The sequence below is a fragment of the Eulemur rufifrons genome, chromosome 7 (genome assembly GCF_041146395.1).
Source record: "Eulemur rufifrons isolate Redbay chromosome 7, OSU_ERuf_1, whole genome shotgun sequence".
Classification (NCBI taxonomy): Eukaryota; Metazoa; Chordata; class Mammalia; order Primates; family Lemuridae; genus Eulemur; species Eulemur rufifrons.
In genome coordinates, this window is record NC_090989.1 from 140,094,815 (window position 1) to 140,230,610 (window position 135,796).

Sequence of the window (135,796 nt, forward strand, 5' to 3'; positions counted from 1 at the left end):
GAAAGCTGGTGTTAGGGTCACATGTGGCCAGAAGGCTGTGCTGCTAGGAGACCGATCAAAGGAACCCAATCTCTTGCTTCTGTAGCTTTTTTCTTTTTAATTTTTAATTCTTGTGCAGGGGCCATGCTAATCTTCTCTGTATGGTTCCAATTTTAGTATATGTGCTGCTGAAGCAAGCACATGTAGCATTTTATTACCAGAATGTCTCCTGAGCCACTAGCTTCACTGTAAATCTCTACCCACCATCACTAGGACTACATAAAAGGAAATCAAGTGATGTGCTTAATGAAGGCATGGAAAACATTATTTTACATTTCCAAAGCTGTACTTGTACCAATCTGTGTTTGAGTGGGAAGGAGGAAATTCTGTTAACCTCTTCATTAGTCAATCCTCCCCCACCAGACTGATTCAGCCCCATAAACAATGGATATAATTACACTGAACAATTGTGTGTTTATTTCCATGTCTAGACACAGAGCTTACGTTTGAAAACAAAAGGGAACAGAAAAGAGAAGCCATCCTGCTGTTTTTTAATTCTTTGTGGCAAACTTTTTCTTAGCCTAGATGCTTCTCTTCTAATCAGGAGATATATATTCAGAGTATCAGAATTTTTCTTTTAAAAAATATGTTTTGTAGAGCCATTAGTGTTAGGAGTAAAACACAAACACATTTAAACCATTTCTATGGGCCGGGCGCGGTGGCTCACGCCTGTAATCCTAGCACTCTGGGAGGCCGAGGCGGGTGGATTGCTCAAGGTCAGGAGTTCGAGACCAGCCTGAGCGAGACCCCGTCTCTACTAAAAATAGAACGACATTATATGGACAACTAAAAATCTATATAGAAAAAAATTAGCCGGGCATAGTGGCGCATGCCTGTAGTCCCAGCTACTCGGGAGGCTGAGGCAGTAGGATCGCTTAAGCCGAGGAGTCTGAGGTTGCTGTGAGCTAAGCTGACGCCACGGCACTCACTCTAGCCTGGGCAACAAAGTGAGACTCTGTCTCAACAAAAAAAAAAAAAAATAAAAAAAAAAAAATAAACCATTTCTAGTGTGAGTAGAAACAAGTCATTTTAAACCATAGAGGATTTAGAAAATCATAAATGGATGCTAAAACTAGTGAGTGAAAGTTTGATGAGGAATAAATTATTTATCTAGTACAGAAGTATCTCCCCACAAATTATGTGTTAATTTTAAAAGGGAAAATAGTGACTTGACAGTGGCAAACCTGGCAGACAGTAACTTTATCAAGCGATCCAAGATAACATCACCAATATGAAGACACAGTGACATCAGGAAGACCAACGTTACGTGCTTCCAGAAATGAGGCCCTGAGAAAGATACAACATCATTTCTGCCCCCAAATGCTTAACTTGAATCTAATTACGAAGAAGTTCCAGATAAATTCAAATTGAAAAACATTCTACAGAATAACTGGCCTATGTTCTTCAAAAGTGTCAATGTCAAGAAAGACAACTGATTTACTTCAAGTGATCCTCCTGCCTCAGCCTCTCAAAGTGCTGGGATTACAGGCATGAGCCACTATTCCCGACCCATCATTTTTATTATAAACGTAGTGGGTGGGAAGCAGTATCCCACTGTGATTTTGATTTGCATTTCACTAATGACTAATGATGTTGAGTATCTTTTCTTGTGTTTTTTTGGCCATTTGGATATCTTTAGGGAAATGTCTGTTTAGATCCTTTCACCATTATTAAGTTGGGTTGTCTTTTTATTATTCAATTGTTAGAGTTGTTTATGTATTAGCCTCTGGCTAATTTTTCTTTTCTTTTTTTTTTAGGAGAAGGAAAGAGAAGTTTATTAATTTGCCAGCAAATGAGGAGGTTGGCAGACTCCCATCTCAAAGTACCAACATCCTCTTTTTCTATTTTTTGTAGAGACAAGGTCTTGCGCTTGCTCAGGCTGTTCTCAAACTCCTGAGCTCAAGTGATCCTCCTGCCTCAGCCTCCCAGTGTGCTAGGATTACAGACATAAGCCACCATGCCCAGCCCATTTTTTATCTTTTATATTGCATTTTTACTGTACCTTTTCTATGTTTAGAAACGTTTAGGTACACAAATACTTACCATTGTGCTACAATTGCCTACAGTGTTCAGTATAGTAACAGTGCACAGATTTGTAGCCTAGGAGCAGTAGGCTATACCATATAGGCTTGGTGTGTAGTAGGCTGTACCATCTAGGTTTGTGTAAGTGCAGATGTTCACACAATGACAAACTAGTCTAACAATGCATTTCTCAGAATGTATCCCTGTTGTTAAGCTAATGTAGGACTATCACTGTGAAATGGGATCTCTCTGACCTGCCAAGCTGTGAGTGAGGCATGTGCAGCTGCAGCTCATCATCAGATGGTCGTGGTATAGGTGACATTAGAGTGAACAGGCCTAGAAGGCATAAGCAAGTTGCATAAGCAGATGGCTCTGACTTGTTCAGCACCTACTCCTCCTTTGACACCTGCTCCTGCTGCATTGCCGCCTCTCCATCAATCCACACCTGTCATCTCATGAAGAGTCTCCTATGACCAGCTTTGGAAAAAGAAAAAAGCTCACACCTGGCTTAAAAATAGGTCTGTACAATATGTTGACTAATGGCTACCATATTTGACAGTGCAAATATTGTATATTTCCATTGTTATAGAAAGTTCTATTAGATAGTGTTGACTCAGTTTTGCTGATTGCATTCCTATTGGTGTATTTAACATGTTCCTCTGCTCTCTATATTTCCTGTAGTTGCATCTAGAGGCTCAATCTGCTTTGGGCTTTTTGTTTGTTTGCTTGTTTGCTTTATTTTTTATTTTTATTTATTTATTTATTTATTTTTTTAAGACAGAGTCTCGCTCTGTTGCCCAGGCTAGAGTGCCGTGGCATCAGCCTACCTCACAGCAACCTCAACCTCCTGGGCTCAAGCAATCCTTCTGCCTCAGCCTCCCAAGTAGCTGGGACTACAGGCATGCACCACCACGCCCAGCTAATTTTTTCTATATATATTTTTAGTCATTCAGATAATTTCTTTCTATTTTTAGTAGAGATGGGGGGGGTCTTGCTCTTGCTCAGGCTGGTCTAGAATTCCTGACCTCAAGTGATCCTCCCGCCTCAGCCTCCCAGAGTGTTAGGATTACAGGCCTGAGCCATCGCACCTGGCCCTTGTTTGCTTTTTCACAAGACTGCTTCATGGGTCATATTGTGTTCTTCAATCAGGAGGCACATAACTGTTTGTCTCTCTTATGATCGGCTGTTGACCACCAATAATAGATCCATCATTCCGTCAGGGATTTAAATATAGTGATATTCTAATTTTTTCATTTCTTCTTCATGTATTAGCTGGACTACTTCTATAAAGAACACTTGCCCTCATCTACTATTTGGTTACACAGAGGCGCAGTACCAAACAGAGGTACTGGAAAGACAGCATGCATACCTGATTCCCTACCTTTATTTTCAAGCTTTCCAAGTGAGTTTGTTCAATAACATCCTGCAACAGTGACTAAATAATTTTTTGGAGCATCACCATAAACTCATGAATTTAAATTTATTTTATGTGTTTCAATCCATTGCATTTTTAAACAGATTATCTCACATTTGACCAGTACAACCTCTTTAAGTTGGTTTCTGAGTACTTTTGACGCTGACTGCTGACTTCCTTGATAGCTTCCTTGCAAGTTGATAAGACAAGATGTTCCAGGCTTATCTTGCATATTTCGTTTTCTATCCCAGACTTGGAAGCAGCCATTTTCCGCAAAGAGCCCTTATTTTTCAAGTGTAAAATGGTCTTTGAAAACCGCACTCAGGGCACTAGGGGAGCTAATTTCTACTGGGTTGATCACTGTTCCTAGACCTTTTCAATGGGCAGATTTAGGAAATATTTATACATAGAGAAGAAAAAGACCAACAACCTGATAGAAAAATGGACTAGAGATTTGAAAAGACACTTCACAAGAAAAAGAAATGTAGTGGCTTTTAACTGTATGAAAAGATGCTCAACCTTGTTCATGATAAGAGAAAATTAAACTGATCCTGATAATTTCTCATCTACCATATTGACAAAATCCAAAAGTTTGACAACACACTCTCTTGGTAAGGCTGTACAGAAACAGAGAAACACTGCTGGTGGAAATACAAACTAGTAAAGTCTATATGGAGGGCAATTTGTCAATATCCAGCAAAGTCATACATGAATTTACTTTTTGGCCCAGAAATCTTATTTCTAGGAAACTATCTTAGAATATTCTGGCAAAAATATAAAAAGGTGTACGTATAGCTACTCGTTGTAGAAGAAAAGATTAAAAACCATACAATGTCTATAAGATAAAATGTGATGCATCCACACAGTGGAGTGCTATGCAGCTCTACAAAGGAATAAGGAAGATTTCCATAAGGGCTATGAAATGATGTCTAAGATAAATTGTTACATACACAAAAAGAGAGGTGGAGAAAAGTGTGTAGAATGAGCAACATTATATCTATGCAGAGGGAGAGGCTCAAATATACTGTACATATGTATATACGTATGTCATCACTAATTAGTCAATCTAGGAAAACCCTAGCCTTCCTGCTTTCTAAGTCCTAAAACTTAGAGAAGGAGCAGCTCTCTGCTGAAGATGCCTTGCAGGTAGCATGTAAACTTGAGGTTGTTGGTGTCCATTTTGCCACTAGCAGAGAAGAGACTGCTTGGGAATGAAGCCAACAGGGAAGAAGATAAACAGTGAAGAGATTCTCAACTACATTGTTTGAGCAACTAAATCTGGTCAGCTCTAGTCTGAACATTTTTATATCATGTGAGCCAATAAATTCCCTCTTTGCTTATCAGTTGCAACCATAAAAAATCCTGAATAATACTGTACCACGAATAATGGACAAGTTTTGGGCACCATTTGAAATCCTCTTCCAGAGATGAGCTGGAGCTGGCTCCTCCCACCTTATAAGAGCTCATTGTGCACATCTATGTTCAGTGACATCACATTGGTTGCTTGAAATTGGCCATGGTGGGAGTATTAACACCATGGAAATTGGCAAATGCTACAAATCAGGGCTTCATTTCCCTCTTTGAAAGCTGGTTAAGCATTTACTCACACATCACTGTCTTGGACTCCCTCACCTTTTGTTTAAGTCACTGCTGCAGTGACCACTTACACACAGGCTTCAGAAATTACTTCTCCGTGCTTTTCATTCCATGCCCTGGCCCCTCTAAAGCAATCCAGCACGTACATGTCAGGGAAGCTAATGCCCCTTGGAGAGCTTTTGATTAATGGGGACAGAATCTGGTCAATAAATATTTCCTCTTTTCATCCCCAAGTTGGACAGTTTTGATGTTAATTTCATAAGGCTTCTCAGAAGATTGAGCAGCTAGCTGCCTTTAGGGATAGTCCACTTGAAAATGCATCCTTGTATTAACTTTTCCTCCAGCCCTGTTTTCACTCATGTCATCTGGGATCACATCTGCAAATAAATAACTTACAAACTTTAATGGTAAGCTTTGATTTCAAGGGAACCAAGTATCTTCATACTTAGCTTTTGTAAAATTTTTTTTAATCTCCCAGGGTATAAAATTAACTCACTGAAGAAACATAGTAAAGGCAAAGAATAAGGTTTACTCCAGATTTGTGAATATCCCCTCCAGAATTGCCTCTCCCATGCGTACATTTTCTTTCAAGGCTGCCTACCCCAAATCTCACCCCACTATCATTTCTTGCAGTGTGGTCTTGTTGAGACCACCCACGTGTGATGAGCCATAGCCACCTCTGTCAACAGAAAGCTCCCAAGAGGACACAGATGGTGCAGGCACAGACAAAGGCTCATTATCTAAGAATGGCTGAGGTTACGTTTTCCTCTGGTGAAAGAGTCTCTTAACTCTGAATAACCTCAGGTACAAGCCTGGCCAATAAAATTTGTGTTCAGAAAGCACCATGAACCATAACTTCTTCATAACTGAAAGCTTATTCCTGAAGTATCTGGTAAACCCACTGCTCTGGTACTCGATCTTTTCTGTCCATGCATTCCTGGTATACAGTTAAAACCAGGGGCTAAGTTAAGCCATTTTTGAAGCAACTCATCGCTTTTGTCATGGCATTCCATTAAGAAAATTGTGGTTTTATGGCCAAATAATTTTGTGATCATTGGCTTTTTTTTTTTTTTTTTTTGAGACAAAGTCTCACTCTCTTGCCTGGGCTACAGTGCCGTGGCATCAGCCTAGCTCACAGCAACCTCAGACTCCTGGGCTCAAGCGATCCTCCTGCCTCGGCCTCCCAGAGTGCTAGGATCACAGGTGTGAGCCACCCACGCCCAGCCTAATTTTTTCTATTTTTAGTTGTTTGGCTAATTTCTTTCTATTTTTAGTAGAGACGGGGTCTCGCTCTTGCTCAGGCTGGTCTCGAACTCCTGAGCTCAATCAATCCTTCCACCTCGGCATCCCAGAGTGCTAGGATTACAGGCGTGAGCCAAGGGGCTGGCCTGGATTTTTGAGCTGTTGTTAAAGGACAATTTTTTTTAAAGAGGGCATAATCATGTTTCTCCCAAATGTGAAAGAACAGCTGAAAGATTTTATTTAACTTGTTAACAAATTAGAGGACTAATAAGATATTATAATAGGTTCAAAGGCTATTTTGAAGAAACACACACATATAAGAAGTCATTAATGCTGAAATGAACTTACAAATTGATGCAAAATTGGCTTTTTCCGCAGGGAGAGAGGGAATTCAATTGTATTTCCACATTTCAAAATTTATTTCCGCATGGACTGTGGTTCTTTTTATAGATCTGTTGCTATTCATTTCCTAATTTTATCTATTAGCCAGCCTCCTTCTGACCTGAGGTCAGGGTAACAGTCTAGGTTGGTAACTTCTCCACATAGCTAACTTCAGCCACTGTCATTTTATCTGCCAAATTCTGAATAAGGTCTTATGTAGTTTCTGCAGTGTGTATCCAAATTACTATCCACAGGTAAATCTAAGGTTTATGATCACAGAACAAGATTTGCTGTTAAGCCCACAAACCAAAAGTAGGTTAACACTAAGTTTCTTTTTGCCCTGTGCTGGTTTCTCACCTTCTATTTTCTCTCAAAAGAATTAAATAATACAAATCAGCAGGGAACTCTCACATTAGTACCAGGGCTCTGCTATGTCTGCTGAAGCTAACCAGACTGTCTACCTCTCCCTCCCCAACCCCCAGTTTAAAATCCTCCACACTGTGTAATGCTCTGCCAGGGGCACAGTCCTTTACACCAGAGGCTGATAAATGCTTCCAATCAAGAATAGGTAGGTTGTTTCCCTATATTGACTATTGAGAATCATGCTACAATGAACATGGAAGTGCAGATTATCTCTTCAATATACTGATTTTGATTCCTTTATTTTTATTTTATTTTTGTCTCCTTATATTTTATTTTATTTTTTGAGACAGAGTCTCACTCTGTTGCCCGGGCTAGAGTGCTGTGGCATCAGCCTAGCTCACAGGCACCTCGAACTCCTGGGCTCAAGTGATCCTCCCGCCTCAGCCTCCCAAGTAGCTGGGACTACAGGCATGCGCCACCATGCCCGGCTAATTTTTTCTATATATATTTTTAGCTGTCCAGATAATTTCTTTCTATTTTTTAGTAGAGATGGGGGTCTCGCTCTTGCTCAAGCTGGTCTCGAACTCCTGAGCTCAAAGGATCCTCTGGCCTCGGCCTCCCAGAGTGCTAGGATTACAGGCGTGAGCCACCGCGCCCGGTGTTATTTTGCTTCCTTTGAATTATATGCCCAGTAGTGAGATTGCTAGATCACATGGTAATCTTATTTGTGGTTTTTGAAGAACCTCCATACTGTTTTCCATAATGGCTGTGTTAATTTACATTATCACCAACAATGTGTTAAGGGTTCCCTTTCTCCACATGCTTGCCAACACTTGCTATTTTTTGTCTTTTTGATAACAGCCATTCTAACAGGTGTGAAGTGATATCTCCTCATGGTTTTTATCAAAGGATGAATGAATAAAGAAAATGTTACATATATATACATATACACACACACAATGAAATACTATTCAGCCAAAAGAAAAGAAAATTCAATTGGCAACTTGGATGAACGTGGGGGACATTATGCTAAGCCTGTGGTCCCCAATACCCGATCGTCAGACTGTTAGGGACCAGGCCGTACAGCTCTGCCACAGCCACCAACTCGCACCTGTGGAAAAATTATCTTCTGTGAAACTTAGGAAGCGGGGGACACACAGCAGGAGGTGAGCAACTGAAGCTTCATCTGTATTCACAGCCACTCCCCACGGCACTCCCATCACTGCCTGAGCTCAGAGTCCCACACCACCCACACACGCTTCCCCCACCCCCGTCACAAGGAAAAATTGTCTTCCATGAAACCAGTCCCTGGTGCCAAAAAGGTTGGGGACCGCTGTGCTAAGCAAAATAAGCCAGGCACAGAAAGACAAACACCCCGTGATCTCACTTGTATGTGGAATCTAAAAAAGTGGAACACATAGAAGCAGAGAGTAGAATAGTGGTCACTAGGGGCTGGGGGGCAGGGGTGGGCAGGGAAGGGGAGATTTTAGTCAAGGGTATAACATTTCAGTCAGACAAGAGGAATGCATTCTAGTGAGCTATGGCACAGCATGATGAGTATAGTTAATAATAGTGTATTGTATATTTCAAAATAGCTATAAGAGGAGAATTTAAATGTTCTCACTACAAAGAAATAAGTATGTAAGGTGATGGATATGTTAATTAGCCTGATTTAATCATTCCACAATGTAGTCATGTATCATAACATCCCATCATACCCTACAAACACATATAATTAATATTTGTCAATTAAAATAAAATAAAATAATTTTAAACTGTAGGGACATGAAATAAAACAAAAAACCATGACAGGAAGTCAGATAAGAAGCCTTGTCAGTCTGCAAGTGCATTGTGACAAGATATAGGGAGAATTGGGTCGGATTTCCTAGCATTTGCTGGGATTGAGCAAGATCCAGCTGTCCGCAGGTTTTATAAAATATGACTATAATCACCAAAGGAATCTAAATAGTAGCAAAGAGCCAAAACAATCAAAGTTACCCACAGGACAAGATATCTTGGCTTATTTCCATTTTCATTACTTTCATAAATAGGCCTTGGCCACCTTGTACCACCCTAAGGAAAAGGATTTGTGGTCTTATCATTCTTACTCTTGTTCTATTGATAAGTGAAAGGGCAAAGGCGGAAGGCGTACCCCCAGTTGGCAAAGTTCTGAGACGGAGCCGGCTGGACTGCGGAGGAGAAACATGAGATTGGCATGCACAGGGATATCTGGTAGTATGGATGGAAATAAGGTATAGAAGAGACATTTCTACAGAAGACAGTGGCTAATCCATAACAGACATTCAACAAATACAAACCGAATGGAGGAACAGAGTAGGAGACCCAGCCAGTCTCACTATATGGTTACTTATGTATATCGTTCAGCCAAGTTCTTTAAATTCATGTTGGGACCGGCCCCCCAATGTTTAAATTGACACTCTTGAGGGAGATGTTATCTTCGTCAGATCAGACACCCTCAAACAAAGAAATCTGTCTTAAAATGCGGCCCCTAAATGCAAAATAATTTGTGATATGCTACCACCTAGTGGTCAATGGTGAATTTATGTTTTCAAGTTAGGAGGATATAAACAAGGTCACAAAGGTATTCAATACACAGGTAATGCAAGCCAAACATGCAGGAGGGTGTGGAGAGAACCCTGGACCATGAAGGGCCTCTCCAAGGCTGAATGTAGAACAGGTGGCAGCAGTGGCTGTAGAAACGGACAAAGGTTGTGAGAGGCATTTCCCAAGAATGGAGGGGAAGTGTGAAAGATGATTCTAGGTTTTGACCCTAGATGCCTATAGCTAGGCCCTTCAGCTGGTCCAGGGATCTTCTGAATGATCCCGGAGATTCTGGGAGCACTGAGCCTTGTTCGAGGTCCACTGCTCTGAGTTCAGGAATGTTTTGAGCCAGGCTGTGTTTACCTGAGGTAGGGGAGGGAGATGAGTGAAGACTATTCATGCTGAGGGTACTTGAATGGTGCCCCATGGTCCTATTGTACATTGTTTAACTCAGGGATTGAGGAGGGTCACCTGGCCCTGCATATCTCCAGGCTGATCTCTATGGGCCCAGCATGCTTCCACTGCACCACTCTGCTTCCCATAGGCTGATGTAATGTACACGCAGAAAGCTGGGCCTGGGAGGGGGCAGATGAGCTTCCTGAAGGTTTAATGTGACCCTCGCTTACCCAGTCATTACCATCTACAGTCACCCCACCACTAAGCACACACACAAATATTAAGATGTTTTAGGTTCTGAAGCTTGCACCTCTCTCTATTCCAAAGAATGCTGCTGATCCGTTTACTGTTTTCTGACTCTGCTCATTTACTTCTGGAATCCTAAGGTATGTCAAACCTGTTTGATTTACCTGAAGGGGTAAGAGGACTTGGCTTTCCTTCTATTGTAGTCAACTACTGACATTCATCAATACAGTTGCCAAGCAAAGGGTGGGAAAATGAGGTGCCCAGAGAGGCCCTGTGTCCTTTGAACAGAACAGCCTTCTCTCTGTCATAGAAGGTTCAGGGAAATTCTTAACTTCATTGACAGTCCAGGGACATTTAAAACAGTTGCTTAACCTCACCTCTTAATTTGTAATGGCCCAGCACTCCTAAATGCAAAGAAAGAACTTAAAACTATTCACAATTGGGATTTAGACAGATACAGACCTGCCTAATAAACTGCGAATTCTCAAAGGAAGCTGGACTGGAGTGAGAGGCAGAACATTCTGGAAAGATAAATGAACAAAAGAGAGAAACCCTGTTTAATTCACCTAAAAGATGTCTGCATTTGGCTTTTCTTCCATCAGAACCTTCTGTAGACATATGTCTGCATGGTTATCATGTAAAGGAAGATAAGTTACATGTATAAAGATGTTAGCTGGCCGGGCGCGGTGGCTCACGCCTGTAATCCTAGCACTCTGGGAGGCTGAGGCGGGTGGATTGTTTGAGCTCAGGAGTTCGAGACCATCCTGAGCAAGAGTGAGACCCTGTCTCTACTAAAAATAGAAAGAAATTATATGGACAGCTAAAAATATATATAGAAAAATGAGCTGAGCTACTCGAGAGGCTGAAGCAGGAGGATTGCTTGAGCCCAGGAGTTTGAGGTTGCTGTGAGCTAGGCTGACGCCACGGCACTCTAGCCCAGGCAACAAAGTGAGACTCTGTCTCAAAAAAAAAAAAAAAAAAAAATGTTGGCTGTAATATTCTTTGAAATAGTAAAAAAAAAATTTAAATATCTCAATCAATAATCATTGTGGAAGATTTGCAAAATAAATCAAGACACATTCATTCCATGGAATACTAGGTAGCCATTAAGGAAAAGGTAAACACTATTTTTAAAAGGCAAAATCTATGAAAAACAATGGTTATCAAAATATTGAACATCAGGTTGTAAAGGAAAGGGATCTTTGTGGGAGAGGAAGCAAATAAGACTCTTTAATGTGGCTTGTGTAGCCAGGCAGTCTCGCTCTTCCCTGCCTCCCGGGCCTCATCCTTGTCCCTTGCTGCCTCTGCCCAAGCCACACTGAACACATGTTCATCTCTCACACTCACCAGGATCCCTCTCCTCGAGGGGCCTTTGCACCTGCGCCTCCCTTCACCTTCTTAAGCTTCTATCCATCCTTCAAATCAGCTTCCTCAGGTTCTCCCTGACCTCCTGAACAGGTAACATCCCTCAAACATGCACTCTCAGAACAGCATTTTATGTTCCTTCTGCCTCTCATTTCATCAAAACAACAAATTATATGCATGTGTATATATATTCAAATGTGTATACACATACATAATTCTTTTGATTAATGTCCGTAGCCTCATTGGTGTGTAAGTGGACACGATCTGTGTTCATTTTCATCCTCTTTTGAATCAGTGCCCAGCACATTTCAAGCTAGCTGTTAAGCATGTAAATCAGTGACTGCAACTCTGACTTGGGGTGGTTTTCAAAATATTTAATAACTAATATTGCATGGGCACTTCTCATTCAGTATTGGAGCCAGCTGTAAACAGACCATGCACGAGAATACCAACTGCACTACATATTAGTCCTGACTGTATTATAATACTAAAGTTGTTTTTTTTGTTTTGTTTTTTTTTTTTTTGTTTTTTTTTTGAGACAGAGTGTCACTTTGTTGCCCTGGCTAGAATGAGTGCCGTGGCGTCAGCCTAGCTCACAGCAACCTCAAACTCCTGGGCTTAAGCAATCCTACTGCCTCAGCCTCCCGAGTAGCTGGGACTACAGGCATGCGCCACTATGCCCGGCTAATTTTTTCTATATAGATTTTTAGTTGGCCATATAATTTCTTTCTATTTTTTAGTAGAGACGGAGTCTCGCTCTTGCTCAGGCTAGTCTTGAACTCCTGACCTCAAGCGATCCACCCGCCTCGGCCTCCCAGAGTGCTAGGATTACAGGCGTGAGCCACCACGCCCGGCCTATAATACTAAAGTTTTTAACATAAATTCATTGTTTTCATTTTGATCTGTTATAGGATTTATATGGAATGGTAAATAATGAAAATGATAAATTTAAAAGGCAAATACACACATTAAATCAGATCTGTTTGCCTAGTTTTATTTCCATAATCAGTTAGGATTAGTTTCAGCTGCCTGTGATAGCAAACACAAATTAACAATGAATAAATCTTGCAGGTGACAAGGTTTTATACACACACACACACACACACACACACATATACACAATGCAGTCTGGGCTGCATGTGGTGGCTGACGCCTGTAATCCTAGCACTCTGGGAGGCCGAGGTGGTAGGATTATTTGAGATCAGGAGTTTGAGATCAGCCTGAGCAAGAGTAAGACCTGTCTCTACTAAAAAAATAGAAAAATTAGCCAGGTGTTGGGGTGCGTGCCTGTAGTCCCAGCCACTCTGTAGTCTCAGCTTCTCAGCAGGCTGAGGCAGGAGGATTGCTTGAGCCCGGGAGTCTGAGGTTACAGTGAGCTATGATGACATCACTGCACTCTACCCAGGGCAACAGAGTGAGACTGTCACAAACAAACAAACAAAACAAATGCAGTCTGAAAATGATATGCAGAATCTAAGAGAGCTTCAGAAACACAGGCTCTTTAACCTTTCCACTCTTCCATCTCTTGGCCCCCTTTCTTCATGGTCTAAGATAGCTGTTAGAGATCCAGCCATCATATTTGCATTACAAGAAGCAGGATGGAAGATTGGGAGAAAAGACAGAAAAAGAAGATATGCTAGCAATCTTTGAAAGCAGTTTGCCACAAGCTGCCATACAACTCTTCTCTTTGCACCTCATTGGCAAGAACTTAGCCATGTGGCTACAAGGGAGACTGGGAGAATGGAAGTGTTTAATCAGGTGGTTATGCCCAAGCTAAAACCAGGGATTGTATGATTTAGGATAATGAAGGGCTGTTGGGATGGGTAGCTATCTGTGGGAGATTGGTTCCAGGACACCCTTTGGATACCAAAATTTGCAAAGACTAAAGTCCCTTATATAAAATGGCATAGTATTTCCATATAATCTATGTATATGCTCCTGTATACTTTCAATTATCTCTAGATTACTTATGATACCTAATACAATGCCTATACATCATTTCATTTGTGTGGCTTCAACACAGTACTCAGAAAAATTCAAGTTTTGCTTTTCAGAACTTTGTGGAATTTTTTTTCCTAAATATTTTTGATCTGCAGTTGGTTGAATCCACAGATATGGAACTCACAGATATGGAGGGCTGGCTGTATTCACAAAAGGATGGTGACTTATCAAAAAGACATAGGCACCAACCTGAAAGAGCTCCTAATGGCCAAAGTTAGAATAATTTGAGCACTAAAATAAATTATGATAGTGTTGAATTATAACCCATGTGATAAAATAAATATATAAATAAATAAAATCTAAATAGCTAAATATATGGAGAAGAATTCTTACAGAAGAATTCCAATTAATGCATGTAGAAGGAAAGAAGGAAATAGAAAAATCAACACTAGGCAAATACCTCAATCCTGATTCTTGCAGGCAATATGAGTGCTAAGATTAGTGAGCAAAACTTTAAGGATAAACAGGATATTTGGATAATCTTATACTATCTACTCCAAGACCTTAGCCAAATGATCCAGCTTAACATCACCAGTAAGAAGACATATCAACATAATAAACTCCTTAATATAATATTCTTAGAAAAACACAAAAATTACAGCCATGTGCTGCTTAACAATGTTTCAGTCAATGATGGACTGCATATATGATGGTAGTCCTATAAGATTATAAAGGAACTGAAAAATTCATATCACCTAGTGACCTCATAGGGGTTGTAGTCTTAGTGCAATGCATTACTTACATTCTTGTAGTGATGCTGGTGTAAACAAACCTACTGTATTGCCAGTCATATAAAAGTATAGCACAGAGACGTCTGGTTCCAAAATGGCAGCACAGAAGCAAGCTGGCTTCACTATCTGCCCCCGCCAGAACACCAAAAACAAATATATAGTGCCAAGATTATCACCAGCAATATTCCAGAACTCAAATATGAGGATAAAGCAGTGCGCGGGGCCACAGAGAAATGAAGAAACTCTGAGCAGATGGTAAGAGAATTGGACTTCCACTTGCCTAATTTCCACATCTGCAATGCCCCTCCCACCAGTCTGCCCAACACTAAGTGTGCAGAAAATTTCCTTCCAATTCAAGGTTTCTATACAGAAAAAGTGAGACTGAGGTGAACAACCAGCTTTCCCACGATCTCGGGTTCCCTGGCAGAAGATCTGTCCTGCCTTAACCCACAGGAAGCATCATGAGTGCTGAAAGGGAGAAATGTCCCTGAGGACAGGCAATGACAAAAAGAGTACCATCTCCAGTTCAGGAAACTGTGTTCTGTAACTCAGCCAAAGGAGACACCAAATCAGAGGGGCTGTTCAATCACCACACTGTAGGATGTACATTCCACAGGTCCCCCAGGTATGAACCCCTAGCCAGCCTTCCCACACTGCCAGAATACCCCCTTTGGGACCTCCCTTATTGGAGTTTGGCAGCATTTCAACTGTTTACTATAGCTGAGGCGAACCTGGCTTAAGGTGCCACCCAGAACTCAAAGGTAGGCGGTAACCTAATGCTAAAGAATCACTAAGCAAATATACTCAATAAAAAACAAAACAACGGCCAGGCGCAGTGGCTCACGCCTGTAATCCTAGCACTCTAGGAGGCCGAGGCAGGTGGATCGCTCGAGGTCAGGAGTTCAAGATCAGCCTGAGCAAGAGTGAGACCCCCGTCTCTACTAAAATAGAAAGAAATTATCTGGCCAACTAAAAATATATATAGAAAAAATTAACCGGGCATGGTGGTGCATGCCTGTAGTTCCAGCTACTCGGGAGGCTGAGGCAGGAGGATCGCTTGAGCCCCGGAGTCTGAGGTTGCTGTGAGCTAGGCTGACGCCAGGGCACTCTAGTCTGGGGAACAGAGTGAGACTCTGTCTCAAAAAAAAAAAAAAAAAAAAAAAAAAAGAAGCCTGTAAAAAAGACTGGATAAACAACTAATCCTTCAATGCAAAGACACAGACATATATCCACAAGAAACATCAGCAATCAAGGAACCATGACCTCCCCAAACCAACAAAGCAAGAAGGAACCAGTTACTGATCCCAATAAGACATTGATATGTGAGCTCTCTGACGAAGAATTCAAAATAATAGTCTTAAGGAAACTCAGTGATCTCCAAGATAACATGGAAAATCAGTTCAGTAACTTATCACAGAAATATAACAAAAAGATTGAAATAATTTAAAAAATCAAACAGAAATCTTGGAACTGAGAAATATATTTGCTGAATTGAAAAATTCACTGAAGGCTTTAAACAGCAGAATGGATCAAGTAGAGGATAGAATCAGTGACTTTAAAGACAAGCTATTGGAAAATACAGTCAGAGGAGAAAAAAAGAAAAAAGAATGAAAAGGAACAAAGACTGCCTACATGATACAGAAAATTACCTCAAAAGACCAAATCTAAGAATCATTGGCATTCAAGAAAGGGTTGAGCAAGAGCAAGGGATAGAAAGCTTATCCAAAGAAATAATAACAGAAAGCTTCCCAAAACTTGAGAAAGATATAAATATCCAGATACAGAAAGGTCAGAGAACACCAGAGTCAACTCAAATAATATAATAATTAAACTCTTGACACCAAACTCCTTGATATAAGGCAAAAACAAAGAGAAGATCCTAAAATCAGCAAGAGAAAAGAAGAAATAACAGAAAAGAGCTTTGCTCTGGGAGGCCAAAGCAGGAGGATCACTTGAGGCCAGGAGTAAGAGACCAGCCTGAGCAAGAGTGAGACCCTGTCTCTACTAAAAATGGAAAAAATTAGCCAGGCGTGGTGGTATGCACTGTACTCCCAGCTACTTGGGAGGCTGAGGCAGGAGGATCACTTGAGCCCAGGAGTTTGAGGTTGCTGTGAGCTAGGCTGACACTATGGCACTCTAGCTCAGGTAACAGAGTAAAACTCTGTCTCAAAAAAAAAGAAAGAACGAGAGGAAGGAAAGAAGGAAGGAAGGGAGGGAGGGAAGAAAAGTAAAGAGCTCTGATTTGTCTGGCAACGGACTTCTCAGTGGAAACCATACAGGCCAGGAGGGAGTGCAAAAACATTTTCAAACTGCTGAAAGGGGAAAAAAAAAACCACTGGAATCCAAGTATCCAGCAAAGTTATCTTTCACTATGAATGAGAGATAAAGTCTTTCCTAGACAAACAAAAGCTGGGAGAATTCACCACCACCAGACCTGTCTTACAAGAAATGCTAACAAGAGTTCCTTAATCTGAAAGAAAAAAACACTAATGTGCAAAAAGAAAACATGTGAAAGGATAAAACCTAAATTTAACACAGGCAAACCCAGAGTACTCTACTCCTTTAATTGTGGTGTGCAGTACACTCATAACTCTCTTATAAAGCCCAAAGGACAAGTCTATTGCAAACAATAATAGCTACAACAACCTGTTAAGAGATAAGGTAATACAAAGATATGTAAATTGAGACAAATAAAAGTCAAAATGTTGGGGGGAGTGTGGAGTGAAAGTGTAGAATTTATTCTCATTTTTCCTGTATTTCTATTCTTCATGATTTAAGTTGTCAGCTATTTAAAAATAATTCATTTCATCTATAAAATGTTTTTTGTAAGCTTCATGGTATCCACAATGCCAGAACCTATAGTAGAGTCACTAAAAATAAAAATTAATGAAAGAGGATAAACAAATAGAGGAAGGATGAGGAAGGGAAGGGGCTGAAATGGATCTGGGCAAAGCTGTCCAGTCCAGAGTGGCTTAGTCTTGGCTGAGCCTGGATCATAGAATGTGGAAAGCAGCACTTAGAGTAGGTAGAAGGTATGTGTGCTGCATCAGGATTCCAATAGAATTTAGCAACACAAAGTTTTTTACTTCTGCAGAGTTTTATTTAGAGTTATATATGAAGGGCTTAGAGTTATACTTGGTTTATTCAATTTTGGCCTCTTCTGGCTTCCAAGGGGCAGGACTGATGAGAGATCTGAAGCATCGTACTCTGGGCTTTCAGAGAGTCCCCACGAAGAGTGAGAGTGTGGTGAGTGAATCCTTTGTCCTTTAGTTCTCCCTGTTAGAGCAAAGTGGGAGCTAGTCAGTGCTATCTGGTGTAAAGTAAGCAGTATGGAGAAGTTGAAAGATTGTGAGCTGTGTATATAGATAGGACTGGGTTTGAATATCAGCTTTTTCAGTAGTATAAATTTGGGAAAATAACTTAGGGTTCCAGAGATTCTCTTTTCTCATTTGTAAAACAGGGATGATAAAAACAAACTTTTTACCTATTCATGAGCATTAAGTGAGATAACATGAACATGCTGCTTATTATAATGGAGATTGTGAATAAAGGTTAATGTCCTTTTTGTGTAGAAAAAGTATAGACGACGTTGGTATTTTGAGACAGGAGTCTGCTAACCTCCTCATTTGCCAGCAAATTAATAAATTCCCCTTTCCTTCTCCTCAAACCTCTTGTCCTTGTTCTGCTGCAGCCTCGAGGACAAGTGCCAAACTTTCAATAACTGGATCAGAGGAGGCTTCTCACAGGAGGGGAGCCCAAGGTGAGACCCAGTGCATGAGAAGGAATTTGCCACATGAATGACTAGAACAAATGTGAGCTATAAGCGTTCTCTTGGTCTTCTTTGACATAATGGGCTTTTAAGAAGACAGAATTAAAAAATAATGTCAAGGCCGGGCACAGTGGCCTTGTAATCCTAGCACTCTGGCCTGTAATCCTAGCACTCTGGGAGGCCGTGGCGGGTGGATCGTTTGAGCTCAGGAGTTAGAGACCAGCCTGAGCAAGAGCGAGACCCTGTCTCTACTAAAAATAGAGAGAAATTAGCTGGACAACTAAAAATATATAGAAAAAATTAGCCGGGCATGGTGGCGCATGCCTGTAGTCCCAGCTACTTGCAGGAGACTGAGGCAGGAGGATTGCTTGAGCCCAGGAGTTTGAGGTTGCTGTGAGCTGGGCTGATGCCACGGCACTCTAGCTCAGGCAACAGAGTAAGTAAGACTCTGTCTCCAAAAAATAAAATAAAATAATAAAAATAAAAAATAATGTCAAGATGTGCAATTATTCACAAATTCTACTTCAAACAGAAACAGTGCACTGTTGTCAAAAGCTGATAACAGACCGGTATACTCAACCCCCATAAACTCTTGCCAACCAGCCTTGTCTGATAGCGACACCAATCAGGTGGGGGAAGTTAGAACTAAATCATGAGCATAGCAGCTGTCAATTTAGCCCTATGGTTTACTAATGTTCTAATTGTGCCGGTCAATCTAGGAGGATTATTTCATTGAAATTTATTTTATTCTTTGCTATTTTAAATGCATTCATTTTAAAAATAAAAGAAAAATATAAAATAAAAAAAGAAAACAGTATAGCACATATATTATGCACAGCACATAGTATTTGGTAATGATAATAAACAACTATGTGACTAGTTAATGTATTTACTATACTATTTATTGTTATTGTAGAGTATATGCCTTGTACTTATTATTATTACTTTTAGAGACAGAGTCTTGCATTATCTCCCAGGCTAAAGTGCAGTGGCATGACCATAGCTCACTACAGCCTTGAACTCCTGGCCTCAAGTGATCCTCCTGCCTCAGCTTCTCAAGTAGCTAGGACTATGGGCATGTGGTATGCCTGGATAATTTTTTCTTATTTTTTTTGTAGAGACAGGGTCTCTCTATGTTGCCCAGGCTGGTCTCAAACTTCTGGCCTTAAATGAAGCGATCCTCCTACCTCCGCTAGCTTCAAATTTTCTTCTGCAGGTTCCTCACGTTCTCTTAGCCTTCAATTGAAGAGAGTTAGGGCCTTGCTTGGGATTAGGTTTTGGCTTAAGGGAATGTTGTAACTGGTTTGATCTTCTATTCCGACCACTGAAACTTGTCTCTGTATCAGCAATAAGGCTGTTTTGCTTCCTTACTTTTTGTGTGTTCACTGGAGTAGGAGTTTTAATTTCCTTCAAGAACTTTTCCTTTGCCTTCATAATTTGGCTAACTGTTCAGTGCAAAAGGCTTAGCTTTCAGCCCTTCTTAGCTTTTGACATGCCTTCCTAAGCTTAATTATTTCTAGCTTTTGATTTAAAATGAGAGATGTGCGACCCTTCCTTTCACTTGAACACTTATAGGCCATTGTAGTATTATTAGTAGTATTATTGATTTCAATATTGTTGTGTCTCAGGGGCTAGGAAGGCCCGAAGAGAGGGAGAGAGATGGGGGAACAGCTGCTTGGTGGAGCATTCAGACTACACACAACATTTATCAATTAACTTCACTGTTGGCTGGGCACGGTGGCTCATGCCTGTAATCCTAGCATTCTGGGAGGCCAAGGCAGGAGGATCATTTGAGATCAGGAGTTTGAGAACAGCCTGAGCAAGAGCAAGACCACTGTCTCTACTAAAAATAGAAAAAATTAGCCAGGTGTGGTGGCACATGCCTGTAGTCCCAGCTACTCGGGAGGCTGAAGCAGAAGGATTGCTTAAGCCCAGGAGTTTGATGTTGCTGTGAGCTAGGCTGACGTCATGGCACTCTAGCCTGGGCAACAGAGTGAGACTCTGTCACAAAAAAAAAAAAAAAGGAAGAAGAAAAAAAAGGTTATGCTTTACATCTAGCTTTTGGGGGGGAAAAAAAAAGAAAAGAAAAGAAAAAAAAGGTTAACTTCACTGTCTTAAATGGGCACAGTCTGTGGTGCCCCAAAACAATTACAATAGTAACATCACTAATCACAGATCTCCATATCAGATATAATAATAAACAATTTGAAATATTGCAAGAATTACCAAAATGTGACAAAAACATTGTTAGAAAAATGGCACTGATAGACTTGCTTGACGCAGGTGTTAGAGTAGGAGACTAGGAGACAGGGCTGAGACTGGATGCAGAGGCTTGCAGTTTGGGTGCAGGTGTTAAAGTAGACAACCCTTAGGCAGACGCTAACTAGGAGGGCTGATAACTTTAGGCAAGAACCAGCTTCAACTGGCTTGTCAGCTATCTCTGTCACCTTATGTGAACTTTGACTGATTACAATATCATTTACATGGTGGTTTTAAAATTTCTCCATCCTTGAAATCACCGTGACAGTTCCAAAACAACCATAAAAAGTATGAAAATGAGAGGAACCCAATTCTAGGAAGTACTACCCAAATTCTTAGTAAAAGCCAACCCTTAAGCCTTGAATATTCCTCCCCTCAATTAGTAAGACTTCAAAAGACCAAAAACCACTTTCCTACAGTGCAGCTGCTCTTTTTGAGCCTGCCTGCTCTCTCTGGGTGTGTATTTTTGCTTTCAATCTTTCAATAAAAAGCTGCTTGCTTGGCTGTCATGGTATATCCTGAAATTCTTTTCCCAAGGATCACCAAGAACTTGGAAAAACTTCCATTCAGAGGCCGCTAACACAGGGTTGCCACAAACCTTTAATTTGTAAAAAATGTAATATCTGCAAAGTGTAATAAAATGTGGTACAATAAAATAATGTATGCCTGTATTATGCCAAGGTTAATTTCCTGGTTTTAATGACTGTACTTTGGTTATGTAAGATGTTAACACTAGATAAAGCAGAGTGAAAGGTATGTGGAGACTCTCCAAACTATTTCTGCAACCTTTGTCTAAGTCTGAAATTAGTTAAAAATGAAAAGTTTTTTTAAAAAAAGGTCTGGTTCTATGAATGTCAGTAGAAGATCTGGTGTAAAAAAAAAATTGAACAGTATAGCATGGTGTGAATACCTTATTTGAGCCAACAGTTATTATATATACTTTTTTAAAAGGGGAGGACTTTAAAAGTTTTATCTTATGTTTTAGAGGAAAACATATTCTGGACTCCCAGAATAAGGGAACAGAACTAAGAAAGTAGTTAAAACCACTGTCATCCCTAGGTGACAGTGGGCACACAAGCTTCTCCTCTGAGGAGTGACAAGCTTCTGCCCTGAGCTTAACACAATGAGGGGAAGAAGGGAGAATAGACTGCACTAAAATAATCTAGCCAGTCACTAAACAAATACATAAGCCAATAACAAGCCCTGGAGGAAGGGGCCAATGCACAGAATTACTACCATATGTTATCGAAAATGTTTCTGACAAAAAAAAATATGGAACATACAAAAAACCAAGAAAGCATGACTCATACACTAGAAAAACCAAGCAGTAGATATTGCATGTTAGAGTAAACAGATTTCAGATTTAACAAATGAAGCCTTCAAAGTAGCTGTTATAGTTATGCTGAACAAACTAAAGGAAACCATGATCAAAGAAATAAAGGAGGCTGGGCAAGGTGGCTCACACCTGTAATCCTAGCACTCTGGGAGGCCGAGATGGGAGGATTGTTTGAGCTCAGCAGTTCGACACCAGCCTGAGCAAGAATGAGACCCTGTCTCTACTAAGAAAAAAAAAAAAAAGAAAGAAAGAAAAATTTTAAAGAAGAGAAAAAAATTAAGTAAAGGAAGATGTGATAATATCACATCAAATAAAGATTATCAAAAGAGAGAGAAATTATCAAAAACAAAATAAAACAAACAAACAAAACCAAAGGAAATTCTGGAGTTGAAAAATACAACTGAAATGAAAAATTCACTAGAGGGGTACAATGGTAGATTGGAACTTGCAGAAGAAAGAATTAGCAAACATGAAGACAGATCAATAGAGATTATATAATTTGAACAACAGAGAGAAAAATGAATGAAGGAAATGTGGGACACTATTAAACACACAAATATACATATAATGGAAGTATCAGAAAGAGGAAGGAGAGAGAACTAAAAGACAAGAGATACACAGAAAACAAAAAGCAAAATGACAAAAAGTAAATGGCAAATGAAAATCCAGCTATATCAATAACAACACTAAATTCAAATGGATCAAACAATCCAATTAAAGACAGAGATTTTCAGACTGTATAAAACAGCAATATCCAACTATATGTAGTCTACCAGAGAAACATTTTAGATTCAAAGATGCAAATACATTGTAAGTAGAAGGTAGAAGGATTGAAAACAATATATCATGCAAACAGCAAACACAAGGAAGCTGGAGTGTCTATGGTAATATCAGGCAATATACATTTTCAGGCAACATACACTTTAAAACAAACAAAAAGTTACTAGAGATAAAGAAGGACATTTTATAATGATAAAGGGATCAATCTATTAGGAAGAAATAACCATTATAAACACAGTTGTGCCTACAGCAGAGCACCAACATACATGAAACAAAAACTGACAGAAACAAAGGGAAAAATAGACAATTCAACAATAGTTGGAGATTTCAATATCTCATTTTCAATAATGGGTAGAACAACTAGACAGAAGATCAACAAGGAAATAGAAGACTCGAATAATACTATAAACACCTCCCAGCTTAGTTTATCAGGCCAGTAATATTACCACTGAAACCAGGAAATTATACTGCAATAAAAGAATACTACAAACCAATAACCCTTATGAATGTAGATACCAAAATTCTTAACAAAATACTGGAAAACTGAATCCAGCAACATGTATAAAGAATTATGCATCATGACTAAGTGAGATTTATCCAAGGAATGCAAGGTTGATTCAACATCCCAAAAGCTATTATTGTAATACATAGCATCAATAGAATAAAAACTAAAACTACATGATCATCTGAATAGACGTAAAGAAGCATTTGACAAAATATAACACTGTTTTATGGGAAAAAAAAAACCACTTAAAAAACTTGAAATAAAAGGGAATTTCCTCAACCTGATAATAGTATCTAAAAAAAACCCAAAAGCCTACATAATGTTTAATGATAAAAGACTGTATGTTTTCCCCTTAAGTTCAGGAACAAGGCAAGGAGCCCACTCTCACTACTTATATTTGAAATTGCACTGAAATTTCTTGCCAGAAAAATTAGGCAAGAAAAGAAAATGCATCCAGATTGGAAAGGAAGAAGTAAAAATATCTCTATTCACAGATGATATGATCTAGTATGTAGAAATCCTAAGGAATCAACTGAAAAACTATTAGAACTAATAAACAGGTCAAGCAAGCAAGTTTGCAAGGACACAGATCAGTATTCAAAAATCGATTATGTTCCTATACATTTGCAATGAACAATTCAAAAATAACATAAGAAAATAATTTCATTTGAAATAGCATCAAAAAGAACAAAATACTTAGAAAAATTTAACAAAGGAAATGTGAAACGTGCTCTGAAAACTACAAAAGATTGTTGAATGAAATTAAAGAACATCTAAATAAAGGGAAAACATCACATATTCATGAATCAGAAGACTTAATATTATAAGGATGTCAATACTTGCCAAATTGATTACAGATTCAACAAAATTCCTATCAGAATCCAGCTGAGTATTTTGTAGAAATTGACAAGGTGATTCTAAAATTCATATGATGAGCAAGAGGAAGAGGAGGCAGAAAAAACATTCATATGAAATTACAAGAGACCTGAATAGACAAAACAATCTTCAAAAAGAACAAACTGGGAGGATTCACACTTCCCCATTTCAAAACATACTACAAAGTAATGGTAAGCCAGACAGCATGGTACCAGCATAAGGATAGAGATAAACATCAATGGAATAGAAGTGAGAGTCCAGAAATAAACCCATGTGTCTATGGTCAACTGATTTTCAACAAGGATGCCAAGACCATTCAATAGTGAAACAATGGCCTTTTCAACGAATGGTGCTGGAACAACTGGATACCCACGTGCAAAAAAAATGAAGTTGGACCCTTACCACATACCATATACAAAAATTAACTGAAAATATACTGAAAACCTAAATGTAAGACCTAAAATTATAAAACTATAAAACTCTTGGAAGAAAATAGAGGTAAGTCTTCACGTCATCTCAGATTTGGCAATAGATTCTTAGATACGACAACAAAACCATGAGCAACAAAGACATAAATGAATAAATTAAACTTCATTAAAATTTACAACTTTTGTGCTTCAAAGGACACTATCAAGAAAAGTGAAAAGACATCAGAGAGCCCAAAGAGCTAAAAATAAATCCACACATTTACAGCTGACTGATTTTCAACAAAGATGCCAAGAACATACAATGGGAAAAGGACAGTCTCTTCAATAAATGGTGCTAGGAAAACTGGATATCCGAATGCAGGAGAATGAAATTAGACGCTTATCTCACACCATAAACAAAAATCAACTGAAAATGGATTAAAGATTTAAATGTAAGACCTCAAACCATGAAATTACTAGAAGAAAACATAGGGGAAAAGTTTCACAACATTGGTCTGGCAATGATATTTTGGATGTAACCCTAAAAGCACGGATAACAAAAACAAAAATAAGCAAATAGAATTGCATCAAACTAAAAAGCTTCTACACAGCAAAGGAAAAAATCAACAGAGTAAAGAGACCACCTATAGAATGGGAGAAAATATTTGCAAAGTATATATCTGAGAAGGGGTTAATATCTAAAATATTAATATATAAGGAAGCCAAACAACTCAATAACAAAAAAAAAAATAATGTGATTTAAAAGTAGGCACAAGGCCTGACATGGTGGCTCACACCTATAATCCTAGCACTTTAGGAGGGTGAGGCAGGAGGATTGCTTGAGGCCAGGAGTTTGAGACCAGCCTGGGCAACATAGCAAGACCCTGTTTTCTATATTAAAATTTTTTTATTTTAAAAGAAAGCTAACGGCCGGGCGCGGTGGCTCACGCCTGTAATCCTAGCACTCTGGGAGGCCGAGGCGGGTGGATCGCTCGAGGTCAGGAGTTCAAGACCAGCCTGAGCAAGAGCGAGACCCCGTCTCTACTAAAAATAGAAAGAAATTATATGGCCAACTAAAATATATATAGAAAAAAAAATTAGCCGGGCATGGTGGCGCATGCCTGTAGTCCCAGCTACTCGGGAGGCTGAGGCAGTAGGATCACTTAAGCCCAGGAGTTTGAGGTTGCTGTGAGCTAGGCTGATGCCACGGCACTCACTCTAGCCCGGGCAACAAAGCGAGACTCTGTCTCAAAAAAAAAAAAAAAAAAAAGAAAGCTAACAATTGTAAAATTTTAGTATCAAAAAAGAAAATCTATAATTATCTGGAAAAGCTATTAAAATACCCCTACCTTTTCCACCTGCATATCTGTGAGGCTAGATTTATTTATTGTATAATTTTTTTGCAGAGACAGATTTCACTATGTTACCCAGGCTGGTCTTAAACTCCTGGCAACTCACAAAATGGGAAAAAATATTTTCAAATCCTATATCTGACACAAAGACTTGCAAATCATATATCAGACAAAAGACTTGTATCCAAAATATGTAAAGAACTTATCAACTCAATAATAAAAAGATGACTCATTTTTAAAATGGACACTACTTCATTCATGTATTATATGTCTTGATTGCTGAATTTTTTTGGTGCTTCCTTAAATTTTTATACCTGAAGCAAGAGCCTAGCACTATTTGACTCCATTTCAGGGTCACACAAAATTCACCAGATTCACTACGGCACTGAGAACATCGTTTGAGGAAAGCACAGACACAGAAGGAGCTGAATTGAGGTGTGAATCAGAGTACGGCTTTGGTGGGAAGACCTGAAAATACCTTAACCAATTTATTTCATTTATATTTTTCTGTTTTGTATACTCACGAGTAATACATAATTTTTTTAAATGTTATTTCTAAGGAGTCTAAAAGAGTGCTTTTTAAAAGTATAAAAGAAAAATGTTAAAGGATAAGAAATTTAATTATCAGATTTTTTATAGTAGTAAATAAACAGGGTGCCAAAAACTCCATAATCAAGAGAAATAATATTTTCATGTGCTATTTTTTAAAATAAAATTAATGCAAAAAATTCATGACAAACAAAATACCAAAAATTTAAGTTTAAATAATGACAAGATTAGACACAGTGCCATGCTGAAACATATTGGAATCTGAAGCAAAAGGAAAATTTAGTAATACTGAGCCTGTCTTTATTCAAAATGTCGATATGTTGTTCATCATGGATTTTTTTGTGTATTAATTTTTGATTTTTTAAAATACTTCATTCATGTATCATATGTCTTGATTGCCGAATTTTTTTGGTGGTTCCTTAAATTTTTGTACCGGAAGGAAGAGCCCAGCACTATTTTAATCCATTTCAGGGTCACACGAAATTCACCAGATTTGTGTCCAATGGTTATTGCCACATTTTAAGTTTTCAAATAGCTTTCCCTTGGAAGCTTGATTTGAACAGCCAACGAAAGAGAAGCGAAGCTGGGGCAGGAGCTTCATGTCCCTGTAGATGTCACTGCTTTGGTAAAAGGGGCAGAAATCTATGCTTTCTCACTTTTATAGTACTTATTGGTTATTCACTGTGATGAATTAGTTGCAAAATCATTGGTAGTTTCTATCTAAAACTTGGTTATGGGAATAACACCTTGATGTAACCCTTAGGGACCTATAAAGAGTCACATCTCAAGTCAAAAGAACTCTTTTCAAGTTCCAGTTCTGAAACTAGCTAAACAAATTGATTTACTTCTTGGAAATCCAAAAAGCCTGTTTCCTCATCCATAAAATGGATATGAACATCTGTATTACGAGAATGTTGAGGACAAAAAGGAAATAATTGTATAAACTTGTTATGAAACCATAAAAGGCCATACAAAAGTGAAGACAAACATCCTGATGCAGTGAGGAATTATTATCTTAAAGATATGCGCTCACAGATATAGATATTGTAGGGCTTACTAAGCATCAGACACACTGTGTAAGTCACTGGACATACAATAATGGTAATATTTAAGGGCAGAATTTGGAGATTAAAATCAGGGTGATGGCAAGGGAATTCATGCCAAGAGATTGTCTCCATTGTGTAATAGAAGATTTGAAAGGTGTTAGTACAGTCTTTGGCAGTCAGGAAAGTCTTCTTGGGAAAATGATGCTCGTATTTCCTTGGAAGGAGATGGCATTGGCTACAAAACAGGGTATGTGTGTGGGAGTGGCGGCTAAAGAGGGATTATGGGCAAGTGCTCAGCATATGTGAAAAACAAATGTGGTGCCACCTATTATGGCTGACAGGAGAAGCATGGAGAGACGATGTCAGAGGTCAGAGCCAGATTATGAATGGGTCTGAAAAGCCATTTTAAGGCATTTGGACTTGGTGGTAAGAGCAATGCATTATTTTAAATGGGTATGGACATGATCAGATTAGCATTAAAAAAACTCTGGCTACATGGAGATATTTTGGAGGAAAGGGGACCAGATGACAAGGTTGCAGTAGCAGTAGCACTAGTCTCAGTGGGAGAGGATTGTGGGTTGGGAATGGAGTGACAGTGGGAATGGAAGGATCCATCCTATTAGGAAGGTAGAATTCATAGACCTTGGTTGGTTGGCTGAACCAGATGGGGAAGGCCTTGGGAGATGTTATTTCAGTTACCTATTGCTGCACAACAAAGCATCCTAAAACTTAGTGGTATAAAAGAACAACACGGATATCCATATGCAAAAGTTGGACTTCTAACTCATACCATATAAAAAAATTAACTCAAAATGGATCAAAGGCCTAAATGTAATAGCTAAAACTTTATAGTTTTATAATTCTTCAAAGAAAACAGAGGAGTAAATCTTCATGACCTTGAGTGAGGCAATGGTTTATTAAATATGACACCAAAAGAGCACTATCAACAAAGTGAAAAGACAATCCTTAGATGGGAGAAAATATTTACCAATCATATATCTGATAAAAGTCATATCCAGAATATATTCCTTTACAATTCAACAATGAAAAGACAAACAATCTACCAGTTGTGGTGGTGCATGACTGTAGTCCCAGCTACTCCGGAGGCTGAGGTGGGAGGATAGCCTGAGACCAGGAGTTTGAGGCTGTAGTGTGCTATGATTGCACCTGTGAATAACTACTGCACTCCAGCTGGGCAACATAGCAAGACCCTGTATCCAAAAAAATTTTTTTTTCAATTTAAAAATGAGCAAAGAACTTGAACAGATACTTCTCCAAAGAAAATATACAAACGGCAATAAGCACATGAAGAGAAGCTCAACGTCATTAGCTATCAGGGAAATGCAAAACAAAACCACAATGAGGTATCCCTTCACATTCTACTAGAATAGCTATAATAAATATACAACAACAAGCGTTGGTGAGGATGCGGAGAAATGGGAACTCTCATACACTGCTAGCAGGAACATAAAATGCTACAGCTGATTTGGAAAAGGGTTTGGCAGTTCCTCAAAATGTTAAACAGTTACCATATGACCCAGAAATTCATTCCTAGGTATATATCCAAGAGAAATGAAAACATATGTCCACACAAAAACTTGTAAATGAATGTTTATACATTATTCATAATAGCCAAGCAATGAAACAAACCAAATGTCCATCAGCTGATGAATAAACAGAATGTGATTCTTAACAATGGTATATTATTCAGCCATAAAAATGAATGAAATACCAATACTTGCTACAATGTGGATGAATCCTGAAAACATCATGCTAAGTTAAAGAAGTTAAACATAAAAGGTCACATATTATATGATTCTCTTTATATGAGATGTCCAGAATAGGCAAATCATAGAGACAGGAAGCAGATTAGTAGCTGGGGGTTGGGAGGAATTGGGAGTGACTGCTAATGGGGACAGAGATTCTTTCTAGGGTGATGAAAATGTTCTAGAATTAGATAGTGGTAATGGTTGCACAACTTTGTGAATATACTAAAACTCACAGAATTATACATTTTAAAAGGATGAATTGCATGGTACATGAGTTATATCTTAATTTTAAAAAATAGATTAAAAAAAACCCCAAACAACAATGGTTTATTATTTCTCACAAGTCTGGCAGTTGACTGGGCAGTTTTTCTGCTTCATGTGGTATTAGCTAGGATCACTCCTCTGAGTGCATTCAGCTGGCAGCTGGGCTGGGCTGGATGATTCAAGAAGGCATCATTCATATGTCTGGAATCTTGGTTCTGGCTACTGCTAGGACACTGTGGTTCTCCTCCACATGGGGTCTCTCTCTCTCTCTCTCTCTGCAGCAAAATAACCTGGGCTTCCTTACAGCATGGTAGCTGATTTCCAAGAGGAAGAAAATGGAAGTTGTTATGCCTTTTAAGGGCGGGGCCCAGAATTGAGACAAGGTCTCATGCCTTCTGCTGCATTCTATTGGTCAGTGCACATAACAAGGCCAGCCCAGACTCAAGGGGAGAGGAAGTTGACTCCATCTCTATTTTCTCCCCCAACTTTATTGAGGTAATACTGACAAATAAAAATTGCATATATTTAGTGTATACATGATGTTTTGATATACATGTACATTGTGAAATGATTACCACAATCAATCTAATTAACATATGTCACACTGTTTTGTGTGTGTGGTGAGAACACAAGGTCTACAAGTACATCAAGTACATCAAGTACACATATACAATATATTATTATTAACTGTAGTCACCATGATGCCCATTGGGTTCAACCCTACCTCTTGATGAGAGGAGCAGCATGTGCACATTGGGATGGAAGGATTTATTAACGAAGCTGGACATAAAAGGTCACATATTGTGTGATTCCCTGGAGACAGTCCTCGACAAGCAGCAAGAACCACATACAGCTAGAGGAACTGTAAATGGATAGTGGTACCACTGTTAGCTAGAGGTAAAGGGACTCATCATAGTTGATGACAGAGCAGATTCCTACTGAGTTTTTCCACCTCCCACTCCTGAATTAACTCTTCATTATTGATGTCAGATGGGCTATGAATAGAAGTAGAGCTGCCAATATTGAAAGGGGAGAGAAGAGAGCCAAAATGTCTTCAATATAGGCAAATTCTAGAACCTAGAATGTAGTGGTTAACATATTTGCCACTTACTAGTCTTGTGACTTGGGAAACTGGGTTAACATCTGTGCCTCAGTTTCCTTATCTGTGAAATGGGGAACATGACCCAACATATACATGACCACATGTGAGAAAGTGAAAAATAGATTTGCAGACACAGTTGGGCTATGAAAGGGGACTAAGAAAATAAAAAACAGTTCTGCTTGCAGAATGTTCCCAACTGTACATAAACAGCATTCACAGAATACAAACAATGTTCAGAGACAGTTACAGGATGATTGTGTTTTGGACAAGACAGAAACAAGGACTGCCACAACCACAAAAATTAGGGAACACCCCCTTCTTCTAACATGAGTGAAGCTGCCGCTTTACCAATGACAGCTCTAGCTTGTTGTGCTCCTCCTGCTTCAAGATAAAATTAAGACTGAATTGCCTGTTTTATTACTGTATCCAATCCAAATATGGCCCCCTACTTTCCTAATCCCTCCAGCATGAGCCCAAATTTTGTAAGAGGTTCTTCCTAATTCCTTTTTATTAAGAGCCTCCCTACTGCGCTTATAGCATAAGGTGTGCCTTCTTATGGTGGGCTCTAATGTATGTTCATCAAAAGTCATACTACAATATTCATATTGGCCTTATTCAAAATAAATAAAATATCCAAATGCCCTACAATAAAATGAATACACAAATTATGGAATATTCACATAATGTAATATTACAATGTATAACAATGAGAAACAAACAACTTCACTCTACAACGTGGATGAATCTCATAATATTGAGCAAAAGAAGCAAGACCCTAAAGAAAATATATTGCATGATCCACATACATTAAGTTTAAAACTAGGTGAAACTAAATCACAATGTTAGCCCTCAGCATAATGATTATCTTTGTCAAGGAACGGGAAGAGGCATTAGGGGAACTTCCAGGTACAGGTAATGCTCTGTCTTTTCTGTGGTTGCTAGTCACATGGGTGTGTTGAGTTGAAAATTCAAGAAACTGTACTTATGATTTGTGCACTTTTCTATGTATATGTTAACTTGAATTAAAAAGATTATTTTTAAAAAATAGGCAATCATGTCAAAGGGACACAGGAGCAAACTTGAAAAATCTCCCAATTAACAAAACGGACAATTTGAGCAACAAAATAATGTATAATTGAATTACAAGCAAAGTATAAAGTAAATATCCATGAGTCTATACTGATATAAGTATATTATTGAATAAATAGCTAAATGGAGGAGAAGAGGCAAATCGCCTTTGGAGAAGATAATTTATGTACACACTTCCCACTGCAGTAGGTAGAGCTTAACTATCCCCCTTCCCACCTTGACTGTGAGTTGCACTTATTGACTTGCTTCCAAAAAGTAGTGTGGAAGAGTAAAGGGGGTAACTAACTTTACTGTGGAGAAAACCGGCAAACACCACCTAAGAGAGGTAATCAAAGTTAATGTAATGGCCAGGCGCGGTGGCTCACGCCTGTAATCCTAGCTCTCTGGGAGGCCGAGGTGGGCGGATCGTTTGAGCTCAGGAGTTCGAGACCAGCCTGAGCAAGAGCGAGACCCCCACCTCTAAAAATAGAAAGAAATTATCTGGACAGCTAAAAATATATATAGAAAAAATTAGCCGGGCATGGTGGTGCATGCCTGTAGTCCCAGCTACTCGGGAGGCTGAGACAGGAGGATCGCTTGAGCCCAGGAGTTTGAGGTTGCTGTGAGCTAGGCTGACGCCATGGCACTCACTCTAGCCTGGGCAACAGAGTGAGACTCTGTCTCAAAAAAAAAAAAAAAAAAAAACAAAGTTAATGTAATGGGTGGTGTCATTTTGATAGCATGTACCTTTGATTTGATGTGATGAGAATGCCCAGTCACCTCTGTGGTCTTCCTCCTGAAAACCAGTAACTCCAGCCTAACCATGAGGAAAACACTGGACAAACCCAAATTGAGGTACAACCTTCCAAAAATCTAGCATTACTCTTCAAAACAGTCAAGGTCATCAAAAACAAGGAAAATCTGAGAAACCAGCACAGCCAAAAAATAGCCTAAGAAAACATGACGATGCAATGTGGTATCCTGGACAGGATGCTGGAACAGAAGAATGACATTGACGGAAAACCAGTAAATCTGAATAAGATGTGGAGTTTAGTTAATACTGCACCAAACTGGTTTCTTAGATGTGACCAATGTACCACAGTAATTTAATAATTAAGATGCTCACAATAGGAGAAACTAGTTGAGGGGTATGCAGGAATTTTATGTGCCTTCTTTGCAACTTACCTGCAAATATAAAACTATTCTTCACAAAAAAACTTTTTTAAAAACAGGAACCTCAACAACGCCTTCCTCACAAAGTGGTTGTGAGAAGGCCAAGTGCAGGCCAAGTGCAGGGCTCAGAGCTTAGCACATAAATGTCAGCTGTTACATTGCAATTTTATGTAAAATGAGAGACAAGGGCTCTGACATTTTGGTATCTCAATCAGAATAAGCAAAAGACAGGCACGCAGAACCCTCTGCGACTACCCCGCACACAGGAACAGATTTCAGCAACCACACTTCCGGCCGGGGGCGGGGCGCGGAGGGGACGCCGGCGTGGGAACTGCGGCTGGCCCCGCCCCACGTCGGCGCTGCAGGCGCGGCGGGCCGCGGCCCCCGGAAGTAGTGTGTACCCGGACGCCGCGGGGCGGAAGCGGTGTGTGGCGGGAGGCTGTGGTGCTTCTTGGGCGGAGACGCTGTTGCTGTTGCTAGACGACGACAACTAGCCCTCGTCACTTCCTCAGCCCGCCGTCTGCCCACTCCCCAGGCCGGAACCCGGGGGCCCGGAGCCGGGGTGGGCACAGAGTTGTTCTTCGAGGTCCAGGACAGCGGCCAGCCCGGCGGCGGGAGTCGGGGCCACGCCACCTGCGGGGAAGAACCCGAGCCGAGGCGGGAAGATGGCTGCAGATAAGCCTGCAGGTGAGGTGCCAGCGCCCTGAGCGATGAGACCGCAGGACACGCGGGAGCGGGCGGACCCGGCGCGCTGAGGCGGTGGGGACTAGGAGTGGGAACTCGAGGGCGACTATAATTTGGGCTTGCATTTTTCTCCCCCATCCTCGGCTGTCGCTAACGTGAATCTTTGGACCCCCCAGCACCGGTAGTTTTTTATTCAAGTGCAGGATGAAGCCGCTACTGACTACCTTTGCCCTGCTCTCCATAACAACTTTGGCCTAAACAGCCTCAATTTATTTTGCCGCCTCACCGACTTTTCCACTTTTCAGTGGGAAAGGCAGACCAAGGGAAGGTCACCCTAGAGCACGCAACTGCCTTAATGTTGCATGGCTCAGGTTGGGATTCATCTGGGCTGTTTTGGCCACATGAGACTGCTTCTGGCCAGTGACGTACTATGGAATTAACTTTGTGAAAACCACTTATTGAAGTAGGCTTAAAATTGCATCGTCTCTCTGTGGTCTGTGTTCTCTAATATCTTGCGTTTGGTACCTATTTTGCGCTGGTTCCTCAAGATTAGCTACTTACGGTTTTCTTTATGGGCTATTGTCCTCATTCCCAGAATCTTCTCCATTAAGAAATATTCTTTCCTGCTCACGTCTGGGAACGTCTGGTGTATATTTACTGCAAGACATTAATATTCTCTGTGGCATCTGGGTTTTGGGGGGTTTTTTTAGAGAGTGTTGCTTTGTCTCTCAGGCTGGAGTGCAGGGGCACAATCATAGCTCACTGCAGCCTTGAACTCCTGGGCTCAAGCAGCCCTTCTGCCTCAACCTCCTGAGTAAGTGGGACTACAGATGTGTGGCCACACCCTGCTAATTTTTCTTCTTATTATTTTTGTAGAGACAGGGGTCTTGCTGTGTTGCCCAGGCTGGTCTTGAACTCCTGGCCTCAAGGGATTCTCCCTCCTTGGCCTCCCTAAGTACGGGGATTACAGATGTGAACCACTGTGTACATGCTGGTTTTAGTGGAAGAAACTTGAGTGACAGGGCTTAGACTTTTTACAATGAATTTAATTTTAAAAAAGAAAGAAAAGAATTTCAATGTGCTGTAAATTTTAATAGATTCTGATCTCAATGACCGACAAATGAACTTCACTTGGAAACTAAAGTGAGTCAATCCTAATGCAGGTGCAGATGAATAGAATCATTAGAGGATCTCTTCAATAATCTTTTTTTTTTTTGAGACAGAGTCTCACTCTGTTGCGCTGAGTGCCATGGCGTTAGCCTGGCTCACAGCAACCTCAAACTACTGGGCTCAAGCCATCCTCCTGCCTCAGCCTCCCAAGTAGCTGGGACTACAGGCACAGGCCACCACAACTGGCTAATTTTTAGCACAGACGGGGTCTCACCGTTGTTCAGGCTGGTCTCTAACTCCTGAGCTCAAGCGATCCTCCCATCTTAGCCTCCAGAGTGCTGGAATTACGGGCCTAAGCCAGTTCGCCTGGCCTCTTCAATAATCTTCTAAGAAGGAAAAAACAACAAAGGGTTAGAAAGTGAGGATAATAGCGTTGCTGTAGATTTTAAATAGATTGGTCAGGGAAGGCCTCTGTTGAGGTGATACTGGAACAGAGATCTTAAAGAAGTCAAGAAAGCGAGCCATGTGGAATGGGGTGGGGTGCATAGGGGAGAATGTTATAGGCAAAGAACAAGTATGGCCTGCCCAAGGTTTGACAAGGGGACCAACATCTTCCTTCTTAATTTAGGACAGTGCTTTTCTTCCCCATGTTTACAGCTCCACATACCATTGCACTTGCCTGGAATCATCTTTTTAAACCTAAACCTGTCTAGTTTTCAAGTCCTACCTCAGTCATAAAGCCTTTCTCTACTTGTTCATTTATTCATTCACAAAGATTGAGTGCAGGTACTTCCTTAGATGTTGAAGAAATGGATATGACACACTCCCTGCCTTTGAGGACCTGCTCTTAGGTCTGGTAAAGGAGACAGACCTATCATAGTTGCATTCCCATTTGGTAAGAGTTATGTAATATGTATAATTGAAGAATAAGGTCCAGAGTGATTAGGAGATTGTTTCTTTGGTTGGTTTAAGTTTATAGGCCACGTTTTAGAAAACTTTTCCTACCTAGATAGTAAGGTTGAATTTGTATGAAGTAGATGAGTGTTCACTGTGGCTCTCGTGAATCTCTCTGCTTTGTTCCATCTTCATTTCAACTGCTGTAGTTCCAGCCTTTATCTCTCTTTTTTAAATTATTTGATAGTTTTAGAGATGGGATCTCTGTTGCCCAGGCTGGCGTGCAGTAGTGTGATCACAGTGAGCCTTGAACTCCTGGGTTCATCCTTCTGCCTCAGCCTCCTGAGTAGCTGGGACTACAGGTACACGCCAGCCTGCCTGGCTCATGCTAAATTTTTTCTTTTTATATTTTTAGAGAAAGGGTCTTACTATGTTGCCCAGGCTGGTCTCAAACTCCTGGTCTCAAGTGATCCTCCATCCTCAGCCTTCTGAGTAGCTGGGATTACCGGTAACTGGGATCACAGCCCACACAGGGCTTGTCCTTTGTCTCTTAATATGATTTATTTCACATTAAGGTGGCTTCTGAGTAGTGTTTGTCTCTTCTATCCAGTTCATTCTCCTCACTGTAGGCTTTTCTTTTTATTTCCGAGATGTTGGATCATGCCATTCCTCTGCCTATAAACTTTCTAAGACTCTACCATCTTTTGGGCATCAAGCCCTCATTCTTTAATGTAATTTGTGTTCATCTTCGCAATCCTCCCAGCTTATTTTTCTATATCAACCTACTCAGCTCTTAATACCAGAAATGACTCTCTTGCAAAGCATGAGCTTCTGAGCATAGTGCCCTTCTTTTTCTTCTCCATCTGTTGAATAGTATCCTCATTCAAAATCTACCTTACCTGCTGCTCCCTCTCTGAGCTCCCGAAATCAGGGTCCTTGTTATTGAGGTTCTTGTGTGCTTGTTCTTCACTAGGTAAGAAAAGAGAGCTATGGAAGGATTTAAGAGGGTGAGTGACCTGATCACAATTGCTATGGTAAAGGATGAATTTAAGTGAAGCAAAACTGGAAGCCCAGAGACCACCTAAGACGAACTAATGTGATACTAATTTATTCAGTAAATATTCACCAATGGCCTGCTTTGCCAGGCACTACTTTAGGCACTGAGCAGGGAACAAGACAAAGTCTCTGTCTTCATGGAACTTACTATGTATAATGAAAGACAGATAAACATGTAAACAAAATAAAAAATAAATATCATTTAAAAGTGTGACAAATACTCTGAAGACAAGAAAAATTAGTAAGAGGATAACTGAGAGCAGGGTTGTTTTTGTTTTGTTTGATTTTTTTTTTTTTTTTTGAGACAGAGTCTCACCCTATTCCTGGGCCAGAGTACAGTGGGATCATCATAGCTCACTGTGGCCTTGAACTCCTGGACTCAAGGGATCCTCCTGCGTCAGCCTACCAAGAAACAGGGACTGCAGGTGTTCGACACCATGCCCAGCTAATTTTTTAAAAATTTTTTGTAGGCCGGGTACGGTGGCTCACACCTGTAATCGTAGCACTCTAGGAGGCCAAGGTGGGAGGATCGTTTGAGTTCAGGAGGTCGAGACCAGCCTGAGCAAGAGTGAGACCCCGTCTCTACTAAAAAAATAGAAAGAAATTATATGGACAACTAAAAATATATAGAAAAAATTAGCCGGGCATGGTGGTGCATGCCTGTAGTCCCAGCTACTCGGGAGGCCGACGCAGAAGGATCGCTTGAGCCCAGGAGTTTGAGATTGCTGTGACCTAGCCTGACGCTACGGCACTCTAGCCCGGGCAACAGAGTGAGACTCTGTCTCAAAAAAAAAAAAATTTTTTTTTGTAGAGACAGGTCTCACTGTGTTGCTCAGGCTGGTCTCAAACTCCCAGCCTCAAAGGATCCTCTCACCTTGGTCTCCCAAAGTGGTAGGATCATAGATGGGAGCCACTGTCCTCCATCTTGGTTTATGTTTTAACTGAGCCACCTGAGAGATGATGAAGAATTAGGAGTATGAGGTTTGAAATCAATGTAGGTTCATCTGAGCTGTTCCACTTTATGATATCTATGTGACTTTGGGCAAATTTTAAGAAGCCTTTTTTTAAGGATCAGCTTTCCTATGTGTACAATGAGAACAAGAATAGTATCCGCCTCACAGGGCTGGTAAAGAGTTAAATGAGATGATCTCAGGCCCTGATTTTTGAAAAGTGCTCGTTAATATTACTGTAGGGTAGTGGTAGGGTGGAGAGGCGAGGCAGATGTGAGAAATGTTTAGAAGCTAAAAGTGGCAGACTTTGGTGACTGGGCATAGTAGGTAAGCAGAAAGCCATGCTCCTTAGGAAAGAGATGCTGACCCTCAATTTCTTCATGTATAAAATGGGAATCCTAATAGCTTTCTAATTTATTTATCTTGCAGGGTTATAGCTTGTAAGGCTCAGTTGAGGTAAGGTGTATGTTTTAGCCCGCATCCTCTGGGAAGCAGAACCCAATTAAGGGGCTTTTTATTTGGAAGGTACAAGCCTAGAGTAATGAAAGTGAGGGAGAGAAGGAAGTAAGGCAAAGGAAGATGCAATAATTTACATCCCTGGTTACTGCTTGACCTTGAGCTGTGAAGAGACATAGCAGATCACTCACGTGGGATTTTTCTGGAAGTGGTTTTTTTTTTTTTGTTTTTTGTTTTTGTTTGTTTTGTTTGAGACAGAGTCTCACTTTGTCACCCCTGGTTTAGTAAAGTGGCATCATCGTAGCTCACTGCAACCTCAAACTCCTGGGTTCAAGAGACCCTCCTGCCTCAGCCTCTAGAGTAGCTGGGACTGTAGGCACATACCACAATGCCTGGCTAGTTTTTCTGTTTTTAGTAGAGATGGGGTCTTGCTCTTGCTCAGTTCAGGCTGGTCTTGAACTCCTGAGCTCAAGCAGTCCTTCCACCTTCGCCTCCTAGAATGCTAGGAACCACGCCCAGCCTATTTTGTTATTTTTCGTGAGAGAGAGAGAGAGAGAGTGTGTGTGTGTGTGTGTGTGTGTGTGTAGGAAGGGGGTGAGGTGAGTGGGAAAGTAGGAAAAGCTGGAAGGATTTCAAAGAGAAACGTCAGAGTAGTCCATAGGAGAAAGAAAGAAGGGATGATTTATCTGTCCAGCTTCATCCCATTTCCTGTTTCCAGTTGGTTAAGACTCATCCCATGGGGAGCTAATTTACCTGTGCTTCTGGGTTGAGTAGTTTCCCATTAATGGAGCAGCCAGCAGATCCCCCATCCTGAATTGTATTTCAACCAAATCCTAAAGAGAGAGGTGTCCCAGGGTGGAGGGGCACAAACCAAAAACAAAGCTTGAAAGGGGCAGTGGAAGGTTCACACAGTTTATGTCCCTATAAAACATAGAAAAGCGGTGTGAAAACAGTTTCATTCTTGACTAAGGAAATGCCAACAGTATTTTAGGATGTTTTATTTGACCTATTTAATGGTTATATGAAAGGGGAAAGTAGCTGGAGTTTGGACACAAAATCCTAGATTTGAAGTTATCTGAGAATTTGGACTATGAGGATGGTAGTGGTAGACTTAATAGGAAAAGACTTGATTACATTATAAAGAAGGGAAAAATAGTGCCAGATGAGTAATAAGAAATCAAGATAAGAGTAAAGATGGCTTTGAAATTTTGAGCGAGGATGACCAGAAAAACTGTAGGAAAAACAAAAAAACAGGACTATTTTAAGCCAAGGCTGTTTTTATTTTATATAAAACAGCCAAAATGTTTTATTATTAAGTATATAAAATAAGTATAATTTTTCTATCTCACCTAGCCAGTTCCTCTCTCCAGGTAACTCGTACCAAGTTTGGTGTTCTTCCAGGCTTTTTCTATGCCTACACAAACTCACGTTGACTTAAAATATGACTTTATGTTTTAAGTCGTTTATATATTATATATCTATAGCTGAGTAAATATACTACACAGTGCTGCCCTGCCATTTGCATTTTTCAAGGTTAAGTAAAGAATCTGCATTATTTGGTATTTTTTCAATTTTTTATTATGAATGATTTCAAAGATCCAAAAAATTGAAAAAATAAAATTAATATCCATATATCCACTACCTGTTTCAACAATTGTTACATTTTCCCATATTTGCTTCCTTTAGGTACAACTTTTAATGTTGAATTGTTTCTAGATAGGTTGTAGATATCATGACGCTTTATCTCTTAGTACTTCAACATGCATTTCTTAAAAATAAGGACATTCAATTTGTGAAGGTGGTTACAGGAGCATCTCTTTCCATTTGCAATTAGAAGTATTCTATGGGATAATAATTTGGCATTGTGTAAATATCCACTGTTGATGATCCTTTCCTTAATCAGTTATATCATTAGGGGTTGCAAAATGGCATTTTTCTGTTACTGTTTCTACATTACTAGTTAGTATTCTTCTGTAAAGAATAGCTCTCCCAAATAAAATAAATAAATAAATAAAAGAAAAACCAAACAAGCGAAAAAGAATAGCTCTCCCTTATTAACTGGGGATAAACAGTAATTCTTCCCAGAAGGGCATGTTAAATGTGAAAAGCTTTTATCAACCTTTCCATTTACCAGGTTTCAGAACAAGGAGTTGATGTAATCATGGTCTACATTTGATATTTTAAGTGTTTTTAATGTTAGAATTTAGAGTAACATGTTGGTCTTATGATTCCAATTTAAAATACGTAATTGAGTGAATATTGATTTATACTTGTGGATTTATGTTGAAACCTTACTGTATTTATATTATTGTGTGAACGTTAAAGAGTGCCTACGAGTCACTGTATTTATAAGTTTAATTTTTTTAGACTAATAAGTTATTTAAATTCTCAAGAAATTTTGTCTTTTTAAGTCAAACAATTATACTAAAAATTGAATATATTAAAAAGTTTAAGTACTTAAAATTTGATGTTTGAAGGTGTTTGACTTTGTAAATGAGTTCAAGCATTTATCCTAGGCCTTTGAAAGTAGACCTCCAGGCGCTGATAACTCCTGCCTATAATCCTAGCACTCTGGGAGGCAGAGGCAGGAGGATTGCTTGAGCTGAAGAGTTTGAGACCAGCCTGAGCAAGAGTGAGACCCTGTCTCTACAGAAAATAGAAAAATTAGCCACACATGGTGGTGCATGCCTATAGTCCCAGCTACTCAGGAGGCTGAGGTAAGAGGATTGCTTGAGCCCAAGAATTTGAGGTTGCTGTGAGCTACAATGATGCCACTGCAGTCTAGCCCGGGCAACAGAGTGAGACCCTGTCCCCACCCCCCACTGCCCCCCAAAATGCTCATCAGCAGTAGCAGTGTTTTGCTTCGCCTGTCTTCCTTAAAGCATGCCGATATTGTTGATTTGAATTTCTGTTCCTTTCGGTACTGGACAGGATGCTCAGATCTGTAGCATTGCTGGTTATGAATGGCTTATTCTCTGGGCTCTGAAATGTGCGCTCTCCCATTTCTCCTCATGTCCAACCTAAATTGGAGGGAACATTAGGGTATACTTCTTGGCTGTAGAAGATAGCTACATTGAGTCACATGTTATTTCTCTGAGCTGTGTAGAAGTCAGCCATTTATACGTAGGGTTTTGATAAGTCAGGTATACTTGTTCAAATGATAGAAACCACATGTGAGTTGTGTTAACCTCAGCTATGTATAGTAACTTTAGTGAACCTGAATTATTTTTCTTTGAAATGGCATCCTTCTTATTAAAACATTGTTTTAGAAAGGCACCGTCAGTATTTTGTGACTGTAGCAGTTGATTTCCTTAGGTCTTTTAACATTTTTCTTTTCTATGGAAAAATCTTCTTTTCTTGAACATTATTTGAGCTATAGTTTGACAAGTATAGCTTGTGGTCATCCTCCAATCAGATTTGAATTGTTAACATTCTGTATTGGAATGTGTCTGTGCTTTCAGTTAACTGATTTTTTTCAGTTTTGAAAAAGTGATGCATTACTTTTCTACTTAGTTTAAACCTAAAAGCAATTGTTTGATTAGAAATGAAGTCTGTTGGCTTAAAGAGTGTCAAGGTTTGTGGGTCAAAGAGTTCTGTACGCCTAGAGGGTCAGCCATGTTCATTAGGCCATAGTAGAAGAAAAGTCAAGCTTATGGATGAACGGTCATATACTCTTTCAATTGGCAATGGAGACTACTTTTGGCCAAATAAAGACACATTGTGGAATTATGTGCAGACTCTGTCCGGTAAGAAGTCAGTAGTTACAAGTAATGAATGTTTTAAGAACATTTAAAAAGCTGATTACAAAAATTAATAACCATTCCTGGTAGATAATTTGAAAAGTGTACAAACATATAACAAGGAAAATAAAAATAGTAATCTCACTGAAGTGTATTTTTTAAAAAGGGAAAATTTTTATACTGAAGTAAAAGATTGTCAGTAAAATAATGGTTGGTTAATACATAAAAGATTATTTATTGAGCTCAGTTCTGTGAAATGTATAATGGGGATTTCAGAGTCTCTTTTCAGTTTCTTAGAGTCCAGCTTATTTATCTTTTTTTTTTTTTTTTTTTTTTTGAGACAGTCTGGCTCTGTTGCCTGGGCTAGAGTGAGTGCCGTGGCGTCAGCCTAGCTCACAGCAACCTCAAGCTCCTGGGCTTAATCGATCCTCCTGCCTCAGTCTTCCAAATAGCTGCGACTACAGGCATGCGCCACCATGCCCAGCTAATTTTTTCTATATATATATTTTTTTCTTTTCTTTTTTTTTTTTTTTGTTGGCCAGATAATTTCTTTCTATTTTTAGTAGAGACGGGGGTCTCGCTCTTGCTCAGGCTGGTCTCGAACTCCTGACCTTGAGCAATCTACCCGCCTCGGCCTCCCAGAGTGCTAGGATTACAGGCGTGAGCCACCGCGCCCGGCCTTTTTTTTTTTTGGACGAAGTCTCACTCTGTTGCCCTGGCTAGAGTGCTGTGGCATCAGCCTAGCTCACAGCAGCCTCAAACTCCTGGGCTCCAGAGATCCTCCTGCCTCAGCCTCCCGAGTAGCCGGGACTACAGGCATGCGCCACCATGCCCAGCTAATTTATATATATATATGTATATATATGTAGTTTTGTTTTTTTTTTTTAGTTGCCCAACTAATTTCTTTCTATTTTTTTTTTTTTTTTTTTTAGTAGAGATGGGGTCTCCCTCTTGCTGAGGCTGGTCTCAAACCCCTGATCTCAAGCGATCCTCCCATCTTGGCCTCCCAGAGTACTCGGATTACAGGCGTGAACCACCACACCTGGCCCAGTTTATTTATCTTAAAGTTAGCTTCTGTCCTCTCTTGGAGAATTTTGGGAGACTTTTACATTTCCTAGGGGTTGATGACAGCAGTGCCATATGAGCTACTCTGCTCTTAGTGGAGAATAGAAGCTTAAAATCTTCATCACCTAGGTGAATTGTTGGGTGTTCCCTTGTGCCCTGTATTTTTAAGTCACTGACAATTGGGCCTAGAACTCCCATTAAAGAATGTCATTTGATCTGGAGAGGGCATATTTTAGAAGAAGCTATGGAGATAACTTGATGGCAAACTAAGAATTTTTGGCATTTGCTTTAAATTTATTATACTTCCTTATGAGGGAAGATACATTATTTTTAAATGTTAGGTTTCTTAAAATCTTAATAAAAGAAATATATAAAAAGTATTTATGGGCCGGGCGCGGTGGCTCACGCCTGTAATCCTAGCACTCTGGGAGGCCGAGGCGGGTGGATCGCTCGAGGTCAGGAGTTCGAGACCAGCCTGAGCAAGAGCGAGACCCCGTCTCTACTAAAAATAGAAAGACATTATATGGACAACTAAAAAAATCTACATAGAAAAAATTAGCCGGGCATAGTGGCACATGCCTGTAGTCCCAGCTACTCGGGAGGCTGAGGCAGTAGGATCGCTTAAGCCGAGGAGTCTGAGGTTGCTGTGAGCTAGGCTGAAGCCATGGCACTCACTCTAGCCTGGGCAACAAAGTGAGACTCTATCTCAACAAAAAAAAAAAAAAAAAAAGTATTTATGTTCATTGTTAAAATTTTATGATGACGATACATGGAGTTGAAGATTCTGTATAAATCTAAACTTACACCTTGCTTTCTGGAGTCCTAAAATCCTGAATTCCATTTTTACACATTTTAAAGTAATGGTCCTTATTGATTTTGTGTACCTGAAAGTTTTGCAAAACAGATGTATTGTGTAAACTGTTGGTAGTCTTGCATTCAAACTCATTGTTACTAGCTTTCTAAAGAAAAAGCTGTTTAACACTATAAACTTTCTGGAGTTAGACACATGCTAACATTGCACAACAAGGTCACTAAACTTTCTTCATTAAACTATTAGTTTTTCTTCCACCTTATTAGGACTCACTTATTATTTATCTGTATGCTGAAGTGGAAATGAAATACTAATTTGTCTGCCAACCTTATGAAAAGTAACACTTCCAAAAAATCCTAATACCAGAATGTGTTTTTATAGGGCAGATAAATTGTTAGATAAATCTTAGAAAAGTTCTTTTAAAGCACAATAGTGATCTAAAGAGCTTTTTCATAATCAAGTCACATGAAATCTAATTTCACTGTTACTTTATTATATTTAAAGTGCAGTTTTAAAAATATAACTGCACGAATTCTCAGTTGTTCTGGAAAAAGGAAAGGGAGAAGGGAACCATATTTTTTTAGCATATCCAATTAAAGACAGTTAGGCCAAGGGGAGACTGGACTGAAGATGTGACTGATTCTAAGACTTGTGCTCTTTTAATTATATCATATTGCCTTCTTGAAAGAGGGAAATTGGGAATCTTCCCTGGTGCTGACATGTGTCAGGCCAGGGCTTCCTGAAGTCAGCTCTGCTGACAGCTGGTTCTTTGAGATGCTCCTGGAATGTAGGTTTTTAGGAAGTTATCAGAAAATGCCCAGATCATAAATGTACATAGAGTTTGATGAATTCTCACACACTGAACACTCCAGTGGATCATTACCAACACCGCAGAAGCCCCTCTCATGTATTTTGTAGTCCCTAGCCTCCAGAAAGTAACTACTCATCTCACTTTAAAACCACATATTAGTTTTGAACAGGCATTTAAAAATAACACTTTTAAAATTAATCCGTGCTTGTTATAAAAATTTAAACAATTAAGAGAAATATGAAGTAAAACCTCCCTTCTTCATCTCATTCCCCAGATACAACCACTAAGAATTTGATGTGTATCCTTTTAGACTTTATTCTGTACATATTCAGATATATGTATATGTGTATATATTTCTATGAAATGTAGGATTGGGTTGTACAAAACAGTTTGTAGTCTATTTCTTTCATTTAACAAGATATGGTAGATATTTTTCCATGTCAAATTATGTAGACATCTTTTTAACAACAGTTAATGTGCCATTGTAGTCCTATACAATGATTTAGTTATCACATCTCTTAATTGAAGGATACTTATTTCTAGACATTCACTATTATTGTTTTAATTTACATTTATTTAATTATTAATGAGACTGGGCCAGGTGCAGTGCCTCATGCCTATAATCCCACTGCTTTGGGAGGCCAAGGCTGGAGGATTGCTTGCAGCCAGGAATTCAAGACCAGCCTGGGCAATATAGTGAGACCCTGTCTCTATAAAAAATTAAAAAATTAGCAAGTCTTGGTGGAATGCACCTGTAGTCCCCACTGCTCTAGAGGCTGAGGCAAGAGGATTACTTGAGTTCAGGAGTTCGAGGCTGCCAGTGAGCTATTATGATTGCAGCCATGCACTCCAGTCTGGGCAACAAAGTGAGATTCTGTCAGAAAAGAAGAAAAATAATAAGGAGACCAAATTTCATTTTGTATGTTATTAAACCATTCATATTTACTATTCTTTGAACAAGTTTCTAGTGTTTGAGGAATGCTGTGAAGGACTATGGCAGTGAAGCTGACCTTGGTGAAGACCCCAGAAGGCTGTCAAGGATAAGGGGACTTGTTTATTTATGCAACTCCTGGAAAGCCACCATGGAGGGATGTCACACTTCCCCAGTATCCTGGAAGGGGAGCTTGTGATGGATAAGGTGTGAAGGGGGAGGGAGACTATCACGAAGATAAAACTCTGGGGTAGAATACTGGGGGAACATTTTTGCCAGCTCCGGCCCCAGTCCAAGTCCATGTTGGCAGTCCTATAGGAGGAGAAAGGAAGAGTTGAAAGGAGACAGTGAGCAGACGAACCCTATGACTGGTGTGCTTCTTGACAACTTTCTGGAATGTAGGGAGGCTAAGAAGGAGGCAGTTTGACATGGTGAAAGGACATTAGCTTTGAGCTCAGAGTTCACCTTTGCTGCTTCCTGGGTGTCCTTGGACAAGTTACTTAACTTCTTTGAGCCATAGTTTCCTTGTCTATAAAGTGGTATTAACATCCGTTTTGCTAGTTGTAATAATTAGTGGTAATTTACATAAAGCTCCTAGTATTATTAATACTGTAAGAAGTGGCATACAGTTAAATGTCCAGCATTTATTATTATTACCAATAATAAGCCGTATCTGGCTGCTCCTAAGGAAGATAGAAAAGGGATCCAAATCTCTCTCTTTATCTTGTGAAGGGGATTTTGTGTTCATAGAAGCAGAGATCAAAAGATTGGGGGACTTATGCTAATCAGCGTCTACCCTAGAAAAGGGAGTGGTGAGCTCAAGGAGGTAACTGACCACAGTGAGTGGTACATGCGTGGTCTTTGAGGAGAGGATACTCAGAGGAACTGGGAGTGCTGATTCGTCTGTAAGGGAGCAGTCTCTGAACTTGGTGGTCCTTTCCCTTAGGCCATAAAGAGCAACCTGAAAAGGTGGAGGGAAAGGAGCTAGGGACTATTGGAACCCCTGAAGCTTCCCCTTCCCATTTCATTCTTAGATACCCTGTGCTGAGGAGAAGCTTCCCAGGGGACAGTATAGTACTCAAATGATGAGGAGCAAATCTGCTGGAGTTTGAGTCTGGTTCCATAATTTATTAATACTAGCTTTGTGACCTTAGCCAAAGTTTTCTTGGCTTCATGTTTCAGTTTATTTGACTACACAATGGGAAGTACCCACCTGAGGACTGAGTTGAAGATTAAATAGATTGATTCATGTACTTAGAACGTGCCTAATACATAGCACTCAGTAAATATTAGCTGCTCTTATTGTTGTTATAATTTTAAAAATTGGGCAGAAATTACAGGTAGTACAGGATGGGGAAGCAAATATTAAGGTAGAACCTGGCATATAGTAGAGGCTGGAAGGAATGCTGGTTGTTACAAAGCCGCAGGCAGGTTTTTCATTTGGAGCCCTGTTCCCTTATGCCAAACCTTCCCATGCCTGACTCCTCCTTGTCGTTTAGGTCCTCAGAGTTTTTGCTGACAACCAGCCTCACCTCCCACCCCTTCTCCACTCTCTATCATACCCTTCTCTTACTGTCATAGCATTTTGTTACTCACATCTGGAATTGTGTACATTGACCCTTGAACAACATGAGTTTGAACTGCATGGGTCTACTTATATGCAGAATTTTTTCAGTACATATATTGGAAATTTTGGGGGGGGATTTGTAACAATTTGAAAAAATTCACAAGCTGGGCATGCTGGCTTGAACCTGTAGTCCCAGCTACTTGGGTGGCTAAGGCAGGAGGATCACCTGGGGCCAGAAGTTCAAGACTAGTCTGGGCCATATAGCAAAGACACCTACTCTTAAACAAAAAAACAGATGAACCGTGTAGCCTAGAAATGTCCAGAAAATTTAAAAACAGTTAGGTATGTCAGGGATGCATAAAATATCTGTAGATGCTAATCTATTTTATCATTTACTACCATAAAATATATACAAATCTGTTGTAAAAAGTAAAAAGTTAAAATTTATCAGAACTTATGCATACAAGCACAGACCATACATGGCACCATTCCTAGTTGAAAGAAATGTAAACAAATTTAAAGATGCAATATTAATTCATAACTGCATAAAATTAGCTATAGTACATACTGTACTAATATGATAATTTCATAGCTCCCTTTGTTGTTACTGCGGTGAGTTCAAGTGTTGCAGTTGTCTGCTTAAAATGCCCTGTGTAATGCTAATCATTTCTTAGTGAGCAGTTCATCTCTCCAGTAAATTGTATATTGTAGTAAAAAGTGATCTGTTGTGGTTCTCGTTTATTTTTCATCATGTTTACTGCAATGCTGTAAACCTTGAATAACACCATGGGGCCCATTCGAAGCACCACAAGAAATACTGGAAGTGCTCCCAAGAATCAAAAGTCATGACATCACAAGCAAAAGTTGGATTGCTTGATACAGACTGTAGATTGAGATCTGCAGCTGCGATTGCCCTCCATTTAAAGATAAATGAATTCAGCATAAGGACCATTGTTAAAAAAATAAAAAAAGGAAAGAAAAGGAACTTCATGAAGTTATCACTGCAGCTACACCAGCAGGCACAAAGACCTTATAATTTTTGCGAAATACCTTTTTATCTCATGTTGAAAATGCAGCTTTTATGTGGATGCAGGATTGCTGTGAGAAAAGCATACCTATAGATTCTAATATGATTCAAGAAAAAATGAAGTCATTATATTACAACTTAACAAAAGGAAAAGAAAGGTTGAAGAATCTAAAGCCAGAGAATTTAATGCCAGCAAAGGATGGTTTGATAATTGTAGAAAAGGGTTTGGCTTTAAAAATGTCAAGATAACAGGAGAACCAGCTTCTGCTGACCAAGAGGCACCATTAAGAGCTTCCAGGCACCATTAAGAAAATCATTGAAGAGAAAGGATATCTGCCTGAACAGGTTTTAAATGTGGATGAAAGTGCCCTATTCTGGGGGAAGAAAAGCCACAAAAGACATTTATTGGTAAAGAAGAGAAGCAAGCACTAGGGTTTAAGGCAGGAATGGACAGGCTAACTCTGTGGTCCCTCACCCCCAGGCTGAGAACTGGTACTGGTCTGTGGCCTGTTAGGAACTGGGCCGCACAGCAGGAGGTGAGCAGCAGGCAAGCAAGTGAGGTTCCATGTGTATTTACTATCTCCCATCACCCTAAGAGGGGACCATCTAGTTGCAGGAAAACAAGCTCAAGGCTCCCACAGATTCTGCATTATGGTGAGTTCTGTAATTATTTCATTATATATTACAATGTAATAATAGTAGAAATAAAGTACGCAATAAATGTAATGCACTTGAATTGTCCTGAAACTATCTCCCCCATCCCTGGTCCATGGAAAAATTGTCTTCCATGAAACCAGTCCCTGGTGCCAAAAAGTCTGGGTACCACTGGGCTGTTCTGGGCAAATGCAGTTGGGTTTATGAACAAGGCTGCCCTGACCTGTAAAGCTTCTAAATCTCCGAGTCTCAAAGGGAAAAGATAAACACTGGCTGGCAGTCTTTTGATTGTACAACAGGAAGGACTGGACAACAAGAATCCCTTTTCTGGATTGATTCCATTGATGCTTTCTGAAGTCAGGAAGTCTTTGCCAGTAAGGAACTGTCTTTTAAAGTTCTTTTGATATTGGCCAATGCCCTCAGTCACCCAGAACCCAATGAGTTCAACACCAAAGGCTTCAAAGTGGTCTGCTTGCACCAAACGCAGCATCTCTAATTCAGTCTCTAGATTGGGATCATAAGGACCTTTAAGTCTTATTACACATGGTATTATATGGAAAGGATTGTTAATGCTGTGGAAGAGAACCCTGATAGAATATCGTGAAAGTCTGGAAGGATCATACCACCAAAGATACCATTGTTGTTATAGAAGAAACTGTGAAAACCATAAGCCTGAAACAATAAATTCTTACTGGAGAAATATTGTCCGGATGTTGCATGTGACTTTACAGGATTTACAACAGAGTCAAGGAAATCATGAGAGAGATCATGGATATAGCAAAAAAAAAAGGTGTGAGGGGTAAAGGGTTCAGGATATGCATCTTGGAGAAATTAAAGAGCTGATAGACGTTACACCAGAGAAATTAACAGATGACTGGAGGGAAATGAGTGCTTCTGAACCAGTACCAGACAAAGAGAAAGAAGATATAATAGTCTCAGAAGACAAATTGACATTAGACAATCTGGCATAAGGATTCTGATTATTCAAGACTGCTTCTGACTTCTTTGATGACATGGACCCTTCTATGATACAGGCACTGAAACTAAAGCAAACAGTAGAAGGATTGTTACCATATAGAAACATTTTTAGAAAAGTAAAAAAGTCAGACAAATCATGACATATTTCTGTAAGTTACGCCGAGCATGCCTGCCTCTCCTGCCTCCCCTTCCACCTCCTCAACCTATTCAATGTGAAGACCTTTATTATAATCCATCTCCACTCAAATGAATAGTAAATATATTTTCTCTTCCTTATGATTTTCTTAATATTTTCCTTTCTCTAGCTTGCTTTGTAAGAATACAGTATATAACACAGCATATAAAATATGTGTTAATTGACTGGTTTATGTCATCAGTAAGGCTTCTGGTCAACAGTAGGCTATTAGTAAAGCTTTGAGAGATTTCTTTATTTCATAATTTTTTTGTAGAGACAGATTTCGCTATGTTACCCAGGCTGGTCTCAAACTCCTGGCCTCGAGCAATCCTCCTGCCTCAGCCTCCCAAAGTGCTGAGACTATAGGCATGAGCCAATGCTCCCAGCCAGTTTGGGGAGATTTAAAAGTTATACATGGATTTTTCATTGCACAGGGGGTCAATCCTCAAGTTGTTCAAGGATCAGCTGTATTTACATCCTATCTCCTTGAGGAGTCTCTGAGTTTCATGAGTGCTAGAACCTTGTCTTTATGCTTCATGTTTGTATCCCTAGCATACAGAACAGTGTTTGACCCATGGTAGTCCTTTGGCTATTTATTAATTAAATGAATGGCTTGAATTTATTGTATATGAGCCAAACTATCACACTTAAAAATAATAGGCAAGCAATATAGAAGCTGTTACATGGACAACCTTCAGTTGAACAACTTTTAATTAAGAATACCCTTATATTAATATAAAAATCCCAATTAGGTTACATATATTGCCTTTGCCCCACCCAAGTCAGAGCTTTAAGCATGTTCTTCCCCCCCATTTAATGGGCACCACACCCATAAAATGTGAATATACCCATCCCTCTCCCCCCAAGGATCCTTGTGTTGATGGAAACGTGTATCTTAAGTGTATCATTGTCAATATGCTGAGTGAGATATTGTACTATAGTTTTAGAAGATGTTACCCATTGGGGGAAACTGGGTAAAGAATACAAGGGATAGTTCTGTATTATGTCTTACAACTGCATATGAATCTACAATGATCTCCGAATAAAAAGTTTAACGTAAAAAACAGTCTAGGTGAAGAAAATATGGATGTTCATCGTATATCCTTTCAGCTTTTCTGTAGGTATGAAAATTTTCAAAATTTGTGAGGAGGGCTGAGTGGAGATAAAAAGATCTAAAAAATAATAGAAAAGTAGATTGGAGGTTTTTTTAAAGTCAAAAGAAAGTTTTCTAAGTGGAAAAAATGTTTGTAAATCTTAGAAGAAAACAGTTAAAGACAACTTGTATGTTGAGATCAGTACCTTAGGGAAAAGCAAGAAATGTCATGGGTAGGTATCCTAAATTTTGAAGTTAAAGATAAAGTTAAAATAATCCATGGCATTATAGATAGCTATGCCTTCTCAAGGACCGTGGCTTGCTTTCCCACCTGCCATTCTTGTTCCCTAAGTCTTATTAATATTACAGCGTTGGATAAATGTGAAAGGGGCTAAAAGATTTTGAAGCCTGTTTCAAAACAGTTTTAAAGAGCTTAACAGTTTTTTATGGTCCATTGATGTATTAGGCAACTATTTAACAGCTCTGTAGATGAGAGGTTAACTGGAAGTATTTATTATTAATTCAACTTTTATAACTTATTTTGCCTCTTCTTTGCTTTAAAAAAATTAAAAATCATGTCTATTTCTCTGTGCAGAAATATGAACCATGATTTTAAATTCTAGTTATGTTTCATGTCTACTACTATGTAATTTACAGTTGAAGGTTTGAAGTTTGTGAGAACTAAATAAGCATCATTCTTCTGTCTCCAAAGAGACAGCTTCCATTGACTTGTCTTACATCAATGCTCCAAATCCCAAGGAGAAGAAAATGGAGAAAAGATTTCTGCAAACCTCTCCCCTCCAAAAATCATCTACCACAAATTAGGCTTAGTCTAGAAAGATCCATAGAGAACAGGAAGTGATATAATTTTACTGTGTTGTGCTCACAAACTTTGGGAGTGATGACTACTCTTCTTAGTGTACTTTAAAAACTGCTGAAGCATTTGTCAGAGCCCTTTAAAGTGTTACACTTACATGCTTTTGTTTTGAGTACAGTTTTAGATTTGGTTCAGCTGAAATTTTTACCTTTATTTTGGAATTCTGTTTACAAAATAAAAAAAGAAAACAAAGTAATGCCTGTAATCCCAGTTCTTTGGGAGGCCAAGGTGAGGAGAATCACTTGAGCTCAGGAGTTTTGAGACCAGCCTGGGCAACATAGCGAGACCCTATCTCTATAAAAAATAAAAATAAAAAAGCTATGCATGGTGGTGTGTGCCTATAGTCCTAGCTACTCAGGAGGCTGAGTTGGAAAGACTGCTTGAGCCCAGGAGTTTGAGGTTACAGTAATCTGTGACTGTGCCACTGTGCTCTAACCTAGGTGACAGAGGAAGACTTTGTCTTTGGGGGAAAAAAAAACAAAAACAGGATCTAATTTTTAAAATAATAAATTTAATTTACCATTTAATTAGTGGGGTAGGAGATAGTTTTCCCATCTAAACAGATTATTAATCTTTCTTTACTTAGAATGTAAATGGACTTAATCATGTTAAAAAAAACTTTTTAAATGTGTCAATCATTGGCTTTTGGATTTCCAAGCCTACAAAAACATTCTTTGCCTGGAAATTAAGTGAGCTCTTTTCTTTTTCTTTTTTTTTATTAGCCTGAAATCCATACTGAGCTCTTATCAATGTAGTTTTCTAATTGTTAAATATTATTACTTTCCAACTAGATTACTAAACCTCTTGAAGACGTTGTAGGTGTATTTATACTCTGCTTGTATCTCCAGGACCTGGCATGTTTTCTTGAATATGTGGGAGTCTGTATGTTGCTGGCTGGCATTCTCAGCTTGATTGTCCTGATCAGCAGAGCTTATAGTCCTTATTTAAGTGGGCGGGTTTTCATTTTGTTTCACCAAGACCAAGGAAAACATTTCAGGTTTTCAGAGGAGTGGCTTCTTACTCGCTTATAACACTGATTGGCTGTTGTTGAGAAAGCTCTAATTTTGGCAACTTTATTAGGAAGAAGACATTTAAGAAGAAAACTGGAGACAAATTCACTGTACAATAGTCCCCCTTATCCTCAGGGAATACATTCCAAGACTCCCAGAGGATGCTTGATACTACAGATAGTACTGAACTTTGCTCTTTTGCCCAGGCTAGAGTACAGTGGCATAGCTCACTGCAGCCTCGAACTCCTGGGCTCAAACAATCTCACCTCAGCCTCCTTAGTAGTTGGGAATACAGGTGTATGCCACCACATCCAGCAAAGTTTTTTTATTTTTGTAGAGACGAGTTCTCACTGTGTTGCCTGTGCTGGTCTCTAACTCCTGGGCTCAAGCGATCCTCCCACTGAGCTCAGCCTCTAGAGTAGCTGGGATTACAAGTACTATACTATTAATATGTTTTTTTCTCCACATACATACCTGTGATAATACTTATAAATTAAGCTAGCAAGAGATTAACAACAATAACTAATAATAAAATAGAACAGTTAATATACAATAATTAAAGTTATCTGAAAGTGGTCCCTCTTTGCCCAGAATATCTTATTGTACTATACTCATCCTTGTGATCTGTCGACCTGATAACCAAGATGGCTACTAGGTAACTAACGGGTGGGTATTACATACAGCATTGAATGCTGGACAAAGAGATGATTCACGTCCTGGGTGGAATGGAGTGGGATAGTTAGTGATGGCACGAGATTTCATCGTGCTATTCAGAATAGTGCATGGTTTTAAACTGTAGAATTGTTAGTTTCTGGAATTTTCTATTTGATATTTTCGGACCGTGGTTGACCTCGGGTAACTGAAACCATGGATAAGGAAAGACTACTGTACAATTTTATTTCTAAAGAACTGTAAAACTTGTGTGTTTGCAGATCAGGGAGCAGAGAAGCACGAAGGCACAGGTCAGTCCTCTGGGATCACTGATCAAGAGAAGGAGTTTTCTACCAATGCTTTCCAAGCTTTCACGGTAGGCTTTGACTTCTCTTAATCTGCTCAGATTATAGGACCCTGCCAAGTATGAATCTTTTTATGGTGAATTTTTAAATTTATTTCTCCTATAATCATTCAAGAATTAAGTTTCGAAAGAAGTAGGTTTAATTTTAAAATAAAGACAAATATCTTAGAGTTTAACTAAATATGGTGAAGGAATGGGAGTAATTTGAGCCATTCCCAAGTTTTTGTGTTTTCATAAACATGTTTTAACGTGTTACTAAGTCTTTTAAATTTAGATTTGTAAGTATGTGGGTCAGTCTTTTCGTTTCACTACTCTGGTCAATTCTTTTTTTTTAATTTACTTTAAAATGGAACCTTAAAAGTTTATTGTCAGAATTTTAACTTTTCTAACATTGAATGATATGAGAGAAAAATCTTATTTGATTTTTAAGAGCCGAGTTTGGTGACACGCACCTGTAGTCCCAGCTACTCAGGAGACTGAAGTGGGAAAACCACTTGAGCCCAGGAGTTCAAGGCTGCAGTGTGCTAGGGTCACCCCTGTGAATAGCCACTGCACTCCAGCCTCGGCAACATAGCAAGACTCCATCTCTTAAAAAAAAAAAAAAAAAAAAAATAGTAATAATAATGATTATCAGTTTACAGACATGTAAGCAGAGCTTGGTACTTAAGTATTCAAAGTATACTTACTAGAAATTAAAACTTGGAGTGATTAATATTATTTTTCTTGGCTAGTTTCAACTATTTATACTCTGCTAGCAATATATTAATACACATATACCAGTATATCTATTATATCTATATATGTACCTTATAGATACATGTGTCAGTGTCAGAGTTTGAGTCTTAGTAAGGAAATGTCTACAGTTTAACTGACATGAATATTTGCTTTATCTAGCAATTTTGATTAGTATATTAGGAGGATTATCTTTTTAAGAATTTTTATGATAAAGATAAGTGAAATATATATGGAATGATGTATTGTTCTTAAAGCTGGTGTGTAATTTTGTGTGTATGTGTGTCATTTTTTTTTTTTTAGTCTGGAAATTATGATGCCTGTCTACAACACCTTGCGTGTCTACAAGATATAAACAAAGATGATTATAAAATAATTTTGAATACAGCAGTAGCTGAGTTTTTTAAAAGTAACCAAACAACAACAGATAATTTGAGACAAACACTTAACCAGCTGAAGAATCAGGTGATACACAAATGAATTTAACTATAAATTGTTAAATTTTGTTCTGTTCTTTAATTTGTGAAATATAAATCATTAAGGAAAATAAATGTGACTTCTTATGTGATATTGGTAGCATAATTTTTTATGTATCTGAAACATTTGTTGGTATTAATTTTATTTTTATAAAATTAGTATTCCAGGAAATGAAAGGTATGTTGTCTGATTTTTTAAATTGGATTTTTAATTAACTTGAACATAATAGTTTAATATATCATATTTGATTGAGCTTTAGAGTTTTGAGAAAGAGTTAAAGTAAAACTATATGAAGCAGTTTAGCTACTGAGATAGATCTTGTTTATAACTGCAAAAATCTAATTACATATAATGTCAGGTTGTTTTAGCTTTTTGTATCAGGAGATGATTAATTAAATAGATACTCTGATTTACATCTAGTTTGGGACTTGAATCGGTTATTGGTCTGGCCATAACAGTAATACTTCTCGTTGCTAACAGTGATAGTGCTTATAGGATCAGCTAGCAAACATTAAGTGCTCACTGTGTGACAGGGCCCTGCTACATCTCATTTGTTGCAACATCTCATTTATTCTTCTCAGTTGCCCTATGAAGTAGCTACTTTAATTTTCTCATTTTATGGGTGGGAAAGCTGAAGCACAGATAGCTGTGTAAAGTGCCCAAAGACACTAAGCTTTTAAATAATAAGAGCTACATGAACCCAGTTCTGTTTGACTCTAGAGACTGCACATTTAAATTACTGCTTCATGCTGTTGGGGGTCTTGAGACCCTTTGAAGCTCCTGCCGTAATAGTCATGAGTACTACTATGCCATACAGCATCATCCTAAAACATGGTACAGTTAGAAATAAGTGATCCCTTTGAGCTCTTCATAATTCTTTATAGGAGTAAATTAATTTTAAAACTCCATTAAAATTCTTCAACAAAATGAAAATAATAGCCAACATTTATTTAATGCTTACTTGATGCCAGATTCTATATTAAATGCCTTTTATGCCTTACATAGTGTGCACATTCACCTCTTGAGACAGGTACTTGTTATCTCAGTTTTAAAACTGGGGTTTAGGGGACTGGTTGTGGTGGCTCACACCTATAATCCTAGCACTCTGGGAGGCTGAGGCAGGTGGATCATTTGAGCTCAGGAGTTTGAGACCAGCCTGAGCAAGAGTGAGACCCTGTCTCTGCTAAAAAAAAAATAGAAAGAAATTAGCTGGACAACTGAAAATATATAGAAAAAATTAGCCCGGCATGGTGGCGCATGCCCGTAGTCCTAGCTACTTGGGAGGCTGAGGCAGAAGGATCGCTTGAGCCCAGAAATTGGAGGTTGCCATGAGCTAGGCTGATGCCACAGCACTCTAGCCCAGGCAACGGAATGAGACTCTGTCTCAAAAAAAAAAACAAAACACACTGGGGTTTAGGAAGTCTAATAGTTTTAATTTATACAGCGAGTAAGGGGAGGAGGAGGGTATGAAGCAGGCTTTCCGACTTTTGAGGCTGTTCTTGTAACCGCCTCAGTCTTCATAAATTTATATGTCATCACATTCATCATTGCTCCAGTGTTACTACTTATGACTTTATCTGGAGTTCCAGAATCAAAGGAAAGATGATATTTGCTGATATCTAGTACATGCGCCCTGTGACCTCATAGATAATTTCTTCCTGGACAGATTTGATTGGTCTTTGAACACAAGTTCAGCCTTAATTTTTTTTTTAAATAAGGGGCTCCTGCAAACTTCCTGTTAGGCCTGGAAAATGGCTTTTTAAAATCTTTTCACCAGCTTTTATTCTTAATAAGGTTTGTTCAGTGCCTTCCAGCTCTTAATTTTCCTAGAATTTTTATGCTTCCTAGAGGTTCCTGGCTTCTTTAAATCATACTTCTGTCCACAGCCACATGTCTTGGCAACAGTGACATACCTTTTCAACCTATTCCACTTTCATTACTGTTTTACCTCATTTAATGAGTAGTTTTTATTCTGGCTGAAGCAATTACTAGACTATTTTGGTGAATCATAGAAAATGTGATTAAATTATTCACATAAGTTCAGCTGTTGCTGAATTCAAAACTCCTTAGTTTATCTAAAAGCTTCCTTTCTGGCTAAGAATTAACCTTTTCTTAGCTCATTCTCCATTACATAAGTATTAATATAAGAAGAGTTGCTTTTCTTTGGACTTTGAAGTTTCTCTGTCTAAAGAGACTGTTGTTAATTCCTTGAAGATAGTGACTCCTCTAGACACACATGTTGCTCATCTAGGCCCACTTGCTAACATTTGAACCCTCTTGTCAAACTTCACCACATGGGTGATTGAAATTTGTCAAAATCCAATTACAAATCACTGTGTGGCGTGAACCTTGAGGTTCCTTGCCATTAGCCAAACCAAGATTGTAAAGTCCATGTACTGTGCATCAGAGTTCTACTGCATGATTTAGAGAAAGGTCAGTCTTAGAATAACTTAACATTTTACAATAATTCATTGCAGTCTTTGTAATGATGAAGAATCATTAGTTTAAATACAGGTAGACTTCAATTTCATGTGTTATATAGAATTATGGAATGGTTGTGAAACTTGATTAAAATTTAAAAGCCTATTGCTGGGGTGATGGGCACCTTTATAGCCCCGATTCAAGCATTACAAAAGTTATCCATGTAACAAAAACATTTGTACCCCATTGAAATAAAAAAAAAGAAGTGTAAGATCAGAATGGCACAAATACTTAAGATTATTTCTATTTCATTTTCATCATTCTTTCTTTAAAAATGGATATCTAAAGATTCCATCAGTTAATAAAAAACAAACTGTTCTGAAAACAAACAATCCTATTGCTACAGCTTGCAGAAGGAGTTATACAGTTTTAAATTGCAAATGTCATTAGCTTTAAAATGCAATGTGTCGTGATTTTTTAAAATTTTGGTATCAGTTATAGATATTAGGGTTCTACCAAAGCCTCTAAAAGCCTATTCTTTTTTTTTTTTTTTTTTTAGACAGCGTCTCACTCTGTTGCCCGGGCTAGAGTGCCATGGCATCAGCCTCGCTCACAGCAACCTCAAACTCCTGGGCTCAAGCGATCCTCCTGCCTCAGCCTCCCGAGTAGCTGGGACTACAGGCATGCGCCACCATGCCCAGCTAATTTTTTCTGTATATATTTTTAGTTGTCCATATAATTTCTTTCTATTTTTAGTAGAGACGGGGTCTCGCTCTTGCTCAGGCTGGTCTTGAACTCCTGAGCTCAAACAATCCACCCACCTCGGCCTCCCAGAGTGCTAGGATTACAGACGTGAGCCACTGCACCCGGCCTAAAAGCCTATTCTAACCATCATGTGTGACATAGTGTATTTTTGTTGTTTATTACTTTAAAAAATCTAATCTTTTTTTACTATGGGAACAAAACCTAAAAATATACTTCATAGCCATATGGCCTTGGTCAAGGTAATTAAGCTTTTCTGTGCTGATTTCCTTATTTATAAAATAAAAATGAAATCTGTGTCCTAGAAGTATGGTGAGGATTAACGTATAAAAGGTTTAACATAGCAAACCTGGCACGTGGTAAGTAGTTAGCTATTGTTGTTAATGTTTAAATTTTACTTTAGTTTTTACAAAATGGAGTCAAACTGTGTATACTGCATTACGTTTTTATGGGAAAGGTCATTTTGAATTTTGCCCACTCCCCGTGTAGCCTCTTGCCGCTCATGAAATTAGAAAGTGGAATCCCACTTGTCCATGTCTGCAAAGGCTTGGGGGTCCCCGCCCAGCTGAAGATGTCAGATTTCATCGTTCTACGCCCTTTTTTGTTCCCTGTCCCCAATTCCCCTCAATAAAGTGGTTTGACTGGCACCCCCCAAAAAATAAGAAAGTGGGAATCCCACTCGGAAACCATGCTGGCAGTTAAAACAAGGAACATATCTTCACCACGGAAAAGAGGAGGATCACCCTGCCTTTTGCTGAGTACTTAATAAAGTCCCAACAAAATGTTTTACTTGGCCAGGTGTGGTAGCTCACTCCTGTAATCCTAGCATTTTATGAGGCTGAGGTGGAAGGAACCCCTTACGCCAGGAGTTCGAGACCAGCCTGGGCAACATAGCAAGACTCTGTCTCTACAAAAACTAGAAAAATTAGCCAAGTGTGGTGGCACACGTCTGTAGCCCCAGCTATGTCTGAGACAGGAGGATCACTTGAGTTCAGGACTTGAGATTGCAGACTATGATCGAGTCACTGCACTCCAGCCTGGGCAATAAAGCAAGACCCTGTCTCAAAAAAATAAATAAAATTTAAAAAATAAAAAGTTTACTTAACAGAATTTTATTATGTATGAAACGGACAAATGAAATAATTTTTAGTATGTGAGAGTAAAAATCTAGAGCTGCTGTTGAAAGTATGGAAAAATTCAGAATAAGAATATTGGCCTGTGTTTCTGTTTACTCGTGTGAATTCTTTGACTTTCGTTCTTTATTTACTTAATGTTGTTAGAATACAGTCTCTGTTGATTGTTTATAGGTCCACTCAGCTGTTGAAGAAATGGATGGATTAGATGATGTTGAAAACAGCATGTTGTATTATAATCAAGCAGTCATTCTGTATCATCTGCGGCAGTATACAGAAGCAATATCAGTTGGTGAAAAACTTTATCAATTCATAGAACCTTTTGGTATGTTGTCAGTCAAATCAAAAATTTCCCTATCTTTTCATACTTGCAAACCTATATCAGAGAATTACATGTCACTATTTAAAGAAAAACAGAAAAGCTGTGTCAGCTTTTCTTAATAGTTAGAAAAGACAAAAATATAATCCAGATTTTCTTTTAGTACCCCTTCCTTCCCAAAGTTTGAAGGTAACTATTGTTGGAAAATGCTGGACTTAACTGATTTTTATGTTTTCTGTTTAAACACTACCTTATTTGCCTGATCCATTCTTACTTTAGTACATTAAGGAAGGAGCATTTTGGAATGTTAGGGGACAGTGTAGTATTTCACTTTTGCATATTGCCTAACTGAAATTTTTGTGGATAATCATGGAGTAGGTGGAATGGAACTGTGTTAGCTTTTCTGTTCTCTTACCTAGCTTACTATTACTATTTATAGATTCAATAGAAGCAATAAGATAAGGGCAAAGGAAAAAAGAGCAGCAAAGGGAAAGCTAGACCCAGGAAATGGTTAGAGAGGGCTGTTGGTTTCCAGCTCACAAGTAGTCAGATTTCATTTGTGAGTCACATTTTTGTCTTTTCTCCTTGGTTACTTTCTTTTAAATTCAAAACACTAATGGGAATTCCTAACTTAAGAACATCTAATTGCTGATGTGATTACCACAGGACAAGTGGTGTGGTGGTGTGATGGCTCTCTGTGGTGCTTTGAGAAGAATTAGAGGGTCTCCCTTTGTTGACAGTTGGTTGAACAGCTGGTTACTGTGGCTTCAGGCAGCCATTTTTAAGTGTTTCTCTTCTTTCCCTCAATCCTGAGGCCTTGGTGGCTGGACAGATTGGGCAAGAGAGACATCAGTTGTAAGGGATTGTGTAATTAATGACCAGTTCCTTCTGTGTGGCTAGAAATCAGAATATACTCCTAGGATGACACGTTTATTTCTATAAAGCTACTGTTATTGATGCTTTTTAGAATTCTTGGAACAGTTCATACAATCCTGTTTGTATGCACTGTGGCTCAACAGAATATAGCAATCAACTGGTCAGTATTCACATCCATTTTTCTTCTTTGAAAATTATTTTGGCTTTTTTTAACTTCTACAACTCAAATTTTTTTTTTTTTAAAAGACTTTATTGTTTTAGAGTGGTTTTAGGTTCACAGCAACATCAAGAGGAAGGTACAGAAATTTCCCATGTGTTGTTTGGCTCCTTCATCCACTGCCTCTCCCATTATCAGTGCCACCCAACACAGTGGTAAATTTGTTTTAGTTTGTGAACCTACATTGACACATCCTAATGACACAAAGTCCATAGTTTACATTGGGGTTCACTCTTGGTGTTGTACATCCTATGGGTTTGGACAAATGTATCCACTTAGAGTATCATATAGCATATTTTCACTGCCCTAAAAATTCTGTGTTCTTCCTTTTCATTCCCCCCTTCCCTGTCTTTTTACTGTCTCTATAGTTTTGCCTTTTCCGGAAGGTCAAAGTTGGAATCATAAGTACTCAAATTCTTTTTTTTTTTTTTTTTGAGACAAAGTCTCACTCTGTTGCCTGGGCTAGAGTGCCGTGGTGTCAGCCTAGCTCACAGCAACCTCAAACTCCTGGGCTCAAGCAATCCTTCTGCCTCAGCCTCCTGAGTAGCTGGGACTACAGGCATGCACCACCATGCCCAGCTAATTTTTTCTATATATTTTTAGTTGTCCAGCTAATTTCTTTCTATTTTTCGTAGAGATGGCGTCTCGCTCTTGCTCCGGCTGGTCACAAACTCCTGAACTCAAACGATCCTCCCAGAGTGCTAGGATTACAGGCGTGAGCCACTGCGCCCAGCCCTCAAATTCTTCATACAACATATTTATTCTGCCCGTGGGCCAGTACTGTGGGACAGACACTGTTTTGTTTGGAGATAGTGCAGCGAACCAAATTGAGAAACTCTTTATCTTCATTAAGCTTATATTCTAATGAGAGAAAAAACAACACTGTATATACAGTTGTCCCTCAGTATTCTTGGGGGATTGGTTTTAGTACCCCTCATGGATATCAGAATCCACTGATACTCAAATCCCTTATATGAAATGGGAGTAGTATTTGCATATAACCGACATACATCCTCCCATATACTTTAAATCATCTGTAGGTTACTTTTAAAACCTAATGCAATGTAAATGCTCTGTAAATAGTTGTTATACTGTATTCTTTAGAGACTATAACAAGAAAAAAGTCTATATATATTCAGTACAGATGCAATGATTCTTTTTTTTTTTATCAATCCATGGTTGGTTGAATCCACAGATGCAGAACCCACAGATATGGAAAACTGACTGTATATTGTGAGGTAGTTAGATGCTGTAAAGTTTTATTAGGTTATTAAGTATGAAATGTCCGATTTCCTTAAGTACTAAGTTTGACAATTGATATCTCTGACATTTCATTTTTGACCCTTGGGGGTTGTGTGGTTTTTTTTTTTTGTTTTTGTTTTTGTTTTGTTGTTTTTTTTTTTTTATTGTGAAGGTACATCCTCATTCTTTCATATGCATGTTTTTTGGCTTGTGATTATCTTTCAAATTTTTTTTTTTAGAGCAATTTTCACAAAACTATGGATAAGTCAAAAATTCGTGTTATTTTTGAATATGAGTTCCGTCATGGAACCAATGCAGTGCAGACAGCTCGAAATATCAATGAAGTGTTTGGGAAGGATGTGGCTAATGAACACAGCACACATCAGTGGTTTGAGAAGTTCCATTCTGATGATTTTAATCTTGAAAATGAGCCGCGTGGGTGACCTGAGACCAAGGTGGATAATGATGAGCTGACGGCTGTAATGGAAGTGAATCCATCTCAACCTACACGTGAATTAGCAGCAAGGTTTGACATTACTATTCCGACAATATTGGACCATTGGAAACAAATGGGCAAGGTAAAGAAGCTGGATAGATGGGTTCTGCATAAATTAAATGAGCATCAGAAGAGAAATCATCTCAAAGCTTGCCTTTCTTTGCTGTCACAACATAAAGGCAAACCATTTCTACACCATATTGTTACGTGTGATGAAAAATGGATTCTTTTTGACAATCACAAGCGTTCGGCACAATGGTTGGACGAAGATAAAGTGCAAAACACAATCCAAAACTGAATATTCATCAAAAGCAGCTAACGGTGTCTGTTCGGTGGTCCAGTGCTGGTAGTATTCACTACAGCTTCATGAAACCTGGTCAGTGGATTACAGCGGATATCTACTGCAGCCAGTTGGATGAAATGATGAAGGTACTTGTGATTAAGCAGCCAAGATTGGTCAACAGAGATAGGCCAGTCCTCTTGCAAGACCACATGTTGCAAAAAACAATGCTGCTTAAGCTGCAGAAGCTGGACTTGCAAACTTTCTGTCATCCATTGTATTCATCAGACCTTGCACCAACTACCACTTCTTCCAGGCTTTGGACCACTTCTTGCAAGGAAAAATATTCACTTCTCAACAAGCTGTGGAAAACACCTTTCGTGTTTTCATTGCTACTAGCTCTCCAGGCTTCTTCTCTGCTGGCATAAACAAGCTCTGTTAAGATGGCAAAACTGTGCTGAGAGTTTGGCCTCATACTTTGATTAATTGTACTGCTTGTTTGAGATAAACTACATTTTTGATTCAAAATCAGACATTTCATATTTAATGACCTAATAGCTAAGGTAGTGTAGCAAGGCCTGGGATGAGACAGTATTTGAAAAGAGACCCGAATGGTGGCTCATGCCTTAGTCCCAGCTACTCGGGAGGCTGAGGCAGGAGGATTGCTTAAGCCCAGGAGTTTGAGGTTGCTGTGAGCTAGGCTGACGCCACAGGACTCACTCTCGCCCGGGCAACAGAGCGAGACTCTGTCTCAAAAAAAAAAAAAATGAAAGAAAAGAAAAGAGACCTGAATAAAGAAAGGAGATGAGCCAGCCTCTCAACTCTTTAGAAGGAAAGTATTCCCACCAGAGGTAATGGTATAAATATGCAAAGGACCTGAGCAGAGCAGCAGTGTTTGGTGAGAGGAATGGCAGAGAGGCCATTGTGTGGGGAGAATAGTCAGACACAGAGTCGGAAGTAGCCAGAGGCAGAACAGGTAGCTTAGAGAAGGACTTATTACTGTCTTAGGTGTAATGAGAAGCCCTTTTATGTATGTATGACATTTTTACACTAACTATGTTGATTTTAGTTTTAAATGGAATCCACTCTTTAAAGGCTTTTGAAATTTCCTGTTCTTGGTTGTTGCAGCTGCCTTTCAGACCTTACTTTTCCTTTGTATTTTTCCTTTTCTCTTTTTTGAAAGGAAGATAGTTTTATGTCACACCAAGTTACCTTTCCTCTCTTTTTTGGGCCCTTCTTCCTTTGCGAGCTTTGTCTTTATATTTTCCTCTTGGCGGTCTCAATTGTCTGATATACTCCAATCCACACCTTTCTTCTTGTGCTTCTGTAATCAGATTATTTCCTTTTTACATTTCTGTGACCTAGGAAAGAAATCTATTTCATAGATTCATGGAGGTTTTTAGAGTTAAAAGGAACCTCAAAAGGTCCCCTGTTCCACCTGTCTTTCGGCAGGTGATGCATTCTCCCCATTTTACAGGTCAGCCAACTGAGGTCTGAAAAGTTAAATGGTGTATAGAGACCACACATCTAGTTAGTGGCAGAGTTGAGTATCCTTTATCCAAAATGTTTGGGATCAGAAGTGTTTTGGATTTGGGATTTTTTTTTTTTTTTTTTTTTGAATGTTTGTGTTGTACTGGCTGGTTCAGCATCCCTTATCTGAAAATCAGAAATCCAAAACGCTCCAATGTGCATTTTCTTTGAGTGTCAAGATGACACTCAGAAAGTTTCAGATTTTGGAGCATTTTGAATTTTCGGTTTCAGATTTTCAAATTAAGAATACTCAACCTATACTGGAATTCTGATTTTCTTTCGCCTAAAGTAATGTTCCTCATTGTATGTGCTAGTGTTTAGTAAATATTTTGCCAAAGAAGATTCAGTCCCTGGACTCTCTGAAATGAGAGGCCTTGTGATGCCTAATAGAATAACATTGTTTGCGTTGAAAGTTGCTTGCATTCATGGCTCTAGGTGATATACATTCATTTGAGTAAAGACTTAAACTGCTTTTTAAAGCTTTGCATCCTTTTGTAGGGGGAGCAGGGGTAGTCTGAGATATGTATTTCACTTTGTCTTGTGACTTTACTTTTCCTGTGTTTTGTTTTTTCCCCAGAAGAAAAATTTGCCCAAGCAGTGTGTTTTTTGCTGGTAGACCTGTATATATTAACCTACCAAGCTGAGAAAGCTTTGCATCTTCTTGCTGTCCTAGAAAAAATGATTTCACAGGGTAACAATAACAAAAATGGAAAGAATGAGGTGAGTATTCAGAGATGATCAGACTAAAATTTAAAATATTAATATTTGCGGTTATGAAATATTTTAACAGCTTTATTGAAATATAAATATCATAAACTTTACCATTTTTAAAAGTAAAGTTTTAAAAGTTCATTGTTTTTTAGTGTACTCACAGAGTTGTACAACTGTGACCACTGTGTAATTCCAGAACATTTTTATCACCCCAAAAAGAAACCCTGTACCTGTTAGCAGTTGCTCCCCGTTTTCCCCTTCCCTCACCCCATGGCAGCTACTGGTCTACTTTCTGTCTCTGGATTTCCCATTCTGCCATTTCATGTAAATAGAATCATAATATGTGGCCTTTAGTGACTGGCTTCTTTCACTTAGTACAATGCTTCCAAGCTTCCTTTATGTTGTAGCATGTACTTACTCCTTTTTTATGTAGTTCATCCCTTTTTATGGCCAAATAATATTTCATTCATTATATGGATATGCCACATTTTTTAAATTCGTCTGTTGATGGACATTTGGATAGTTTCCTACTTTTTGGCTGTTACAAATAATGCTGCTAGAACATTCATGTACAAATTTTTGTAAGGGTATATGTTTTTAGTTCTCTTGGGTATAACATTTAGGAGCAGAATCACTGGGTTAAATGGTGACTGTATTTAACCTCGGGGAACTACCAAACTGTTTTCCAAAGTGGCTGCACTATCTTACATTCCCACCAGCAAGATTATAATTTCACCAACTCTTGTTGTTGTCTGTCTTTTTAAAAAAAATTTTAGCCATCTTAGTGTGAAGTGATACCTGGTTATACTTTTGATTTGCATTTCCCTAATGACTAAGGATGTGCATTGAACATCTTTTCATGTGCGAGGTGTTATTTTTACAGAATGTAAAAGGTTAGAATATTAAGACTATTGTAATCCATAGTCTAGATAAACAGTGTAGCTTTCATTAGGGAAAATTTCATCATTAAAATTCTTCAAAAGAGGCCGGGCGCGGTGGCTCACGCCTGTAATCCTAGCACTCTGGGAGGCCGAGGTGGGCGGATCGTTTGAGCTCAGGAGTTCGAGACCAGCCTGAGCAAGAGCGAGACCCCATCTCTACTAAAAATAGAAAGAAATTATATGGACAGCTAAAAATATATATAGAAAAAATTAGGCGGGCATGGTGGTGCATGCCTGTAGTCCCAGCTACTCGGGAGGCTGAGACAGGAGGATCGCTTGAGCTCAGGAGTTTGAGGTTGCTGTGAGCTAGGCTAACGCCACGGCGCTCACTCTAGCCTGGGCAACAGAGTGAGACTCTGTCTCAAAAAAAAAAAAAAAAAAAAAATTCTTCAAAAGAGCATATCTTTATTAGATTAAACTTCACCATGTTCTAATAAGAGACTTGGTGAACAGTAAGAAAACATCCTGGGTCTCACGTTTTTTTCTTTTTCTTTTGCTTCTGGTTATCAAAGGATAGCCCTTGTTTCTTCTGTTCCTGCCCCTTTGTTAAAAAAGGAGTGTTTGCAAGAAACATATTGTCAATATATTTCTGTCTATATGAGCTCTTGAGGTTTAAAAATAAACATCTAGCATTACTTTTTTCAACTTAAGTATCTATATAAGTTGATAAGTGATTTCAGTTGAATAGCCTTAGCATTATTTCTAAATGTGTAGTAAAATATTTCATTTATATTCAGTACTTGAAATACTTGGTGAAATATAATTTAGTTCAGCAGATGCTCGTGTGCTCTACCAAGTTCTAAGGTACTCTGCCAGCTCCCAAGGTGACAAAAATGAAAACATAGCAGTTCTTGCTTTCAAGTATCTCTGGTCTGGGCATAGATTGAGCAATATTTGTTCACGCACAGGGAAGAAGGAGGATAGGGAATGTTTCAGAGGAATTTAGATGTATGATTTGGGCCTTGAAAGATGGTAAGTTTACTAATAAGGTAGGATTTGATGTTGTTGACAGTGTTTATAACACAAAGAGTTTTTAACAAGGGAGCAGTATGATCTGTTCTGAGTTTTAGAAGGATAATCTGAGTTTAGCCCAAATAATATCCATGCTTTTTAAAACAAGCTCATTGTTATGCTCAACTGTGAGCTTCTTGTAAGTAGAGTTTCCTGTCGCCCACTCACCCATTCCAGACTACTGGATCTGAATTTCTGGGAGTAGGATCAGGGATTCTGCATTTTGAAAATGCTCTCTAGGTGATTTACATTAGCTCACTCTGATTTAAATCATGGTAAAAAAATATTTAATTTTGGTAAACTTTATTTCACCACCCTACAGACTGGTAATAACACCAACAAAGATGGATCTAATCATAAAGCTGAAAGTGGAGCTCTAATAGAAGCTGCAAAATCAAAGATACATCAGGTAGTGTAAATTTCAAGGGAGATTATATATCACATATATTTACTTGTGATTATGAAGAATGAAGCAGTGTGATAGGTCATTGAAACCAGTAAATAATTCAAGGCATGTATACCTACTTGGCTTTGAAGTATTGTAGTTCAGAATATGTTTTACTTAAGATGATAATGTAATATGATTTCTTTAAATTACTCTATAAAAGGTTGAGAGAAATGTCCTAGGAATATTGGGTTATAAAATCAGTTTGTGTAATTTTAAAAATCATTGTTAGTTAATCATGTACAGATGAGGACTGATAGGATTTTTGCTTAGAATTTATGTATAAGTTTTATTCTACCATGTTTTTATTAATAGTTTTTTAAAGTACCCTCCAAGATACAGTCAAAATAGAATATTTCAGGTAATTTTAAACTTGCTATGGCAAGTAACCAGTATAACTATGTTGTAAACAGGTTGAGTTAAATGTTCTTAACTAGAAAGAAAAACTTTAGCATATGTAAATCTACCATGGTTGCTACATACTAGCATTTTTTCTTTGACAGTATAAAGTACGAGCTTATATCCAAATGAAATCTCTGAAAGCATGCAAAAGGGAAATCAAGTCAGTTATGAACACAGCTGGAAATGTAAGTTTCTTCTGGACTTTTTGTTTTTCAGTTTGTGACTTTCTTATTTAGACTATGGATATTTGTCAGTTTTAAATAATTTATTTTAGTGTGTTATACATACTACCAGATAGGGAACCTTGGTTTCATAAAATTGGGAAGTAGTGATCATACTGTGTCTGTAGTTTAATACATTTTTTTACTTAAAATTATAACAAAAATTTTCCCTTATGTAGCCTTCAAAATCACCGTCTTAAATAGCTGCTTAGTATTCTGTGAGTGGTTTATCACAACTTACTTAAACATTTTGCTGATATTAGACATTTAGGTTATTTTAGAATTTTTTAGTATTATACTCAAAACATTTGTTAAAGATTTAACAGTCAAATTGTAGCAAAAAATCTGCCTCTTCCAATTGACTTGGCTTGATAATACCTTCAATTTGACTAGTACTGGAGTATTTGAGATACAATTACTCCTTCCTTCCATTCCCTCCACCCTAATCCTCCATTGATAAATAATTTTTAAGATGCTCTAGGGAAGAAACAGAATTGTGAACAATCTTGATGCTTTAGGAAAACTATAAATTTAGAAGTATGAAATCATGAGAAGATACAGTTAGAAATCTCAGGCAGGATCCAGATTTACCACTAGCTTGGTTCTCTTGTGATTTTTGAGAATTGTAGCTTAAACCTGAGGCTAAGAGGGAAAGGCCTAATTAGCCATCCAGGCATTATCAAACCTTTCTTGAGATAAAGAACATAATCCTTGCCTTAAAGGAGGCCATAGTCATAGAGAGACAAACAAAAATAATTATAATTAAGTGTAATAGTCATACCTGAATCAGGAAAAACTTCAAGAGGAAGTGCTGCCACTGAGAATAAGCCTGGAAAGCCCTTGTTTCCCTAGTGACCAGAACTCAGGTGGACAGGGGGCAGAGCAAAGGATGGACTAAGATTTAGAAGCAAAGCCTGTTGGTTAAGCTAAAGTGGATTAATAATGAGACAAGGATTCCAGATGTCCTCCTGGATGGATGTTTAGTTTCCATATCTCTGCATGTTTTTGCACTCAAAATAGGTACTGCTATTTAGAGGCCCTTATACCATGAGGTTCTTTGGAGAAGTGAAAGGTGATCTACAATCCAAAACATCTTTGGAACAGCAAGATTAGAGTTCCTAAATAAGGCATTCTGTTGGAAAATTCTTCGATTCATAGAAGAATTCTTTTTTTTCTATTTAGAAAAGTATTTGATTATCTTTGGATTCTAATGAAAAGTACAATTGTATCTTAAAAAGTATGGACGATAACCAATCTTTCTAATAACCATTAAAAAGAAGGACCTAGTTTGTGTTGTCAAGTTGACTTCCATTTAGTAGTGTAATAGATGAAGGCAGTCGATAATCTACAGACTATATTCTCATATATGTGTTGTATTTATTTTTTAGGTAGCCTTGTAATAATTCTTTCTACAAGGTGCTCTGGGACAGGTTTCAATTTTTAGATTGTAAGAACAGTGAAAAATTTAGAGACTATATACAGTTTTTGTGACCATGACATAATTGATTCATTTATGCTCTTAAACACACACCAGTGCAACAGTATAAGTATTATACCATCTTGCATTAGCCATCTGAAAAAAAATTATGAGTAACTTTTACATTTTCTTTACAGTCTGCACCCTCTCTGTTTCTTAAAAGCAATTTTGAGTACTTAAGGGGCAATTATCGAAAAGCTGTGAAGCTATTAAATAGTTCAAACATTGCTGAGCATCCAGGATTCATGAAAACAGGTAAAAGAAAATTGTGAAATTTTAATATTTTTTCCTCCTGGCTTTTTTACCCCTTTTGGTTGGTGTTTTGCTTTGTTTTTTCCTAAACTACTCTTCACAGCAATTTATGCTAATTTTTCAATGAAAATAAGTTAATATTTCTGCAGAAAATTCCTGGAATTTTAGTTTATCACTTGTTTCCATTTTGGAAGAAGCCTGATTACTTTATTCTTTCATTTTTCTTTAACTTCACTTGCTCTTTCTTTATTTTGTTTTTTAATTCCAGGTTAGAATTTATGTTGAGGCATAAGGTCCTTGGGTAAAGTGAGACCTTTTAAAGAAATGAGATAATGTTTTTACTTTTCCGTTTTCTCTCATAAAAGGAGTGACTAATATGATGATTTCTTTAGGTTATTAAATATATCAAAATATTTCTGCAAGGCCGGGCACGGTGGCTCACGCCTATAATCCTAGCACTCTGGGAGGCCGAGGCGGGAGGATTATTTGAGCTCAGGAGTTCAAGACCAGCCTGAGCAAGAGCGAGACCCCATGTCTACTAAAGAAAAAGAGAAAGAAATTAGCCAAACAAATAAAATTGAAAAAAATTAGCCGGGCATGGTGGCGTGTGCCTGTAGTCCCAGCTACTCGGGCGGCTGAGGCAGGAGGATCGCTTGAGCCCAGGAGTTTGAGGTTACTGTGAGCTAGGCTGACGCCACGGCACTCTAGCCTGGGCAACAGAGTGAGACTCTGTCTCAAAAAAAAAAAAAATTTCTGCAAAGTTAGGAAGATAGTAATTGTTATATTGAATAATAACTATTCTTGCCTCTATTTAGAAAGTCTTATGAATTCCTTGATATTAATGGTAAAATGAAAGGTAAAAATTTTGGCTGTCATTTAGGTTTATGTCCTCACTATTTTGTGGAGAGGGAGAAGAAAAATCAGTTATTCAAGAAATGAGGATAAACTATTAAAAATGTTTGTTTTGCATTCTGTCTGATACATACACAGAGTACACATGCAAATGTGCTCAAACCTTCCCCCATTTACCCTTCCAATTCACTGTAGTCATGGAGGTTGGAAAAGGCAGTTTGTTCCGTTATAATTCTCTTGTGGGTATTCTTTTTGTTCTAAGTACCCATTTTCTAATTCTGCTAAATTTTAATTTTTTATGTTTTCATTATCATAGTATCCCCTCAGAGGCCCACTGACACTCAACATGAAATTATCTCTCAAACTAAAAAGATAATATACTTTGAGAAAATTTTGCTTAGGATTGTCTTGATGCAGATATCAGTGTTGATATTGTCAATCTTTAAAATGAAATCAGAAGCAGGGTGTGTAGTTTACTAGTCAACAGTTATAATCTATTTTTTTTTGTTAGTAGAATTATTGCACCAGTATTGGTGTAAGAGATGGGATGTAACAGTTCTAATGGGAAAGATTTTGATATTTTATGTATTGATATTTTTCATAGTTATTAATTTTGAAATCTTTAATTTGCTTTCCCTACATAAACTTTATTTTTTGCTGCCACTAAAACATGCTTATTAGAGAAAATTCGGAAAATAGAATTTTTCTTAAATTGTCCACAATGCCCCTACCAGGAAGCAACCTCCTTGAAACACTTTTAATGTGCTTCCTACTACGTTTTTTCAAAGCCTAGTTTTTCTCCTTTTAAAATATTATCATTGCTTAATTTAAAAATATATCAAAAGACAGGCTGGGCACAGTGCCTCATTCCTATAATCCTGACACTCTGGGAGGCTGAGGCAGGAGTATTGCTTGAGGCCAGTAGTTCAAGACCAGCTTGAGTAAGAGTGAGACCCAGTTTCCACCAAAAAAAAAGAAAGAAAGAAAGAAAAGAAAGGAAGAAAGAAAAGTTAGCTGGGCATGGTGACACATGCCTGTAGTCGCAGCTACTTGGGAGCCTGAGGCAAGAGGATCACTTGAGCCCCGGAATCTGAGGTTGCAGTGAGCTATTGTGATGCCATTGCACTCTAGGCAGGGCAGCACAGTGAGACCCTGTCTCAAAACAAACAAACAAAAAATATATATGTATGTCTCAGAAGATAACCTTTAGTTTTTAGTACTAAGCAATAAATATCCTGATTATTAATTTTGTCATTCTAGTCAGACATTTTATATCATTGAGGAAAAAAATATGGACTATTAAGTAAATTATTTCGGAATGTTTTGATAGCCATTTAGAAAAAGAAAGCTAAAGCTTGAATTACCTTCATTACTCAAAATAAAATCCAGAGAGATAGGAAGGATTAAAATATAAAAATAAAATAAAAGCAGCAAAACAAAACTTGGATGAATATTTTAATTTTGTGGTGAGGAAAGCTTGATTAAACAATCCAAAATCCAGGTACCAGAGTTTAGAAAAGATAACTAAATGTGACCACAAAAAAAATGTTAAACTTTTTATGATTAGAAACATAAACACACATACACATACTGGACCTAGTCACAAAACAGGTGACAGACCAGGGTGGGCAGGAATATTTGAAAGAGATATGACAGGTGGTTTCTATAACATACAAACCAACTGGTAACCAATAGGAAAAATATCTGTAACCAAATGAAAAAGGGCGGAAAGACAGGAAGAGGCAATGTACAGGCTAAGAAATACAAGTGCCCAACAAACATGAAAGGATGCATAGCCTCAGTGATATTTAAAGAAGTATGAATTAAAATAACAGTGGAGATTTACGCTTCAACAAACAAAAGCAAGATTTTATATGTTCTGTTCTGATCTATATATTCTTCTCATTCTTAATATACTTTGTATATGTGTTTCTACATATATTTGCTTCATTGTTTCCAGTTTTTACATAATATTTCATTTTGTGGATACAATCAATGCTGTATATTACATTACTAACAAATATTTTTTGTCTTTTGGGTTTTTGTATTATTTGTCTACAGTTATTAAAATCAGGTGGTGCTACATGCCTGTAGTCCCAGCTATTTGGAGGGACAAGGCAGGAGAATCACTTGAGCTCAGGAGTTAGTAGTGGTTACAGTGAGCTATGGTGACGCCACTGCACTATAACCCAGGCAGCAGAGTGAGACTCTGTCTCAAAAAAAAAAAAAAAAAAAAAAAAACCCAAAAATCAGAACAAAATTAGGCTAACAAAATATGCAGGGTTGACTTTTTTTAAAATAATTTTATCACTTTTAATAAAAGAGATTTTAAAAGGAGTTTAAAACTTTTTCAGATGTTTCCTAAATTTCAAATGCCTTGTGAATTGTTCTTTGAGGACTAAGTGGAATGGCAAACAATTGATTCATACCAGATGAAGTCCCATTCTTGTATGAGGGACATCAATGGTAAAATTTTTCAGCAAACAAATTTTCTTGTGTTTTCCTCAGGTGAATGTTTGAGATGCATGTTCTGGAATAATCTTGGTTGCATCCATTTTGCCATGAGCAAGCACAATTTGGGAATTTTCTACTTTAAAAAGGCTCTGCAGGAGAATGACAATGTCTGTGCTCAGCTCAGTGCAGGTAGCACTGATCCAGGTAATCCCAGTGCTGGGGGACAGTTTGTATTTTACTGTTTGAGAAAAGCATGATTTACAGAGCAAGCATCTGGTCAAAATACATGTCATGTAGACCTGCACACAGTTAACACTGATCTGCCCAACAAGTTTGGCTCTAGGGATTTTTAATAGATACTGCTACAAATTCCTGAAGTTTATCCTTTAATAGTCATATTATATGGATCTTTGATCTGAAATGCTCAATATCAAGAATTATTTAACTTTTTAAAATAATTAAAACCTACTTGAATTAATTGATGAAAAATGTATTCTAAGTCACATGTGGTCTTATTGTATTTATGGACTATGAAACATTGAATAAGTGATAGTACATGACAAAATGGTTAACCAAGCTGAAAATTTAAAAAAGTGGAAACTTTTACAGACTCTAAAAATGTGGAAAAGTGGTGTAAGGTTCAAAGGAGTGAGAGTGGGTCCTATCTCTTATCTTTGCCTTCCTGGAACATTGTTGCCTGAGGAGCTGGCAAATGAGAAGAGACATCTCTGGCCCTGCCAGCATAGACAACTGAGATGACTCTGCAGAATATTTGTGGGGTTGAGGATGGAGACCACCATTGGTGAGAGCTATTACAACTTCAAATCAGGGTTATTGGTATTAAACATGCTAGTTCTTAAGTACTTAGTGGAATAAACGTTTTGAATGTTAACTGTTTCTTTAAATCTATTTATTCTTACCTGATTTTTATCACTAGGCAAAAAATTTTCAGGAAGACCCATGTGTACATTACTAACCAATAAGAGGTATGAGTTGCTGTATAACTGTGGAATTCAGCTGCTTCACATTGGAAGGCCTCTTGCTGCCTTTGAGTGTTTGATTGAGGCAGTTCAGGTTTATCATGCAAATCCTCGCCTCTGGCTACGGCTGGCTGAATGCTGCATTGCTGCCAATAAGGGGGTGAGTGCTGCTTGGGTATCTTTTTATAGTCCATCTTCCCCCCACACACACTCTTATTATTACACAGAAAGCAAAAAATATTTGGGAACATACAGGACATCATTCTCTTTTTAACACTTAGTGAATTTGTAAAGATAGTCTTCTATTTTTTAATCATTGGGAAAAAAATTTTAGTTTCAAAAAATTGTTTGTTAACGTTCTGGCTCTTGGTAAGTATGGCAACATTAAAGAGTTGAAGTCAATGAGAAGGTCATATCTGTTGGAACAGCGACCTGCTAGTGGCTGGGGCAGGGCCCATGCCATCTGCTGGCATTAGAATGGGATGTATGTACCAGGTGATTAGAGAAGGACTCATACAGTGTGGAAAGAACACTGTGTTAAACTGTATTTCCTTTGATTCCAGGGGGTTTTACCTTGGTTTCAATAAATTATAATAGAGTTTATGGAATACCAGGCTGTTTATCTCTAATATATGATTAAGATTGTCCATAGTGGCTATGAGAATAGGCCGGCTTGCATGGACTTCCATGCTTAGATTATCTCCAAATGGCAGTTGATAGAAGCCTTTTGAATCTCAGGTGGGAGGGGTCATTGGGAGGTGGAGGAAAGACAGTTTGTATCAATTACCCGTTGTCAATATCCTCCATTTGCCACCCACCCCCTACCCTTGCTGTGCTCTTGGATATGTGAAGATTGGGGAGGTATGCAATCCTGAGGTTTTACCTGCCATGCCTGCCATAGGTGATGTAAGATGTAAGGGGTCTTCTACTGAACAGCACTTTCTGAGAAACAACTACAAAAGCTAGAGAAGGTTAAAGAGGTGTATTTGCCAGGCAGTTTTTACATGTGGTGCTTCAGTAGTTTATGATTTGAGTACACCTTGGAGGAAGAGATGAGTGATGTCTTTGAAAGGCTTTAATGATTTATTTAATTGTACTTTGCTTTTAAAAGACAACTTTCTTACTGGATTTTTTTGTTTATTTTGTTTTGAGACTGGATGTCGCTCCATCATCCAGGCTAGAGTGCAGGGGCACCATCATACCTCACTGCAACCTCCAACTCCTGGGCTGAAGTGATCCTCCTGCCTCAGCCTCCTGAGTAGCTGGCACTATAGGCACACTCCACCATGCCGGGTTAATTTTTCTATTATTTTGTGGAGCTGGGGTCTTACTCGTGCTCAGGCTGCTGTCAGACTTCTGTCCTCAAACAATCCTCCTGCCTCAGCCTCCCAAAGTGCTAGGATTACAGGCATGAGCCACCACAGCTAGCCTCTTCTCAGATAGTTTTTCACTGATAAATAATTCTAGGCAGAGTTTATACTTTTTTTTTTTTTTTTTTTTTTTGTAGACAGAGTCTCACTCTGTTGCCCAGGCTAGAGTGCCGTGGCGTCAGCCTAGCTCACAGCAACCTTAAACTCCTGGGCTCAAGCGATCCTTCTGCCTCAGCCTCCCGAGTAGCTGGGACTACAGGCATGTCCCACCATGCCGGGCTAATTTTTTTTCCGTATATATTTTTAGATGTCTGTATAATTTCTTTCTATTTTTAGTAGAGATGGGGCCTCGCTCTTGCTCAGGCAGGTCTCGAACTCCTGAGCTCAAACAATCCTTCTGCCTCGGCCTACCAGAGTGCTAGGATTACAGGCGTGAGCCACCGCGCCCGGCCTAAGTTTAATATTTTCTTTTTAAATTACTTATTTTTAGAAATAGTACTTTTAGGATTGTCTTTGTTCTACAGATGTCATTGGGCTTACAAAGACTCTTCCCCTTCTCTCTATTTTTTTTCTAGAAAGTTCTAAATTTATAATTTTTTTTTTAAATGGTAAGGATGACTTTTGGTTGCCATAATTGATGGATGCCAGAACACACGCAGTCTGTGCTGCTAGTAGGAAACTTACCATAAATAATTATCTATCTTTGTCTTTGCTTTTCCTCCTTCTAAAAAAGGTTTCAGGCTGGGCGCGTTGGCTTACGCCTGTAATCCCAGCACTTTGGGAAGCCAAGACAGGAGGATTGCTTTTGGCCAGGAGTTCCAGACCAGCAAGATCTCTCCAAAAACTAAGAAAAATTAGCCAAGCGTGGTGGTGCACACCTGTTGTCCCAGCTACGTGGGAAGCTGAGGCAGGAAAATCGCTTGAGCCCAGGAGTTCAAGGTTGCAGTGAGCTATGATTGTGCCACTGCACTCAGCCTGGGTGACAGAGCAACACCTCATCTCTAAAAATATAAATAATTAAATGAAAAAGATTTGAGGTAACCTAAAAGACAGTACAAACAACCTCAAAACACGGTCGAATAAAATCAGAGAACAAATCCCAATAGGAGTACCTATAAGCTCCAAATAAAATTCCATAAAATTTATTTAGTTAGCACAGGAGAGATGCTGAACAAAGCAGTTTGTACTTTCAGATATAAATTCATTTTGAATTAAAAAGAAAAAACAACTTGGTTAAGTTGGTGATCCTAAGGAGGTCATTTTGTCTTGTTTATCTGGGGCATGTTGTTGTAGACTTCTCTTGGCAGAGGCAAGGCTTGTCATTACCTGGAAAGTGCAATATATGAGAAAAGACCCTCCTAAACACAATCATAGACCCAGTATTTTAATTATGAGTGATCCCTTTACATTAAAACTGATCTGGCACACATTCTGGCTATTGGTGATTGAAGATACAGTTTATTATTGTGAGTTTTTGGTTCCATTCCATTTATAAGCCAATTTGTTTTCATCTTCAGATCTAGCCGTTGGATCAGTTTTCATGGCCTTAGAGATCAGGGAGGAGAATATGGATGACTCAATGTAAATTTATTACCACCAGTAGAAAAGAAGTCAGAATGGAAGTCCTTTCAGTAATGGTTCAGAATATATACGTTTTTAAAAATTTTTTATTAATATTGTTTGGCTGCCTCCTCTACACACAACTGGTTTCAATTAGAGCAGTTTTATTGTGTTTTTTAGCATTGTATAATACGTTCTTTTTAAAATGAATAGACAGGTAAATCTTTGTTTTAATTGTTAAATTATTTTATTGATACATATTAGATGTATATATTTTCAGGATACATGTGATAATTTGAAACATATAATCAAATCAGGGTAATCGATAATCCATCACCATGTGTACCGTTTTATTTTTATTTTTATTTTTTTTTGAGACGTGGTCTCAATATTTTGTCCCAGCTGGGCTAGAACTCTTGATCCTCCTGCCTCAGCCTCCCAAGTAGATGGCAGTACAGGTGCTCAGCAAATTCTTGTTATATTCAAAATCATCTATGGAAGTGCAACTATAATAAAGTGACATTAGGGAGCAATAAGTAACAGTATGGAAACATTTGTGTTTAGAGCAAAGAATTTTTGCAGGGCAGAGTTTAGTTCTACAAGTTCATATTGATTGGCTCTAGTTTGTTTACTGTATGTGAGAATTTGGTTGTCATTATAAAATGACTAGTTGGGATTTCACCTGCAGGTAAATTAGAGACTTAGAGTGAAGAGGGAAGCTAAATGAAATTGGCACTATCAAGCTTTATATTGAGATAATATATCTTAGTAAAATATCCTAAAGTACGGTATATATAAGTAGCTTTTACTACTTTCAGTTTAATGTTTACTGGGGGTTTTAGTTTCCTAGAAGGCAGAAATTGTGCCCATGTAAATTTTAACATATGGAGCTTGTTAGAGGTTACATATTGTTGACAATTTAATTAATACTTTGATTTAAGAAGGACAAGATCAAGCTGGACATGGTGGTGCACAGCTGTAGTCCTAACTACTAAGGAAGCTGAGGTGAGATGGGGGGTGTTGTAGATCGGGCCAGGAGTTCAAGGCTGCAGTGCACTGTGATCATGTCTGTGAATAGCCACCGCACTCCAGCTTGGGCAATAAAAGGAAAGAAAATATCTGTGTTTTAGGAAGTGTATTAAATAGTTGCCTCTCTTTTCTTTTAAACTACATTTTTAGCTCTCTTATTTTCCTTACTCTGATATCAAACTCCTGTAATATATAACATAATACTGGATGTGTAAAATGTTCTAACTAAATCATTTTAAATAAATTATTAGGTCATAACTGAATTGGGTTTTTTCTTAGAATTACCTCAACTCTCGTATTAACAAAATATACAGATTTTCAGCCTCCATGTACTTTTTCCTGTAATACCAAGTATTTCCTTTTATCACCAAAAAAGTCCACATTGATAGATCTTAAGAACTTTAAGTTTAGAGCAATTGTAAAAGGTATTCAATCATATTTTATACTGTATCTTACTTTTCCCGTAAGTTTATTGGAAATTACTGGTATTTTTTAGACATCTGAACAAGAAACTAAAGGTCTTCCAAGCAAAAAAGGAATTGTACAGTCTATTGTTGGTCAAGGCTATCACCGTAAAATAGTTCTGGCTTCACAGTCCATACAGAATACTGTTTATAAGTAAGTATTTTGCAAAGAGAAAGTATGTTTATATTTAACATGTTTATATTTCACATGATACTTATGTATATATAAAAATATGTTTAGGATTTATCATTAGGTGAGAGAACTACGTTGTAACTAGGTTTTATTGCTACTTCAGCAAACAGACCCCCATATATAGGTCCATAGTGAATGTTATCTGACATACTGTGATTTTGGTTTGTAACATCCACGGGTGCTGAAATTGTTAATGGCCTAGTAAGCCCTGGTCTGTTCAGTGCCATTATTCAGAATGTCCAGAAGAGGGCATCTTGATGTCTCCTTTTTATTAATATATAGTCTGGGTTATCATTGGTACTTTTCATTTGGGTATTTTCTCATAGTCCCTAGGAGTGGAAATACTTTAAAGCTAATTCTTAGTATTAGGAGAAGAAAGTATACTAATACATAAAGCAACCAAAGCAATATAGAAGCTGTTACTTGGACAACCTTCAGTTGAATAACTTTTAATTGAAAATATCCTTATATTAATATAAAAATCCCAATTTGGAGTTGCTATTATTTCTGAAGTAGTAGACTTCGCAAAGTATTAGCTGCCTTTTGTTTTTTTGGTCGGAGAAGAAAATTATTCTCTGCTGTTTAAAAGTTTTTCCAAAGCTTAAGTAGTATCTGATACACAATATTTTACTCTTAATTTAGTTCAACTGTAATTCAGAAATATTTTAAAAGACTATTATGATAAAGCATGATTTTCCTACAATTTCAAAGTTGTTACTTGTTTTCAAAATTTTATTTTTTTCCCTAATAAAGATGATTCAGTTTGGTATATCAAAGCAACAGAAAGTTATATTAAATATAAAATATCAATGAAATGATAAGACAAAAGGTAATACTGCTGTTTCAAAATGTATAAAGGCATTTTTGAAAGCACAGATCAACCAAAGCAAAGCTCAAATGTGAAAAATCTGTTTTCTTCCCTCCCTTCCCATTCTTACTCTATCTATCCTGGCCTTCATTACAACTTTTCCTGTCTGCAATTCTTCTATTATGTTAACATTGACATTGCAGATATACTTAAAGTTGTCTCGCATTCTTGGTCTCATTCATAGAGACACAATGTATGTGATGTATATACTTGCAACCCATTAATTTTACTGTTTACAACCCATATATAATATTCAGGATTTGGGTTATTTAGCATTCTTTTATAACTGCTTATGTTAAAATTTTTACCTATCAAAAGGCAAAGTTTTCATTTACGATCAATTGGTTTTATTTCTTATAATTGAATAGTGTTACTTATTTTCATGCTACTTAGCTAATTTGGTTTTGTTCTTTTAAGTGATGGACAGTCTTCCGCCATTCCTGTAGCCAGTATGGAGTTTGCAGCCATTTGTCTCAGAAATGCCTTGTTGCTGCTACCTGAAGAACAGCAAGATCCAAAGCAGGAAAATGGGTCTAAAAATAGTAATCAATTAGGTGGGAACACAGAAAGCAGCGAAAGCAGTGAAACTTGCAGGTATTCTAATCCTTGTGACCTCCCTTGGCAAAATCATTTGAGGACTTCCTTTATTAAGCCTCTTTTTCCTTTAGATAAATTCCTAAAATCTTCAGCCTGAATTTCCAGGATTCTCTTGTTTTGAATAATAGGAAAGTATTTATATTTCTAAGTATTTCTGGGAGAGAGAAATAAGGTGAAGGCTAAGTGAGCAGACATCCTTGAGAGGTGGAAAGTGGAAAGTAACTTTTTATTGACAGGAGGGATAAGACTTTATAAGACAGCATTTTAACATTTATTAAAATAAATGCTTAAATACTAAAACTTCTCATTTCTTATTATCCTCTACCTTTTCTCTTATCATATGGTACCCACTGGCCTCCAAAATATTTCTGTATATTTCTAGTTTCCTAGTATAAATTAAAAACTATGTGAATCTGTAGAAATCAAGAGAGCTTATCTAGTAATAACAAAACAAATATCACTATATACAGGAAAGTATGCTTTTCACACATGGCACATTTAAACTCACATCTCTCGTCCCAGCATTTTTTCCTTGATTATAGTAGAAATACGTGTTCACTATAGAAAATTTGAAACAAAATCGTGGAGTTAGCGTTTTTTGGTTTTTTGTTTTTCCTGTTAACAAGTTATGTTTTACTGCAGTTGATTAAAAGCAATCAGAAGAGCCAGGTGTGGTAACATGAACCTGTAGTCCCGGCTACTCAGGAGTTAAGGCAGGAAGATCACTTTGGAGCCCAAGAGTTCAAGGCTGTAGTGTGCTGTGATTGCACCTGTGAATAGCCACTGCATTCCAGCCTGGGCAACTTAGTGAGACTTCCATCTCTATTACAAAAAAAAAAAAAAAAAGCAATTAGAAGAATGAGAAATGTGTGAAAATATTGGATTGATTTCCTTTATATAGAAGAAATATTGTTTTCAGTTACAGATTTTTTTAAAGCAATGTTGTGTACTGGGGAAAAGAAAATAATATACAGTATAGCTTTAACATGTTGGTGTTACCAGATAAGCATCTTTATTGTTCTGACTCGTTTACACTTTTCATAAAAAATTGCATCGGAGTGGGAACAGGGAAACAAAATTTTACCTTTAATTGTTTATCTGTTGCTGTTCATAATTAAGATTCTATCTCTATTTTAGCAGTAAAAGCCATGATGGAGATAAATTCATTCCAGCTCCACCTTCTTCTCCATTGAGAAGACAGGAATTAGAAAACTTAAAGTGAGTATCTAAACAGAATTAGCATTGCAGCTGTTGAAATAAGCACATCTTTTTTGTTTTTTAATCTCATGTATAATGTTAATACTATGAGTTACATTGATTAAACGTCAAATGTTAAACCAACCTTTCTATCTTGTGGTAAAGCCTACTTGGTCAGAGTGTATTACCTTTTTTATGAATTGTTAAATTTGATTTGTTAATGTTTTGTTAGGAATATTTGCTTCTATATTTACAAGGAAGCTGGGTTCATACTTTTCTTTCCTTGAAATGTCTTTGTCAGATTGTAGTTTGAGAGTTACGCTGACCATATCAATGAGTTGAGAAGTACTTCCTCCTCCTCTAGTTTCTGAAAGAGTTTGTGTAAGATAGGTCTTATTTCTTCCTCAAATGTCTGGAAGACTTCACCACTGAAACCATCTGGCCTAGACTTTTCTTTGTGGAAAAATTTTTGATAAATGAATTCAAATTGTTCAATAGAGCATTATTTAGATTTTGTATGTCATCTTGTATTAGTTTGGGTAAGTTATATTTTTGAAGGAATTTTCCTTTTTATATGTTGTCAAATTTATGGCATAACATGGTTATAATATTCCCTTATATTATTTTATTTTATTTTTTTTTTTCCACTCAGTTTCCCTTATGAATTATTTTATTTTAGAGATAAGGTCTCATCTCGCTGTGTTGCCTGGGATGGACTTGTACTCTCGGGCTCAAGCCATCCTTGTTACTCAGCCTCCTGAGTAGTTGGGACTAGAGGTGCACGCCACCAAGCAATCCCTTATCTTTTTAGTGTCTGTAGGATCTACAGTTAGCTCTCCATTTTCATTTATGATATTGATCATTTGTGGGGGTTTTTTTCCTCCTTCCCCTGACCAGTCTAGTTATTGGATGGATATTTTCAGAGAATAAACTTTTACTTCATTTTCTTCCTTTGTTGTCTGTTTTCTGTATCATTGATTTCTGCTCTTACCTTTATTTTTTCTTCTACAGCTCTTGAGTTTGTTTTGTTCTCTTTTTAGCTTCTTGTATTTATTTATTTTAGACCTTTCTTCTTTTCTAATATAAACATTTTTAAAAGCTACACAGTTCCCTTTAAGCCCAGGTATAACTTCATCCCACAAATTAATTTGGTTTTTTTTTTGTTGGTTTTTTTACTTTAGGGGTTTTTTTGAGACAGGGCCAGAGTGCAGTGGCATCATCATTGCTCACTGCAACCTTAAACTCCTGGGCTCAAGCACCCTCCTACCTTATCCTCCCAAGTAGCTGGGACTACAGGTGCACACTGCCATGACTGGCTAATAATTTGTTTTGTTTTGTTTGTTACTTCATCTGGCATGGTGTTTTGTTTTGTTTTTTTAATTAAACTGTATTTAGAGGTAATTTTTTAATTAAAAATTAATTTAGAGGTAATTTTTTTGAGAGTTCTTTAGGTACTAGTTCTTTGTCAGATGTGTGGCATATTAATGTTTTCTCCCAGCCTGTAGCTTGTCTTTTCATTCTCTTAGCACAGGGTTTTCTGCAAGCTAATGTTTTGAATCTTGATTCCCACAAATTTTGCTATGTGTTTTCATTATCATTCAATTTTAATTATCTAATTTCTCCTGTGATTTTATATCTGATGTAGATCATTTGGAAGCATAGTGCTTAATTTCCAAATACTTTCTCGTGTCTCTGAGATATCTTATTAATTTCTAGTTTAATTTCATTGAGATCAGAGAACATACTTTGTATGATTTTAATTCTTTGAACTTTATTAAGACCTAGTTTATGGCCCACATATGGTTTATCTTAGTGAATGAGCTATATACTATTGAAAAGAATGTGTGTCCTGCAATTGTTAAGTATATTATTGTATAAACATTAACTCATCATAGCTGATAGTATTGTATTGTTCCGATCTTCCATGTCTATACTAATTTTTTGTTGTTCATTCCTATCAATTGTTGGGGGGGGTGTTAAAATAGTTATCTATGATGATAGACTAGTCATCTATTTCTCCCTTTAACTGTGCCCATTTTTCCTTCATGTATTTTGAAAGTCCTATTATTAGGCACATACCATGTCTGAAGAAGACAGTTTCTCAACACACTCACACAGAACACTTCTTATATCTGATGTGTGGGTTTTTACCTATACCAACCAATTTATCAACTCTGTGGACATCGGCTGAGTATACTGTAATTTAATTCAATGTTGAATTAAATATATATATACCCATATATATAGGTACCTATATACCTGGATTTAGGGTCAGATCCCACAAGTTAAAGGGCACAATCCCATAAAGTTGCCCCCATTTGAAATGCCAAGTCCAATTCTGAGCCTTCTATACTTCTCACTGACTGGCTATAGATCAAGGGCTGCCCCAACCCACTTCTCAAGTTTGATAATTTGCTAGAATGGCTCACAAGGCCGGGCGTGGTGGCTCACGCCTGTAATCCTAGCACTCTGGGAGGCCAAGGCGGGTGGATCGCTCGAGGTCAGGAGTTCGAGACCAGCCTGAGCAAGAGCGAGACCCCATCTCTACTAAAAATAGAAAGAAATTATCTGGCCAACTAAAACATAGAAAAAAAATTAGCCGGGCATGGTGGCACATGCCTGTAGTCCCAGCTACTCGGGAGGCTGAGGCAGTAGGATCGCTTAAGCCCAGGAGTTTGAGGTTGCTGTGAGCTAGGCTGATGCCACTCACTCTAGCCTGGGCAACAAAGCGACACTCTGTCTCAAAAAAAAAAAAAAAAAAAGATAGAATGGCTCACAGAACTCAGGGAAACACATTACTTACATTTAAAAGATACAGATGAATAGCCAGATGAACAGGTACATAGGACAAGGTCTAGAAGGGTTCCAAGCACAGGAGCTTTTGTCCCCATGGAGCTTGTGTACGCCACCCTCCTAGCATGTAGATGTAGTCACCAACCTGGCAGCTCATCAGATTTCCTAGTTCCAGAGTTTTATAGAGCTTCATCTCCAGCCCACCTCCTCTCCACCCCCAGTTTGGTGGGAGGAGCAGAAAGTTCCAGCCTTCTCTTTAATCACTTGGTCTTTCTGTTGACCAGCCCCATCCTGGGGCTATCTGGGGGCCCTAGCCTAAATTGCTTCATTAGCATAAACTCAGGTGTGATTATGCTAATAAGGGGCTGGTTATTAGCTTCAAAAGACCTTCCTTTCACTCAGGAAATTCCGAGGGTTTTAGGAGCTCTCTGCCAGGAATAGGGACAAAAACCAAATAAATATGTTTCTTATTATGCCACATTACGTTTATGATGAACTAGCCTTTTTATCTTTATGAAGTGTCCTTCTTTATCCCTGGTAATACTTTCTGGTGGGGTTCAGAACATGCTACCCCCAAAATATGGCACTTTGGCATTTGAGAAAACAGCAGAAGGACAAGTACACTCTTCACCTTCCCCTTCCCCTTCTTCCCTGAAATAGGCTATAAAACCTAGGAAGGTCACTCTCTGACCTTCTCCCATTTGTCTCCCTTGAAACAGGTCACAAGACCCTCATTCAAGAGGTGCCTTTCCTATACATGGAGGAAAGGAACATTCTTATCTCTGAAGACATAGGGACACAGAGAAGAATCTGGGGGGAAAGGGGGCCTTACCAAGTTCTACCCAGTTTATTACCATGATCATACCCTATCTGTCCAATCATACTTTACAACTATCCACTTCTTCATCAGACCTAGGCATGAAAATACACAGATTTGTTTCCCTGTTTCTTTGAGTCTTCATTTCTGAAGGCTCCTGATTGTCACATAAAACTTACTAAGTAAATTTGGCTTCTTTTCTCTTAATCTGCCTTTTGTCTTAGGGCTTCAGCCATGAACCCAAGATGGGAAAGAAAGCAATCAAATTCCAGCTATATAACTAAAATAAACTTACTATGCTAGGTTTTTATTCTAAGTGGGAATCTGTAAAACAAAGCAAATTAAGTAAAGCTAAACTGGGTTTAGTATAAAGTAAGCTTGAGAAGGAAGGTGTGGATTGTAAAGTTCAGCAAAGGCAATATTTGGGAAAATGCTTCAACTTGCTAAAAAAAAGTTCCTCTTCCCCCAATATGCTTAATGTTTTCTAGAGATATTTCTGTTTATGTAACCACCTGAATTTCATATTTATCTAGGGGTTTATTTTTAATAAGTTATTTTATGGTAAAAATCCAAATAGCACAAAAGGTTACGTGGTGTAAATCTTGCCCTATCCCAGTCCTGTTTCCTCTCCCCTGCAGGTATTTGCTGACTGGTTTCTTGTACATCCTCCCAATGACATTTCTCCTCCTTGTCCCAATGTATGTGTGTGGTGTTTTTTACACCAAGAATTGTGTTGTCTCTAACTGTGCTGTACCTTACCTTTCCTTTTTGACAATATATCTTTGGAGATTGTTCTATATCAGTACAAACCTTTTTCATTCTTTCTCATGGTTGCATAGAGTTGTATTTTATGAATGTGACATAATTTACTTAACATTACTTCATATTTGCATTTTGCATTTTTTCAGTCTCTGCTGTTACAAATGCTGCAGTGAATGTCATTGTACACATTTAAGGGAAATCTTTAATGAAGAAGGTATTTGAAACAGTTTTTCAAACTTGATTTAATTTTTACAAATTTACTTGAATAAGTGCTAATCTTAGGATTGTTTTATTTATGCTTGCAATTTAAGAAGTATCCCATAATGGTTGAACATCTGTAGAGTTGTGTAATTTAACTTTACCTTCTAAGAATGTCATTAAAGAGAAGGGTGCGTGCAGGGTGGGATTCTTCTCAAAGAATTTTGTACCGTTTGTGGCATAACTCTTTGCTTTCCATATGTCCTAGTAGGGTATGGTGATTTTCAGATAAAAATAAAATTACTTCCCGTTACTTTCCTCTTTTTGTGGAAAGGGGCAAAGGGTCTCCATAGGGAATTCCATCATCATAAAGTAAGGCAAAGATGGGTTCTCTGGTATATATTAACCTTTTTTCTTATGGAACAGATGGGTGAAAGAGAATGGAACAAGATGGAAGGAGCCTTAGGGTAGATTTATAAAAAAGGACTGCCATGCAAGACAGTAGCAATGGTAATGTGGAGACAAATGGTGAAGGGAAGGAGTCATAAAATATTTGTGTCGAAATTTTCAAAGCTATAAAAGCTCACAGTGTGGTTGGGTGTGTTAAAGGGCAGGTCTGTGGCAGGAGCCAGCTGTTTTCTATGTCAGGAGCCTAAGCACATTGGTTCTCTATTAAGATGGTGGAATTCTTAGAGATTCTGTCTATTTCTGATCTGAATCTTTTATGTGATTGAAAATGTGTGTGACTAGTATATAGTTTAGTTTTTATGGACTACTATATTTGACCCCTTGTGCTCTATGATACCCAAGATACCAATGCAAAGCCCCATTTCCTATTTCCAGCATAACTTATATGCACTAAATTATCATGACTTTTCTAATGGCCACTTCTTACGATATGGGTTCACAGCCTTTTGAGTATTTTCACTTTTTTTTCATTCATACATAAACGAAGATGAGTAAAAAAAATTCACTATAATTAAGTTGTGTTTTCAAAAGACAGATGACAATTGAAGCTGTTGTGATATTCTATGTTAAGTCAAAGTAGCTTTCAGAAACATAGTCTTACAAATAAAAATTTGTCCCCAAATTAGGAAAATGTCTGAGAAATCAAGTAAATAGTTTAATTGTAAGGCTTGGATGAACTTAGAGATACTAATATAATGGATCAGGACACAGTTGTCCCTGGGTATCTATAGGAAATTGGTTCCAGCACTGCCCACAGATACCAAAATCCACAGATGCTCAAGTGCCTTATATAAAATGGTGTGGTATTTATGTATAACCTACCACATCCTCCTTTATACTTTAAATCATCTTTAGATTTCTTATAATGCCTAATACAATGTAAATGCTATATAAATAGTATTAATAGTTACAGTATATTGGGTTTTTTATTTGTATTATTTTTTATTGTTGTGTTGCTTTATTGTTTTATTTTTTTATTTTTTGAGATAGTCTCACTCTGTTGCCCAGACTAGAGTGCCATGGCATCAGGCTACCTCACAGCAACCTCAAACTCCTGGGCTCAAGCAATCCTCCTGCCTCAGCCTTCCAAGTAGCTGGGACTACAGGCATGCGCCAACATGCCCGGCTCATTTTTTCTATTTTTAGTAGAGACAGAGTCTTGCTCTTGCTCAGGCTCATCTCTAACTCCTGCCTGACCTCAAGTGATTCTCCTGCCTCGGCCTCCCAGAGTGCTAGGATTACAGGTGTGAGCCACTGTATCCTGTCAGAAAATGTAATTAATCACCAATATTGATAAATGGTGGATTTCCTTATATATCATTTATAAGGTGGCATGATATGGAAAACTTGGCTTCTTAACCAAAAAGGAAAAAAAAAAAAAAAAACTTCTCTAATTTTATTTAACATGTATTCCTTAGACTCTAAGCCTGCACTGTCCAGTACCAAAGCCATTTGCCACATACGGCTACTGAGCACTTGAAATGTGGCCAGTGTGAATTGAGGTGCACTGTTCAAGTATAAGATATACACCAGCTTTCAAAACTTACTATAAAAAAAGTAAAATATGTCATTACTATCTTTATATTGATTATATGTTGAAATGATATTTTAGACATTGGGTTAAATTAAATTTATTAAAATTAATTACTATCACCTATTTCTTTCAATTTTTTTTAAAGTGTCTACTAGAAAATTTAAAATTACATTTGTGGCTCCAAATATATTTCTGTTGAACACTGCTGCTCTCAGGGTTTAGAACAAATGTGTATTTGAAATGTTTGTATTTGTCGTAACATGGTTTTTACGAGTGTGTAATGTTACTTGGCCAAAGTTTTCTCACATGCCACAAATTTTAGCTGAATTTTTTATCTCTTCAGGAAACTTTTTTTCTTTAAAAGATCTAATGTCCAAAGGAATCTTAGAATGTAATTGCTTATGCAGGATTGATATTTTGACCAAATGCTTTGATTTAAATATGAATGTTTACCATATACATTTGGGAGATAATGGGGTTTTTTAAACACAATGGTTGGTTATAACATGAGTATATTTTTCTCCTAAGATGTTTCTTATTTTTTAAAAAGTCAAACATTTGGCCGGGCGCGGTGGCTCACGCCTGTAATCCTAGCACTCTGGGAGGCCGAGGTGGGCGGATCGTTTGAGCTCAGGAGTTCGAGACCAGCCTGAGCAAGAGCGAGACCCCACCTCTACTAAAAATAGAAAGAAATTATATGGACAGCTAAAAATATATATAGAAAAAAAAAAAAATTAGCCGGGCATGGTGGCGCATGCCTGTAGTCCCAGCTACTCGGGAGGCTGAGACAGTAGGATCGTTTGAGCCCAGGAGTTTGAGGTTGCTGTGAGCTAGGCTGACGCCACGGCACTCACTCTAGCCTGGGCAACAGAGTGAGACTCTGTCTCAAAAAAAAAAAAAAAAAAGTCAAACATTTATTGACTATCCACTGGTATCTTATTTTTTAAAAATCACTTTATTGAGATATAATTCACATACCATACCATTCACCCATTTAACACATTGAGTGCCACTCTAGAAAAAAGTTTTTTTTTCTTGGGGCCACAGTATTTTATTAGGAAAATAGAATAAAATCTTCAAAAACAAAATGATCCTTTCTAATTTAATAAGAAAAATTTTTATTTTTTATTGTTTTCTATGCCTGAGTTATATGCAGCTTCAAAAATAGTTCCTGAAGCTCCCAAGGTGAAAAGATACATGAGTTACATATGCTTCACGAGGCCCCGGCTCAAAACTAGTGTGAGTTAAATACAACTCACATGGCAGTTAATGTGTTAATGTATACAGTCCAATGAAGGGTTTTTAGTATATTCATAGATTTGTGCAACCATCACCATAGTCACTTTCAGAACATTTTCATCACTCCAAAAATAAACCCTGTACCCTTGAGCTATCACCCCCTGTTCCTCAGTCTACTCCCATCTCTAGCTAATCTACTTTCTGTTTACGTAAAGTTCCCTATTTTGGACTTTTGTATGAATGGAATCATATAATAAGTGGGCTTTTGTGACTGGTTTCTCTCACTTAGCATAATATATTCAGGATTGATCCAAATTGTAGCACGTATTAGTACTTCATTCCTTTTTTTTTTTGCTGAATAATACTCTATTGTGTAGATAATACCACATTTTGTGTATCCATTTGTCCATTGATGGACTTTTGGATTATTTCTATCTTTTTGCTATTGTGAATAAGGCTGCTATAAACATTCATGTATAAGTTTTTTTGTGAACATATGTTTTTATTTCTCTTGAGTATAAACCTAGGAGTGGAATTGCTGGGTCATATGCTTGCTCTGTTTAATTGAGAAATTATGAGACTGTTTTCTAAAGTGGCTCCACCATTTTAGAAACACACCAGCAGTGTATGAGGATTCCAATTTCTTCACATCCTCAACAAACTTATTATTGTCCATCCTTTTTATACATAGTAGTGGGAATGAAGTGGTATATCATTGTGACTTTGATTTGCATTTTCTTGAGTAATGATAATGTTGAGCATCTTATATGCTTATTGGCCATTTGTATATCTTTCAGAGAAAAATGTTCAGATCCTTTGCTCATTTTTAATTAGGTTATTTGTCTTTATTATTGGGTTCTAAGAGTTCTTTATATGTTCTAGATACAAGTCTCCCATCAGATATATGACTTGTAATTATTTTCTCCCATTCTGTATGTAGTCTTTTCACTTTTTTGAAGGTGTCCTTTGAAGCACAAAAGTTTTTCATTTTGATAGAGTTCCATTTACATTTTTTCTTATGTTGCTCATGCTTTTCATGTCATATCTAAGGCTCCTTTGCTAAATCCAAAATCTTGAGGATTTATCCTTATTCTAAGAGTTTTAAGTTTTAGAGCTTACATTTAGGACTCTGATCCATATGAGTTAATTTTTGCATATGGTGTAAGGTAAGGCTCAACTTCATTCTTGTGCCTACTGGGATCTTATTAATAATAAAGAAATGAGTTCATAAGTTCGTAAGTTTAGTGACATATTGACATTTTATTATTGGATAGTGGTTTAATAACTGTCATGGATATGTATTAAGTCTTACATGTTGCATATTACAGGACATCTTTATTATTCAGCCTGAGATTGTGATATTAGCCAAACTTTTATTTTCTAAAATTAAAATGGAGACTGCTCTAAAATTTGGTAAAGAGTATAACAGAACTGTAAAAAGATAGGAAATAATGTTGGGGCCAACATCAGAAATGTCTGTATAAGAAATTAAAAGCATAGAAAATGAAAATGAAATTTTAATTTGTCTTTTTTTTTAATGAGAGGCCCCAAAATGGATAAAAGGAAATGTTTGGGCCAAATTTAATTAAGCCCAGTTAAGTTGTTCCACAGGTATAAATTATGAAAGCTTTAATTAGTTCTTTCAGACTCTAATGTGACACTCAGTGAATTATTTCCCATTTAGTTAAAAGGGACCTCCTGTGATCCAGTGTTTATCAAAGAAGATGAATCAAACAAATGGTTGATAACATAAATATTATAGACAGTTTTAGTGTACTTAAGGAATCATATTTCTTTTGGTCTTAGCCCAGTGGTGACACTGTAGCTCATAAGACATACCTAACTGGATTATGGTTAATAATCCTTTGAATCTCATATTGCTTTTGCTAGAGACCCAACCCCATTTCATTCTTATGCCTGACTGTGGTCTTACTGTATCTTGTTCATCTAATAAACTCTACAATAGAAGGAACCCGTCCATGTGACATGTCCTTCACACTATCAGTAGTCTGTGTTCACCTGGGCATGATTCACATCTGCCTCCAAGGATCTCATTTAGATGAACTGGTGATCAGATTGATCACAAACCAGGGTTAAAATAATTCATCACTGGTCTGCCACTCTGTGGAAACCCCACAGAGGCACTGCTGACCTTGGACAAATCATTTAACCCCAGTGGGCCTTCCTTTCCTCTTCTGTCAAATAAAGCAGTTGGATTGGGTGATCTTAAGGTCCTGTCCATGTATAAATTGCTAAGTCTCTGTGACTTCATGCATTTTATTTGCTGCGGGGTAGGATTGGGCTCTTTGGGATGCTGGATTTGGTGAAGATAAAACTTTTTTAGCTTATTTGTGCTGGACTTCTGTTTTTATTGGATTTGGGATATGTTTATCAATAAGATTCTTTTTGCATAGAACTGTTATAAATAGCAAAATGTTAACAGAAGACATAAAGTGAAAAACTAATTGAATTTTTAAACTTCTCTTAAGAGTTGAAAGTTGACAAGTTTATTTTTTGGATATTGTAGATAAATTGAATCAGCTTGAATATTTTTGTTTGAAATTTTTAAATGTATCATATTCAGTTTGAGAAATTACATTATGAGGTTTTTTGGCCAATTTTTCAAGTAATGTTTACTGTGAGATTGCTTCGTAAATTTATTTTCCTTTGACAGATGGAGACTGACTGGATTTACCCCCACTTTAGCCTCTTTTAATAAGGGTTAAACTATTTCAGATATTTAGTTTAGATTCATTTAACTCACAGAATATATGGCTTGACAAATTTTAATGCCCAGTCTTACATAGCTTGTTGTAATTTGGTGCTTTAAGAAAAAATTTTTTCCGTTTTCTTTCTTCCTTCCATTCTTCCTCCCTCCTTTCCTTTCTTTGCCTCTTTTTTTTTTTTTTTGGTCCCCTCTTCTTTTCCGAGGGTTGGTGTTCTAAGGACCTAGAGCTAGCTCCTCCAGCGTGTGAGGGGGAGAGTGTGGGGTTTTGTCAGATCCTCCACAGGGGGGAGAAGCGAGTGTCTCTTCCCTTGAGGTATAGTTCTTCCAGTCTGATGAACTGTCAGATCCACTGAGTGATTGGTAAAGCAGATTGGACAGTGACTCGAGGAATTGGGGGGCAGGGGGAATATTTTAAACAGTAACTATCAAAAGGAAAGTGATTTCTCCAGAGGCTTAGTAGATAGAGCTGTGTGTTTCTAGTGTTAGCAGTCTATAGCAATTATGCTGAGTGCAGTACTGTTTTCTAAGAGGAAAAGGAGGATGAGTGTGAGCGGGTGATGAGAGGTGAGTTGGGGTGGATTGTAAGGCACCAAGAGAGGGGGAGTGGGAGCATAAATATTGGTTTGAGTTTCGGGGAATGAAAGTTACTTAATCCTGATAGCCCTTGATCAGAATGACAACCCCCAATTTTTTTATTTGCATATTTGTTTTTTAATAGAATGATTGTGATTTAATGTGATACCTTAGAGTAAAAGGTAAAAAAGTTGAAGAAGGCAGATTTTTATATTCTTGTACATAATTATAGTTTGGGCTTCCTGGGAAACAAAACCCTGCTGCACATCTTACATGACTGATTTCTGGACCCAAAGTGGGCTTGACAGTGGGCTGGAGCAGTAATAGCCCACCTACTGTCAGGGGAGGCCAGGGCAGGCATTTCCCAGCAAGCCTGCCTGAGATGGGGCTTATCCTAGACCCTAGGACCTAGGAAGAGACGCCTGTATGTGGGGGCCAAAAAAGAGTTGGCTTCATCAGCAAAGTGACCTACCAACAAGAAAGGTGGGGGTCTGGGTGCCTGAAATTTAAAACGTTGGAAGCTGTCTTCTTTAGCAAGTACCTATTAAGCACCTACTGCACACGGTGAGAAATTGCTCTAGTCTTTGCATAGGCAACAAAAGATGTGCGCTTCTGCTTTAAGGAGCTTATGTTTTGCCCTAACCTTTGGCAAAGTCACAGATGAAAATGAATATTAAATTTTGTGACTGTCATTCATACAGGCCCCTGAGCCGATGATCTTCTTGAGCCTCTGGACACCAGAGCTTTAAAAGTCTCTTTTTTTCTTCGTAAGCAATACATACCTGACACGTGGTAGGCACTCAGCATACTTCTTAAGTGAATGAATGTTCATTGCCATTTTAAAATAAAAACTACAAATAAGCCAAAAGAAAAGATTGTCACCTAATCTTGCGACACATACTTAACCCTAACATGCTTCTGAAAATGAGAGATAACTAGCCAGTGCCTCCCACCTCTGGTTTCTTGAGACTTCCTTCAGGGGCAGGACTCCCCCCAGGGACTGTGGCCACCAGGGCAACCTTGCCACTGAGGCCAACTCTTGGAGACCTAGGGATATTGACAGTAGGCTTGCCAGGAAAATTCCTTTGGAAATGGCACCATTTGCCTCCTCTCAAGTTACTCTCTTCTGTGAACAGGTTTCAGATTTAAAATTATATACTCTTAGGATAAAACTAAATAAATAAAATTATATACTCAGTAACAAAATATAAATTTGTAGTGTTTGGATTAAATATGGTTTTCTTCCTGTTTAAAAAGACGGGCCAGAGTACCTATGTTCTGTGTGCCTAATACTTAGAAAAATCGTAATGTACAGTAATCTTTTCTTTATTTTTAAGGCAGTCTTGTGAATTGATAGAGAAGCAATGTGATTAGATGGGAAGAGCAGTGGTTTGGGAGTCCACAGTGTTGCATGTTAGTCCCGACTAATCATACACTCTAAGCTAGAGGATATTAAATATTTAACCACTTTGGATGTCAGTCTTTACATTGATAAAACAACAAAGTGCCTTAAACAGTTTTTCTGCCCTACCATAGTAGACTAAGGCCATAAACCTCAATTTCCTTGTGCCTTTTCCAGGACCAGTCTACTTCTCTGTGTTTGGAGTTAAGGGTATACTTTTCTGAGATTCTAGCAACCAAGAGTGAGCAAAGAAAGAGGAAACAGCAGAATACTTTTGAATTTGCCCAGCTGTGCTTTTTACTAGAAGGGCCATTTCTAGTTAGAGGATTTCAGAGCATTAGAAAACTCCGTAGTGATATGATGGTTACACTCTTCCTTAGACTAAAATTACAACCTGAATGCACTTAATGATATGTATGTGTATTGTAATTTGTAAACATAACTCAAAACCCTATATCTGAGTAAGGTCATTTGTGATCGGCCATTCGGACTTCATTTCTATTTGACAAGGGTTTATTTTAAGATTGCTTTGTTGGAGCAGTTGTTTACCATTCAAGTGATCTATTAGTGTCAAGTCTTTAGGTAGAACTGTTTTAAATGAGCTTGCCCATTAAGTAGAAAACCAAATAGAAATTTAGGTTTCCAGCCTAACTTAGCAAAGTCAGTGTAGCTTAAATTTTATCTTCAGATATGTTTGTTTAACTTGTTTTCTTCCTTCAGTATTCATTTAGAATAATAGTAACTGTGTAAACAAAAAAATTTTTTTTTAGCTGTTACTTAGCAAGAACTATTGACTTCTTAATAGGTTCAGGCAAGAATACAGTAAGCTAAGCTAAATGGATTCTTTAGTAATGTTAATTGTGTTTCTTAGCAAAATCACCAATACGTATAGAAAAAATAAGATCTGCTTCTGTAGAGTTATTTCTAGAATGTTAAAAGAAATGTTCTATGAAGTAAGTTCTCATTAAGCTGTTAACTGCAACATTATTTTTTTACAAGTTAAATATATATTGTAACTTCGTTTGGTTATCTTGTTGGGGGTGTGGGTCAGTTGGATGGAAGCCAGAGATGATTTAGGTTAATAGCTAAACTGTGCTTCAGGATGATTTTATACATTATGCTAATTCTTACCATTAGTGCCATGGCTTCCTCTCCTCTTTCCTGGTGTCCAGATTGTCACAGCTATAATTAGGTCATTCTTTCCTATTTAGCAGATATAACCATCATCAACTTTTAAAATGATGTTTTCTGCCCCTTCCCTTTTGTGTTCTAGGTGCTCCATACTTGCTTGCAGTGCTTATGTGGCTCTGGCTTTGGGTGATAACCTTATGGCTTTGAACCATGCAGATAAACTTCTTCAGCAGCCCAAGCTGTCAGGATCTCTTAAGTAAGTGTGACTTGCCCTATGTGGCCCTGGTTCTTTTGAGGTTTCCAATTAGTTTATGGTGTGTACTGCTACTTTTTACTCCTCCAGTGGAATATATATTGGTGGGGAAAGAAGCTAGTTAAAAAACTTTCTTAAGTCTTGACGGTGAAAGTTTTTTCATTTGTTGCACCTCAGGGATTAGTAGAAATGGCATTTGCTATACTGAGTGTTAGGAGACAAAAACTTGGGACTCTCAGATGTCCATTGCTAGGCCTGACTGGAGCACTTTAGGCCACAAAATAAGTCAGGTACTCAGGGAGAAGACCCACCAAAAAAGGAATTTGGTCAACATGATAAATCTACTTTAAGAAATGCAATTTAAATAGATAAGAATTTTAAAATCTTTAAAATATTTTTAAAAATATTTTTCCTAGTCATTTCATAAGATAGTTTTATTCAGACTCTAGATGCCTCTTCAATACTAGTGCCATTGTCATGCTGAAATTTTCCAAAGCACATCATATTTTCTTTTATCAAAATCGGGTAAAATAGGCTGGGCACGGTGGCTCATGCCTGTAATCCTAGCACTCTGGGAGGCCGAGGCGGGGGGATCACTTGAGGTCAGGAGTTCGATACCAGCCTGAGCAAGAGTGAGACCCCCCCGTCTCTACTAAAAAAAAAATAGAAAGAAATTAGCGGCCCAACTAAAAATATATATAGAAAAATTAACCGGGCATGGTGGCGCATGCCTGTAGTCCCAGCTACTCGGGAGGCTGAGGCAGAAGAATCGCTTGAGCCCAGGAGTTTGAGGTTGCTTTGAGCTAGGCTGACGCCATGGCACTCTAGCCTGGGCAACAGAGCGAGACTCTGTTTTTTTTAAAAAAAAAAAGGTAAAATGCAGTATCTTTCAATCTTTTTATGATGCTGATCCTGGAAATTTTATCCAAAGCCTTGAGTATTCTGCATAACATTAGGACAGTTGTTTTTTCATTCATCCTGTAGATATATACTTAAAAATTCCAAAATATAACTACTTTTTTGCTTTAGTGGTCTTTGTTTACAATGTGCAATACTTAGAATTGTGAGATCGTACTCTGAGAAGTAATTCCATAAATATTTGACTTTTTTTGCCTTTTAAAAAACTGGTTACTTTATATAAGCATCTAAATTTAACATTGATTAAGGTTGTTTCAGGCCAGTGTTCCCCATATGTTCCTTATATTTAAAAAGTAATTAAGAAATCATTCAGTCATAGAAGAGACTTTGTCACAATTCAAATATAAGGGAGTTCCTGCTCTTCTGCAAGAGAACTTTGTCCAATATCCAGGCCTAGAGGGGGATTTTGAGTTTCAGTTCAAGGCAGTTGGGTAGCTTCTAAAGTGCCTTACATTCCTACCTTTGCCCAACTCTGTGAAATGCCAAAGTCAGGAGCTGTGGCTGTTTCTGATGTTCAGATTGTGGTGTGTATGGCTTTTATGAGAACAGTGGACTTTTTTTTTTTTTTTTTTTTTTTTACAAAAATGAAACCCAAATTTTAGCTGCTTTTTAAATCCTTTGGCTGCCATTGTGATCATTATCCTCAAGTAATTCAAAGTAGATTCTCCATTCAGCATGTGTTTGGGAGGTTTTAACCTTATATGTCAACTTTTCACTCTGAAAGTCAAAAAAGCAAAACTTCTAGGTTATAAAGTTATATGGTTTCTTAGCGAATTTCTAAGGGACTGGCCAAGCCATGTCTGAAATTTTTTTTTTAATCATAGTGTGGAATGGAAATTTCTTTTTTAATTCTCTTAACCATTCTATCCTAAGCATTGGTTTCTTTTTTTTTTTTGAGACAGAGTCTCACTCTGTTGCCCGGGCTAGAGTGAGTGCCGTGGCGTCAGCCTAGCTCACAGCAACCTCAAACTCCTGGGCTTAAGCAATCCTACTGCCTCAGCCTCCCGAGTGGCTGGGACTACAGGCATGCGCCACCATGCCCGGCTAATTTTTTGTATATATATATTTTAGTTGTCCATATAATTTCTATTTTTAGTAGAGACGGGGGTCTCACTCTTGCTCAGGCTGGTCTCGAACTCCTGACATCGAGCGATCCACCCGCCTCGGCCTCCCAGAGTGCTAAGATTACAGGCGTGAGCCACCGCGCCCGGCCTGGTTTCTTAATTAATAACAAGACCACCTGTCTTTCTTCCCAGTAAATAGGTCTTTCTGCATTTGGCTGCCCTTGAACACCCAGCAGTTTTTGCCCCACTGCTTGTTGCTTTCTAAACACCTAGTCGAGGATTTCTAGGCTTTGTGTGTCTTGAAAACATTTCATTTGGTTAAAAAAAATTATTTTTCATGTCAGATAGTATGCTGTTTTGTAACAAGGTTTAAGGGAGGCGCATCTCACACAGGAGCGTGAAAACTCAATCATCACACTTATAAACTACAAAAGGATTAAAAAATATTTTTAATTAATTTTACAGAAAACAAATTGACATAATTCTTTCAAGTTATATGTGTCTTTGTGTCTTGTCGTGATTATTGGCTTGTAGATACTGCATCAATGAATTTAAAAAATTTTATTTCAAAATATATTTGAAGTTACTGATTTTTTTTTTCTTAAATATCATTTCTCTTAGGGTATTTGTCAGGGAAACAAAATAAAAGGTCATCATAGCTCCTGATAGATAGAAGAAAGAAATTGCTTAATAAAGAGATAAAGAGACCATTATTGGGAGGATTGCTTGAGGCCAGGAGTTTTAGACCAAGCTGGGCAACATAGTGAGACCCCTTCTCTAAAAAAAAAAAAAGAATTTTTTTTTTTAATTAGCCAGGCATGGTGGCATGCACCTGTAGTTCTGGCCCCCCAGGAGGCTGAAGGAGGAGTATCACTTGATCCTGGGAGTTGGAGGTTGTAGTAAACTGTGATCACACCACTGTTCTTCAATCTGGGTGACAGAATGAAACCCTGTCTCAAAAACAAAAACAAAAAACAGAGAGAGATAAAGAACTCTTAGGTGATTAATGTGCATAAATCCCAGAAAGTAGTCAAATTGAAGAGTCTAAGATTTGATGACTCAATATCCATGTGGACAGACTCAGTTAAGGCAGGCTAGCTGAGGAGATGAGACCTGGGCAGGCCCTTTAAAAGGTGTGGTTAGCTACTGGCTTGTGGAGATTAGGCCAGACTTTGAGCCCTAAGAGGCAGGGCTATAGAAGCAGTGGGTTGGGGGAGCGAGAATATTGGCTGGGTATAGTTGAATAGGGGCCAAATTGTGGAGAGCTTTGAAACTATAAAAGTTTAGTTTTGGGCCAGGCACGGTGGCTCACGCCTGTAATCCTAGCACTCTGGGAGGCCAAGGCGGGGGGATCGCTTGAGGTCAGGAGTTCAAGACCAGCCTGAGCAAGAGTGAGACCCCGTCTCTACTGAAAATAGAAAGAAATTATCTGGCCAACTAAAATATATATAGAAAAAATTAGCCGGGCATGGTGGCGCATGCCTGTAGTCCCAGCTACTCGGGAGGCTGAGGCAGTAGGATCGCTTAAGCCCAGGAGTTTGAGGTTGCTGTGAGCTAGGCTGACGCCACGGCACTCACTCTAGCCCGGGCAACAAAGCAAAACTCTGTCTCAAAAAAAAAAAGTTTAGTTTTGTTTGTTTTGTTATGTAGAAAAAGTCATTAAGATTTTGAGCAGATGTAATATGTCTAAGACATTTATTAATAATTTTGAAAAAATCAATCAGGGGAAAATGGCTCAAAGTAAGAGACTGAAAGAAGAAGGAGGATGTGCATCTGCTCTAGCATCAGTGGGAATAAAATAGAATAGATAGTGTGAAAAGCAGGAAACTTTTAGAATAGAAGTAAGGTTGATCCAGCCTAAATCTGATCTGGCGCTCTGGTGCTTTTCAGACTCTCCCAGCAGCACGTACTAGAAAAATCTGATCCTCATTCTCCACATATGGGCATCCATCCTAGGATATCTCTCTTATTTTAGAAATTTATTACCTTCTTGTGTTAATATTATTTTCTATATAGATACAACAGCATGAATTTGCCAGTTTTAACTACTTTCTTAACTGATATGTATACTTTGTTCTACTTAGCCTATATAAAAATTATTATATATTTTAAGATGTTTGCGGGTGGCTCACGCCTGTAATCCTAGCACTCTGGGAGGCCGAGGTGGGCGGATCGTTTGAGCTCAGGAGTTCGAGACCAGCCTGAGCAAGAGCGAGACCCCATCTCTACTAAAAATAGAAAGAAATTATATGGACAGCTAAAAATATATATAGAAAAAATTAGCCGGGCATGGTGGCGCATGCCTGTAGTCCCAGCTACTCGGGAGGCTGAGGCAGTAGGATCGCTTGAGCCCAGGAGTTTGAGGTTGCTGTGAGCTAGGCTGACGCCACGGCACTCACTCTAGCCTGGGCAACAGAGTGAGACTCTGTCTCAAAAAAAAAAAAAAAAAAAAGTTTTAAAGAAATAAAATTTAAGTGACCCTTAATTGATCCATTTTACCTAAATAAATGTAGATTTTAATTCAAGGACATGAAATATAGGAGATTTATACATAATGTGTAATGACATAGTATACTCAATATTATTCTACATTAGGTATTTTTGCCATGACTACTTTTCAGTTTGGAAATCTGTTTTTTCATTTTAGGTTTTTGGGCCATTTATATGCTGCAGAAGCACTCATCTCTCTCGACAGAATATCTGATGCTATTACTCACTTGAACCCAGAGAATGTCACTGATGTCTCCTTAGGGATCTCTTCAAATGAGCAGGACCAAGGTTAATGAGGACACATTTGATCAGAACTGGTCACCATTTCCACTTCCTTCCTGTCGTAATTCAGGATATGTAGAAATTTAAGGGCATGGCTGTAAAGAAAAGGAAGTTGTAGGCCAGCTTTCCACACTTGGGGCTGTACTTTGTAGTAATGGTTTGCTAAGTAGACCTGGGAGTTGATTATCACATGGGCTAAATTTTCACTTTTATAAGGCTGATAGGCTGGTAGTGTTCGGACATTTATGTTGATTCTAACATATTTTTTAGATATGTTGATTCTAATTGTATTTTTTTCTTTGGATTGCTTTCACTATCAAAGGGGAATTAAAACTATTGCATTGAAAAGTCAGTTTTAAATCATGGCTACATTTTTGAGGAATTTAAGTTATGTGACATTCACTTTATTCAAGGTTAACTCTCAGGTTAAGGTGATGGTGGGTGGTTGCAATCTGATGTCTTTTAATAGAATCTGCACTACATGAAAAGTAAATGTTATGACAAATTGCTTTATATTATATTTCCATTTCATAAAGAAAGTTAAGTTTTTAAAAAATATGCTCTGTAGGCCGGGCATGGTGGCTCACGCCTGTAATCCTAGCACTCTGGGAGGCTGAGGCGGGAGGATCACTCGAGGTCCAGAGTTCGAGACCAGCCTGAGCAAGAGTGAGACCCCCGTCTCTACTGAAAAAATAGAAAGAAATTAGCTGGATAACTAAAAATATATAGAAAAAATTAGCTAAGCATGGTGGCACATGCCTGTAGTTCCAGCTACCCGGGAGGCTGAGGCAGGAGGATTGCTTGAGCCCAGGAGTTTGAGGTTGCTGTGAGCTAGGTTGATGCCATGGCACTCTAGCCCGGGCAACACAGTGAGACTCTGTCTCAAAATAATAATAATAATAATAATATGCTCTGTTGTCCTGCCTCTCAGATTCATTTTCATGTTTTTGTAGGATCAGACAAAGGTGAAAATGAAGCAATGGAATCCTGTAAGTAAGAAGTTTTGTAAATACTTAAGCAGTCTGGCCTATATCCCCAAAATTTAGACTCTACATCTTGTCTTGTTCATTTGTCAGCCTGAGGAATAGTGGCTCCTCAAGGGCGGTGGATTGGGTTGCTCCCTTTCCCTTGGCACGGCCTCTTCACCAAATCTATACTCTTTTTCCCCAGCTGGGAAGCGGGCCCCTCAGTGCTACCCCAGTTCCGTCAACTCTGCCAGGACTGTGATGCTGTTCAACCTTGGCAGTGCTTACTGCCTCAGGAGCGAATACGACAAAGCCCGAAAGTGTCTCCACCAGGTGAGGCCAAGAGTGGGAGGAGATGAACCTTCTTATAAAGCAGCCAGCAAAGGGTTTGAAGTTTATGGCTTTTGTTATTTTGTTTGTGGCATGTGGTCAGTTTAAAAATATTCTAGGTTTAAAAATATTCTTGCAAGGTAAACAACTGATCAGCATTGCAAATGAACCTAGACACTTAGTGGAGAGTTTTTCTTGATGATTTTAATAATTAAAATTCCAAAAGATTGAAAGCCATCTAAGAGACCACTGAAATAAATAATGATGCATCCATATAGTTGAAGACAGCTGTAAACTCTATGTATTAAAATAAACGGATGTCTAAGTAAGAGAGCAAGGTATAAAATAGTTTCTTAATCCCAGTGACTCAAGAGGCTGAGTGAGGCAGGGGGATCACTTGAGCCTAAGAATTTGAGGCTGCAGTGAGCTATAATCATGCCTCTGCACTTTATCCTGAGTGACAGAGCGAGACCCCATCTCTCCCCATCTCTAAAAAAATAAAAATAAATTTTTAAAAAATTTCTGCATATGCTATATGTGCATAAAGGATCTCTGAAAGGACACACCGGAAACTGCTAACATTAGTTGTAGGGGTGACGGGATGAAACTGTGTGACTGGAACACTAGAATGGGGAGACTTTTCAATGTATACTCTTATGCTTTTTAATTTTGAATTGTGTAAACCTATATTCAAAAAGTTAATTATGGCCGGTGGCTCACACCTGTAATCCTAGCACTCTGGGAGGCAGAGGTGGGAGGATCGCTTGAGGTCAGGAGTTCAAGACCAGCCTGAGCAAGGCGAGACTCCATCTCTACCGAAAATAGAAAAAATAAGCCAGGCGCAGTAGTGCGCATGTGTAGTCCCAGCTACTCAGGAGGCTGAGGCAAGAGGATTACAGTGAGCTATAATGACACCACTGCACTCCAGACAGAGTGACAGAGTAAGACCCTGTCTCAAAAAAAAATTTATAAGTACACCTTTCAGAAAGTCAGGGTTTGGAAGAGCAAGGATTGGACAAACTCCTTACACACTAAAGAAAGCTGCTGGCAATATATAACTAATATAGACCTCTGAATTCTGCTACTGAAATGGTACATCATCAAGTCTCAAGGCAGATTCTGATTGGACCTCTTTAGGTTACCTACTATCCCTGGGCATGGGTACCATACATGTAGTAGGTGGCTGGATACTGCCATTGGCAGCCCCAAAGGGGTTTCACAGAATTAGAAAGGGATAATTCCTCAAAAGGAGATTGACTCAGCAGGTAGCTATTGAGCACTAACTTCTGTGCTGAATTGTGGGAGTAAGACTGTAAATAAGTAGAGACGATACAGCCTGGCCCCAAATACCTTACAGTTAGGAGACACCTTCCTGAAAGGGGGATTACAAAGAGTATGCAGAAAAATTTTTAAACTTCTAATATATGAATAGAAAGTTTGTGCCAATTCACCAGCAGCACATGAGAGCCCACATCCCCACATGCTTGCCAGAGTAAAATTGAAATTAAACCTATTCTTAGGAAATATGGTTGCTTCCAGAACTTTCTGCCTATGTGGGCAACCTTGTTGTATCTAGAAAGAATGATGTTTTACCATGTACAAATTAGCTACATATGATACTTAGTCAACTTAGTGTCACCTGGTCAGCATTTCTGATCCAAAATCAGAAAAGTTAAGTGGTAGACTATCCAGGGTAACATGTTTGATACTATCTAGGAATGGAGTGCATGAGTTAAACTGGTAAGAGCTAGAATGTTTCACTGTTCTCAGTGGCGAGGCTAGGATGTTTAACAGCCCCTCTCAAAGTGCCCCCGGACCACAAACACTGCAGCAAATGGGGCTTTTGATCTAAAGTTACAGTGTGTACAGTCCAACTCAGGTTCTCGTACAGCAGGTGGCCATGGCTGCTGCCACGCTGGGAGAGACAGATGGGGTCAGGCCTGGTTTGGGGTCTGAAGGGGGTTTTGTTTTGGTCCCTTGGTTTTTAGGTTAATCCAATGGCTGGACCTTTGTTAATTGGGAGGCCCACCCTGCCTGGGAGGGCAGAACAATGATGTGAAGAAGGGCTCCGAGTAGATGTTTCCGAGGTTGCCTGCCCACCACTAACCATTCTGAACAGCCAGTAAGCAAAATGCCGTTAAGTCTCATAAAGTTATTGCCTTGAACTCTTGTATTTTAGAGAAAGCTGCAGACTGTGGTCAGTGCAAAGAACAATAAATGGCCTGTGTGTACTAGCCACTTGGATGGGAAATGAAATGATGTAAAGATGATCTTATCTATATGGCTTGCTTATAAAGCTAGGCCAGAAGTATAAATTCTCATTTTTTCAGCTGAGTTGTTATACCTCAGTGATGTAGTGAGAAGAACAAAAGTCTCCCCACCTCATTCATGAGGAACTTCTTAGGAGCACATGCCCTGGGTGAGACTCCCCACTGGTCTCTCTTTGTGCTGCCAGGAACTAACCTAGTACAAGTTTCTGGTTCCCCAGACATTTTCCACATTCAAGCTAAAACCTTCAATCCCATTTTCCCCCATTTTCTGCCTATCAGTTATCTGCCCTGCAAAGACTAAGGGAGGCCTCCCTTACCCCAAAGCTCTTTATTTGAAAGAAAATTCTTTCCTTGTCTTATCTTCCTAAAAAAAAAAAGAAAGAAAAAGAAACTTCTTTCTTTTTCTCCATACTCACAGCACATTTACTGGCCTCTTTCCCTGGCATTTAGGTAATGCCAGGGTATGCAGCAATTTAGGTAAAGTTGTTTGGATTATTGTTAGTTATTTGCATGCTTGTTTATCATCAGGGGAAGTCCCTGTCTTTCCTCCACACCCACCTCTGTTCAATGAGTATTTGTAGAAGTACATTTTCTGATTAGATTAAGGGAAGGAGTAAAGCAATCTGGAAGTAATGAGCAACTAAAACCAGATGGGGAAGTACAAGTTGATAGTAAGGTGAGGAAAAGGCTGCAGCCCAGAGAGGCCCAGACTGAGGAAATAAACCTATCATTTCAGCGCCTTTGAGCAGAGCAATCCAAGCTTCCTTTCCTCAGGACTGGATCAGAGAGAAACTGCTGGCTGGTGCTATGGCTCCTACTTAGATTTAAGGGCAGCATGTTGCCTAAACCAATAAATGATTCTGTTTGATTAAATTGTATTATGTTTCAGTCCTTAAGAATAAGGAAATTAAACATGCTAAGAGGTACATGTTTTCTGTATTACCATTTAAGTTTGAATTCTTATTCCCAACATTGGCAACTTACAACCTACAATACTGAGATGTTACCTAGGAAAACAGATGGGCATGCAGATTTTGATGTAAATGCAACTGTATCTCTGGTGAAGAGCCACCAGCAGACCTGGACAGATAACTAACATGTACAATCAGGGGTGTCTGATCACCCGTCTCAAAATCCAGAATCGCCAAGAGACAGAATAAGAACTCTAAGCATGTGAAAACCAAGAGGGAAGAAAAACTTTCCCCTATTAAGAACTTGTTATGGATTAGGCAAGGGAAAATATTAAATCCTTTAACTAAAAATTTTTGTCTAAGCCAGAGGCAGTGGTGCACACCTATAGTCCCAGCTACTTAGGAGGCTGAGGAAGGAGGATTGCTTGAGCTCAGGAATTCAAGGCTGGCCTGGGCAACATACCAAAACTCTGCCTGTAAAAAAAAAAAAAAATACATGTCTAGCTTAATTGGTAGGTTTTAAGACAAAGGCAGCTGAGGCGCATCTTAGCTTAACAGAGCAATAGGTGTCCCCAGGAAGTCACGTGGGAATGAGCTTGAATGAGTTTGCTACCTTGTCCTTGGTTGGCAGATGTACTTGGAGTTTGTATCTTAAGCTGTTGGTTTTTCATGGGTGTCTTTCTGTTTTGAGCAAAGGCGGCTTCAATGATCCATCCTAAAGAGGTGCCCCCTGAGGCCATCTTGTTGGCAGTCTACCTTGAACTGCAGAATGGTGAGTAATTCTCCCTAGTTAGAACTTTAACCCTTGAAAGAACCCAAGATTTTAAATGTCTGCTTTTTCTCTTAAAAATCAAATCCTTGCCTTCCCTGAAGATATTACCCATCAAGTTCTTTTAAACAAAAATGTAGGTAGAGGTTGAGGTCTATCCCGGTGGGGCTTTTCCTGTAGCCACACATCGTTGGAAACGCCACATAGAGTAACTTTGTGGTTTTGCTTTACTCACAGGACTATTTGTTAGCTCTGTGGGAAGGAACTACAAGACAGTTGCTAAAAGTATGAAAGACCTAATAATTTGTTTCTACCTTAGGTATTGGCATATCCCACTGATCAGTACTATTCTTGAATGTGATGGCTTTAGGAACTAATATGATTTGAACTCACTCATTTTTCCAAAGGGTGTCGAATTGAGAACCAAATAGATATACTCTAAAAATGACCCTGAAGTAACTTGAAGAAATTAGATCCCAAAGATTCTTGGTGGGGAATTTAAGTTTTCATCAGTATGACCATATTCAGATGCAGATAAAAGAAACCAAAATGAAAGAAAAAGAACTGTGGCAAGTAACTTCTGGGCTGAGAAAACAACTATGGATTAAGGATCTGTTCTATTAAAAAGGGCTATCTTGAAGGTAAATCTTCAGAGACTCCAGCCTTTGAGGAACTAAGTACCCTTGATGGACAGTGGAAGGACCACATGTGAAATTCCTTGAATGAAAATTTATTGACTTTAAATAATTTTGCCTAATGCCATCATAAAAAAAAAAAAAAGCAAAAACTCTTTTTACAAAAGAAAAAGAGAAACTGTAATTAGAGAGTTTTTGGTATCCTACAAATACCTCCTTGCAAGTTAAACATACTTCCTTTTATCTGTGAAAATGCAGAGTCATAACTTCCGACACTTAATTATAATTAATCCCTACTAATTAACCTTTCTCTTAGGCAGCTAAATGACTCTAATTGAGAACATGAGTCAGAATTCCTGTTGCTTTGAGTTGTACACCGTAGTATTTTGAACACAGATGTCATTAATGAGTTTTACAGTAAGCCAGTTCTTGCTGAGAATTATTTATTTAAACATAAATCCAGGTCATGCCTCTAGAGCATATGTGATCTCCAGGATGTGGCTTCCCAGAAAAAAAGGCTATAAGCCTTAAATATGAGATGGCATAAAGTAGAAAAGAGATGTGAATGGGATAAATTATAATAGAAGGGACAGAAATATTAAGAGTTCTGAGTCACAGCCGGGTACGTGCCTGTAGTCCCAGCTATTCAGGAGGCTGACGTGGGAGGGTCATTTGAGCCCAGGAGTTTGAGGCTGCAGTGTGCTACGATCATGCCTGTGAATAGCCACTGAACTCCAGCGTGGGTGGCAGAGCAAGACCCCATCTTATTTAAAAAAAAAAAAAAACAAAAGAGAAAGAGATCTAAGATATACCTCCTTGTTGCTCATGGGAACCCTTACAAGGCTCCCCCTATTTTGTAGCTGAAGAAGTAGTTTTAAGTGCCTAGCACCCAGTAAGCCTTGGCCTCCTTAAAGACTTGATTAGGGCTAGTGCACGGCCCTAGATCCCTTCTTTTATACATTCCACCTGTAACAAGTTCTTTTTTTTTTTTTTTTTTCTCAGAGCTCCAAAAGAGAAAAATGTAACAAGTTCCTAACCTGGGCTGTACCTTACAATCACTAGGAAGCTTTAAAAAATCCCATTGCCCAAGCCACACCCTGCATCACTTAAATCAGAATTTGGGGCATGGGTCGCAGGCATTATGTGTACCTCCAAGGCTACAGACCCACCACCCTTCTAGATCTCCTTTTGCCTCCCTTGCAGAATTCTGATGGCTGGCTTTGTGTGCAGTGGTATTGTTGTGTGCTTTGTTTTTTACTGGGATGTATTTTTATAGGTAATACCCAGCTGGCCTTACAGATCATCAAAAGGAATCAGCTGCTCCCTGCAGTGAAAACACACGCTGATGTGAGAAAGAAGCCAGTGTTTCAGCCTGTCCACCCGATCCAGCCCATCCAAATGCCGGCTTTCACCACTGTGCAGAGAAAGTGATATTACACTTTCGGAAAACTGTTACCTGAGACCCAGGGCAGTATTTACTGGCCTTTTTCATTGTATCACAGCAAAATGAATAAAAGACAGAAGGTGAAGGTTGTTAATTTTGAAGACACAATTTCGACTCGTTCTACTCGTGACTTTTTTTGCCAGAAGCTTACTTAAAATTAAGGATTCACAAACTCATTTCCAGCTGTTTTTCTTTAATTTCTGCCTATTAATTTTGAGCCACTATTCAGTATGTGTCAGGCAATTAAAACACGATCTTATCAGAAGTCTTACACAGTCTTTTCTTGCAACAGAGTATTTAGCATCTGAGATTTAGTGTTAAATATTTAAAAAATTTACAGAAGAACATCAGCAGTAGATAAATAGCCAGTCCAGAAGCTGACCTGGGGTGGAGGGAAGGGAGAGAGAACTGATGTGGTTTATGCCTAGTTATGACTAAATAGACCAGAAAATGTGCAATAACCCATAGGGCTGGTATGATTGGGTTAAGAAGAGATGACTGATCTGTTAGGAATCATTTACTTAAACATTACAAATATAGACAAACAGGGTTCAGTGCGCTGCCTTGTTCACCCTCCTGTACCCTTAGGCAGAAGCACTGGCTCTGGAGTCTGTTAGCATGTAGTTCGAGGTTCATTGCTCACCCCTATGCAAATGCAAACAAGAATTTAAAAGCTTTTTCCCAAAAGACAGGTATGTGTTGTGGGATTGACATTGACAAAATTTGCCAATAGGGTAGAGGTATGCCAACTTTAAGTAGAAAAAGTAACACAGACTGGCTTTAGAAAACTGGGTAACCCCTAGTTAAGATAGTGTTTGGCATTAATAGATTCATCAAAGCTTGCCATTTAGAGTATCCTTTGCCGTCTGCATCTCTTCAGTTCCCTAGTTTGGAGACCAACCTCAGGGAAGTGTAACACACTGGCTGAATCTACATGGTTCCTCAGTTTCAGAAATAGAGAAGCAAGTGCTTGGATAAGCACATGATTTATCTGAAACTATCTGAATTATTCTGTTGCTGACCAGAAACAGAATTCAGATAGGGATATGTACTGGAACTGAGTATTTGTGATTTAACTAGACATTGCTCACAGACTCAGAAAGGGAAAGAATTTCTTCCTTCACTTAAACATGGATGGATGTAGGAAGGGGCTTCATTTTTCCATTGCCACATTGCAGTTGTTTCATACATAGAGTAGATTCCAGGTGGATACAGAAGGCAGAAGTGGCCTACCTACTTTGGGCCTCTTGAAGCCTTTCCAGAGGAGGTGAGAGTAGGACCCTTTAGCTGCACTGGTATTGATCTCAGTCTGCAGCCTCTGCTTTCCCAAGTCCCAGACCAACAACGGCAGTGTGGAACCCACCCAGATCCAGCAGGATGGTAGCAGAGTTGCTTAGGCTGAGCATTTTCTGGAGAGTAAGTTCACAGACTTCGTAAATTGTTAGGAACTCACATGATCTTGGTAGTATGGAGTAGGAAAAGGCCTGTAATTGTACTTGAAAACAACACATCTTTGGAGAAATCCTAAAAAATTAGAACTTTTCTCTGCATGCTGTTTTATTTATGGGAAAGCAGGAATAGCTATGAAGGGCAAGGCAGGTCCCATGTTAAATAAGAATACAGTTGGCTGCAAGTAGCAAAAATAGATTTATGATTTAAACAAAGATTGCTTTTCTCTCCCTTGAGAAGGGGATATGTAGGTAGCTGCTGGCCTTGGTTCTAGTATCCAGTGATGCCATCAGGAACTCAGCTCTATTCTTCCGTGCCACTGCCCTTAACATTTGAGCTTTTGTCCCCCTGGTCACAAGATGTTCCAGCATCACATTGAATGCAAGAAGAGGGCACAGGTAGCTAATCTTGATAGGAGACTATTAGGAACAAAGCTTTCTCAGAATCCCCCAGCAGACCTCAGTTTACATCCCTTTGTCAAATCATGTCATGTAGCCATCCTTAGCTGCAAGGAATCATGGGGAAGAAATCACCAACAGTGTCTACTTCACTTGCTGGGATAGCCCTGCACGTCTTTTTTTTTTTTTTTACACTCATGTTCCCTTTATTTCTGACTCTTCCTTTATAACCATGTCCACGTATTCATTGCAAGCTCCCCATAAATACATGGGATAACTAACCTATAAAAACAATAAGGGCAGCGGAGGGAACAGAACTCGATCCTCTTGGGCTGCCTTAAGTCCCCAGTATCTCCATCACCCTTGAAGCTGGAAGCAAGGCTCTGGGTCCATATCTGTATAACACTCATCAGGGACAGGATATATCTCTAGGCTTAAACTGCTCAGCTTGACGGTGTGGCAAAACAGGGTCTCTAGGATGGCCTCGGAGATTTGGTTCCCACGGAAGTTGAAGGTTATGAGCTGGTGGCAGCGGCTCAAGGCAGGCAGAATGACACTGAGCTGGAAGTCTGTGATCCAACAGTCCTCTAAGATCAGGACCTGCAGGGTGGCTGCAACGTTCTCTAGTAGAGTTTGGAAGGGCTCAGGATTGAAATTGCTCAGTATGATGCCACTCAGGTCCAGCTCCTTTAGCTGATGCGTGCTTGGGCGCAGGAACAGGCAGTCAGTTGCAGTTTCTATTTTTTTTTTTTTTTGGAGACAGAGTCTCACTGTGTTGCCCAGGCTAGAGTGCCGTGGCATCAGCCTAGCTCACAGCAACCTCAAAGTCCTGGGCTCAAGCAATCCTCCTGCCTCAGCCTCCCGAGTAGCTGGGACTACAGGCATGCGCCACCATGCCCGGCTAATTTTTTTTTTCTATATTTTAGTTGGCCAGATAATTTCTTTCTATTTTTAGTAGAGACGGGGGTCTCACTCTTGCTCAGGCTGGTCTCAAACTCCTGACCTAGAGCAATCCTCCTGCCTCGGCCTCCCAGAGTGCTAGGATTACAGGCGTGAGCCACCACGCCCGGCCTGCAGTTTCTAATTGTTTGCACTCACTTATTGTCAAGGACTCCAAGGGGGTCTTGAGGCACCTGACTAACTGGTCTAGATAGTGCTCGAGGAAGCAGACCCTGTACAGAGAAAGCTTCTGGAGCTTGTCCAGCTTGAAGAACGTAGAGGTGAATTCGGTCATAATCTCTTTCCCTGCCTTTCGCCAATCGTAGTCATGCCTGTGCACGTCGCTGAAGATGACTGTACGAACACTCCTCATCTGGGCCAGGTAAGGGACAAATTGTCCTAGGTTACCGATGTCCCAGAAGGTGTGCACTTCCATGTCCTGGATACAGTTCAGGTCCACTATTTCTAAAAACTGTCTGAGTTCATAGAAGTAGCTTACAAAAAAGACCGCCTCCTTACAGCACAGGTGTACTAAATCTTTCCGCAGCTGGCCCCATTCAAAGAGATACGTGAGAAATTCAAGAAGTTTTCTCTTCTTGTTGCAAAAAAAGACGTCTATGACCACCTTCAGTGGCCGCTGCCTTCCCGTGCCTGGACGGTCCTCCCCTGGTCCTCCCCTGTTTGCCTCTCACGGCCCGCGAGGACCTCACTGGGGCTCCAGACCACATGCTCCAGAAGTTCTCATCAACTTCCCGTAAATCCAGCACTTGCAGCTCCCACCCACTGGGGCGAACCTTCTGGGCAAGCAGCACATCGAGCCCATCCAGCACAGCGCTTAAGGTCTCCAGGTGAAGCATCTTCATCAGGACCCCCAGAGGCAGGCGGAGGAAGGGGCAGGCCTGCACCATGGCCGTCAGGGTTTTGCTGCGTCCCTCGGTCAAGGCCACCATGAATAGTAATGGGAAAAGCTCCACTGGCAGCTTGTTCAGAGCAGGGATGGCCACCGCCTTGTCCCTCAGCAGGTGCTCCCTCAGCAGGCTCTGCACCGCCGATTGCAGGAGTCTGGGTGGGGCCTGGAGGCTCATCCTGAAGAAAATCTGAGAAGCCCTGCCCGTCTTAAGGGGAGGCCAGTTAAGTGTTTCCCCAACCAGGTGAACTATATCTGATGCCTTGTTTTCAGATTAACGTTCCAGCATCTCAGCTTTGCAAACCTCCACTGCCCACCCTCAGCAGAGCTGAGCAAATGAAACGTAAGCTCTTCACCTCTGGGACTCTGCTCTTACTGGTTCCTGAAGCTAGGAAGGCTTCTTCCCACCTGTTTTTCCTGCCCCAATTTGTTAAAGCCACATCTGCTAACTAACCATATAAGTAGTATATAATCCTGTCTATACTAAGAGGCTTTCAATACCGCTTCTGGGTATAGTAGCGTGCACCTGTAGTCCCAGCTACTTGGGAGGCTGAGATAGATCACTCGAGCCCAGGAGTTCAAGGCAGCAGTGAGCTGTGATCACACTACTGCACTCCAGCCTAGGCAACAGGGCAAGACCCCTAAAATAAATAAATACATACATACTACTCTGAAGTTTTTCCTAGCTGCCCCCAGTTTCTTCCCCCTTTGTGTCTCTGGTATGTACACTTTCTTATGTGGTATATGTTTTTCTGGTATTTAACAGGTGTGGGTGTTGTAGGCATCATCCTTAAAAGATAACATCTTATTTGCTGGGGTTTTGAATTCTGAGAAGAGCCCCATTAGTTCTGTTCAAGCCTCACCCCCAATTCAGCTGCACCATATACAAAATAGGAACAGATTCGCCTCATGAATCCTTTAACAGACCCAATAGAATGTTGTTGCAAGTGTCCCTAAAACTGCAAGGCATGAACCCTCAGCACAGCTGGAGTAGGCAGTCTTCCATTGTGCCTCCTGGCCTTTAACCCCTAAAATGGCCTGGCCCCCTCTAGAGCCGAAGCCTTGCTCCTGACTGGCAGGTAGGCCTAGCAACCTTCCGTGGCCTTTCCCAATCCACTTCCACTTGCCTGCACATGGACACCTCTCACCCTCCACTGCCTCTTCCATGGCAGAGTGCTACTCTTTCATTGTTACAGCAAGTGTTACAGCGAGTGGTCCCGAGGACAAACTGAGCGGCACACGGAGAGTCGGAGAATCAAGTTTATTCGGAGAATCAAGGTTTATTCGCTAGCGGGCTCAGAGGGGTCTCGCCACCAAATTCAGAGCCCCATCTACCCAATTTTTCCCACTTTTATTAAGCTGGGGTGATCCAAGGGGTGGGGTCTCAGGTGACTAATGTCCGCCAGGTAATAGGTTAGTATTATGTTGATGCACCAGGTCATGGGTTTAGTGTTATGCTGATGTGCCAGGTAATAGATTAGTTGATGGGCCAGGTGTTAGGTTAGTATTATGCTGATGCGGGTCTTCCGTGAGGGGTGGGGGTCTCAGGTGGCTGCTGTGCTAAGTAATAGATGGGCGTTTTCCTTATCATCATAACAAACCATGCCCTGACTGTCCAACCACTCAAACTCCCTTTTCTGACGAGTTGGCTGGAAACTCTGCCCCTTACTCAACCCAAGTGATTTTGAGCAAATGGCTTCATCTCTCTTGGGCTCAAGCTGTCCTCCCTCAGCCTCCCGAGTACCTGGGACTACAGGCATGTGAGCCACTACGCCTGCTAATTTTTAAATTTTTGTAGAGATGGGGGTCTTGCTGTATTGCCCAGGCTGGTCTCGAGCTCCTGGCCTCAAGTGATACTCCCACCTCCGCCTCCTTAAGTTCTGGGATTACAGGCATGAGCCACTACACCTGGCTTGTCTCGAGGTTTTTTGACCAGTTTGTAAAATGAGGGTGCCTTTCCCCAGGGCCTAGTGTGAGGACTAAAATGAGCTGATGAATGCACAGTGCACCTAGTGGACACTTAACCCAGGTGAGTTCACTTGTCCCTCCTGCCACCTAAGAGACCAGCTCAGCCCAATCACCCTCTACTTATGTCTACTTATGTCTAGCAATTGCTTAATAAATATTGGCACCCTGTGTTCCATTCCATTTTTACCTGCCTTGCCCAGGTCCTCGCCTTGTGATGACGAGGTCCCAGGTCTCCTTCCCAGGTCTCTTCTCCCACCCTTTCCTCCTCACCGCAGCCTGTAACTTCCTAAGGCACAGCTCTGACTCCTGCCCTGGAGTTCCTTTAGGAAGACCTGAAGGTCTCTTTCTACCCTCCCTGCTTAGCTACTATTAACCCCCCTTCCACCCCATGTGTTGCCCAAACTGGATTCTCTGCCATCTTCCAAAAGGAGTCACCATTTTTCACCCCCAGGGCTTTGCCTCAGGCTCCTCTGCTGTCTAGAATTTTCTCCTTGAATGTGTCAACATCCTACCACCTCACACCGCCTCTCCACATCCCTTACCTCCTCCAGGGAGATTCCTCTTATCCCCAGTCTCCATTTCCAATGCTCTGGGCTGGAGAGCTTTCTGGTTGAGCCCATAGTAACTTGGCAGATCTGTAAGCACGTGTCTTTCACAACATGTTCTTTGTGAACAATTTTCTTTCCCCTCCTGGATTGTGAGTACCTTTGAAGACAGGCTGTGCATTATACAGTTTGTGAATTGTTCTAGATGAACAATAAAATCTGCTTTCTAGGCCTGGCAATGTCTCACAGGGCCTGCTGCTTTCAAGGTGGGGACGCCTGGCCGATTAACATAACCCCAAGGTTCACAGGGCCTCAGCATCCTTGACCCTCTGAGCCCTGTGGAGTGGGAGTTAAATAGTAGCCCAGGATGGGTGGGTTGTAGTTACTGGTCAAACTCAATCCTCCAAGGCAGCTGGCCCAGCCTACAGTAAACAAACCGGCGCAGAAATTTCATCTTCCCCTTTCTCCCTGAGAAGGACAGAGCAGAAACGCAGGCTCCAGGGTGGGAGTGGGGCTGCCACGGGAGGAGGCAGCGAAGTTCATTAGCCCCCTCATTTGGGGCAGTGGGAATCCGTGTGGTGACAAACAATTGTCCTGGAGGATTTAGGGGGATTTGCCCAAGTGTCCCTGTGGGCCCCCAGCCTCCTCCTAATCCGGTCCACATTTCAGACTACTTAGGATCGCATTAAATGTCAAAGCCGGCGTTTAGGGAAGTATCTACATTTCGTTTGCATCGCCCGGGTCAAAAGAAAAGCTGAAACGAACCTCGGAGCATTTGGCGCGAGAGGCGCTCTGTGTGGTCCGGAGTGTGAATGGGAAGGGGGGGCGGCGCCCTCGCGGCCTCCCCGCCCAGGAATGCGGGCTTTTCACATGTAGAAAATGCTAATGCTTTGTTCCTGCCTCGGCCTCCCGGAGGCGCAGAGGCGCCCGGCCAGATTGTCACAGCTGCATTTGCATGCGAGCAGCCCCATCCCCACCCCCAACCCTCCCCTCCCGCCAGCGTGGCTTTGCCTGGGACTTCTGGGACTCCTGGAAAGGCCGCCTGCAAATGTCCTCTGCCGTCACTTAATCCCTGCTAAAGCCACAGGTAGCAACTTTCTCAATGAATATCCTTTTCCCTGAGGCACCAGGCAGGTGAATACATTTCACTCCATACTTACTAAGATGTTGACACTTTCAGTTATTTTATACGAAACGACTATTCCATCGAGGAAGATCAAGGCGTTGGATGCACCATCCTCCTGCCCAGTTTCACATTTACGTTCTCGTGGCAATCTCCGCGTGTTTGATGTGACACCCACCAGGGGCTCCAAGCTAACCGTTACTGGTTCATCCTCAGAGTGGGCATCCGAGAGACCGCAGGTGGCAGGACGAAGGGGGAAGGGTGTTTCGTACACACTTTAGCGAAGGGGACTGTCAACTCGAAGGGTTCAGAGGCCGCCCGAGGTCCCACAGCACAGGCGCTGGGCGCAGATGCGCGGGCTGCGGGGAGTGGCGGGGCGGACTCCATCCCCGGAGCCGCGCGTGGACCGCGGGATCCAAGAGCGCCGCCTACCGGCCGCACGGTGCGCGCGGCGACCCCGGGAGGGCGGGGGCAGCTTGTCAATCAATCCCGGAGAGCCCTTCTCCCCCGAGGGGCTCCGCGGGGACCACCTGGGAACCCGGCGACACCCAGGGGCGCCGCGCGCCTCGTCCGTCGGATCCTGCAGCTGAGCTCCAGCTGTGGCCGACAGTCTACGGGGCGCGAAGACGCGGGGCGGAAGGACGGAATCCTGCCCAACAAATGCACGCACACTGTTTCCTTCGGGGATGACTGGGCTTGTCTCCTTAACTTCATTTTATTTCTTTCTTTTCTTTTTCGTTGTATTTATTTTATTTTGTTCTTATTTAATGATTTCATTGTATTTAGTTTTATTTCATTTTGTCTATTTCACTTCATTATTTTATTTGGTTTATAATTTTATTTCATTTTATTAATTTTATTTTGTTCATTAATTGATTTCATTTTTTTGTTTTTTATTTAATTTAATCTTTCGTTTTGTTGTATCTCATTATTTAATTTAATTGATTTGTTTCACTTCTTTATTTTATCTTACTTTATTTGTGTATTTTTCTGCCTCTGAGTTTTGAGGAATGGTCAAAACAAATCTCATCTCCACAACTAAATGTGAAGCACCTAACAGTCAGGGACAAGGTTTTATGTCATAACTGGGCCAGGGAAATATGTGTTAATTGAATGTCATTCATAAATATTCCTCCAGTTGACACAATGTAAAAAACTCATTGCAAGGAAGGTCAGATTTTTAAACCACATCTAGGCGCCTGTTCTGGGCAAGTCGCATTGCCGGACTTATAGGGCATAAGTCAAGAGGAGATGACCACATAGTCCTGGCCTCAAGAGCCCCAGGCCAAACTGAGGATGAAGACAAAGACCCAAGAATTTGGACAAGGCTTCAAGGAGGAGGTGTCATTTCAGGTGGGCAGACAGAGAGGGACAGGAGTCTACTTTTGAATGACTAGACAATAAGGGTTATGTTGCAGGTAAATAAAACTAGGAAAGATCTCTGCCACACTCCAAAGTCTCTTGTGCTGGAGGGAGCTGTCTGCAATTTGAGGTAGGCAAGGGAAGTATCAGTTCTCAGACCCTATGGTTCTGTGGGTTCTGTGGGAGAGCATTAAGAGATCTGACACCCCCCATACCATGTACAGTATGGTACGTATCATGTGTTATTTTGGGGAAAGGGGAGGACGATTCATTATTAATTTGCTATCAATTCCCTAGGAAGCACAATGAATTGCATGTCTGAATTTTCACTTTATTTTCCTCCAACTTTTTATTTTGAAAAATATTAAATATATAGAAAAGATGGAAAAATGATTTAATGAACCTCTTTATGCCCCAGACCCACCAATTAACACTTTGCCAGCATTCACGTTAGCATGCTCCTTCTTTCTCTTTTGCACACATACACACTTGTATGTATCTCTCTTATTTTTTTGTTTTTTCTTCAACTGAACTTTTGAGAACAACTTGATCACCATGACACTTCACCACTATATGTTTCAGCTTGTATCCCTAAGAACAAGGCCATCCATTATATAAACATAACACAATTATAACTCCCAGGAAATTTAACATTGGTACAATAATTTTATCTAATAATATAAAGTCCATATTTAAATTTTCTCAGTTGCCCCCAATATGCCCTTTATTGCTATCTTCTCCCCTGGTCTACAATTGAATTCAGGCCTGAATTGGGTTATAATTGCATTTTAAGTCTTTATTTAGTCCTCTGTAATTCCTCCAGCCTTTTTAGTATCTCCTAACATTGACAGTTTTGAGGGCTTGGGGCCAGTCACCTTGGAGAAGTTTTCTCCACCTGAAATTATCTGATTATTTTTTGATGACTGAAATTATCTGATTATTTCTTGAGGCATTTTTACAGGGAGGAGGCCCATCATTTTCATTCATAAAACTCCCTTCCCCAAGCTGAAGGACCTTCCCTCAGAAGCCAAGACTGGGGTTTTTTTGTTCGTTTTTTTTTTTTTTTTAATGGTGATAAATATACTTTTATTTACTTTGCTGAGTCAGAGGGTTGTAAAAAAAAATTATTGCTAAAGTAGATATCAAGTAAACAAAACGGTGCTTTAGAAGTCCAGTTACCTTGGGGTTTATTTAAACTAACCTTTAAAAAAGGTTAAAATGCCTTCACGCAATACATAGTTGGTTATTTAAATAACAGTGTGACAAATAACAGAATCATGGAATGCTGCACTTGTGATCCATACAAAACACCAACATTTTGGGTTGTACATAATTAAGCACTTTTCAAAATACTGTAGTAACCAGTACATAGAGGTGTGCCTTATGTGGTCATAGGAATGCAGTTTGGAAAAGAAAAAAACTCACATTCAATTTCTTTAAAATCACTGAGCAAGAAAAGAAGCATTGAACTTCCACACTGAGCTTCCAACTTCTGTACAGTACCTTGACTGAATAGAAGATATAAAAGAAAAGTTAAGGCCGGGCACAATGGTTCATGCCCATAATCCCAAGCACTTTGGGAGGCCAGGAGGGTTGCTTGCGCCCAGGAGTTCAAGACCAGCAAGACCATTGTGGCCAACATAGTGAGACCCCCATCTCTACCAAAAAAAAAAAAAAAATTACAAAATTAGACTACATACCCCTGTAGTCCCAGCTACTTGGGAGGCTGAAGCAGGATCACTGGAGCCCAGAAATTCCAGGTTACAGTAGCTGTGATTGGGCCACACTGATCTCCAGCGTGGATGACAGAGTAAGATCCAGTTTCAAAAAAAAAAGAAAGAAAAAGAAAAGTTAAAACTCTCCTCCATTTTTTGGTAAACAACTGCATGATAAACTTAGATGACATCTCCCCCTGGATTTTACCTAAAAGTGGCCTTTTTAAATTTTTATTTAAAAAATTTTTTTAGAGATAAGATCCTGCTCTGTCACCCAGGCTGGAGTACAAGTGACAGGATCATAGCTCACCTTAGCCTCCAAGAAGCTGTGGCTATAGGTGCAAACTACCTTGCCTGGCTTAACTTTTTTTTTTTTTAAGAGACAGTGTCTCACTATATTGCCCAGGCTGGTCTCAAACTCGAAATGGGTCAGTGGCAGTTAGATAAATTAAGTAAATGCAGAAGCTACTAACAATGCCATGTAGAGACCCTGAATCCAGTGTCCCCTTGCAGTCCTAGAAGGGAAGCAGGATGAGTTCATGGAAAAGTCTTGGGCATTAGAATTACACTCCTGGATTCAAATCCCAGCTCTGCCACTCCTGGCTGTGTGACTATGTGCAGGCTGCTTGGCCTCTCTGAACCTCAGCTACCACATCTGTGAAATGAGGGAAATGCTCACTTTAAAGGGCAGTGGAAAGGAGGAGTGCTTCCTTAGGCAAAGGCTACTCAGTAAATGGCCTCTAGTGTTATAGCAGTGGTTCCTGAGGTTTCATTTTTTTGCCTATAAAAATCCAGTCTTGGCGGGGTGCGGTGGCTCACGCCTGTAATCCTAGGACTCTGGGAGGCCGAGGTGGGTGGATTGTTTGAGCTCAGGAGTTCAAGACCAGCCTGAGCAAGAGCAAGACCCCATCTCTACTAAAAATAGAAAGAAATCATATGGACAGCTAAAAATATATATAGAAAAATTAGCCGGGCATGGTGGCGCGTGCCTGTAGTCCCAGCTACTCAGGAGGCTGAGGCAGGAGGATTGCTTGAGCCCAGGAGTTTGAGGTTGCTGTGAGCTAGGCTGACGCCGCGGCATTCTAGCCAGGGCAACAGAGCAAGACTCCGTCTAAAAAAAAAAAAAAAAATCCAGTCTGCCAGGGATGGCAGCTGCGACACGTGTAAGAGGGTGAGGGGGGATTTCCCCTGGCCTGGATGCCTTGACGTTTCTAGGCCTTCTCTCCCACAGAGGGTAAAAAATAGGCCTTTTTTTTCTTTTCTGACTTTTTGTAAGAACAGTGTGAAAAACCCTGAAACTCCTAAGAGTGGTGTCATAGATAGGAATCTGAAGTCACAAGCAGCCCCTTGGAGGCCACAGAAGAGCAGCGGCTGCTGTCTGGCCCAGTATTTCTATGACAATTGTCCCTTCAATCTAGAGTCTGATGTTCTATAGAGATCTGAGTATGGGTTGTTTAATCTATCTATTTTTTTTTTTTTTTTTTTGAGACAGTGTCTCTCTCTATTGCCCAGGCTAGAGTGCCGTGGCATCATCACAGCTCACTGCAACCTCAAACTCAAGTGGGCTTGAGTGATTCTCCTGACTTAGCCTCCCAAGTAGCTGGGACTACAGGTGTGAGCCACCACACCCAGCGGATTTTTCTTATTTTTTCTAGGGATGGGGTCTTGCTATGTTGCTGGTCTCAAACTCCTGGGCTCAAGCGATCCTCCTCCCTTGGCCTCCCAGAATTCTAGAATTACAAGCATGAGCCACTGCACCTGACATTAATTTATCTATTTTTTTACTAAAATCCAGGCTAGGCTAATCATGAAAATAAGAGCAGGATTTTTGGAAGAAATGACAAGCTTTGGTCCCTCCTTCACTGATTCATCCAGTGAAATTCATAGAACAAAAGGATTCAAGTCCCTTGGAAACCTGAGCCAGCAGAGAAAGCTAAGGATGGAGCAATTGAGGCCAGGATCCAGGAGAGAAGGCCTAGAATTTTCTTTTGTATCTTGGAAATTTCAGCCAGGTTTAGCTGTTCAAGAAAACTTTTAATAAATACAAAAAGTGTGGATTTTTTTTTTTTTTTTAAATGAGAGTGAAGTTCTGAAAGGATCAGGAACAAATGGAAGAAAATAGAGCTAATTGGGGCAGGGGGAACTTGGGCCATAGGGAAGTGTTCTTGGGCCCTGAATCAAAGGTGGGAGAATCAAACTGGAGAGGGAGAATAGATCAAGCCAGAGAAAGCTGAAGTGGTGGGTTTCCTTTCTTAGGTCATCCAGGTTTTCCTTTGCTGAGAAGGCAAAAGGGCTTTTTTTCAATTTGGGTTTAGGGTGCTGTATGGCTGCGTTTTCTACCCCTCAGAATCCCACTCTGCTTGAAAAACGCCTTAATTAGGTCTAGTGGCCCTATGACCTGCATAGTCAGTGTTTCTTTTTTAGAGAGTGATCCTGCTGAATTAAAATTCAATTAATCTAACTTTAAGGGCAAGAAAAACTATTTGTGAAAAATCATTAAACAGCACATAAAACCCTTTGAGGAACAGCGAATACTAGGAGAAGTACAGCCTGGCTTTTGTTAAGGTACTTTGGGCCCAATGAGTTAACTTTTTTAAGGAATTTTAACAAGATAGTGGTCAAAGTGGAATTTGTTCATGTAGTTTATTTAAGGTTTTACAAGGCCCTGCAAAGAGTCCCTCCTCTAAGTCTGGAGGAGAAGAGAGTTTGGTAACAACGTGGTGAGAGGTAAAAATCTTAGGGGGTCATTTTTAGACCTGTTAGGAAACAAAACAACTGGCCTGGATGCTTCCAAAATGTCAGGGTCCTGAAAGACAAAGGAGCGCTGGGGAACTGGTGCAGATTAAAGGAAACTGAAAAGACTTGACAACTGAATGCAGCATGTGATCCTGGACTGCAGCCGGGGAAGGGAGAGGCAGATTTGCCCAGAAGGGACATTACTGGGACAACTGAATAAGGCCTATGGATTAAATAATGGTATCGTATCAACATTAAATTTCCTGATTTTGACAACTGTGCTTCAGCATATAAAATAAAGGTCATGGTCTTAGGAAATGCACAGGAAGTGATTAGGAGTAGAGCGCATCACATCCACAACTTCACTCCCGAGTGGTTTAGAAAAGCAATGTGTGTGTGCATGTAAACATATACACATAATGACACATATATATATGTGCCCAATACATATATATTGTGTACATGCAATATAGATACATATAGATATAATGACATGTATGCAAATATGTGGCGGAAGGAAGGAGTATTTCAATGCAAATTGAGCAAAATGTTAACATTTGGAAACTCTAAGTGAAGGGTATATTGGAGTTCTTTGTTCTATTATTGCAGTTTTTCTCTACATTTAGAATTATTTCAAAATACAAAGTAAACAAAAATAAAAATCCATAAAGCTAAATAAACATAAGAAGCAATACAAACTAAAATAAAAAAAGAAAAAAGTGAAAAGGAGGTACATAGGGAAATAAACAAAATGTTCATGTCTGATGACATTTGTTGGTTTCCTCTTGCCCAATAATGTGCTAAGATAGGTGCTGATAGGCTGCACAAGAATTAGGAATCACCATGGAGTTCTACTCAGCCACAAAAAACAATGCTGATCTAGCACTTCTTGTATTTTCCTGGATAGAGCTGGAACCCATTCTACTTAGTGAAGTATCCCAAGAATGGAAAAACAAGCACCACATGTACTCACCATCAAATTGGTATTAACTGATCAACACTTAAGTGCACATATAGTAATAACATTCATTGGGTGTCAGGCAGACGAGAGGGAGGAGGAGGGGATGGGTATGTACACACCTAATGGGTGCGGTGCTCACGGTCTGGGGGATGGACATGCTTAAAGCTCTGACTCCAGTGGGGCAAAGGCAATACATGTAACCTAAACATTTGTACCCCCGTAATATGCTGAAATATAAAAAAAAAAATTAAAATAAATAAATAAAAAAGAATTAGAAATCACTCCCAAGAGAAGCTTGTCACCAAACTGGGAAGACCTAAAGCATTTGCTTGCAATAATTGAAAACCTGTGATCGTCCATGTATCCAGCAGCCAGCATTTAGCAAAGAGTTATTGAAGGCTTCTGGTGCCCAGACCAGAGTTTGTGGCTTAGATCCTGCCTCCAAGGAGCTGATGGTTTTATGTGGTACACAGACGCGCACAAAATTCATGCAGTGTAGTGTCCACAAGGACTGCGATGGCAGCATGAATGTGGGAGTGTCCATCTTGGTCTGGAGAGGCAACTGGTCAGAAGTGACTTACTTCCCAAAAGAAGTAGGTTTTGAAGCCTGAGTAGAAGTCAGAGAAGAGAGTTGTAAGCAGTGGTATGGGCGGCAGTCTGCAAAAGCACAGAGGTAGATGGTATGCAGCCACCAAATAACATTTCAGCAAGTGGATGTTGAGCAAAGTGGGTTCTGAAAGCATCACGCAGGAGGCTGGACAGGTGAGTCACTGCTGAAAGGCTTAGAGGAGGGTAGGGTTTCTGAGCTGGGAGTTGGAAGAAGGAGATTGCCAAGGATTCATGAAAACCATGTATGAGAGAGGGAATGAGCACAGAGGTCAGGAATGAGCAAATCACAAGGTTGACAGGCTGGTAAACATCCTGGAGCCTGGGAGTCTGCACAAGGTGGGATTGTGCAAGGTGTTTGCCTCTCACCTGAGCCTGTCTGTATGCTTTCCTCAGCCTCTAGTCCCATGGTCAGGGACAACCCAGGAAAACAGAAATGATTTTACATGTTTATAACAGGAAATCTAATGAGGAGATTTGGTTGGACAGGTGATATAATCCAGAGGTCAGCTAGAGCAGGAAGCTGCTGCCACTCCTAGGCTAGAGAGTCAATGGTGGAGGTGACATTACCAGAACCCAAGGGTTGAGGTCACCTGCTAGAAACTGAAACCACAAGAGATCTGGAGCTGAAGCCATGGGAAGAGATGCAACCACTGCTGGAAACTGGAGTTGCCACCCAAGGCAAAGACAGAAGGGGAGAAATACCCTGGCTTTTCCCTTCTCATGCCCCAGTCACTGCTGGCCTCCGATTAGCTAAGCCCAGCCAGAAGCCAACTGATTTGGGAACTCAGGGAGCACCATACAAGGATCAGCCCCCTGTAATCTAGCAGGAGAAGGGCCAAGAATGGATCTGAGGGCACACAGCCCAGAAGCAGCCAGATCAGGAGCCCTTTTCTGTCCTACACAAAAATCGGGCAGTTCTTCCTTTCCAGGATCAGCATTTACTCATTCTATCCCCCACGGTTCTGTAGCTCACCAAATGGCACCACCATTTATCCATCTGCTCAGGCAAAAACCTTGAAGTTGCCCTCACTCCCACCTCTTGACATTTCGTCTTTCTCTCATCCAACCCATCAGCAAATCCCACCAGCTGGCTCTGGCCGGGTGCGGTGGCTCACGCCTATAATCCTAGCACTCTGGGAGGCTGAGGTGGGAGGATCGCTCAAGGTCAGGAGTTCGAGACCAGCTTGCAAGAGTGAGACCCCGTCTCTACTAAAAATAGAAAGAAATTATATGGACAACTAAAAATATAAATAGAAAAAATTAGCCGGGCATGGTGGCACATGCCTGTAGCCCAGCTACTCAGGAGGCTGAGGCAGGAGGATTGCTTAAGCCCAGAAGTTTGAGGTTGCTGTGAGCTAGGCTGATGCCACTGCACTCTAGCCCAGACAACAGAGTGAGACTCTGTCTCAAAAAAATAAATAAATAAATCCCACCGGCTCTACTTTAAAATATATATATATATATATATATATATATATATGGTGTGTTTTGTCAATTTGAAGAGACACATTTTTCATTTGGCAGTTTCTGAAATGGGGCTGTTTTTTAAAATTGATGATGCAGAAGATTAAACTGGTAGTGTTTTTTAGTGGTGGCAATAATGTGGGCTTCAGTTATCTATTGCTGTTTAACAAACCATTCCAAAACTGAGCTGTATAAAACAACCACCACTTTACCCTGCTCACAGATTTCTGGGTCTGGAATTCAGACAAGGCACAACAGGGATGACTTGTCTCAGCTTCACAATGTCTGTAACCTCAGCCGAGAAGACCTCAAGGTCTAGGGCGGCTCTAGAGTTGGAGGCTAGAATCATTTGGAAGCTAGTCACTCACATGCCTGTCTCCTGGGTTGGAATGACATGAATAGCCAGGGGTGCACTAGCCATCTATCCATCTGTCTGTCCATCCACCCATGATTACATATTCTCAAAACTTCTCCACTTGGCCTCTCCACGTGGCCTCTCTATTATAGTGGCTGATGGTTCCAACAGCCAGTGTCCCAGTTTCTTAGCTGTTCAGGCTGCTATAAAAAAATACCTTAGACTAGACAGCTTATAAGCAACAGAAATTTATTTCTCATAGTTCTGGAGCCTGGCAAGTCCAAGATCATGTGGCTGTACCTTCACATGGCTGAAGGGGTGAAGGATCTCTCTTTGGTCTCTTTTGTAAGGGCACTAATCCCATTCATGAGGGGTCCACCCTCATGACCTAATCACCTCTCCAAAATCCCACCTCCTAATACCATCACCTTGGGGGTTAAGATTTCAACATATGAATCTGGGGGTGGGGGGCACAAACACTCAGTCCATAGCTCCCAGTAAGCAAGGCAGAAGTTTGCCTTGGAGGTTACATAGCATCACTTCCATTGTGCTCTATTGCTTAAAGCAGTCATAAGCCCACCCAGACTTTAGAAGAATGCACATGGACCCCTGCCTTCTCCATAAGAGGAGTGTCAAAGAATGTGGGGCTATGTTTTAGTGTACAGCCTTAGTGTATCTTACAATTAACAGGAGCTTAGAGCCTGTAAAATACAGTACCTTGAATTTGACCACCCTTCACAACCTCATGGCCAACACCCTGGTCCAAGCCATAATCAGCATCCATCTGCCTCTGTGATTCCACTCCTTTCCTCCTGGGCACCCCCACCATCTATTCTCTACACAGTAGCCAGAGTGATCCTTTTAAAACATAAATCAGATCATATGACTCCTTTGATATTAACTCTCTATTGGCTTCTTACCACCTAGAAGAAAATCCAAAGTTCTAACTCTGACTTACAAGGCCCCACATAATCAAATCCCTGGCTTCATCTCTGGCCTCATTTCCTACCAGTTTCCACCTTTTTCATCGCATTCTCTCGATGGCAACATGGCTGTTTCTCTGAGTCCGTGGTATTCCCATCTCAGGATCTTTTCATGTGTGGCTCCCTCGGCCTGCTACTCCTTGCCCTGAGATACCCACATGGCTAATTCCCTCACCTCTTTCTGGTCTCTGCTCAGGTGTCCTCTCTCAGATAGGTTTTCCTTGACCTCTCCACCCAAAACAGCACCCTCAACTCTATCACTCTCTGTCCCCTTGGCAGCATGGCTTTGCTGTGCTTTGCTTTACACCCCTGATCACGAGAAGCCAACATGCTCCACATTCATTCATGTGTATATCTTCTGTCTCCCTCTTCGAAGGAGGGACTGTTTTGTTCACTGCTGTATTCCCAAAGCCTGGTACATTGTAGGTTCTCAATAAATATTCATTGAGTGGATTCACCTATTGCCTCATTCCCTCACCATGTTACCTTGAGCAAATCGCTTCTTTGGGCAACTGGCAAGTGGGTTGGTGGCTGGCTGTCCCCACAGGGCCTCCCACATGTGCATTAGTTGGCCAGCTGCCAGTGGTGTGATGGGGGTAACGGGCCACATGTCTTTCATCCTCCAGCAAGGGAGCCAAGGTGATCACACGGGTTCAAGAGCACCAAGAGGGCAAACTCCAAATGCTGTTTCTGCCCATATCATGTCTGTGACTGTTCCACTGGCCTAAGGATGTCATGTGGGCCTTCCCAGGGTCATGGCAAGAAGGCACTACCAAAAGGCAAGGATCACTGCTACACAACCTACCCCAACAGGTGAAATCATCAACTTTCAGAACAGAGTAACAACTAAAGTGTAATGGGGCGGGGAGGTGGCAAAGAGGAAAAACAACTCCTGACCCAGGGTTCTCGGAAAAGCAGTGGACTTTGAGTCAGCCTTTTAAAGATAGGTGAATTTAGATGGATGGAGATGAAAGGTAAAGGCGTTTCAGATGGTATGTGAGCATAGTGTTTAGAGGGAAGAAGTATTATTAGTCATAACACAGATCATTACCATTTTCTGAGCTCTTACCATTTATCAGGCTCTAAGATAAGTGCTTTAAAAGTATTATCTGGCTGCGTGTGGTGGTTCATGCTTGTAATCCTAGTACTTTGGGAGGCTGAGGCAGGAGGATTGCTTGAGGCCAAGAGCTCTAGACCAACCTGAGCAACACAGTGAGACCCTGTCTCTACAAAAAAATAGAAAAATTAGCCAGGTGTAGTGGCACACACCTATAGTCCCAGTTATTCAGGAGGCTGAGGCAGGAGGATTGCTCGAACTCAGGAGTTTGAAGGTGCAGTGAGCTATTATGATACCACTGTACTCCAGTTGGGGCAACAGAATGAGACTCCATGTCTAAAAATAAAAATTAAGGCCGGGCGCGGTGGCTCACGCCTGTAATCCTAGCACTCTGGGAGGCCGAGGTGGGCGGATCGTTTGAGCTCAGGAGTTCGAGACCAGCCTGAGCAAGAGCGAGACCCCACCTCTACTAAAAATAGAAAGAAATTATATGGACAGCTAAAAATATATATAGAAAAAATTAGCCGGGCATGGTGGTGCATGCCTGTAGTCCCAGCTACTTGGGAGGCTGAGGCAGGAGGATCGCTTGAGCCCAGGAGTTTGAGGTTGCTGTGAGCTAGGCTGATGCCACGGCACTCACTCTAGCCCGGGCAACAGAGTGAGACTCTGTCTCAAAAAAAAAAAAAAAAAAAAAAAAAAAAAATTAAAAGATACAAGGGACTCAAGTAGCTCAATAGCAAGAAAACAAATAACTTGTTTTAAAAACTAGGCAAAGGCCGGGCATGGTGGCTCACGCCTGTAATCCTAGCACTCTGGAAGGCCGAGGCAGGCGGATTGTTTGAGCTCAGGAGTTCGAGATCAGCCTGAGCAAGAGCAAGACCCCGTCTCTACTAAAAATAGAAAGAAATTATATGGACAGCTAAAAATATATATAGAAAAAATTAGCCGGGCATGGTGGCACATGCCTGTAGTCCCAGCTACTCAGGAGGCTGAGGCAGGAGGATTGCTTGAGCCCAGGAGTTTGAGGTTGCTGTGAGCTAGGCTTACGCCACGGCACTCTAGCCCGGGCAACAGAGTGACACTGTGTCTCAAAACAAACAAACAATAAAACTAGGCAAAAAGCAGGGCATGGTAATGTGCACCTGTAGTTCCAGCTGCTTGGGAGGCTAAGGCAAGAGGATGACTTGAGCCCAGGAGTTTGAGTTCAGTCTGGGTAACATAGCAATACCCAATCTCTAATAAATTAAATAAACAAATAAATAAAATGGGTAAAGATCTGAATAGACATTTCTCAAAGGAAGATATACAAATGGCCAATAGGTATATGAAAAATGCTGAAATCACTACTCATGGTGAAATGCAAATCAAAACCACAATGAGATGTCACTTCACACATGTTAAATCGCTGTTATCAAAAAGGCAAAAGATAACAAGTGTTGGAAAATATGTGGAGAAAAGGGAACCCTTATACTCCAACGGAGGGAATGTAAATTAGTACAGGGATTATGGAAAACAGTATGGAGGTCCTGTGAAAAACTAAAAATAGAACTACTATATAGTCTAGCAATCCCACCTCTGGGTATATCTATATCCAAAGGAAATGAAATCAGTATGTCAAATAGGTATCTGCACTCCCATGTTCATTGCAGCATTATTTGTAATAGCCAAGGTATGAAATCAAGCTAAGTGTCCACTGAAGGATGAATGAAGAAAATGTGGTACATACATCCAATGGAATATGATTCAGCCTTAAAAAGGAAGGAAATGCTGTCATTTGCAACAACATGAATAACCTGGAGGGCATTATACTAAGTTAAATAAGCCTGACATAGAAAGACAAATATTGCATGATCTCATTTATATGTAGAATCTTAAAAAGTTGAACTCACAGGATCATAGAGTAGAATGACAGTTGTGAGAGGCTTGGGTTGGAGGAAATAGGGAATTGCATGTCAGTTACTATTATATTATTATATTAATATATTATATTATTTAGTTATGCAGGCTGAGTATATTCTGGTGATGTAATGTACAACATGGCAACTGTGGTTTATACTGTATTGTATACTTGTTTTTTTTTTTTTTTTTGAGACAGAGTCTCACTCTGTTGTCTGGGCGAGGGAGTGCCATGGTGTTAGCCTAGCTCACCGCAACCTCAAACTCCTGGGCTTAAGCAATCCTTCTGCCTCAGCCTCCACAGTAGCTGGGACTATAGGCATGTGCCACCATGCCCGGCTAATTTTTTTCTACATATTTTTAGTTGTCCAGCTAATTTCTTTCTATGTTTAGTAGAAACAGGGTCTCACTCTTGCTCAGGCTGGTCTCAAACTCCTGACCTAGAGCGATCCTCCTGCCTCGGCCTCCCAGAGTGCTAGGATTACAGGCGTGAGCCACCGCACCCGGCCCTGTATTGTATACTTGAAATTTGCTAAGAGAGTAGATCTTAAATGTTCTCACACACACACACAAAAAGGTAACTATGTGAAGTGATGGACATGTTCATTAGCTTCATGTGGTAATCATCTCACCATATATAGCTATATCAAAATGTCACATATATCATAAATACATATAATTTTTAAATCAATTACACATCAACAAACCTGAAAAATTTTTCATTTAAAAATAAATAAATTTCTCCACCAAAGAACAATTTTAAAAAACCAACTCAATAAAAAAGGGCAGGCCAGGAGCGGTGGCTCACGCCTGTAATCCTAGCACTTTGGGAGGCCAAGGCGGGAGGATCACTTGAGGTCAGGAGTTCAAGACCAGCCTGAGCAAGAGTGAGACCCCATCTCTACTAAAAATAGAAAGAAATTATCTGGACAACTAAAAATATATATAGAAAAAAATTAGCCGGGCATGGTGGCACGTGCCTGTAGTCCCACCTACTCGGGAAGCTGAGGCAGGAGGATTGCTTAAACCCAGGAGTTTGAGGTTGTTGTGAGGTAGGCTGATGCCACGGCACTCTAGCCCCAGCAACAGAAGGAGACTCTGTCTCAAAAAAAAAAAAAAAAAAAAAAAAGACAAAATCTTCGAACAGAAACTTCACCAAAGATCTGTGATTTGCAAATAAACACATGAAAGGAAGCTCAATATCATTAGACATTAGGGAAATGCAAATTAAAACCATAATGAGGTACTACCACATACCTATGAGAATGACTAAATTCAAGAAAAAACAAAACTGACCATATGAAGCTTTGGTGGATTTTATATAAAGGACACAAACAAAATAAAAAAACAACCACAACCCAAAGTTTTGGTGGGGATGTGGACAAAGCAGAACTCTCATACATTGCTGGTGGAGATGTAAGGTGGTACAATCATTACCAAGACCATTTAGCAGTTTCTTGCAAAGTTAACATACACCTACCATATGACCCAGCCTTTCTCCTTCTACTCATTTTCACAAGAGAAAAGGATATGCTTTTCCACTGAAACACTTGTATGTGAATGTTCATAGCAGCTTTTTTTGGTAATAGCTGAACCCTGAAAACAATTCAAATGTCCATCAACAAGTAAAGAGATAAACAAATAGTGGTGCATCCATACAAGACAATACTACTTGGCAATAAAAAGGAAAGAATTACTGATCCACACAATAACATACAGTAGATTAATCTTGAAGTAATTATGTTAAGTGAAAGTCAGACCCCCTCAAAAATACAAATTGTACAAAAGAATACATATTATATGGCTTCATTTATGTGAAACTTTAGAAAATGCAAACTAATGTAGAGTAATAGAAAGTGGACCAGTGGTCTCCTGGGGGATGGTGGAAAAGAGAGGCCCAAGCTTTTGGGAATGATGAGTATATTTGTTTTTTTGATGGTGGGGATGGCTGTACAAAGGTATCTATATATCAAAACATCAAATCATAAACTTTAAATGGATGTAGCATATTTATTGTATGTCAATTATTCTTCAGTAAAGCTGTCTTAAAAAAAGAAAGAGCCTTAGGGACATTAATCTGGCAGAGGATATAAAGTAGACTGGAGTGATGAATGTTCCAATTATCTACTGCTATGTAGCAAATGACCCGAAAATATAGTGGCTTAAAACAACAATTATTCCATTATATTTCACAATTTTGTGGATCAGGAATTCAGACTGGTTCAGCTAGGTGGTATCTAGGCTGGGATGTTCCAAGATGGCTTCATTCATACACCTGCCACGTTGGTGGGGACAGCTGGGAAGATGGGTTCAAACGGCCCCCTCTCCTGCACACAGACTCTGACCTTTCTCAGCTGGCTCTCAAGAAGGGAAATCAGACTTTGTACATGGTACCTGAGGCTATAAAAGACCAAGGTGGAAGCTGCCAGTTCCTTTAAAGTTCAGGCCTGGAACTGGCATAGCATGACTTCTGCCATACTTTATTGGTCAAAGTAGTCATGGGTCAGCCCAGATTCTAGGGAAGGAGCAATAGAACGCACCTCTCCATGACAGTCCCCGAAGGAGGGAAAAGGCTGAGTTGGAACGGCCAGGCAGAAGCCATATGGGTCCTAAGCAGTTGAGTGTGGTGTATGTTGGTGTTGTGGGGTTTGCGTGGAAGAGTGATGGGAAGTGATGTGGGAGAGGGAGACTGGGGCTAGAGCAGAGAGGTTCTTGGGCTTGGCCATCAGGTTAAGCAGTCTGAGTTAACCTTTTTAGGTAAGAGGGAGACCCTGAATTCTGCAGCAGGTGGAATGAGTGAAGGGCAGGGTTAGGCTGAAACAGGGATGAATAAATGGCATAGAGTTTCTCAGCTACAAAATCAGAGAGCATTTGGAGGCTTTACAGCATATACTGATTTGTATATCTTTTGATTTTTCTGCTACATTTATTTTTAAAACAACTTTTACTATTTCCCCCCCATTATTATGAAAGACACAGATTTCATTTTCAAAAATCCAGACTGAGAGGTTAGCTTTAACATGGCAGGCAATAGGCAGCTCTTGTGGGGTCCTGAGCTCGGTGTGACTTTCTATTATGAAGGGGAAGATTGCCACTGTCTGCTCTCACTTCATCTGAAGATGCTTTGAGCCCAACATCTAAAAATTGTGACTGGCTGCCCTCTGGACTCAAAAACTGAATTTATAGATTGTTCTAACCATTAACCTTTGTTTCCATAGCAATGCCTCTTACTAAATATCTGATTACTAAAGCCATATAGAGGCCTGACTTTGGAGAAAGTCCATCTGCAACACCACTGCCCGAAATAAGACACAACTGTTAACTGTTTTACTGGATTGGCCTGTTCTCCGGACTGAGAGACTGGTTCAATGGCTTATAAGACAATTCACCAACACAATTTCTGTACTGTGAAACTCCTTGGGGAAGTTTCAGACCAGGGAATGTTGGGACTCACAAAACAATCCCTCAAGATGAAGGCCTGAGAAACAACCTTATAAGCAAAAGTTTTTCTCTGAACTTCTCCTGCCCTCCTGTCTCTCAGTCTCATTCTGCCCTAAGGCTAACCATAGAAACTAGAATCCCTCTTTCCCAAGGTGGGTGATCAAAGAAATCAGAACCCCTTTTCCTCAAAGCCAGTCATAAAACCTAAAAATATTCCTGTAATTTTCCCTCTCCTTTAAAAAAAATTTTTTTTTTTTTTTTTTTTTTTTAGACACTGTTGCCTGGGCCAGAGTGCAATGGCATCATCATTGCTCACTGCAACCTCAAACTTCTGGTCTCAAATGATCTTCCTGCCTCAGCCTCCCCAATAGCTAGGGACTACAGGCATGCACCACCATGCCTGGCTAATTTTTTAAAAATTTTCATAGAGAAGGGGTCTTGTGGTATTGCTCAGGATGGTCTCAAACTCCTGGCCTCAAGGGATCCTCCCACCACTTCACCTTTCCAAAGTGCTGGGATCAGAGGTGTGAGCCACAGCGCCTGGCCCCCTCTGCCTTTCTATGTAAAAGTTAGCCATAAACAAAATTATCTGACCTACCTCGTTTGGCCATAGGTCTTAAGACCCCTCATTCTAGAGAGAGTCCTGCCCCAAACCCAGATAGAAGGAATGCATGCTCAGAAAGGCCAAGAAGAATCTAGAGAGGTCTTGCTGGGTTTCCCCACTAAGTCTATTGGCATTAGATCATACCCTTTTGTCCAATTATATTTTTACACAGCTGTCCATACTTCGTTGAATCTACGCATAAAACGAACAATTTCCCCTGTATCTTTGAGGTCTTCATTATGAAAAATACATAATTAAAAAACAAATATTTATTGAGCACTTACATGTGCTTGGTACAATATGAGCACTGCACATTTAGTAGCTCATTTAACCTTAATAGGCTAGGTACTTGTATTATTCCTGTTATATGCATGCAAAATCTGAGGCACAGAGAGTTTGAGTAAGTTGCCCAAAGTCACGCAGTTAAGAGCGGTGGAGATGAGATGTTACCCTAGCTGAGTTCTAAACCACTTTTAACTATTAATACCAAAGCTGGATATTTACTTTTACCTTTTGTACATGCAATTCAACTTTCCCCGCCCTAGCTTATAAAGTTCTAGGTGACTAGAGAGCTTCTATGATATTGTCTGACACGTTGCTATTCTGAACTCAGGACTGTTGAAAGCAGAGACACACTTCTGTTAGTGATTCCAAGGCCAGAGTTGGGGTAGAGTGAAGAGTTGGCCCAGTGTGTAGAACTCCATCCCCCCTCAACTGGCAGGATGCAGGCAGTGAATCCGTGGGTTAGGCTGGCCTCCCTGTCCATGGTTCAAAATAGTAATTATGATGTAATGTTTGTTTAATGTTTTAAAAAAATACTCTGGTGATTTATGGACTTAAAAATTATGTCAATGTACCCCGAGGACGATGGTGAAAGGTGCAATTTTGACATCAAAACAAGCCGGTTCATCGAATATTTAATTAAAGGATTAGATGAAAATAGCAGATACAAAGTTGCTCTGATGGAAATGTGGCCTAACCCCCAACCCGAGGTCTCAGAGAGTGGCAGAGGCTAGTGTCATCTTTGAAAACAAAATATGGTTCCAGACCAATTCAGGAAAGAATGTAAATTTATTGCCTACATAATATCAGGGCTGGTTTCTTTAAAAAAGTGGTTACTTATTAAAATACAGGATGATTTATTTTCAGGATTCTCAAAGGCACATAGACTGCCTTTCTAACGTAAACTAGTAGAGGAAAAATTGGAGGGCTTCTCTTGCTAAGAAAGGGTGTTTATTAGCTAGGATGGCAATGAAAAATTTAATACAATGTAGTTTATAGCAAGGGATTGTGTCTTTGGTCCTTCATCTGGATATGTAGCTCTGGCTCCTCTCATGGATAAGCTAAATAAAAACTTATTAGATTCCAATTCAAGTTTATTATTTATCTATCATGATGCCACATTTAAAAAAATCATGATAACTGTATCTCTACACAACTGGGGTTAAATTGGTTGATTTAAAGATTTCCTTCTTTGCTAACTGTGCTAAATTAAGTCTTAACTGAAATTAGGAATGTGCTAATTTAACAATTTACACTGCAGGCCTGCTTCCTGGCAATGTGCCCTCAATTCAAGGAAAGAAAGAAGGAACGCTACTTCATGAAGAGAAATCAAACCTCCCTCGTCCCCACTTGTCTCTTTTCTTTTTGGTTTATTCTGAGTAATTGTCTTGAGGAAACAAACCCACCAACCGCTGTCAAGTTTGATTCCTCTTTCTGAAGTTACAGCCTTCCTGCTCCTCCATGATGGCTCAGCTGATGTTTCACTTTTGCTAGCCATTTTCAAAATATTTTGGGTCTTAGGACCAGGAAGGCTACTGAGGTCTTTTTCCCTTTTCACCTTTTCCTTTCTTTCTTCCTTCTTCTTTTTTTTTTTTTTTTGGTGGCATGTGGCGACAAACCAAGAGGGAGACAGCAGGTCTAGGCCATCCCTGTTCTGACCCTCTGGGGCCATCTTCCTTCTGGCAATTCTTTTTCCCCATCTGTTTCCCACTTGTTTTGTTTTTTAAAAAAGAATTAAAAACAACCAAAGAAAAGAAACAAAAGCAAAAGACATATAAAACATCTCTGGAGCAAGGCCAGTATTGTAGAATTACAGTAAAAAATTATAGGAGTGTGTTGATTCATGTGTGGGTACATGTTTACGTGCAGGTCTCAAGATGGTGGCATGAGAAGCTCCTCTTTAATTTTTAAATTATAAAAAAGTTTACTTCTTAAGCTGGCAAACGAGGAATTCTTTTCTGGTTTTATTTGAACAATAATTTTGCCACTTCTCACACATTGCAGTAAACGGTCACAAATCTTTCGCTTTGCTCCAGGTGTCGAGGAGGTTTCTCTGGAGGTGAGACGTGGACCTTCCTGGCAGGGCTGCCAGGCCTTGGGAAGCTCTTCCCATCTCAGGACAGCACCTGGGCCCAGGAAATGGCTTTGTCCTTTTAGGGAGGTGCTTCTGTAGCTTCCTCAGGCCTTCAGCTCTAGTTTGTCCAGCTGGGTTGACTTAAGGGCTCTTTCCAGGTTGATCTTCCCCTGGATTCCAATGAGCAAAATCAGAGAAGCTGGGGACATCTATGTAGTACATTTTTAAACATTTTCACCTTTATGATCCAACATGGTTATGCAGAACAACAAGTTTTTAAAAAAAATTTTTATTTAGGTGTAATTTACACACAGTGAAAATTTGCACAGATTTTAATTGGCATTTGTAAGTTTTGACAAATGTACATACACACCAGTATATTTTTATTTCATTACCCAGAGAAAGGTTCTCTCAATCCCTTTCCCAGCCAATACCTCCTTATCCCCAAGGATACTTTTCCTAACCCCACAGCTTAGTCTTGCCTGTTCTATAATTTCCTGTAAATGGGATCACACAGTATGAACTCTTTTGTGTTTGGCTTCTTTCTCCCAACATGATGTTTTTGAGAGTCATCAGGTTGTTGCCTCCAACAGTTTAAACAGGACCCAAGATATCACTAACAGCAAAAGTAATGGGGACAATTGTTCCCCCTGTTGACCTCCAGGCCAGCTACTCCCTAAATTCTGGTAAGTGGCCCTTTCTGCCCTTCCAAGCCAGTCTCTTTCCAGGGCCAAGCAAGTTCCTCTCCCAGAACCGCCCAGGCAGCCTCGGGAACCACCCAGATGGCCTCGGGGCCCTCACCAGGTCGCCTCCCTAGAACAGCTGCCCCCTTCCTCCCGCTAACCCCATTAAAACTCAAAAGGGAACTGGCTCCTCTGTTGATCAGAATTCAGATTCGCTCAATTCCACGCATCCAATTGCACACAACTGTGTGATGTTTTGGTATTGATCACAGAGTCCTTAAGAAAACGTAGAAAGAAAAAAAAAGAAAGGTGGGGGGAAACCCAGATCTCCCGGGCAGTGGATATCAGCCTCCGTTGAGCCAGGGATACAGAATGAAATCTTTTCTTTTCTTTTTTAAATGAACGGAAGAGTAGCTCTCCGCTCCTCGCTCGGAAGGTTTCAAAGGTCGTCACACTGAAGCCCGGGGGCGTTCATCTCCCCAGCGGCCAGGAGAAGGGAGGAGGTCGGAGGGAGGAGGGAGGGAGCACACAAAAGCAGGCCGTGCTGAGAGGGCTAATGTTTCCTGTTTGCCTGGAGCCCCCTCCCCTGCCTCCCCTCCCCCAGCCCCCTCCCTGCACTCGGGCGGAAGTGAGTTTGCTCCTTTGGAGATTAAAAGGATTCCGAATTCCGATCAGTCCCAATAACCAGTGTACTGAGGAGAAGAGAAGGAGGAAGAGGAGGAAGAGGCGGCAAAACAGAGAAAGAGGGGACGCGCGCGCGCGCGCGCACGCATCCCGGACTGGGGGAGTTGTGCAAAGCCCCAGGAGGCCAGGGCACGGCGGGAGCAAAGCCCGGTAGGCGCAGCACGGCCGGGGCCACCCGCGTCCCGCTCGGCGACTCGTTTGAGAGAGAAGATGACGCGGGCGCAAGCCGGCTGCGTTGGCCACGCGGCTCCCGAGCTCGCCGCGCGGGGCCGTTGCCGGTTCCACTGATTCCAGCGCGCCCGGGAGGAGGCTCCATCCCCGAAGCTCGGGATCGGAGGGGGGACCAAGGCGAGGGTGAAATGGCCCGATGACAAAGGAAATGTGATCCCCTTCGCTGCCAAGGTTTCAGAGAGGACGGACGTGAGGAGGAGGAGGGGCGCGGGGCGCGCGCGGAGCTCGGATAGCATTGCACGACGGCCCGCGCGGAGCGGGTACATCTAATATCTTCCTGCCGATGAATAATTCAGGGCGGCCCGCGGGGACCTGCGGCCCCGCGCTA

The 135,796-nt window shown here is 39.7% G+C and overlaps 2 protein-coding genes and 3 non-coding genes across 12 annotated transcripts; 2 read left to right on the forward strand and 3 right to left on the reverse strand.

Moving 5' to 3' along the window:
• Window positions 1-73: 73 nt before the first annotated feature.
• LOC138388836 (U6 spliceosomal RNA) lies at window positions 74-180 on the reverse strand. The gene has a single exon (XR_011234316.1). It is a non-coding gene; the product is annotated as a U6 spliceosomal RNA (small nuclear RNA).
• A 32,825-nt stretch (window positions 181-33,005) lies between these two features.
• CNOT10 (CCR4-NOT transcription complex subunit 10) lies at window positions 33,006-107,267 on the forward strand. Of its 8 annotated transcripts, none has more exons than XM_069473362.1 (19): window positions 33,006-33,300; window positions 53,435-53,529; window positions 54,553-54,714; window positions 59,217-59,367; window positions 64,580-64,722; window positions 66,988-67,074; window positions 67,614-67,697; window positions 69,348-69,465; window positions 72,823-72,972; window positions 73,706-73,908; window positions 78,204-78,325; window positions 79,650-79,826; window positions 80,967-81,047; window positions 94,814-94,927; window positions 99,554-99,684; window positions 100,632-100,667; window positions 100,849-100,976; window positions 104,851-104,926; window positions 106,835-107,267. In XM_069473362.1, exons 1-19 carry the CDS (start codon window positions 33,279-33,281, stop codon window positions 106,987-106,989), a joined length of 2,235 nt encoding a protein of 744 aa, XP_069329463.1. In that variant the 5' UTR covers window positions 33,006-33,278; the 3' UTR covers window positions 106,990-107,267. The 8 variants fall into 8 exon arrangements, with proteins under 8 accessions (XP_069329463.1, XP_069329464.1, XP_069329466.1 ...); XM_069473363.1 differs by having other exon boundaries at window positions 80,970-81,047; XM_069473364.1 differs by having other exon boundaries at window positions 33,104-33,300; window positions 53,447-53,529; window positions 106,835-107,103.
• LOC138388626 (small nucleolar RNA U13) lies at window positions 97,245-97,343 on the reverse strand. Its single transcript, XR_011234161.1, has one exon. It is a non-coding gene; the product is annotated as a small nucleolar RNA U13 (small nucleolar RNA).
• On the forward strand, window positions 105,070-105,201 carry LOC138388998 (small nucleolar RNA SNORA18). Its single transcript, XR_011234444.1, has one exon. It is a non-coding gene; the product is annotated as a small nucleolar RNA SNORA18 (small nucleolar RNA).
• A 1,939-nt stretch (window positions 107,268-109,206) lies between the features above and the next one.
• LOC138385808 (PRAME family member 12-like) lies at window positions 109,207-110,873 on the reverse strand. The gene is made up of 3 exons (XM_069472024.1): window positions 110,481-110,873; window positions 109,992-110,383; window positions 109,207-109,552 (listed from the first exon to the last, which is right to left on the reverse strand). Exons 1-3 carry the CDS (start codon window positions 110,871-110,873, stop codon window positions 109,207-109,209), a joined length of 1,131 nt encoding a protein of 376 aa, XP_069328125.1.
• Window positions 110,874-135,796: the final 24,923 nt, after the last annotated feature.

What these genes read in the sequence shown, in the direction of transcription:
- CNOT10 (XM_069473361.1), top strand. Translation starts at nt 41,308, where the DNA reads ATGAAGTCTGTTGGCTTAAAGAGTGTCAAGGTTTGTGGGTCAAAGAGT. An exon ending in TCAATTCATAGAACCTTTTG is followed by an intron (nt 59,368 to 64,579) that starts GTATGTTGTCAG and finishes TTTTTTCCCCAG; the next exon opens with AAGAAAAATTTGCCCAAGCA. An exon ending in ACAAAAATGGAAAGAATGAG is followed by an intron (nt 64,723 to 66,987) that starts GTGAGTATTCAG and finishes ACCACCCTACAG; the next exon opens with ACTGGTAATAACACCAACAA.
- LOC138385808 (XM_069472024.1), bottom strand. Translation starts at nt 110,873, where the DNA reads ATGAGCCTCCAGGCCCCACCCAGACTCCTGCAATCGGCGGTGCAGAGC. An exon ending in CAGTGAGGTCCTCGCGGGCC is followed by an intron (nt 110,384 to 110,480) that starts GTGAGAGGCAAA and finishes TTTTGCAACAAG; the next exon opens with AAGAGAAAACTTCTTGAATT. An exon ending in CTCGAGCACTATCTAGACCA is followed by an intron (nt 109,553 to 109,991) that starts GTTAGTCAGGTG and finishes CCTGCGCCCAAG; the next exon opens with CACGCATCAGCTAAAGGAGC.